Source organism: Xyrauchen texanus, chromosome 11 (assembly GCF_025860055.1).
Source record: "Xyrauchen texanus isolate HMW12.3.18 chromosome 11, RBS_HiC_50CHRs, whole genome shotgun sequence".
Taxonomy (NCBI): Eukaryota; Metazoa; Chordata; class Actinopteri; order Cypriniformes; family Catostomidae; genus Xyrauchen; species Xyrauchen texanus.
The window spans coordinates 2,676,241-2,818,025 of NC_068286.1; the positions used below are offsets into that span (position 1 = coordinate 2,676,241).

At 40.2% G+C, this 141,785-nt stretch overlaps 13 protein-coding genes and 1 long non-coding RNA gene across 21 annotated transcripts in view; 8 read left to right on the plus strand and 6 right to left on the minus strand.

Annotated features, from left to right (window-relative positions):
* Positions 1-16,678: 16,678 nt before the first annotated feature.
* On the minus strand, positions 16,679-18,721 carry LOC127652001 (CMRF35-like molecule 7). Its single transcript, XM_052138065.1, has 6 exons — positions 18,671-18,721; positions 18,191-18,511; positions 17,609-17,692; positions 17,388-17,486; positions 17,087-17,139; positions 16,679-16,957 (listed from the first exon to the last, which is right to left on the minus strand). The coding sequence occupies exons 1-6, from the start codon at positions 18,708-18,710 to the stop codon at positions 16,679-16,681; spliced, it is 876 nt and encodes a 291-aa protein (XP_051994025.1). The 5' UTR covers positions 18,711-18,721.
* Positions 18,722-20,313: 1,592 nt separating this feature from the next.
* LOC127652002 (CMRF35-like molecule 5) lies at positions 20,314-24,284 on the minus strand. The gene is made up of 6 exons (XM_052138066.1): positions 24,147-24,284; positions 23,623-23,946; positions 23,250-23,363; positions 23,006-23,140; positions 22,858-22,907; positions 20,314-20,499 (listed from the first exon to the last, which is right to left on the minus strand). The coding sequence occupies exons 1-6, from the start codon at positions 24,184-24,186 to the stop codon at positions 20,314-20,316; spliced, it is 849 nt and encodes a 282-aa protein (XP_051994026.1). The 5' UTR covers positions 24,187-24,284.
* A 907-nt stretch (positions 24,285-25,191) lies between these two features.
* Positions 25,192-29,316, minus strand: LOC127651979 (CMRF35-like molecule 1). The gene is made up of 6 exons (XM_052138047.1): positions 29,049-29,316; positions 28,570-28,893; positions 28,279-28,347; positions 27,792-27,887; positions 27,478-27,542; positions 25,192-25,675 (listed from the first exon to the last, which is right to left on the minus strand). The coding sequence occupies exons 1-6, from the start codon at positions 29,086-29,088 to the stop codon at positions 25,403-25,405; spliced, it is 867 nt and encodes a 288-aa protein (XP_051994007.1). The 5' UTR covers positions 29,089-29,316; the 3' UTR covers positions 25,192-25,402.
* Positions 29,317-31,135: 1,819 nt separating this feature from the next.
* On the minus strand, positions 31,136-34,935 carry LOC127651978 (CMRF35-like molecule 1). Its single transcript, XM_052138046.1, has 6 exons — positions 34,806-34,935; positions 34,320-34,625; positions 32,579-32,701; positions 32,253-32,351; positions 31,966-32,006; positions 31,136-31,713 (listed from the first exon to the last, which is right to left on the minus strand). The coding sequence occupies exons 1-6, from the start codon at positions 34,876-34,878 to the stop codon at positions 31,441-31,443; spliced, it is 915 nt and encodes a 304-aa protein (XP_051994006.1). The 5' UTR covers positions 34,879-34,935; the 3' UTR covers positions 31,136-31,440.
* Positions 34,936-36,796: 1,861 nt separating this feature from the next.
* Positions 36,797-40,068, minus strand: LOC127652004 (CMRF35-like molecule 1). Its single transcript, XM_052138067.1, has 4 exons — positions 39,958-40,068; positions 39,389-39,691; positions 37,377-37,448; positions 36,797-37,163 (listed from the first exon to the last, which is right to left on the minus strand). Exons 1-4 carry the CDS (start codon positions 39,995-39,997, stop codon positions 36,883-36,885), a joined length of 696 nt encoding a protein of 231 aa, XP_051994027.1. The 5' UTR covers positions 39,998-40,068; the 3' UTR covers positions 36,797-36,882.
* Positions 40,069-52,628: 12,560 nt separating this feature from the next.
* Positions 52,629-58,442, plus strand: LOC127651534 (B-cell receptor CD22-like). 2 transcript variants are annotated; one of them, XM_052137414.1, is made up of 9 exons: positions 52,629-52,696; positions 52,964-53,020; positions 53,652-54,005; positions 54,136-54,375; positions 54,540-54,782; positions 54,873-54,975; positions 55,084-55,129; positions 55,510-55,766; positions 57,420-58,442. In XM_052137414.1, the coding sequence occupies exons 2-9, from the start codon at positions 52,966-52,968 to the stop codon at positions 57,481-57,483; spliced, it is 1,362 nt and encodes a 453-aa protein (XP_051993374.1). In that variant the 5' UTR covers positions 52,629-52,696; positions 52,964-52,965; the 3' UTR covers positions 57,484-58,442. The 2 variants fall into 2 exon arrangements, with proteins under 2 accessions (XP_051993374.1, XP_051993375.1); XM_052137415.1 differs by lacking the exon at positions 54,540-54,782.
* A 371-nt stretch (positions 58,443-58,813) lies between these two features.
* Positions 58,814-77,953, plus strand: LOC127651532 (B-cell receptor CD22-like). Of its 2 annotated transcripts, none has more exons than XM_052137410.1 (10): positions 58,814-58,907; positions 59,104-59,189; positions 64,735-65,082; positions 65,213-65,452; positions 65,541-65,795; positions 65,887-66,129; positions 73,818-73,914; positions 74,029-74,074; positions 75,541-75,803; positions 77,832-77,953. In XM_052137410.1, exons 2-10 carry the CDS (start codon positions 59,126-59,128, stop codon positions 77,896-77,898), a joined length of 1,623 nt encoding a protein of 540 aa, XP_051993370.1. In that variant the 5' UTR covers positions 58,814-58,907; positions 59,104-59,125; the 3' UTR covers positions 77,899-77,953. The 2 variants fall into 2 exon arrangements, with proteins under 2 accessions (XP_051993370.1, XP_051993371.1); XM_052137411.1 differs by lacking the exons at positions 73,818-73,914; positions 74,029-74,074; positions 75,541-75,803; positions 77,832-77,953 and adding exons at positions 66,220-66,310; positions 66,421-66,460; positions 66,893-66,970; positions 67,073-67,775.
* A 4,027-nt stretch (positions 77,954-81,980) lies between these two features.
* Positions 81,981-86,621, minus strand: LOC127651539 (tetraspanin-1-like). 4 transcript variants are annotated; one of them, XR_007971590.1, is made up of 8 exons: positions 86,584-86,621; positions 84,677-84,754; positions 83,860-84,075; positions 83,690-83,764; positions 83,039-83,146; positions 82,762-82,897; positions 82,339-82,431; positions 81,981-82,214 (listed from the first exon to the last, which is right to left on the minus strand). XR_007971590.1 is itself a non-coding variant. In XM_052137420.1 (8 exons), exons 2-8 carry the CDS (start codon positions 84,731-84,733, stop codon positions 82,164-82,166), a joined length of 726 nt encoding a protein of 241 aa, XP_051993380.1. In that variant the 5' UTR covers positions 84,734-84,754; positions 86,584-86,621; the 3' UTR covers positions 81,981-82,163. The 4 variants fall into 4 exon arrangements, 3 of the variants coding, with proteins under 3 accessions (XP_051993380.1, XP_051993379.1, XP_051993382.1); XM_052137420.1 differs by having other exon boundaries at positions 82,772-82,897; XM_052137419.1 differs by having other exon boundaries at positions 82,339-82,424.
* Positions 83,981-85,940, plus strand: LOC127651540 (uncharacterized). Its single transcript, XR_007971591.1, has 3 exons — positions 83,981-84,107; positions 85,260-85,672; positions 85,780-85,940. It is a non-coding gene; the product is annotated as an uncharacterized LOC127651540 (long non-coding RNA).
* A 4,088-nt stretch (positions 86,622-90,709) lies between the features above and the next one.
* Positions 90,710-97,199, plus strand: LOC127651533 (B-cell receptor CD22-like). The gene is made up of 10 exons (XM_052137413.1): positions 90,710-90,938; positions 91,826-92,173; positions 92,304-92,543; positions 92,622-92,876; positions 92,968-93,192; positions 93,291-93,375; positions 93,457-93,493; positions 96,498-96,557; positions 96,706-96,771; positions 96,987-97,199. The coding sequence occupies exons 1-10, from the start codon at positions 90,881-90,883 to the stop codon at positions 97,005-97,007; spliced, it is 1,395 nt and encodes a 464-aa protein (XP_051993373.1). The 5' UTR covers positions 90,710-90,880; the 3' UTR covers positions 97,008-97,199.
* A 12,612-nt stretch (positions 97,200-109,811) lies between these two features.
* LOC127652005 (B-cell receptor CD22-like) lies at positions 109,812-114,651 on the plus strand. The gene is made up of 8 exons (XM_052138068.1): positions 109,812-109,854; positions 110,213-110,560; positions 110,647-110,886; positions 113,456-113,713; positions 113,844-113,876; positions 114,152-114,237; positions 114,462-114,507; positions 114,635-114,651. The coding sequence occupies exons 1-8, from the start codon at positions 109,812-109,814 to the stop codon at positions 114,649-114,651; spliced, it is 1,071 nt and encodes a 356-aa protein (XP_051994028.1).
* A 3,350-nt stretch (positions 114,652-118,001) lies between these two features.
* Positions 118,002-124,664, plus strand: LOC127651538 (B-cell receptor CD22-like). Its single transcript, XM_052137418.1, has 8 exons — positions 118,002-118,102; positions 118,374-118,439; positions 118,587-118,937; positions 119,033-119,272; positions 121,742-121,990; positions 123,567-123,606; positions 124,067-124,317; positions 124,495-124,664. Exons 2-7 carry the CDS (start codon positions 118,382-118,384, stop codon positions 124,083-124,085), a joined length of 957 nt encoding a protein of 318 aa, XP_051993378.1. The 5' UTR covers positions 118,002-118,102; positions 118,374-118,381; the 3' UTR covers positions 124,086-124,317; positions 124,495-124,664.
* A 2,171-nt stretch (positions 124,665-126,835) lies between these two features.
* On the plus strand, positions 126,836-133,711 carry LOC127651529 (B-cell receptor CD22-like). Of its 3 annotated transcripts, XM_052137405.1 has the most exons (11): positions 126,836-126,965; positions 128,313-128,378; positions 128,526-128,876; positions 128,984-129,223; positions 130,128-130,382; positions 130,474-130,728; positions 130,820-131,068; positions 131,628-131,709; positions 131,814-131,853; positions 132,897-133,174; positions 133,306-133,711. In XM_052137405.1, the coding sequence occupies exons 2-11, from the start codon at positions 128,327-128,329 to the stop codon at positions 133,358-133,360; spliced, it is 1,857 nt and encodes a 618-aa protein (XP_051993365.1). In that variant the 5' UTR covers positions 126,836-126,965; positions 128,313-128,326; the 3' UTR covers positions 133,361-133,711. The 3 variants fall into 3 exon arrangements, with proteins under 3 accessions (XP_051993365.1, XP_051993366.1, XP_051993367.1); XM_052137406.1 differs by lacking the exon at positions 130,474-130,728; XM_052137407.1 differs by lacking the exon at positions 130,128-130,382.
* Positions 133,712-140,376: 6,665 nt separating this feature from the next.
* Positions 140,377-141,785, plus strand: part of LOC127652006 (B-cell receptor CD22-like) — a 20,823-nt gene continuing 19,414 nt past the window's right edge. Inside the window, exon 1 of the mRNA XM_052138069.1 lies at positions 140,377-140,386. Coding sequence (XP_051994029.1) covers positions 140,377-140,386 — 10 coding nt within the window. The remainder of the gene's footprint in view (positions 140,387-141,785) is intronic.

A 141,785-nucleotide genomic window follows, 5' to 3' on the forward strand; every position in this document is an offset into this window, starting at 1 on the left:
CATTGATAAGTCAAATTTAGCCATTTTATCAGAACATAAGAAATTCTAATTGCAATGACCTGATGTAAACTACACACAGTAAACTGTGTGGGATCGTCTGACTACAGAGAACCATGAGCAATGTGTCACATTTCCTTAAATACCCAAACCATGAACAAAGGGAATTTTGGGTGTGGTTAGGTTTGGTAGTCCTGGGGACATACCTCATTAACATACAGGTAGGGATGGGGACAGACCTCCAGAATTATACAGCATTTGGCAAAGACCTTATAACTTTGTTACCAATAGATTTATCAACATGGGAAAGAGACCATATACCAGCCACACTGAGACATTTTAAATGATACCAAACAACACCTAGTCACATAATTGTATACATCAGACATGATATGTTTGATGCATGTAGATCTTGTAGATGAGTTTGAAGTGATTCTGTGCTGAAGGGGAAGGAGGAGTAGAGGGGGGCAGATGTTTGTGAGTTTTAGGAGAATAGGCCTAAATTGGCCAGAGGTGAGATAGAGGTCAGATGTGAGATTTCTGTTTTATTGTCCTTGCTCAGTAGGATGTGTTGACTCAGGTGAAAATGTTCTTCTGTGTGAGAGTTTTTATGACTTCTGGTTCTCACAGAGTTCTTTGACTTTTACGACATCTTGATGCCAGCCTTACAACTCTAAGGAGGAATGGATGTTAAAGCACCTTGGGTTGACCAAACCTTCAACTGCTTACACAAAGTCACGAAACAGCTGCTCACCAGGTGTCAGCCTGTTCATGTGATGTGCCGAACTCTAATAATTTTGAAACCAATCTCCTAAAGAAACAAATTGTAGAGATCCAAGCTCAAGTTGCTGCCTTAAAATAGTCCCCAGGCCAGAAGGGTCCAAGGGGTCTCTCTGAGAAAACGGAGCTGGGCACCTTGAGAAAACTTTAGCCAGTGGGACTCTCTACATGGGAAGCCTGCTCTGCCTTTAAACTGAAAAAGGTCTCTGTAGCAGGGCATATGGATACCAGACGTGGAGACAGTCGCCCTAAATGTTATAAGCAGGCGTCTGTCATGGGCAGCCATGATGTGCTGCTGTTGAAAGACTTGCCAAAGGGGTTAGTGGGAATTAAATGTACAATCCAGGTCACCATCTGTGGAAGGGTGCTAGGATTGCCTCCTAGATACGGGGTCGGAGGTTATCACAATTCCCCAGTTATTTTATGAAACAAATCAGACCACCTTTTGAAGCAGTTGGCGAATTTGCTAGCGGTAGAAGGAGCTAATTGACATGCTGTGCCATACTTCGGGTATATTGAGCTAACCATGAGGTTTCCTAAAGCATTCGTTGGGGGCTGAAATTGAAGTCCCCACTCTGGCTCTAGTGGTGCCAGATTTAAAATATCTGTCCCAAATTCTAGTCGGAACCAATTCCCTAGATGTGCTTTACAGCAAGTACACTCAAGAGAGTGTGATTAACTTTCAGTCAAGCTTCAATGGAAACCAATCATTATATAAAGTCCTGGAAGCTAGGTGGAGACTCTCGAGCCGTCATCAGTTCCTTTACCAAGCGGCCTGATATTTGCAATTGCTTGCACACATTGCCCCATAAATGGAATTCAAACAGACATAACAATTCCTCCTAAATTAGTGCTGGCAAAACTACATACAGTACAAAGGGTTATGGACAAACTGTGAATTCAGATGACAGGTCTGAGAGAGCAATGCCTACCTGTGCTAACTTTACCTTCGATTTAGGTGATTCCCCCTTGCCCACAAATTGGAAAGAGAGAATATCACAATTGTTGAACTCCATGCCTGAGGTCTTCGCCTTATGTGGCAAGTATGCGATCAAGAGTTTACTGCAGTGCCAATTATGGCACTAAACCGATTACGCCACCCCGGAAATTGGCCGGGGACCCACAGATACATCAATTGTAAAACACACAGATTCGCAGTGGCTGAGTCAGGTATCAGACAAGGATAAGCGCTTCACAGATTTTATTCCTCAATACATACAATAAAATGCAAAACTGGTATCTTTTAATATACAAACATTAAAAGGAACGCATCAATCATGGAGCATGTTACACAGACACACACACACACACGCACACATACTGTTACCACTTCAGAATTGGGGGATTCAGCTTGCCTATCCAATAAACACAGCAACTACTCGTGCTCTCACCACGCAACACCAAATCACACTGCAGACTGTTAGCCGAACCACCACCACACACAGAGGACTCTGGCTAATACTGGAACCTCAATTCTGAATGGAAGAGAAAAACAGTATAAGATACAAAAACACACAATTACACATTCCACGTAATGGTCGGTCAATTAAACACGTATCACATGCTGCCAGAAGGAATCAGTTTGTCACAATGATACAATTGTTCACTGGCTGATACTGGTTAACTCTGTCAGCCCAGCGGTGTCCTATAAAAATGTAATCTCAAACTATAATAACAACAGAATACTCAAAACACATTTACAGACAAAATCAACAAGACATAATATTCGCAATAAAGCACAATAGTAGTGACAAAACCCAGTAGCTTCTCACCACTGTACTCAAATCTTAATGTCAATTCTGGAAAAGACAAAATTTAGATGCGTCACTACAGTCTATGAACTCGCTATCGTTCCGGTCATCAAGGAGACCCTCGTTTGCTGAAATGAGATCGTCAAGCAATTAGAGTAAAGGTATGGATCGACAGTGGATGCATCGTTCCAATAAAAGGCAGAGGAATGGTCGAAGACAGCTTGCAGAGGAGAATACAACTTAGTTCAGAAGTGCTCCAGTTCAAATAATGAATACCGGATGCAGGTAATCCTAATTCACAGGACCAGTAATGGGTCGCATAAAGCCTAACAGTGCCCACAAAGCCTGCTGCAACACCTCCTGGCCCCCTTGTCACTATTAAAATATAATACACAACATTTCAATTTAAGAAATCACTGTCTCGTGAACCCAACATTAAAATAAGTGTAACATACCTGCGTATGGTAACTCGCGCCGCCCGGTGCACTTGATGGCGTGCTAATTATGGCCTCATATTGACAAATATTTGTTCAACGTGTCTAAAAGTACTCCCCAGCCACACACTGTAAATCAAATAAGTCTCAAATTACCCTCCCTCACAAAACATTCATAGTGAGACTGCCACCAGTAGCTCTTACCTCCTGGATATAAACACGGCGCATCAGAAATGATGTCACTCCCAGGACCCAGAAAGACGAGCTTAGTGAGATGTCAACCTAATCTCCTTTTATATTTATTGAAGTGCCGAATCCGCCCCTAATCACTATAATAATTGATCGCATCACCACAATCACATGACCTTAACTATGGCCAAACCGGGAAAGTCAAGCACCCTCAATACAATCATGCCATACGGAAACACCTCCAAGAGTTAATAGCAGCGGGTGTCATCCATGAGTCGGAGTCTCCCTTTGCTTCTCCCATAGTCATGGTTCGGAAAAAGGATGGTACAGTACGACTATGTATCAATTTCCGAAAGCACAATTCCCAGATGATTAAAGACTTGTATGCTTTGCCAAACTTAGAGGAAGTCTTCTCTGGACTAACAGGCTCGAAGTGGTTCTCGGTGCTTGATTTAAAATCCAGGTTCTACCAAATTGAGATGGAAGAGGCGGATAAATGTAAAAATGCATTTGTTTGCCCATTCGGGTTCTGGGAATTAACAGAATGCCACAGGGAATTACGAACGCACCAAGCATGTTCCAAAGATTAATGGAACTGTGCATGAGGAACTTGAACAGGGAGATATATCGTTTCAAAGACTCAAGAGCAGCATGAGTCACAGTTGTTGCAAGTTCTCAACAAGCTTAAAAGGTATGGGCAAAACTGTCACCGGAAAAGTGTCAGATCTTCCAAATGTATGTGAGGTACCTGGGCCATATAGTCTCACAGGATGGGGTAGAGGCCGATGTCTTAACCTGTTGATATGCAATCGACTGCATGTGGTAGTGATGTCACTCTGCTTACATTTAATATATAATTTACCATCTATATAAGTAATTAATGTTCACAAATTATACATCTTTTCAAAGGTCTAAGGGTTCAACATTGATATCCAGCAATTTAAAACAGCAATTTAGTTATTTGTGCCAGGAGTACAAATGAAAACCTGCAATATCAAAATGGAAATTCACACTTTTTTTATGAAAACGCGATCACCAGATGAATCCAGTTCGCCACACTTGGGTCAATTGTCTATGACAATCGTTCACTGAAAAACATCCAATAGTACTTTTTGTCCATGAAAGTGATAAATCTGAGAAATATTTGTATATTCTTCATTGTTTACATGAGATCTTGCCTGAAATAATTACCCTTTGTCATCGTTCTTCAACAAACTTTGCAATCTGAGCAGCATATGAGCCTGTCTCCAAAGTCTATTTTAAAAAATGGGGCGTAGTTTTATTCATAATAGCCGTCTTGAAAGGCGGAGCCTTATTAGCGATTTTAAAGAGGAAAAATTGCTTGCAGGAACCTCGGTTTTTGTTAGATCATCTTCAAATTTGAAACGTAACTTCTTTAGACTTGTGGCTTTGAGAACATTGTATTTCTGGGTTGTCTTGGTATTTTTATTATTGTTTTTTTAGATTATTAAAACATGTTCAGCACAAAATATATTCATTACTATAAACTTCAGCTTCTCTAACTACATAAATTAATACTGAAACTTGGTAAATAAAGCCCAAAAGTTTCTTCATTCAAAAGATATTAAAATTGCGACCATATCTCAAAGGGTCCAGTAAATAAAACCATTTAAGTTCAGGTATGTCATTTTCAAGGTTTGTGCTCAAAAAGTGGGTGCATATCAACGGGTTAAAGACTTGGCCAAGGCCAATGAACCTAGGGGAGTTGAGGTGCTTCTTAGGGTTATCCAGGTACTACCGATGGTTTTTGCACAATTACTCAAAGATCAATAAACCTCTTACCGATCTTACAGCGGGATATTCCCCACTTCGGAAGAGCTGTAGTAAGAAATGGAAAGATGAGGGATATTTCAACCCCAGAGAGCAGTCCGGTGATCGGTGGACTGAAATGTGTCAGAGTGCCTTTGATGTTATAATTAATAACCCCAAGCTTCCTTATGTAATTCTCACCAATGCCAGTACCACCAGGCTCGGTGCAGCGTTATATCAGGAGCAAGACAGGCGGATGAGAGTCATAGCCTTTGCCAGCAGGGACTTGACGAAGGGTGAATCATAATGGATAGTAATCCCATGACGTATTTTTTTACTTCTGTGAAGCTCGATGGCACTAGTTATCAGTGGTTGTCTAGTTTGTCAACTTATACCTTTAAGCTGCCGTACAGACCAGGCAGCCAAAATCAAGATGCTGACAGGCTTTACTGACACCCGCAAAGAGAGCCCCTAGATGACCAAATTTCATGGAAAGAGAGAGAAAGGATTAAGCAGTTTAAGCTCCACCATATTATGGGGCCAGGAACTGAGTCATCTGTTCTCATGGCAGACACTGTAAAATCCATCTGTGAAAGGCATCAGGTGACTGGGTCTTCTGATAATCTTGATTCCATCCACTCTTCAATTACATTGGTCAAATCCCTTACTCGCCACGAAGATTTGGAAGACATGGTCTTCCAGATCTTCCTCATCTCTCAAAAGCCACATTGGCAGAACGGCAAAGGAGGGATCCAGAACTCAGAGTAGTAATTGAGTGGATGGAAAGTGGAGCAAAGCCTCATACCCTAAAGGCCAGCCACTTGCCATGGTTTTGTGGTTAAGGGAGTGGAATCGACTCGAGTTGAGAAGCAGAGTGCTATATAGAATGAGGAAAGAACATGGAGCCCATAACTATCAGTTAGTGCTGCCCACAGAATTGAGAGAAATGGGGTTACGGAGCCTTCATTTTGACATGGGACATGTGGGCATCGAAAAGACTCTAGACCTTGTCAGTTCCAGGTTCTTTTGGCACAAAATGTTGCAGGCAGTGGAAGAAAAGGTCAAGACCTGTGAACGTTGTGTGCACAGAAAAACACCCCCTGACAGAGCAGCTCCTTTGGTAAGCATTCAAACCAGCAGACTCTTCGAGTTGGTCTGCATGGATTTTTTGTCCATAGAAACAGATTAGAGTAACACCAAGAGCATACTGGTTACTGACCATTTCACAAAATATGCCATGGCATTACGACTCGAAACCAAACATCTCAAACTGCCGTTAAGTGCCTGTGGGATAATTTCTTTGTACACTATAGGTTTTCCGAGAAGCTACATAGTGACCAAGGGCCCGATTTTGAGTCATATACAATAAATTAGTTGTGTAGAGTTGCTGGCATTCACAAAGTAAGGACCACACTGTACCATCCAAGAGGTGATCTAAAGAGGTTTCTGAGGGCAAACAAACCTAAAGAACAGCCTCTGCAAAAGGCAGATCGTAGGCCTAGAAACAGAGATTGTCCTGATCATGAAGAGGTGCAACAGTCTGTGTCTGTCTGTGAGGATTCCGAGTTGGAGCATAAACAAATTCTATGTCATGGTACTGGATGTACATTGGACTTTGAAACAGATCTTGAGCAAACACATTACCCAGGAATTGTAAACTGTCAGGAAACTGACTTACCTGTTTTTGACTCTGCTGGGAGGAACTTACCTGTTTGTGAATCCATGGAAGGAAATACAGAAGAACCTGCAAGAGCATACTTACCTGATCGGAGACCTGTAGAGAAAAATTGGAATGTGTCTGTAAGAGTAGAAAGGTCTACTGATGAGCCTGAATCAAAACATATTCAACCAGATATCTCAGTGGATAATAGACCTAAGCTCTTGGATGAGTTTCCTACTCAAACAGTTGAGACAATACTAACAAACTCAGAGTTAGAGTGTGAGAAGGAAAGGAATCTTATCCTGAATGAACTGAGTTATACTGGAAATGATCAAGATGAGCAGATGAGGAGCATTGGATCAGAAGTTGTTGCTCCCAGATGCTCGCAAAGAGAGCAACGACCCTGATTCAGTCCTTATTACAGGGTCTAAATACTGCTTTCAGTACTTCTTTAGAAGAGTCAGTCATTGCCCCTGTAGTTGATATGCCTGTAGTTACTACCCAGCCTTTCAGATGTGTACATGCAACGGGACATGCTTATGTCTACAACCATGCTGAAACCTGTAGGGAAAAAAAGGTATATTAGAATACATATATACATATTTGTATGTTTTTATTTTTTATGTTTTTTTTATTAAATAGTGTTGTTTTGTGGAGGAATCTAATAATAAATGCAGAAAACTAAAATCATAATTCGAGTAACTAAGGTTAATTCCGCCTTTTGTTAGGGTTGCGTCTTCACAGGCTGCTGTATTCTGCTCTCTCAAATTGGGGTAGCATTGGCCGCTGAAGAAATCACACGCGCCATCCCTAAGGCCAGTGTGAAACTCTCACGGGAAGCAGGACAGGAAACGAAGGTTTCAACAAAAAAGGTAAGGCTTTAATTGCCGTATGTCTCACAATAATTTACACACGAGTTCACACAAAGACACAAAGCACTGGGTTGGCTTGCGGTCGTCTTCCCTCTGCTCTGAGGCTGCTGGCTTTTAACCGCTCTCCTGGCTCTACTGCAATTAGAGACAGGTGTTAGTCATAATTTGGCCCAGGTGTGGCGCCCTTACGCTTCTCTCTCCCGGACGGTAGCTTGACCACGCCCCGCTGCCACATACCCCCACCGCCCGACTCAGGCGAGGCGTCATCCGGCCTGCCTACCACTCCCCATTTCTGGAGAGGAAGTGGCGGCAGCCATCTGCACCCCGGTCTGTGGACCACCTTGAACTTAAAAGGCTGGAGAGCCAGATACCAGCGGGTGATCCGGGCGTTAGTATCCTTCATCGCGGTGGAGCCACTGGAGTGGGGCATGATCGAACAGAGGGTGAAGGCCCGCCCCAGCAGGTAGTATCGGAGGGTGAGGACCGCCCACTTGATGGCCAGACACTCCTTTTCCGCGGTGCTGTACTTAGTCTCCCTTAAGGAGAGCTTCCGGCTAATGTACAGCACGGGCTCCTCCCCTCCACCACCTCGCGAGTACGGCCCCCAGCCCTCTGTCTGAAGCGTCCGTCTGCAATAGAAAAGGAGAGAAAAGTCAGGTGCATGCAAAGCGGCCCCCACAAAGTGCAGCTTTAATCTGCGTAAGCGCCTGTTGGCACTGCTCCGACCATTGGACGGATCTGGAGCCCCCTTTTAGTGAGGTCAGTCAGCGGGCTGGTGGCGTCGAATAATTAGGCACAAATCTTCTGTAATAGCCAGCCAGCCCCAGGAACTGCCTCACCCCTTTTTGGTCTTAGGTCTAGGGCAAGTCACTGTCGCCGCCAGTCTTTTCAATTTGGGGGCGCACCTGGCCATGACCCAAGTGGAACCCCAGATACCGTACCTCCACCGCTCAACCGCGAACTTCTTAGGGTTTGCTGTGAGCCCGCCCGCCGCAGCGATCTCAGGGCGGCCCTCAGATGTTGCATGTGCCGCTGCCAATCATTGCTATAGATGATAATGTCATCTAAATAGGCAGCGGCGTCGCGGCTATCTTGGTCTGAGGATCCGATCCATGAGTCAGCTGGAGCGTGGCTGGTGCCCCAAACAAACCGAAAGAAGCGTCACAAATTGGTGTAATCAAGCGGCGTGGTGAAGGCTGTTTTCTCGCGGGACATTGGTGTCAAGGGGATCTGCCAATAACCCTTTGTTAAATCCAGGGTCGAGTAAAATCGAGCAGTACCTAACCCGATCGAGCAGTTCATCAACCACGGGGCATTGAGTGCAGCGTCAAATTTAGACACAGCGTTGACTTTTCTGTAATCCACACAGAACCGAACCGACCCATCACTCTTGGGAACAAGAACAACCGGGCTGGACCAATCACTGTGGGATTCCTCTATTACGCCCATATCAAGCATTGCATCTAATTCTTCCGAGCGATTTTCTTTCTATGTTGAGTTAGCGATAAGGCGACAACGCACCACAGCGCCCGGCTCGGTCTCGATGTGGTGCTGTATGAGGTTTATGCGGCCGGAGAGGGAAAACACGTCCGCAAACTCTTTTTGTAACTCAGAAACCTCTGCGAGCTGCCGCGGTGAGAGTTGGTCTCCACAAGTGACCGGAGTGTTGAGATTGTAGTCTTTGTTTATCTCGGTCCGAGCTCCGCCCTGTCGGAACTACCGTGGCCAGCGTCACAGAGGCCGCCTCCTCCCTCCATAATTTCAGGAGGTTGAGGTGATAAATTTGGCCTAGCGCCCCTCTATCGGTGCAGTATAACCTCATAATCGAGATCCCCACTGTCGTCGTGTGACCTCAAAGGGTCCTTGCCACTTAGCGAGTAATTTAGAGCTCGATGTTGGGAGTATCTGAGTACTTTGTCTCCGGTGCAAATTCCGTAGCCGAGCACCCCTGTCATACAGCGGCGTTGGCGTTCTTGAGCTTGGAGCAAATTCTCCTGTGTTAGTAAGCCCCAGTGTGTGGAGTTTTGCTCTAAGATCAAGAACGAATTGAATTTCATTTTTACTGTTAGAAGGTCCCTCCTCCCATGCTTCGCGGATGACATCGAGGACACCGCGGGCGTCGCCCGTACAGCAGCTCAAGCGGGGAGAACCGGTGGAGGCTTGCGGGACCTCTCGTACCGCAAACAACAGGGGTCTAGCCACTTATCCCAATTTCTAAGCGTCATCGGTGCGCAATTTACTGAATCATGTTCTTGGCGTTTTATTAAACCGTTCCACTAGGCCATCTGTCTGAGGATGAGTAAGCGCTAGTCTTGAATCGATTTAATGCCCAAGAGCTCGTAAAGTTCGCGAAGTGTCCGTGACATAAAAGTTGTGCCTTGATCGGTGAGGATTTCTTTCGGAATCCCCACCGGGAGATTATCTTGAAGAGTGCCCCTGCAACACTACGTCGCGGAGATGTTGCTCAGAGGCACTGCTTCGGATATCGCGTCGCGTAATCCACTAGGACTAACACGGCGATGTCGGCGTGCTGACCGTTCTAATGGCCCGGCGAGGTCCATCCCAATTCTTTCGAAGGGGACCTCGATTAATGGTAGAGAGCGCAAAAGCGCTTTTAGGGTGGCGGTGGGTTTACCAGCTGACATTCGCGACACGCCGCACACCACCTCGCGGGCGTCACCGCCAATGCCCGGCCAATAGAAGCGGGCTATTAGGCGGAGAAGTGTTTTTCGTTCCCCTAGGTGACCGGCCATAGGATTATAGTGAGCGCCTGGAAAACCATTTCCCGGCGGCTCCGTGGAATCAATAATTGTGTTACTTCCTCTTTTGTTTGGGCGTCCTGCGTCACCCTGTATAAGCGATCCTTGATCAGCGAAAAATCACGGATATGAGACGGCGACACCCGGCCGGAGTTGTTGACCATCGATTACTCTCACTTGGTCAAAGCGTGCTTAAGGGTATCATCCGCGACTGCTCCAAGGGAAGTCCCCTCCGGGAATTCCGGAGAGGAGGCGTCCACCTCGCCCCTTCCCGTCACTTCGGAGCAGTCGAGGGCGGCCCTAGCTCCGCCTCCCCGCCAAAGCATCGCACATCACACACCCCTTCACTTTCGCGCAGGACCCATCCGCACAAACTCCCTCCAATAACTTTCTAAAATTCGGCCAATCCGTACCCAAAATTAGCGGATGGGTGAGCGGGGACTAACAGCTGCCTCTACACTATGTTTTTCTCCCCTGAATTTGATCGCCAGAGTCACCACGGGATATTTGTGAATATCCCGTGTACCACCTTACCCTCACCAGTTTAGCTGAGCCCAAAGCCCGGGTTGAACCAAGCGTTGGTGGATGGTGGTCTGGTTACAGCCGGTATCCAACAAAGCTTGGTATGTACCGCTGGATTCTTACCGAATCCGATGCGCTCCAGCTTCGATCGGGGGCAGTCTGTGGAACATCGGAGACCCGTACCACGCCCCTATTTCCATCAGCGGACACTGATCCGGAAGTGGTCGGGTCCCGCACCTCCAGCAGACCGGCCCAGGCGCTGCGGCCGCACCGTGCTGGCGGGCGCCCCACCTGAGGAGGAGGCGGCTGAAGGATGGAGAAGGGCTTGGTGGGTGTTCCCAAGACCGGGGAGCTGGGCGCTGAGCAGCTCCACGCCTGCGGGGGGCAGGAGCGGACCCTGGGGAGAGAGCAGAGCGAGAGGGAAGAGGGGAGGGAAAAAAAACAGGGGAAGACACAGGGGAAGGGGAGACAGACAGAGAGGCTCATCCGCCCTAGGAATCGCCGCCATGTGGTCCTCCAGCGAGCGGACGGCTTCCTCCAGCGGCGCCGGGCGGTGGCACTGGACCCACTCGGCCGTCTTCGGGGCAAGCGCTGGACAAACTGCTCCAGTACCACCTGGTCGACGAGCTCCTCGGCGCCCGCGGTCCGCGCAAGCAGCCACCTCCGACACGCATCACGCGGGCCGTTGAGCTGACGCATAAGCGGGCGGTCGGATTCCTCAAGTTTTAAGGCCGGAAGAGTTGGCGACTTTCTTCTGGGGACCGACCAACCCGTTGCAGGATGGCTTTTGCAGGTCGTTGTAAGCCAGGAGGCTGGTTGCCGGCAGTTGTTGGGCGCGAGTTGTGCTTCCCGGACAGGAGAGGGACTAACCGGGCTGCCCACTGGTCTTGGGGCCACCCCCAAATCTCCGCCGTCCTCTCGAAGAGGTCGATGAAGGCCTCTGGGTAGATCCGCCCGGCCCCATCTTCTGTAACGCGGTGGGGGCAATGTGGCGTGGTGTCGGGGTGGCGGCTGCGGCTGGGCGGCCTCCTGGCTGAGGAGGCTCGGATGGCGTGCGGTCCTCTGCTTGAGCCCGCATGATTTCAAAAAGCGGCGATCCTGGTCTTGCGGAGCTCAAGCAGGGATTGTTGGTGGCTCTGGTGGAGTGTCGTGAGGGACTGGAGGACTTCAGCCAGCTGGGAGGACTCTATGGGGCGACTCTGTTCCATTATTAATTCTCCGGGTTTCGGCACCAGTGTGAAACTCTCACGGGAAGCAGGACAGGAAGCGAAGGTTTCAACAAAAAGTGTAAGGCTTTAATTGCCGTATGTCTCACAATAATTTACACACGAGTTCACACAAAGACACAAAGCACTGGGTTGGCTTGCGGTCGTCTTCCCTCTGCTCTGAGGCTGCTGGCTTTTTAACCGCTCTCCTCGCTCTACTGCAATTAGAGACAGGTGTTAGTCATAATTTGGCCCAGGTGTGAGCGCCCTTACCGCTTCTCTCTCCCGGACGGGCGCTTGACCACGCCCCCACTGCCACAGCCAGAAATAAAGAAATAAATCAGAGTGAGAAGAAACTTAATCGATAGATTTGAAGTTAGAGAAGTTAACTGAGCAAGAGTTTATATTGGAGAGATATTTCGGTTCAATCGCACTCCATGTGAGAAGTGTGCTGAAACAATGAGGTGAACATGAACTGATGCAAACTCATTCAACAAAAGTCCTGTAAAAACAGAAATTCTTCGCTTTATTAGGAATTATTTCTGATAATTTCAAGTTTCTTGAATCCAGATAATTACTAAATGTAATAGTTTACAGTACAGTTTAAATCATTTACTGAAGCAGATGTTCTTAAATGTGTATTATACATGGTTTGGGTACATGTGAATATACCATTTAGGTATAAAACGTGGAATAGTTTCACGTGAAAGTGTCATAATTGTAAGTAAATTGATTAATTAGCGCTGATGGCTAATTTAGGGAATTATGTTATTATTAGGGAGTTCATCAATCTCATGTGCTAGTTTTGCTAACCATGTGTGTGAACGATGGTCACACATGCTGAGGCGCATTATAAGTTATCAGAGTATACATGCAAATGAAAAAAATTATTTTATGTGTGACAGTTGATAATTCTGAAGAAAATGTGTTAAAAAAATTGTATGTATTCAGTTTATTAATGCTGATGTACAGCCATGGCCAAAAGTATTGGCAGTGACATACATTATGCGTTTTGCAAAGTTTGCTCCTTCAGTATTTGTGGATTATTTTTTCACATGTTTCTATGGTATACTGGAAAACAATGATAAGCATTGTTAAAACACACACAAGATGGTAATCCATTCTTGCCTTATTACATCTCGGATTTGATTGCAATTTGTGGGCTTCGGTTTGTCCACTTGCCTTTTGAGGATTGGCCACATGTTCTCTATGGGATTAAGATCCAGGGAGTTGCTCTTGCAGGACGTTTTGATACCATTCTTCATTCATGGAAGTGTTTTTGGGCAGAATTGTGAGAGGGCTCCCTTGGATTAAAAGCATCTCCACACATGGATGGTCTCAGGATGCTTCACTGTTGGCACGACACAGGACTCATGGTAACGTTCATCTTTTCTTCTACGGACTATCGATTTTCCAGATGTCCCAAACAGTCGGAAAGGGGGCTTCATCAGAGAAAATATCCATGCACCAGTCTTCTGCTGTCCAATCCTTGTACTTCCTGCAGAATTTCAGTCTGTCTACTTGGAGAGAAGTGGATTCTTTGCTGCCCTTCTTGACACCAGGCCATTGTCCAAAAGACTTCGCCTCACTGTGGGTGCAGATGCACTAACACCAACCTGCTACCAATCTTGAGCAAGTTCTGCACTGGAGGTGACACGATTCTGTAGCTGATTCCTCAGGAGGAGACGGTCCTGGCACTTGCTGGACACTCTGGGACGTCCTGAAGCCTTCTTCACTGCAGTTGAACCTCTCTCCTTGAAGTTCTTGATGATCCGGTAAATGGTTCTTTCAGGTGCAATATTCTTTGCAGCAATTTCCTTGCATGTGAGGACATTTTGATGCAAAGTGATGATGCTGCACATCTTTCTTTAGATGTAACCATTGCTAACAAGAACACAAAGATTAAAGCACTTCTTCCCTCCTTTTATAGCAATCAGTCTGCTCTTATAATCCAATCAGAATGATAGAGTGATGTCACCTGACTAGAACTCGTTCACACTTTCCCAGGTGCTGCTGATATGATTAGTGAAATGATGTTAGCTGGTCATTTTGTGTCAGGGCCAAAAAACAGTGAAATTTGGGTTTTTGTGATAAAGTAAATTTTTTTGGCCAATGAAGCTTTTTGCAATTATTTAAAATGCATCTGATCACTCTTCACAGTTATCTAGAAACAAGGTGAATCAACACCACAACAACTGAAGCAGAAAATGTATGTCAGTGCCAATACTTTTGGCCATGGCTGTAGAGATTGAGTACATATGTGTTTATTTGAAATGTTTTCAGTACACAACAAGACAGTTATTGAAATGTTAAGGGTTATTGTTGTTGAAATGAGAATTCATTGTGACTCCACCTTGTCTTTTGCAAGGTTGGGTATTTTTTTTTTTTTTTGGTCTTTTCGGATATACAGTGGTGGGCAAAATTATTGGCACCCTTGGTAAATATGAGCAAAGAAGGCTGTGAAAAAAAATCTGCGTAGTTTATCCTTTTGATCTTTCATTCAAACAATTTACAAAAATCTAACATTCAATTGAAAGAGGGGAAATATCTCATTATTAAATAAATATTTTTTCTCCAAAACACGTTGGCCACAATTAATAGCACCCCTAGAAACTCTTATGAGTAAAATTTTTCTGAAGAATATTCCCATTCATATTTTACATTTTTATTGCACCTGGGTGACTAGAAACATGACATTTTTCAGCCATGACTGGTATAAATATGAGGTAACATAGGAGAAATTCCCTTAATCGTCAATCACAGTGGGTTAAACTAAAGAAAATAGTTCTGATGTGCGGCAAAAGGTTGTTCAGCTTCACAAAATTGTAAGTGCCTAGAAGAAAATAGCCAAAGAATTGAAAATGCCCATTTCCACCATCTGGGTGGAATCAGTTCCAGTCAACTGGAGATCTTAAGAATCGAGAATGGAGGATGGTTCAATGGACAAATAATCTCCAAGGATCACAGCTGGAGAATTGCAGAAATTAGTTGGGTCTTGAGGTCAAAAAGTCCCCAAAATTAATATCAGACATCACCTACATCACCACCAAAGTTGTTTGGGAGGGTTTCAAGAAAAAAAACCTTCTGCTCTCATCAAACAACAAACTCAACCATCTTCAGTTTGCAGACACTCCTGGAACTTCAAATGGGACCGGATTCTATGGTCAGATGAAACAAAAAAAGAGCTTTATGGCAGCGAACACCAGAGATGGGTTTGGCGTTCACAGAGATGAAGAAATACCCAATGCCCAGTCAAATATGTTGCTGGATCTTGAATGTTGTGGGGCTGTTTGTCTGCCAGAGGTCCTGGACATCTTGTTCGGATACATGGCATCATAGATTCTTTCAAAGATAAAAATCAAAACCTGGCTTCCTCTGTCTGAAAGCTGAAATCCTGGTTCCTGGTTTATCTTCCAGCAGGACAATGATTCAAAACAAACCTTAAAATCAACACAAAAATGATTCACTGACCACAAAATCAAGGTTCCCCTGACCTGAACCCCATAGAAAATGTTTGTGGTGAACTGAAGAGGAGAGTCCACCAACATAGACCTCTGATTTTGAAAGATCTGTAGAGATTTTGTATGGAGGAATGGTCTCAGATCCCTTGTTATGTGTTCTCAATCTCATTATGCATTATAAGAGAAGAATCAGAGCTGTTATCATGGCAAAGGGAGGTTGAAAGAAGTATTGAATAAAAGGCTGCCAATAATTATGACCAATGCATTTTGGAGGAAAATATTTAATAATGAGATTTTTCCCATTTCAATTGTTTTACCTCAGTTAAAAGTTAGATTTTTGTGATTTCTTTTGAATGAAAGATCAAAAGCATAAATGATTTTTTTTTCACAGCCTTCTTAGCTCATATTTAACAAGGGTGCCAATAATTTTGGCCACCGCTGTATTCCTGTGACATCGGATGTTGATTCCCCTTGAGAAATTCAAGGTTTAAATTGTTCCTGTTAACAAGCAAAGAGTGTTCAACTCTGTAGGAACTGGCTCGCCAACTTTGTGTTACGCACGGCATGGCGCGAGTGTAGATCACCCTGCAGCTCGTGACTTGATGAGATTTAATGCAGAAGGATATACCTTCCAATGTCCAGGACCAGATATCAGAAGGATACGTTCGCTGTTCGCTCAGTTGCAAACACTGACTCCTGAGAGAACATGGTCTTCTGATATCTGGTCCGACACATTGGAAAGTGTATCCTTCTGCATTATATCTCATGAAGTCACAAGCACACGACGATGAACAAACAGGAAATAGACATTTGTTTGTTGCAGCAAAAAATCAAGAGTTGAGTAGAAAGTACCTTTAAAGTAAAGTAATTATTAATGCAATTACCTTTTTCGATAAAGTAATCAGAAAATGTTCAGATAACCATTTTATTATTAATTTGTAGAGGATTACATTTTGAAGTAATTTACACAACAACAGTTACTGGACTACTCTAACAGTTTCACACATGGCTAAATACAGCAGAAATATTTAGAAAACTATTACACTATGTCATTAAATAATTTTTTTTTAAACACTTATATTTATGCTTAATTGATCTTGATATTTTACTAATTAAAGAGACAGGGACAAGCAGCTATTGTATGAAGCCAAACATGAGACATCTGACATAAACTAATGCCCAACCCACCAGTATTTACATATTTCATCTTTAATTCACTCATGATAGCCAAATAATTCTACACACATTCTACACCAGATATGTTCAGCTGTCAGGTGCTCAAACAGTGGCCTGATTGACAGTTGCATATTCACTGTAATCCTGATTATTACTAAAACTCATGTGATCAACACATTCAGATATGTTGTGAAAGTTCACTGCTGCGTAATTCTGATCATCAGTAGATGTGATACAGCACGGACTGTCTCTACTGGGATGTTCAACTGTAGAGTAAAGAGCGTTTGCATAATCAGAGGGGTTTGTGAGGATTTGTGCAGTATTGGAGTCAGAAGATCTGATGTCTTTAATCTCCTCATAATCACAAACTGTTTGACAAACCTGAGAATAAAACGAGATGATGTCAAATTCTTTAGAGATCTTCAGTTCAGGATGGAAGACATTCGAATTTATTCTCTTTATTGATGTAAATAAACAGATTTTTTTCATAAAGGTAACAATTGTACTAACAGCTTCATTCTGTCCTGGTCTAACGTGAGATACTTTGGATGAGGAATCAGCACCTGTGAAAATCAAACCATATTCATCATATCTCACATCAAATCTCAACACTGATTCTTTGTCTTCCATCGTCAAATATCTGTATTTATCTCATGTCTACATGTAGCCTGCAGGAGGTGCCAAAATCATCTCATGAACATCTTGGATCTCAATGAGGGATTTAGGTGTTGTAGCAGGATGAATGTGGAGAAAAGGGAAACAAATGATTTGTGTTCACACACTATAAACACAGAGTTTTCTGAAGCTTCACCTCGAGTCTGATGTCTCTTATAGAGAGTCACTGACAGCAATAAAAGTCCAATGATGATCAGAACCAGAACAACAGACAGAATGATGATCAGAGATGAGCCTGAAAATACACAGATCAAATCATCAGAAATTCAGCAACTGATTTTCAGATTCATGTTTGAGAGTGTCGTCATCATGCCTGCGCTTGAAAACATGCTCTATTTATTGTTAACAAGAGGATACCTATTGATGACGCAGAAGTCGGTGTGATCTCAGATGGCAAAGACCAGGAAACTGGTGATGATGAAGTTGTGTGAACGTTTTTCTCTAAAACAAGGAAAGAAATTGACATCAACATGGAGACGTAACCTGTTTTCTGACACACAGAACATCGCTTCTCTTTTCCTGATCTGAGAGCTGCTGATGTCTTTCACACAATAGTGATGTTTTCTCACACACTGAGTGTCACATTTACAAAACCACAAACTGTCAGAAATCATTTAAATAGTGAATACGACAGAGTTACTGGAACATGCTTCATCAGGTTTAACATCAGTACTCACCAGTAACAGTGAGCTGGACTCGTGTAATGAAGCTCTTGTATTGTTGATGAGGTTGAACTCCACACCAGTAAGGTCAGTAAGAATTAAATGAATTTCGTGAAATTTGCCAGCTAAATATAAATGAGAAGATCTCAAGATTTTCTATGTTTCCCTGAATGAATTATTGTTCACATTATGTAAGCTGCGCACCCTAGTCAATGTTTAGTGTAAGTATGATGATATTGTGGACATGTCGTGGATTTAAGAGTTTTGAGTTACTCACCTTCACTAACATTCAGATTCACTTCTGTGTGTAAATCTTCACTTAAAGAGATATCAATCCCACAATAGTATGTGTCAGAATCCTGTTTATTCAGATCTCTGATGATCACAGTGAAGACGGCTGCTGTTGTGTTGTCATACAGAGAAAATCTTCCTTCATGTGTCCATTCATCTTTATTATTAGTTTTGATGAGGTCTTTGCACTCTGACCACTGACCTCTACAAAAATACTTTTTATTTTGTGTTTTTTCTTCATTATATCTGCATGTGATGTTGACTCCACCTCCTGAATATCCGGTCACTCTGATGGACATCACCGCACCTGACAGAACAAACCAGCATTTTAATAAAACACTTTGACATACTGTTAAACTGAATATAAAGAGTCTCTTCCTGTAACGTGTCGTTTCTGCTCAGTATTTCCTCTCATGAGTTCTAGTTCTTCTGTGATTGTTGGATCAGAACATGATCAGATTCTTACCAGGAATCATCAGCAGAGTCAAAGTCAAGATCGTGTTCATTTCTCTCTTATTTGTATGTTCAGTTCTTCTGTATAGATGTGTTTAGTGTGATGTTCCCCAGTAGTATCCACTGCACCAACGGCTGAATGAACTTCCTCTTCCTCAGTCTTCTGCTTTTTCTCATATTTAGTTGTTCAGAATTATTCTGATGCAATAGAGGTAAATCTTTTAAATAAAATCAGAATGTTTTTTGTTTTTCAATAGTCATATTTCACATGTTATTTCTCAGATAAAGAGATGCTTTTGAATGAAACACTATTCCCATTAATGTCAAGAGGGAGGTAAACAAACCTCTCTCTCACACATTACTTCCCTTTTCTCGTAAACATGCGAATGTTACTAACATCCACCTTATCTATCCATTATGACTGTTTGTCTGCACAAGCCCTGACTTTTGCAGGACTGTCGTGGCTAAATTTAGCATCGCAAAGACTACAGAACACTCACACTATACAACACATTGCATCATTCTGCTCATAATAATAAAGTAACTGATTTAATTCAATATTTTACATTTATTAAGTTGGCAGACATGCTTATCCAAAGCAATCTTCAATCTTATCCAAAAAAATCTTCCATTTTACATGTTAAATCGTGTCTAAATAAATATCACTTCAATATTAATCAAATATTGCTATTTGACTAATAACATTTCTAATATCTTCAGAGTGCAATGAAAGACATCTGCTCTCCTCTGTTCCGCTGAGTGAAAAAGAAGGAAAAACTCAATCGCGTGCTACTTAAGGAAATAAAAGATGCGCTAAAAACCATTCTCAAACATCATTGGTCAGTTCTCCAAAGTACAACATATTTTCATTTGCTGTCTTACTGCTCATAAAAAATAATTACCTTCTGCTCATTTACATTTTTCAGTCACATCTTAATACTGTTTGTAACCAGGGTTACACTTGCACTTGCCAATAACTAAAGGTTCACCTTTACTATCACCAATACTAAAGAGCTCCTTTGGTCATAGTAAAGACACCTGAGAAGATACAAAAATGCATCGGGTTTAAAATGGTGTAAACTCTAGTGGTAAACTACATACCTCACCTTTCCTCATGTGTAAAAGTTCTGACAGTTCAAACAAGGTTATGGAGATCTACTGCAATACATGTCATTTACATTTACATTTATGCATTTGGCAGACGCTTTTATCCAAAGCGACTTACAGTGCACTTATTACAGGGACAATCCCCCCGGAGCAACCTGGAGTTAAGTGCCTTACTCAAGGACACAATGGTGGTGGCTGTGGGGATCGAACCAGCAACCTTCTGCTTACAAGTTCAGTGCTTTAGCCCACTACACCACCACAGGCTCTGGAAAACTGTGGATTCTACCTGTGCAACTATGTAATATGTATCATTGACAATATAGAAATAATTGACACCAGGTCTCTATGGTTGAGTAGATCACTGGATTAGCTGGTCTCTCTGCTGAGGGTGTAGCTCTCACTCCAAAAAGTGATTTTGAAATGCAGTCTGAACATAGTCAAACTAGACAGGTATAATCATCAGAATGCTTCATCTGTGGTCGAGTAGATAATTGATTCTGGTCTCTCGGCCATTGAGTAGATCAAAGGATCGGCTTGTTTTTCTGCAGTTCAGTAGATAATTGAATCAGATCTCTCTGCAGTGGAGTATATCATTGAATATGGTCTCTCCGCGGTGGAGTAGATAATTGAATCTGGTCTCTCCACAGAGGAATGTATAATGATGGTATTGTGTATGTTTTTGTTCTGCAGCTCCCTGATTTTACGATATTCTTGATCATCATTTTCGTAGATGTGCTGCAAGAGAATTCGTTACAGTACAACATTACACATTACAAATGTAAACATTTAAACTAGGTTTGTTATCACCCTGCTGAAAATACCAAAAAAAGCTTGCCACCAGTAAATGTTGTGTTTTAGATCAAACAACATCATGGGATGCTAGTGTGATGGTGTAACGATCTTAACCAGAAAGACTGGTTAACCAGTTCCATCTGAGTGTCTGTGCTGGTTGAGCAGCTTCACCAGCTTTAAACAGCGCTTGCCAGCAGTGAATGAGCTGTTGACATGAAGTGGCCATGACATGAGAAACCAAATTTTCCATGATCTTTTGACATATAAGATGTCATTGTACTATAAAGACATACGGTAAGTTTCAGAATTGAAAATGTCCATATATTTAAGCAGGCTCTAGAAATAGGCCACATGGAATTTTTGAAACTTGTGACATCACAAGAATCAAATACATCTGCATAGGACTGCCTTTTCAGAAAGACATCAACATCTAGTTTTCGTCATTGCGTGTGACTATCTGGATTTAAATGTTTGTCTACACTAGATGAACAGCTTTGACCGTTATCATTCATCTCATGCCGCTTTAAAACAAATGCAATGTCTGGACCGATTTACACCCATCTGTGCTAATTTTAATGCACTATATGGACGTCTTTGATCTTTTGATGTATTTTTGGTGATGTGTGCAGTGTTTTAAGAGCGGTACAAGCACAACTATTAAAAACGTGTCTCATTCAGCTGCAGCTACTGATTGGGAGAAACACATGCCGATGTTGATCCTGTGAAGACCAGCTTCTCTCTTTTGGCCTGTTGAATCACCCAAGATCAACATGGACTGTTTTACATTTGCTTATTCAGAATGATTGCTTGTGAACCAGTCACAATATGATTCAAGGTTTGCAAAGTACCTGTCATTGAAAGAGGTGGAAGTCAATACACTTTTGGACTGCAAAAACACAAGCAGTTTCATTCATGAATATTTCATATGTCATGACTGTTTGATTGTTTATTATGCTGCTTAAGTAAACATTTTAATATATTCAGGGTGTACACTATGTATTAACCCTGAAATTTAGTTTTATGTTTTGTGGAGTTTGTTAATTTTCTTCCGATTGGGTTTCAAATATGTCTGTATTGGAAGAGCTGCACAATGTTAGCTAATCAGAACAGTGGGCGTTTACATTGAAGTCTTAAAGGGCCAGAGAGCTTGAAACTGAGCTTTTCAGACAGAGAGCCAGGGTGGAAAATGATATGTGACTAAATGATTACCTTTTTAGTGAAAAAAAACTATAAATAAACTATCATTATAAGTGGACCTCAGTGAAGATAAAAAAAAGCATGTCATGACCGATTTAAAGGAAATAGTTCACCACAAATATTATAATTACATTTTAATTGTTACATCGAAGGAGGTTACAGGAGCAGGATCTAAATGCAGCTTAAAGTATTTAATTAAATTAACAAAACAATCATCCACAATGGGGAAAAATCACAGGAACAGCAAAAACAGGAAGTCAAAACACATATAGGTACATACAACAACTGACCAAGACTAAACAGAAATCAGGGCATTATATACACAAAGGCTAATGAGAAAATTAAACACAGGTGAGGAACAATGGGGAACAGCTGGAGGTGATCAGAGATGAGAGCGGGGAATTATGGTAGTGTAGTCCGGGAACAGATGACAGGGGAGAAACACAGGCCAGACAACAGTGAATCGTGACATTAATATATTCAACCTTGTGCTGTCTCAAACTCATATGACTTTCTATCTTCTATGGAACACAAACAAAGATATTTTGATGGAGAAGTGATGTGTTTATATCCATAAAATACAAGTCAATGTGGTCCATAACTTTCAATCTCAAAAAAGGCATCATCAAGATAATCAATGTGACTCGAGTGGTTTAATCCATTTCCTTCTAAATAATTTGTTTTCGGAGCAAAACGGACCAGTGTCAAGTGCAAGGAAGTGTAATCGAGCTTCAAATCATGATTGCACCAAGGAGACTGCAGATTTCAAGATTTATAGTGAAAAAGGAGTTACATTTTGGTCTGTTTCTCACCCAAAACTGATCATATCAGTTTAGAAGACATGGATTAAACCACTGGAGATGTATGGATTACACTTATGTCTGCTTTTATGGAACATTCATACAGCAATCAAAATATCTCAGTTTGTGTTCCGCAGTAGAAAGAAAGTCATATGAGTTGGAGATGACATAACGGTGCGTAAATGATGAGAGAATTGTCATTTTTAGGTGAACTATCCCTTTAACCAGCATTGACATTCAGGCTGGTGTTTTCAGCAGGGCGGCCTTAGATCTGGTCACAAATATCAGATCATCATACACTTACCTCTACAGCACTGTCTGGTCTTGTACTCAAAGGCAAAATCACAGTGGATACTGTTGAAACATCAGGACACCGTTAGTTTCATTCAAACCTTGAAATGAATGTTTATGCTTATGATTGGTTGCTGTAGAAATGTGTATTTAAATCTGACCATATCCTGAAGTTTCTGATTGGGTAATTCTTGGGGATGTCTTGCCTTTCTTCTTCTGCTTACACAACATCACCAGCGCAATCAGGAAACCAATCACCACGATGACTAATCCCACACAGATGTAGATGATAGATTCTGAATGCAAGAAATGAACTTTAACATACATTTTCTCAGAGAACCTCCTTTAAATAATCCTTAATGTATAAGCTGTATAAATGATAGTGAAACGAAAGGAGGAACTGACCTGTTGAGGAAGGAGTCTGATCTGTGGGTGTGATCTTGTTGGTTTGTGGATTCAGTGGTGAAATACTGACGGTGGATGGTATGTTTTCTGAAAAGGGGCTGGTGGTTTTTGTGTCTGAATGGTGAGAGGAAAGATTACATGACTTCAGATGCTCTAAATATACACTAGGACTAAGTTGTCTGAGAACGCTGCAACCCTACAATAAAATAACTGTAACAGAAGGGCTCTTGTGGCTTATTATACTCAAGATCAGGGTTAAAATTTGAGTCAATATACAAAATGACTCAAAGAAAGATATTAGTCTTTATAATTCCATTTTATACTTAATTCTGACTTTCCTGTTTCCTTGTAAGCAGAGATACTGATCACTTACCATTTTTTACACGCAACACAATCTCTGAATAGACATCAGGTATTAGTCCAGTCCTCCTCACTACACACCAGTATTTGGCTTCATCCTCTGTTCTCAGATCAGTGATGGTGACAGTGAAAACTCTGGCTCTTCTGTCATCAGTCAGAGAGAATCTCTCGTCTTTAGCTGGAGATCCTGATTCAATTATGATGTTGTTATTTATAAATGTACACTCTCCTCTGCATAAATACTTTGAATTTGTTTCATATCCAGCTTCATAGGGACATCTGATGTCAACTCTCTTTCCTCTGAATCCAGATATTGTAGATGACGAACCTACAACAGCTGAACAAGAAAGAAAACTAACAACATATACTGTATAGTTCTGAGCAAGAAGTTGCAAATATTAGCCAAAAATATAAGAGTTCTGATCTTGCAATAATAATAATAATAATACAGTATATACCTTACATTTAGGAAATCAAGGAAAACAGAGCAGACATAAAACTCTCAACTTACAAGTGACCACAGAATCTTAAACTCACCTGTTACCATGCAAGTAAAGAAGACCAGGAGGTTCCACATGGTGAAATTTTAGAGTCGCTTCAATTAAATAAAAACTACAAACTGCAGGAAAGTAGAAAGTAGTCTCACTTAAAGCTAAAAACTTTGTGACCTACTTTACTCCTTATCTTCTGTACTGAGTAAATTTATGTGCTGTCAGCAAGTAGTGTTGAAGATTTACTTCCTCTTCTCTCTCGCTTTGGCCACATCCCACAGCTGGTTCCTTCATAAAGAATATTTACATTCTGTGCACATATTTGTTGATCACAACGACACTAGCACAATATTAACACAATATAAAAAACATCTATGAATGTATTTAACATAACAGTTACTGTTAGTATGATTATGGATATACTGTATGTATCAACAGCATGTGAGTTTCAAATGTGCTCAAGACTGAAAATTCAGCTGTCAAGTTAATATATTAGACAACAATATGTTGTCACATACAGTGTGGCAAAGATTAATGGTAAAAACAATATATTAATCTACCTCTAAAGTTTATTACATGATTCTCTGAAATACTCGATTCTGGTTGGTCACATGAGGACTCTTATTTTGAAATGACAGACTCTTGGCTCTATTGCAATGCTCTATAATGTATAGAAGTAGGCTATTTATCAAATTATGATTTTTAAAGCCTATATATATATTAACCAGATGAAGGGTTTCATGTACATATTTGTGGGGCAGTGGTGGCTCAGTGGTTGAGGCTCAGGGTTACTGACCAGAAGGTTGGGGGTTCAAGCCCCATCACCACCAAGATGCCACTGTTGGGCCCTTGAGTAAGGCACTTAACTCCAGGTTGCTCTGGGGGGATTGTCCCTGTAATAAGTGCACTGTAAGTTGCTTTGGATAAAAGTGTCTGCCAAATGCATAAATGTAAACAATAAAGTGACATTCCTATTGTGAATCATCTTTCCTATTTCTCATATCACCCTGAGATCTAAAAATAAAATTCAACACGAATCAATATTTCATGTCCATTTATTTATTTGGCAAGTAGTCATTTAATAAGCGGGATAATGACAAGTCAGATGGACATTTTCGCAATATAAACACCGACAGAACTCAAACCTGAAATAAACATGCAAAACCTCATATTTGTGCAACTGTACATTTGAGTCCAGATTTTGACTTCCCCATGTGACAACATGCCCCAGTCTCCCCTATTTTATGTTGAGTCTGAAGGGCAATTATGGATTTTGAGTAGTTGTTTATAAGGATTGTGTGGTCAGTGTGCAGTTCGGTTAATAATGTGATAGACAGACTGTTGACTAGGATCTATATTAAGACACTGATACACATGACTGCTTCTACAGGCGTCCATTTCTTGATCTGTTGTTCCCGGGGCAACATTTATGTAGTTGGAATCTCTATTAGGATCGGCCATGTTTCCTGGTTCTGTGTTTGATGGTCTCTGAAACTCCACTGTAGCAGAAGCTTTAGCATTATCAGCTGTGGGTGAATCTGGAAGGACTTTGGGGGTCACGTTCTCATATTCCATCTGTAAATGGGAAGAAATGTCTGCTTCATCATCATCATCATCATCATCACCACCTCTATACCATTTGACAAGAAAATGAACCTTGATTTTGTTACTTAAAGGTGAAAATGTTTGGATAATAAAACACTTTCTCCTATGCCATCTTAATATGTGAATACAACTACAAGTAAAGTCATTTTAGCAGATCAGTTCACTTGACGGCCATCTTTAGAATGCTCTCGGCAGCTATTTTTCAATGTAAACAAGAAGCATGTAAGTGCAGCTCCTATCTATTTGAATTGGGAAAGACCGAAACCTCCAAAACGGTGGGTCAAGTTTACGAACAAAAAACATCTGACCACACGCCATCATAAATTGTGCTTCTTTATCTTAGATTACACACACACACAAAAAAAACTGATTTTCCCAGCTTGTATAGTCAATGTGCATGCACATTCTCGATTTGATTGACAGGTGATGTCTATATCTAAAAGATGATTGGCTGTTTTGCCTGTAAATCTTGACTTATTTTCACATCCATTGACTGTTGGGCGTTCCAATTTCTCCCATTCATTTTAATAGAAGTGGCCCATCTCTACCAATTAGTCTCTGCTAAAAAGTCATTGTTTCCTTTAGCCAGTAAAAGTTTTTTTGACCCATAGAACATCCCAATGTCTGAAGAAAATAATAACACAAAGCAAATCCCATCTCATTGTTGACAATGCTTCACAAAAGTTTGTCTTTCATGACAGTTTGCCAAGTCTGAATTTGAGCCAAAACAGCGACTATCACAGTACACCACACTGGCGAAAGTAGCCTGCATCATTTCTGTCTCTAGCATGCATGCAGAAAGAGGCTTCTCACTGTATTATCAACATGAACACACAGGAACTCTGCATGTTGTTTCTGAGAGTTCTAGCACTCTAGGATAAGTCACACTTTACCAAAAAACAGAGTTCCTCTCAGATATTTTTGCATTGCCTCAAGAGTGTTTACCCTCCCTTGTGGCGTGACCGGAAGCACATTGCGTCAGCTGCTTGGAAGACCGGGGGTTGGATCCCACCCTGGAAGCAGGAAGTACTTGTGTTTGCGTAATCAGCGACGAGTGTACTTCACTGATGGTTAAGTTTATGTTTGAGGTTTGGATTGGGGTGTAAAGTTTATAAAATATGCATTCATCTTCACTGATTTACCGCCTGTACAGCTGATAACAACTCGCATCACAACTCACTTTTGGAGCCCCTTTCGAGGACATTACACCGGGAAAATGCAGCTCGCACATGCCCATGCACCCAACAACACACACCACTTTGGCCACAGGGGGCAGTGTTTCAAATTTCTGTAAGCACAGAGCAATTTTTAACTAAGGGAACGTCAAACCACTTTTTCTGATTTTACTGTGAGATCAGTCTGGCAGAATCGCATTAAAAAGCCTTGTGTAGCCACCTTAAAGAGAAGGACACTAGGGTTATGCATTTCTCAAGTTGTAGAGAAAGATGGGCCACATTTGAAATCACGTCAGCAGTAGAATTCTTCTATTTTAAGAGTAGATCTTTGGCAAATTTACATCGATTCCCCAAAAACTGTAAACACCGTCCTACCATCGAAATACTGCTCTGTTTGTTTGAGCAACCCAAAACAACATTGGTTCAACCAATGGCATGAGTGTTTTGGAACCCATTTTGCAATTCGTTTCGGTGATGCTAGTGTCACAGAAATTACACCCTTCACATTTTAGAAGACCTTCAGTTCATGATGTAATTTATTTGATGAAGATGTTCAATAAATGTCAATTAAACTACATGCAGTTAATCCTGACTTACCAATTCTCCTTTTCTAAATGCCGGATGAATCCGTTCAGTGGAGGAGGAGATGTGTGATTGTGTATCTGTGTAATTGAGTAAATGTTACATTAGTCTTCCTCTGCTCATTTAAACAACTTTCTGTAATTTAATCCTGTCTTCAACCATGTCACCAATGACCAATAGTCTTTGGCTGTCATCTCAAAATGCATTAGAATATTTCAATGTGACCTCTCAAGACAGACATTGTTGTTCAGTTCTAACACTTAAATGCTAAAGCTACATGTTAAAACGTCAGAAACATGATTGCTATTTCTTATGTGGAAGAATATTACCAGTCTGCTTTTTCTTCCGTACAAACACTATAACCAAAGAAAGACCAATCAAGACCACAGCCAAAACCACAGCAGTGATGATGATCAAAAATGAATCTGAAAATACAAAAACAAGATAAAAATCAGATTATTCTGACCTGTGAAAACTGAATATCATGTAACATGACTACACCAGAAATCTTGAGTAAACGACTGACATTGTCGTTGGTGACCTGAGGAAGATTGCACAAAAAAAGAGGAACAAACAAAATGGAGTGCCTAAACAATAAATTTCTGCCAGTGTTTACTAGACACATTAAGTTAAAGGCCTCATCACAGCTCTTTGCGGTGCAAGCGGACAGATGTTCTTGCAGGTCAATTGAGGGAGCGGCCAGACCATCGGATTGAAGACTTTTCCCCAGGACTGTCATCGGGCCACGAGAGAAGCCGCTGACCTCTGAGAGTGGGTGGTTAAAAGAAAGAGAGAGCAACCAACAGATGAACTCACCTGCTGAGGTGTTGGCTTGTAGATTCACTTCTGATGAACTCAAATAAGTGTATGGAAAGGGGGTGACAGCTGTAACCTCAAGAGTCGTGGTACCAGCAGGATGAAAGAAATTAAATAAAATTCATAGTTTTAATTAAAATGCATAAATTCAAGAATTATTTTCTATTGTTTTAGTAGATACACTAGAGCAGAACATTGATTTTTCTTATTGTACATCTTGATATACAGCTAGATGGTTTCCATGTAGTTATTTTGTACTATAGCTTGTAAGCAGAGATACTGATCACTTACAATGTTTAACACGCAACACAATCTCTGAATAGACATCAGGTATTAGTCCAGTCCTCCTCACTGCACACCAGTATTTGGCTTCATCCTCTGTTCTCAGATCAGTGATGGTGACGTTGAAAACTCTGGCTCTTCTGTCATCAGTCAGAGAGAATCTCTCGTCTTTAGCTGGAGATCCTGATTCAATTATGATGTTTTTATTTATAAATGTACACTCTCCTCTGCATAAATACTTTGAATTTGTTTCATATCCAGCTTGATAGGGACATCTGATGTCAACTCTCTTTCCTCTGAATCCAGATATTGTAGATGACGAACCTACAACAGCTGAACAAGAAAGAAAACAAAAAAACAAAACATGATATACCTTTTATACACATGTGCATACAATATGAGATTTCTGATCTCTGAGCACGTCAAGGAAAACAGAGCAGGTATTAAACTCCCACAGAACAAGCAACCGGAAAGAATCTTAAACTCACCTCTGATCATGCAAGCAAAGAAGACCAGGAAGATCCTCATGGTGAAAATTTAGGGCCGCATAAAATTAGAAAGTTCTCTCACTTAAATCCTAAAAACATTGCATTTTAAACTTGCGTTATTCTCGTTCTCTTCCGTACTGAGTACATGTGTGAAGCTAGTGTTGAAGCTTTCCTTCCCCTTCTCTGTCTCTCACCACATTCACCACAACACATGCTGAACTCCATCTAAAACTATGTTAAAACACCATTTTGCTAATTGTTTAGAAACTATCATGCATCCAGTGTTTAAACGTCATTTAAAACGTGTGCCTTCCACTGCTGGGCCACTTAAAATGAACTGGAGAAATGTAAGTAAAATGGTGACTAGTCACAGTATCTTAAATGTCCACGTTCCCTCATGTTGCACATTGATATCTTGATGCTCATTTAAATAATAAAAGACTTCTCAGGAGTTCACCTTAATGCTGATGCAGCTGATTTCAATCAGAGGAAACTGTGAAGCGCTAGACTCATTATGGACTCAACTAGTGATAAAACTCTAGATAAAAGAGGGGACATGTTGAGAAAAGTGTATTATTTTACATGGAATGTAGAGCAACAGTGCAAGAGTGAAGCGTAGAGTAGATCCCTCTTGATTATAGTCAGAGACAGTGTATCTTTATCTCTTTGAGGGGTGCTAATTAAAAGAGATACTTAAGTATTTTTAACTCGTTACAAAATTACTTTTCTTGGAACTCTTTTAAGTGGCGTAACTTGGATCTTTTTGTTTGTTTTTGGATTTTCTCCCCAATTTGGAATACTCAATTCCCAATGCACTCTAAGTCCACGTGGTGACGTAGTGACTCGCCTCAATCCAGGTGGCGAGGACGAATCTCAGCTGCCTCCGCGTCTGAGACCATCAAACCGTGCATCTTATCTTGTGACTTGTTGAGCGTATTACCGCAGAGACCTAGTGCATGTGGAGCCTTCAAGCTATTCTCTGCAGCATCCACACACCCCACCTAGAGCGAAAACCACATTATAGCGACCACGAGGAAGTTAACCTAATGTGACTCTACCCTCCCTAGCAACCGGGTCAATTGGTTGCTTAGGAAGCCTGACTGGTGTCACGCAACACACCCTGGATTCAAACTCACGATTCCAGGTGTGGTAGTCAGCGTCTTGTTAAGTTACCCAGGCCCCCACGAAACTTGGATCATGAGGGCCCAGTGCAAACGCCAGTTTTTCAAGTAAATGTGTAATATCGTATTGTATATTTTGTAAGCAATGTGAAACTACAACTAGTTGGTGAACCTGAACTATCATATATCACCCACAACCAAATTTATGTTAAGTGTCAGGACACCCCTTCAGATCATCATAAATGTCTATGTCTACATTTTCTAATTAAATCAGGTATATACATCAATATTATTCTCCAAAATAGCAATTTTTGTGTTATTTTAGAGTTTGATTACTGGAAGAATAAATGTTATATGTTAATACTAATGTTGCCAACTAGCCGGGATGTCCCGTATTTTGGCCAAAATGAAGATGTCCCATATTTTAGCAATGAGATGCTCGAGGGGTAGCTTCCTTATCGCCACTACCAAAACACAATGTACCCGTCTCTCTTTAAATCTGATCCTGAATTCAATAGCCTATTACAGACTTTTCAGGGACATTTTACAAGTAAAATGATTACGATGCACAAAACGATTCATTAAACAACAAATATAGGAAAAGTTGCATAAAAAAAATACAAAAAAATTGTTTTGGCTAACAATTATTGTAATTGATCAATTGTATACATTTTTTATTGAAATTGTATGCTGTAAAGCAGTCAATGGAAAGGAGGAGGTGAGAACCGGCTTGTCAATATAAATAATATTTTTCAGATAAAACTTAAACAGACACAAACACACACATGATGGACATGTCCATAAACGATCTCTCTCTCCCGCACAATCCTCCGCAGTCGGCCTTTATCCCTCTTGGAGGCTTGATTAGCCTGATAAGGGACCGTGTGCATGATCACGACCCGCCCCCGCCCTCCGCCCTGCCACATATGCATTTAAAATGCACGTGACAACATGCCCCAACCTGAGTTTCATGAGAACATATTTAACCATTTCAGTAAACATCTGCCTTCATAATATAGTTGCCAGTGTGGTTTTATTATGTTCGCTTATTTCACACAAATACAGTAATAGTACAATTTACTTTGCAGGGTATCACAAAATGACTAATTTACGACTCTAATATAATAAAGCCAACGTTCAAAAGTGCAACTGGACTTTTGACAATAAATTTGGACTTCCCCATGTGACAACTTGCCCCAGTCTCCCCTATTTTATGTTGAGTCTGAAGGGCAATTATGGATTTTGAGTAGTTGTTTATAAGGATTGTGTGGTCAGTGTGCAGTTCGGTTAATAATGTGATAGACAGACTGTTGACTAGGATCTATATTAAGACACTGATACACATGACTGCTTCTACAGGCGTCCATTTCTTGATCTGTTGTTCCCGGGGCAACATTTATGTAGTTGGAATCTCTATTAGGATCGGCCATGTTTCCTGGTTCTGTGTTTGATGGTCTCTGAAACTCTATTGTAGCAGAAGCTTTAGCATTATCAGCTGTGGGTGAATCTGGAAGGACTTTGGGGGTCACGTTCTCATATTCCATCTGTAAATGGGAAGAAATGTCTGCTTCATCATCATCATCATCATCATCATCATCACCTCTGTACCATTTGACAAGAAAATGTTCAGGAAAGCTATTTGAAAACAATAATTATTTTGCTATCAAGCTTGGTGTGCCATCCAATAATAATCAAAACAAGTACAACCCCTCCATTATTTTTACCATGATCAATGGATCCCCCCAATGAAGATGATCAATGAAGGAAATGTATGATATAAGCAGCTTAAGACTTACCTCATCTCCATTTCTAAACGCCAGATGAACGGGCATTGGCTCTGTTTAATGGATTAAATGTTACATTAGCGTTCTCTGCTCACTATCTGTATAAGTTTCTGTAGTCCATCTCTGTCCTTGGACTTAGACTAAAATCTAAATGTGGATAATCTTTTTTTTTTTTATATCACTTTGATCTAACATCAGACATTACTAATAATAATTGCTCTTTCCACTTAGACAAGAACCAAGTGGTGGTAAATTGCTGAAACATAAGGAATATTTATTTAATTAAAAATATATATTACCAAGAGTCTGTTTTTTCATTCGAATGGATGTTATTACCAAAGGAGCACTAATCAGGAGCAAAAGCAAAACTCCTGCAGTGATGAAAATAACAATGGAACCTGAAAATACACGAGACAACAAGAATCATTTTGACTGTGATTAAAACCTTATGAGAGTCAAATTAGGTTAATTTCAGTTCTTTTGGTTCAGATCGTTTAGCTGTGAGGCTATCTGTAAGCTAGTGAGTACAGGATGACAAAAACTAACAGATATATTCTATTGAAATGTATAGTCATATATATATATATATACTTCTGGAAAGCAAGCAAGAATGAAACATTCTGACCTGTAGAAGAAAAATACTGTTCTGTGGATGTGATGCTGGTTGATTTTAGATTCAGTTCTGTTGTCTTTGAAAAGGTTGTTAAGATCGAACTGAGACCAGCTGAGACCTCAGTGGTGGTGATACCTGAAGGGTGAGACAACAACTTTTATTTACTTTCACACAAATCACAAGTACAACCGCAGATCATTTTGCCCTGTTCCTATCAAAACACTTATAGACGATGTGTTTTAATGTTTGCATTACATAACCAAATATATTTACAAGCATGTTCGAGTGTGATCAAATCGCCTTAGTGTTGCACTTGCGACGCAAAGGTTTTTTTATTAAGATCCACCGTTCACCTTTTCTTCTCCGGACTATCGATTTTCCAGATGTCCCAAACAGTCTAAAGGAGGCTTCATCAGAGAAAATAACTTTGCACCAATCTTCTGCTGTCCAATCCTTGTACTTCCTGCAGAATTTCAGTCTGTCCTTGATGTTTTTCTTGGAGAGAAGTGACTTCTCTGCTGCCCTTCTTGACACCAGGCCATTGTCCAAAAGTCTTCGCCTCACTGTGGGTGCAGATGCACTAACACCATCCTGCTGACAATCTTGAGCTCTGCACTGGTGGTGACATGATTCTGCAGCTGACTCCTCGGGAGGAGACGGTCCTGGCGCTTGCTGGACTCTCTGGGACGTCCTGAAGCGTTCTTCACTGCAGTTGAACCTCTCTCCTTGAAGTTCTTGATGATCCGGTAAATGGTTCTTTCAGGTGCAATATTCTTTGCAGCAATTTCCTTGCATGTGAGGACATTTTGATGCAAAGTGATGATGCTGCACATCTTTCTTTATATGTAACCATTGCTAACAATAACACAATGATTGGAAGCACTTCTTCCCTCCTTTTATAGCAATCAGTCTGCTCTTATAATCCAATCAGAATGATCGAGTGATGTCACCTGACTATTACTCGTTCACACTTTCCCAGGTGCTGCTGATATGATTAGTGAAATGACGTTAGCTGGTCATTTTGTGCCAGGGCCAAAAAACAGTGAAATTTGGGTTTTTGTGATAAAGTTTTTTGGCTAATGAAGATTTTTGCAATTATTTAAAATGCATCTGATCACTCTTCACAGTTATCTAGAAACAATGTGAATCAACACCACAACAACTGAAGCAGAAAAATGTGCGAATCACAAAATGTATGTCACTGCCAATACTTTTGGCCACGGCTGTACTGTGCTGTCTGTTCTGAACGAGTTGCGGTCAGTCCAGCTGTTCATAAGTCTAGACACTAGTGTAAATCAAAGACATGTACTGTACATCACAAACACATGCTTTAAAACTCAGAAAAAGAAAATAGCGCTGTCATTTTCTTATATTATGTTCAACATGTACCAATCTATTTTCCTGACCAACATTTGGGCAATTTTACAACTCTAACCTACACCCTTGCATTAATCTGTTACCATATAGAAAAATATTTTTAGTATTTAATATCCCTTTAAACATATTCAAACTCATTTTGTAAATTTGACTGAATCCAGATGATTTCGGCAGTTTATAGCTGCGATTTGGTCTCCATTCTGTAGAATTACCATTTGGATGTACTGTAAATGTGGTCCTCATCCTGATATAAATTAGATTTCACTTTGAATACAAGCATCTGCTAAATGACTAAATGTAAACCTAATAAGAAACAATGCGATTAATAGGACACTTTATCAAACTATCCCTAAAAGATTATCAATTAATGACTTACCCTCAATCACATTTAGAGTAACATCACTGAAAGTGTCTTTAAGAAATCTCTCAACTGCACAGATATACGTCCCAGAGTCTGATTTCCGCAGGTCAGTGATGGTCACTGTGAACTCTGTCCCCATGTCGTGAAGAGTATATCTCCCTTTGCGAGTCTCTCTTTTTCCTGTATTAGATCTGATGAGAATATTGTCGTCTGCACAATCAGCTCTGCAGAAATACTTGATATTGAAGTTGGTCAGGAAGTGTGAACACGTAAGAGTGACCTTTCCTCCGACTGGAGCAGTTACAGGAGTCAAAGACTCAACTGGAAAAACATAGTCAGACAGGATGTGACATCACACAGAATAACTAAACACAGATGCAATCAATATTGACAAAATCAAAAGTATAACTACTGCAAGTAATTCAGTTAACACAAAGATTTGTCAGACACACATAAGGTGTTGTGAAAGTGTTTTCGCCAGATTAATGAGTGTTAACTCACCTGTAAAGACACAACAAAGGACAAATAGAAAGCTCCACATGTTGGAAAGTTTCTTTCTCTTCAGGACTTTCATGAAAGAGAAAAACTGGTGGAAATACCTGGTTATATTTTGCCTCTCATCAAAATCTTCTGTTTGAATGTTTAGTTCCGCTTTCTTCTCTTCCGACATCACAACGTTACTGTGACGCAATGTGACCGTTTCACACACACACACACACACACACACACACACACACACACACACACACACACACACACACACACACACACACACACACACACACACACACACACACACACAGTATCTATCCAATACTGCCAAATAAACATCAGAAACAGTACAAAACACTTACATTCTCTCCATTATTAGACTTCAAGACTTTTTCAAGACAATCGTTCATTCATTTGATATTTGATATAAAAACAAAATACAGTGGATATAGTGAACTCACATACGTTGAAGACTACTACTAATCAGGGCTGTCAAACTATATATTTTTAATAGCAATTAATCGCATGTTTTCTAAGGGGGTTAAGATGGGCAAGGAGGCGGCGAGAACCGGCTTGTCAATATAAATAATAATTTAATGAAACCTTAAACCAAAACACATAACATAAACACACACATGACAGACATGCCCGTAATTCTCTCTCTCTCAAACCGCCTTTATCCCTCGCGCGCCCCATCAGGCCAATTGGGGACCGGGCGTGTGACATTCTAGCCCGGCCCCCCCCCTCCGCTCCACAATCGAGATTAATCGAGTGAACAAAATATGTTTAATTCAGATGTATTTATTGTTTTTCAGTTATTTACACACAACCTACCCTACCAACAGAGTTGATACAACAGAAATTAACACAGCAGATTTTGTCCAATTTATCTGGCCGACTTTATCATTCCTGGACACGTTGGCTAGCACTAAAGCTCTGGTGAGCAGTGCAAGTGTTCAAATGGCGACTGCAATCATGATACGTGCACTATCGTGTTTTTTGTTTGTGTGCTTACTTCATTCTACATGTTCTCCTGCTTTGCTACATTGATAGAATGCTTGGCACAGGTCTTTATGCGTTGTTACCATATCCAGCGTTTGTGCACCAAGTGTTGAGATGACTGTGCAAACGTGTCTGTTATCCTTTGCAACAGCAATGCAAGGTCCTGTTGTCATACAGATTACACAATATGCACTATAGGGAAGCTATGAGACTAAAACTGCTTAAAGGGATACATTCTCTCATTATATTTACTCACCCTCAAGATATCCTCCATGTTTGACTTTCTTCAGCTGAACACATTTGAAGAAAATTAGAAAATTATCTTAGCTCAGTAGGTCCTTGAAATGCAAGTGAATGATGATTTCACTTTTGAAGCTCCAAATATCACAGACAGTCAGAATAAATGTCATCCATACGACTCCAGCAGTTAAATTAACGTCTTCTAAAGTGATACGATCATATTTGGTGCAAAAAAATATAAATATTTAAGAGTTTTTTAACTCTAAATCATCGCTTTCAGTCAGCAGCAGTATGCGCGTAGGGTTGCCATCCATCCCGTAGAATATGGGATCGTCCCGTATTTAAAGATAAAACGATGCGTCCCGTATTGAATCAATATGGAACACGATTTGTCCCATATTTAAGCTGGTCAGATGGCGTCACAGAGAAATCGTTCCAGATTGCCAATTTAACACTGCTATAAGTTCGACAATTTGCCCACGGTGGGTAAGGGACCATCTGCAAAGTCCACAAATGATGGTAAAACTGTGGAGTTTTTTCTATATAAATGTTCGATAAGATCAAACAATGTATGAATACATCATAAAGACAAGTACAGGTGAAGGAAAAAAATGAACAAATAAAATAAATAAAAATTATAAACTTGCTAGTATGAATCACTAGCTGTTTCACTTGCCTGAATCGAAAATATCACAACTTGGTACAATTTTGAGAATTTGCAACAATTAAAATGTATTTCAATTATTAATTCAAAGCTGTTTTTTTTTTAAATCAACCTAATCTGCAATCATTTTGTAACAGTGAAATTGATCACGGAGTTTGAATCAATGACATGTGATTCCTTTTAAGACCGAACAGATGAATAAATTGTTGCGTCCTCTGAAAACATCTCACTGCTGTCATAGTCAGGGTCCTTGATGAAAAACACAGAGGAATAGTTCAGACTGTCTGGTTGTGCTGTGAAGCTCACTGTGGCGTAGTTGACAGAATCAGACTGATGTACTGCTGACGTCACAGTGCTGGAGCATCTCTTCTGCTTATACTTTTGTTTGATTAATATGAAGAGGAGGACTGTTAGAATCAGCACAAGTGCACCTAGACCAGCACCAAAATAAACCAAATGTTCTGGGGATAGAAACAAAACAAACATAAGCATGAATCAATATTTAATATCATATTTTAATCTTAACTAGCACTATATGCATTTCATACACGAACATCAGGGGGCAGTTGCAAGAAACCCCTTAAAAGTTAGAACTGTAAGAGTGTTTGCCACTGCTTCTTAAGTTGAGGGGCTACTTGCATCTGACCCCAGAATTTTAGTGACTCTTTTATTACCAGACACTGCTGATCTGCTTGCGGTTACTGGTGGTTTTGTGGCTGCAGTCGATTTCCCAATCTCTGGTGTTCCTTTATATAAAAACAAATAAAAAATAATAATTCACAGGCAGCTACTTTGGATGGAGGTAGGTAGATTGGATGGATGGAGGGATGGATGATGGATGGATGCAGCTACATTGGATGGATGATAATGGATGAATGGATGGATGATGGATGGATGGATGGATGGATGAATGAATGAATGAATGAATGAATGGAGAGGTTGATGGATGCAGCTACATTGGATGGATGGATGGATGGATGGATGGATGGATGGATGGATGAACGGACAGTACATTGAATGGATGATGAACAGATTGATGGGTGTAGCTACATTGGATGGATGGATGGACGGATGTATGGATGGATGGATGAATTTATAGATGGACGAATGGACAGTACATTGGATGGATGATGGACAGATTGATGGGTGTAGCTACATTGGATGGATGGATGGATGGATGGATGGATGGATGGATGGATGAATTGATAGATGGACGAATGGACAGTACATTGGATGGATGATGGACAGATTGATGAGTGTAGCTACATTGGATGGATGGATGGATGGATGGATGGATGGACGAACGGACAGTACATTGGATGGATGATGGACAGATTGATGGGTGTAGCTACATTGGATGGATGATGGATGGATGGATGGATGAATTTATAGATGGACGAATGGACAGTACATTGGATGGATGATGGACAGATTGATGGGTGTAGCTACATTGGATGGATGGATGGATGAATGGACAGTACATTGAATGGATGATGGACAGATTGATGGGTGTAGCTACATTGGATGGATGGATGGATGAATGGACAGTACATTGGATGGATGATGGACAGATTGATGGGTGTAGCTACATTGGATGGATGGATGGATCGAATGGACAGTACATTGAATGGATGATGGACAGATTGATGGGTGTAGCTACATTGGATGGATGGATGGATGGATGGATGAATTTATAGATGGACGAATGGACAGTACATTGGATGGATGATGGACAGATTGATGAGTGTAGCTACATTGGATGGATGGATGGGTGGATGGATAGATGGATGAACGGACAGTACATTGAATGGATGATGGACAGACTGATGGGTGCAGCTGCATTGTATTGATGGATGGATGGCTGGATGCAGCTACAATGGAGGGACTGATGGATAGATGGATAGATACAGGTACTGTACATTTGACAGATGATTATGGATGCATGATGGATGGATTAATGACTGCATTGTGCTGGATATACAGTATGGATGTATTACGGATGGACAGACTGATGGCTGATGAACGGAGTGATGGATCGAGCTACACTGTATGGATGGACAGATGGATGATGGACAGCTACATTTGACAGATTGATGGATGGAGCTACATTGGATGAATACCTGTTGTTTCTCTAGTTGTTCTTCTTGCAGGTTGTCTGGATGTACTTGCTGGAACAGGCATTTGTGTCGAGCCTGTGGATGATAAAAACTGTTATAGAAAGAAATTAATAAATAAACATTCCATTAATGTGGTAGAGGGCCCGTAAATGATCAAATTAATAAATCCATATTTGAAAGGCAACAGAGGTGTGACTGATCATTGTTTCTGTTGCTTCAGGATCAAAATTTAAAACAAAGTATTCATATTTGGGCAGAAAAGAGCAACCATATCATGGAAAAATTGTGATTTCAATCTTATTTCAATTCGTCATGCAACCTTGATGGGTATTAAAACATAATATAATGTGTCTCAGAGGTTTCATAGCGTTTTGGATGGATTTCCCTCATGATCCAAGTCACATCCATAATGCCAGTTTTTCCCCATTTATGTGAAAACAACAATGAATAAAAATGATCGTAAAAAGCAGATTTTGCAGTTAAAATTATTTCATGGGCAAACTTGATAAGAAACATTGTACAGTCAAAAGTGTTTTATTAACTAATTCTTAAATGAATGAGTGACTTACCTTCAATCACATTTAGAGTAACATCACTGAAAGTGTCTTTAAGAAATCTCTCAACTGCACAGATATACGTCCCAGAGTCTGATTTCCGCAGGTCAGTGATGGTCACTGTGAACTCTGTCCCCATGTCGTGAAGAGTATATCTCCCTTTGTGAGTCTCTCTTTTTCCTGTCTTAGATCTGATGAGAATATTGTTGTCTGCACAATCAGCTCTGCAGAAATACTTGATATTGAAGCGGGCCAGTAAATGTGAACACGTAAGAGTGACCATTCCTCCGACTGGAGCTGTTACAGTCAAAGACTCAACTGGAAAAACAGAGTCAGACATTTATAAAGTTATTCATAATGTAATTAGTCTTAAACATATGCTAAGAAAATACTTTGGGATGAATTTCTGTGTAAAACCTTCTTACAAATAGCAAATGGTCTCATTATTGCTACAGTTTATGCAAGAATAGATTTCCAAAACACTTACATATAAATTCGACAGCAAGACACATAAGGTGTCGTAAGTCTAAACATACTTTTTGAAGTAACTCGTTTTCTCACGGGAGAAACAAATGTCAACCCACCTGAAAATATGCAGATAAAAACGACTATGAAGCTCCACATGATGAAAACTGTCGTAAACCACAGCACTTGGGTTCAATCCACTGTTAAATGTTGTCCTCGTTGTGTTTGAGTATTTTCTTCTGCATTTTTTCTCTTCATCCTCTTACGACATTATCAGTGACGCAACATGACTTCTTGTCACACTAAACTCACACACACATTTCTACAGTATGTCAGAACACCAGTCTGATAAATGAGTCCATTTCGGTGGCGATTATCCACTCCCCTCGCCAAGAACGGAGAACTGAACATTGGCAATATCTTAAGAACTTTATTAAAGACTTCTATTCATTGATTGTTCTCCAAATACATGAAACCAACACATTAGAAATAGAAAACTAGAAATAAACTAAGGAATTTGAGTGACTATTGACTATCAGCAGTTTGATCAATGCTCTCATAGACTGACTCTTGAATACAATCAATGTCCATTTCTGCATAGACTGGATCTAGATTTTGTAACGAGGCAGTTGAGATATGAGGATCTAAATGCAGCTTTAATAAACAGAATATAAAGAAAACAAAACACAAGGACTGAGCATAACAAACACAATGCAAAGACTGACAATGAAACCAGGGGAAACAAGGGAATGAGGAACACCTGGGGAAAGAAAACTACAAAAGGACTACAAAACTAACAGGAAACAGGAACGAGGAACTTAACAAGAATTTCAATATAAAAGTCTAGCAAAAAACAGGGAATACGAGACAGAGACTTTCTGTTAGTGCCAGATCCACATCTATGTAGTGCGCATCTGTAAGCAGGAGCAGCTTCTGTGTTTGGAAGTCTTTCACTTTGAGCTGTAGATACGTTTGGAAAGAACATTGGGCTCATTTTCACATGTTCATCCTGTATTGAGGAAACATATAAGTTATGATAGGGTATTTTATTAATAACAGAAAAAGTGAAGTATGTTTGTTGTGCAAAGTTTGCACAAAACATGAGAAGGTGCTTGTGCAAATAACTGTACAAAATAAGATAAATGGATATGAATGATGTTACCAATTTGATATTCAGAATGTCTTCACCCCAGGGCTGGGCGATGTCTTCTTAAATCTCGATACGTTTCAGCCTATTGACAATATTCAATATATATCTCGATAATTATGTATTTGCTGTAAAATGGCTCAAAAGTTGTTGTTGTTGTTGTTTTTTAATCAGAGGAACCATCATTTCATCCAAAACAGCCATTGCAGCAAGTAGATTCAATATTTTAAAGGCATTAAATAAAACAATCAATTTAAAATAATATACACAAGGGAGAATGAAATTCAATATTTTTTATTGATATGAAAATAGTAGCTTAATAAAAAGAATTTTAAAAAATATATATGAATTATTTATAATATCCTTCATAAAATCCTATAAAATCCTGAAACCCCAGTTGAACATTGCATATACTACATTATAACTGTGGGACACGTCAGGTTTATTATAATATAATGCTGAATTATCATTATTATTCTGATTATTAGATTTGTGTTATACAAAAGTCATATATTTCTGTCCTTTTAACTTCACCTCCACCTGGGGCTTTTATTTTGACACCGAAAGTACTGTCGTAATCACGTCAACTTCACTAGGTGCGGAGAGCGTCGCCATATCTGATGAATATTAATTATTTTTTTACTTTAAAGGATGTTACCTTGTATTATGAAAATAAAAGAAATAAGGATCTGGAATTTATTGTTAACCTTTTTATTTTATTAGCAAAATTTCACATACATAAACAAACATTTCTTAATTCATCTCCTATGTTAAATTTGTTTTGTTCTGACTTTGTTTTTTACATTTCTTCAATAAGACTGTTAAAAAACAAAAAATCTGTGAATTATTTAAAATGCTATGATACACTCTTCAATACCTCTGATGTTTTGTAATATCCTTATTTGTTAAAATTGAATGTGAGCTATGCTTTTTTTTATTTATTTATTTCTATTTATATATATTTTTTTTTATATATTGATTGTTTATATTTTGTTATTATTTGTATGTTACCTTTTATGCAATAAAAAAAAAAAAAAAAAGAGAGCGTCGCCATGCACGTGCACACAGGTCAGCGCGTCACTGGTTAGCTCTGAATCACACATTTTGATTAAATGTGCAGCTCTGAGGGATCGTGAAATGATGCGCTCTTTATTAAACTTAATGACCTAATGAAAGCACATTAAAATCATCCTGATATTCACGATATTGGTCAGCAAAATTATCTTGTTTTATATATATATATATATATAATTAATTAATTATGTAATTATGCTTGATTAAGCAGCATCTCATGAATATGGTAAATGGTCTGCACTTATATATTTGTTGAACAACTCCACAACTCAAAAAATATTTAATCAAAATAATTGTAAATATAAAGAATAATTCAGATACAGTCATTCAAAGACATTATTGTGGCAGACGAGTAAATCATTGATTAGATCATGCAAAAAGTGGCTTTAGAAGTCAGTGTATTGTGTTATTCATTTCTAGATCACTGAATAAGCTTTTTACTAGCCTAGAGTCAAAAACATTGTGCAATTGAATTTGTGAATCTATCTGAGGTAGACTTGGGCTATTATTTGCATCTTTTTCATTGATACACTTTGAACATCTAACTCTGGTTCAGTCACGTTTCACTGGTTTTAACATGTAGAAAAACCTTCATATCTTGCACTAGCGACTGTACCATTACTTTCCCCACTAAACTAAACTAAGCTTATAAACAGACAAGCCAACAGTTTATCTACACATACTGTAAATATCAGTTCATATATTAGTATATATATATATATATATATATATATGCATTTAAATGAAAACTCAAAGCCTTTTGAATGCCGTAGCTGTAGGAGGAAACTGGAATTTGATTGGCTGTTAATGAGGATAATGTGGTGATTTATTTATCTAGTTCTGGATTTATTTCCGTTCCATCAATACTGTGATAGAAGGACTCGAGCACTAAATGATCAGTCAGACACTGATACACATGGCTCTGTCTATTGACGTCCAGTTCTGTGTAAATTTGCCCTAGACTTGAACTGTCTGTTTGTGCTGGGACAACATCGGTGTAGTAGGAATCTCTATCAGGCACCATCGTGTCGGTTGGCTCTGTGTTAGTGTAATCCGTGCTAATGGGTCTGTGAAATTCCCCAGCAGCAGAACCTTCAGCACTTTCAGCTGTGGGCGAGTCTGGAAGGACAGGAAGTTTGATTCTTTGGTGGTCATCCTGAATAAAAGAAATAAATATAATAGTCAGAGAAATGATAAGCTGATAATTGCATCATCACAATGTTAAAAGAGGTATTTGTGAATGTGTTATGAACTCACCTGCTTTAAGTCCGATATTGCACTGGTGCGGTTGGGAGCAGAAACTGAGAAGAATGTATAAAGTCTTGATTGTTTTGTTCATAAATGGATCATAATGAACTACAATACTGTACGAAGACGTCACATCTGTTCTTGTTTTGAACATTTATATTGAATCAGATTAAAATAAACTGTATATTTAAATTCTGTATTCGCCAAACTAGAATTAAATTCTGTTTCAATGATCAGTAAACATCAGCATATGGTGGCCACCCCATTTCATTGGATGATATTTGACTAATCAAGAAGCCCACTTGGCTGATAAACAAAGGTTTTAGCTCTCCCTTGTGTCTGTCCCAAACTCTCTAATCCATGCACATACACGTAAACCTTTTGCTCAGACTGAGGGGTGCCAATTAAAAACATGAATGAAGGAATAAATGGCCAATCTGAAAATAAAAATGTGAATAAATAAACCAATTTATATATATGAAGAATTAAATCAATTTAAATGTGTCCATTTATTTGATATTTAATAATGTAATTATATTTAACAATAAAACAACACGAACACTTTAGCCAATGGCAAAAGTCAAACAATAAATAAATGCCATTAGCAAATAAATAATAATAATAATAATAAAAAAAAGCAATAATAAAATTGCATTTTAATAAATCATTTTTAAATACACCTTTTATGTTACATTTAATTCCATTTTAAACATAAATTAAATAAACAAATTTAAATGTGTTTATGTAGTCAATAAATAAATTAGTTCATTTATTTACGTTTTGAATAGATTGACTGTATATTCCTTAATTATTTTTTTAAATTGGCACCCATCAGCTTCAATATATAATATTTGTAACGAAAAAAATAAATAATTATAATCAATTATATAACTGCAAATGCATATACTGTATCTCATTGTCAAAGGTCATGTGGCGTCATGTACCGTCAGCCTGTGGGTCATTGTGGTGTTGGTGCGGTTGTGATGATCCACAAATCTGCTTACCTGAAATATTGTGGCTGTAGTGTTTCAACACTTGAAACAGGCCAAACAAACCCACGCAAAACAGTGCGCAAACACACATCAGCGCCACCATCATCATGAACCTCGAATAAGAATCTGTTGATGCAAAGCTGAGATTGACGTATCTGGGGTAAAAAGCAACTAAATGCTTTTTTGTGTTTGTGTGAAAAGTCTCACCTCCTTGCACTTCCTGATTTCGTTGAGTGTTTGGTAATTGTGGATTTCCTGCACAGAAAACGAGAGTGAAAGTTCACCTTCCCATAAGGAAACCCCAGCTCACATTGATGCTTATACTGTACAGTGTACACTGTATGAGTCATTGTGAGACATATAAAAGGAAGTCAACTCGGGTGAATCCCATTCCATCAGTATCACATCCCATCTGAAACCAATGTGTCTCTCAGGCTACTTGTGCATAAATATGCATGTTTTTCCTCTACGTTTTGGCCTTTCGTCCACACTGAGACAGCATTTTGTTCAGTGATAACGGAGCTTTTCGAAAATGCTCTCCCATGTGGATACATATGAAAACGCCATCTTCACATTTGGAAAAAACTGACAATGAAAAACAATGACTTATTTGTTGTCATGTGCTCCATTCGACCAAAAACAATCAAGATGGTGGTCCATGTGGGTGGCTGTGGCTCAGTTGGTAGAGCGGGTCGGCCACTAATCACAGGATCCCGGGCCCACATGACTCCACATGCCGAAGTGTCCTTGGGCAAGACACTGAACCCCAAGTTGCTCCCAATGGCAGGCTAGCACCTTGCATGGCAGCTCTGCCGCCACTGGTGTGTGAATGGGTGAATGAGTCACAGTGTAAAGCGATTTGAATAGCATTGTTAAAGATAACTGTAACTTTGCACATCATTTACATTGCATTCCTTCAGAGGCGACGATGGAGATGAAGTTCACTAGGCATTGGTGTCCGCGGCAGAACACCAGGATAATTTCATTTCACACAGTCCGTGGAATGGCAGTTGTTTGCATGCACATTTAGGGGATTTCAGTGTTTTCAAATGCTTCAGTGGTGACGAGCAATGTTTTGAAAATGGCAATGGACTGAGAGGGTTTCGAAAACAAAAACGGCATTTTCAAATGAATCCAGATTAATGTGGATGTAGCCTCAATGGTACCTCAAAAAGCCCTGTGACTGATGTACAGTCAGCTTTTCTGAATACAAATGATCCCAAACAGTGTGTCAACTGATTATTGTAAAATGGGTAGTTGAAAAATTTGCATTGACATGGACTTCATAAGTCAACATCAAGATTTGAGGATTTTAAGATGTTATATTATGCATTATGCAGTATAAATGTCAGCTATGACTAACCATTTTTTAAAAGTAGATGCCAGTTAAATAATGTCAATATGTTGAAAATGTAATTCCAAATCTAGAGCAGAATGGCCGTTGGATGATATAAATTCTGATAAACATTGACACAGTTCAATAACACTTGTTGTATGCAAAATGTACTCAATTTTGCATGAACCTGAAAGTAACTGACATAAGAGAAAGTTAACAATAAAAAGTTAAAATTTTGATCTTACCATTGGTTATTGTTAACTGGAATTCTGAGTTGAAATCAGGTCTCAGACTGACATCTACACCAAAGCAATACTTCCCAGCATCTTCTAGGATCAGACTATAGATGAATGCAGTAAGAACATGAGTTGTGGTGTTGTCCAGAAGAGCTATTCTTCCTTGTCCAGACCATGTATCTTGTCGGGTGATGTAAACACAGTCCACAGAATCTCTCTGAGCAGGGAAGTCGTTCATCCAACAGAAATACTTGCTGTGATGTTCATACCTTTCAGGATAACTGCAGGGGACTGAAATATTGCTTCCCAAATATCCAGTGATGTTGGTAGCCAAGGATGTATCCATTTGCCTCAGAAATAATGACAGACCAAGCACTGATAACAGCAGCAGTTTATTAATGACGTAGAACATCTGTTAAACTCTGCATATATTTCTAATACATTTACTTAAAGAGGAAAGCAGCATGTGCATTCCAGTAAATTCATCATTTTAAAGGAAGTTCAAGTAAAATCGTACCTGAGAATCTGACAGAGGTGACGGTTCTCATGACTGCCTGCCTGAAACTGGACTCCCGCTACCTGTTCTCACATTATAATATACAGTATAATGTGTTTGTGTGTCCAAGAAGTTACACTTCCCTAATACAACTGGTTAAATTAACCAACAAAACCACAGCACTGAAGGATGGCGCCCACTTGAGGACAGACAGTGGAGGTAATTGGCCATAACTTGCTTCTGGGTTGCATTTTTTTCCTATATTATATTTAATTAGTATGCCAATGAATTCTCAAATGAATTGCTTATTGGTATTGGTATATAAATTAAGTAGGCCTAAAACCTTTAAAAGTATCTGAGGAGCGGTCTGAGGTACTATGGACCAGTATCAATGTTTAGTGAAGTAGTAAAATAAGTTAAATGGCTTTAAAGAGTGAGTGCTCATTAAAGCGTGTCACTCACATATCATTTCAGATTTTAATGACGGCAGAGCTGCCATGCAAGGCGCTGTGTGGGAAATTATTAAACATGATATTATAAAGACTTCTTGTTGGCACACTTAAATAATTGCCGTTTTTATTATAATTTTACTAAAGCTAAAATACATATTAAAATATTATCTGGAAAATATTTACTTAATTTGACAGTGTATCATTCTTAAGCTTAAGAATTGTTAGATCTACTTTATAATAATAAGAATTGATCTATTGTCACACATTATACATACATTTTTTTCCACATATCCCAGTTAAGCTGGGGTCAGAGTACAGGGTCAGCCATGATACGATGCCCCTGGAGCAGATAGGGTCAAGGGCCTTGCTCAAGGGCCCAACAGTGGTGTCTTGGGGGCCTGAACCCCCGGCCTTCTGATCAGTAACCCAAAGCCTTAACCGCTGAGCCACCACATTAAATTCAATATATATATTGTAAAGTGGGTTAAGGGAAAGGATGAGGTAAGAACCGACTTGGCAATATAAATAATGGTTTAATGAATAACTGAACCCAAAACACACAAACGTAAACACAGAGCAGCTGCATGTCATTCTCTCTCTCTCTCTTGAAGCCTTTATCCCTCACGCGCCCCCATCAGGCCACCCCACCAGCCTGCCCCCGCCCTCCTCTGGAATCATTATATATATATATATGATTATTTTTTAAATTATTGATATTATTTATTGAGAAAAAACGATACATACCCTGATCTGGCAAATTGTTTTAGTAAAAAAAAAAAAAAGCCCACATACTCGGATGAAGTATCACACCATGCGCTGAAATGTGTACATGCGCTGCTGATGCAGGTGCGGGCAGGCAGTTGCGTGCCGAAGTACGTGCTGTCAGACTGCACGTACCCTTCCCCAAAGCCCCATAAAATCGTCATAAACTTTTTAGGTTCCCGGCACCCCAAAGGGGGGAACAAAGTGACGTGCCAAGCATGGGAGCAGACCGCGCCTTTTCTCTCTCTTTGTTTCTCGCATAGAGTTAAAGCGGCTGGGGCCATCTTAATGCTATCACACACATCTGGGAAGGCGTTCTTTTCCAACTCCTATTCTTTTAGGGGGAAAAGACCCCGCGGAGACCACCACCTGTCCAGGCTGGGGGGAGGTAAAGAGTGGCTAAATACATAACATGACCGGGGGTGCAGCAGTCGTGGATCTGGAGGCGAGAAGTCTTCGACCGGGGTACCTGGACTGCTGGAGTATGGCTCCGGGTTGCAGTGAGAATGGCATTTGCGGGCCGGGTAACCTAGGGAAAGAGAAAATTGCTGTATTATGTGGGCACCGCAGCCCGAAAGGTGTGCGGCAAAGAAAATTATTTTCCACTGGGGGACAGAGTGTTCTGCTTAACAGTTCCAGATCAGACATCTCGTTCCCTGGGTTGTCCGTCTCAGGAACACTTGGGAGCCTTTCCGGTCCTTGAGGACATTCGGGAGAAGGGGGCGTGCGCTTCCTGCGGGGCACTCGATGCTGGGGCTGAGAGCTGGGCCCAGGTTGAGGCGGAGCTGCCTGATGTTTAGAAGCCGCAGGAGGACACCATCGGCGAGCAGACGGAGCATGGTGCGTGCTGGCATGGTGGCAGGGCATGATGTGGGAAATGTCCTCCATCTGTTTCTTAACCGCTGAGAACTGCTGGGTGAAGTCGTCAACGGTGTCGCCAAATAGACCGAGCAGGGAGACGGGGGTGTTGAGAAAGTGTGTTTTGTCTAAACTTTTTAATGCCAGCCGTGTATTTGCCCTTTTAGAGAAATAAACTCTTATATTCTCAAAAATATTCTCTTTTAGCAGCACTGTCGAAGCACCCAGGGGCAAAGATGCACTGGCGTGCAGAGAAAGAAAAAGCCACTGATATTCGCCATAGATCCAACAGCAATGCTCTGCAGAGGTGAATGAAACAGTAAGTGATCTCAGCTCGCTGATCGCACAACCGCTCGTCTCCGAAGAAGAAATCTGAATGGATAGACGCATGATTCCCTTCTTTTATAACCGTATGTCCGGGGGAGGGACTTGCAAATTCTGTCTGCCAATTTCTCATTGGCCTTTTCTCAAGTTCAGAGGTAACCGAGGCCATCAAAGAAGTCCCCTAGTGTAGCTTTACTCAACACAACTTCGAAGTGAGCGACAGATGGGGAACATACTGTTTTGGTGGCAGATAAATGTGTCCTTTATCAGATACAGTACATACTCTGACAGTATGTGGTTCTGGACACAGCATATTATTGTAAGTAGTGGAGAAATGTTTTATCTGTCCAGCAGGAGGTGATACATGTTAAGCAGTGTTCTGCACTGTGAAATGCACACACAATTTCCAATAATACTTGTGTGATTTGAATGTTGGTCACTTTGGTGTTTTGTTCATAAACATATGATTTTATTGACTGTGTATGAATGAATGTTGGATGCTGTATGACAGATTACAACCTATGGAGATGGACTCAAGATTGCACTGCATATTTATTGCAGCTGATGTTTGACTCCACTGAAAAACTTTCTTGTGACATTTCCCTGTCCAGCTCAGTAGGTGGCAGTAATTCACCATAAATTGGATTGCCAACTGGTAATAAAGATCACCAGAAGAAATACTTTCTTGCCTGTGACAGTGCTATGGATCATGAAAAAGCATTGAGCTAATAGTACAGAAATAAACTGCAATGTTGATGTCAGAGTTGTTGTTGTGTTTACTTACATTTACTTGAGTGATTTTTGGGGGGAAAAAATTTACTTTTAGAGTAGGTTTAAAAGTGGTACTTTTTACTCTCACTCAAGTATTTGTAATTATTTTGTTTTAATTCTTTACAATGGGTGGTGTTTCAGTTGTTGCATTACTGGGTTAAATTTTAATGAATATGTAATTTATTGAGAGATTATTGAATGGGACTGATGTCACAGACTGTCACTCAAGTCATCAATGCTGCAGCATCAAACTCTTCAAAGTGAAACACTTTCTTTGCTCCACACAGTGAAATTTGTCATTCAATGCCTTCATTTAACACTTCTCAGCTTCAATTTATGGCAGCACGCTGAGGTAAGTTGTGGCTCTAATGATAACGTAGGCTTTTCTGTGACATGGTGATGGTCATTTTCAGGGTAATTCTGTAAATAGGCTCTTGTGACGTCAGTTTTTATGTGTAAATTTTTAAATCAGTGCTTCAATATACAGTATCAGTGCACTTTGCTCGCATCCCGCATGTTATGAGCAGTATTTATGAGCAAACTATTGCAGCTACATAGGGAGGATTAACTGTATAAATCCATGTAAACATCCAAGTTAAGTGTAAATGCCTTTTGCTCTGCCGTTCGCGTGATTGACAACTGGAGCGTGAACAGATAGCATTTCTGTGTACACAGTGAGGGGCGTGAGGCAATCGCACTTGAGAAATGTGCGGGCGCGAGTCGATCGCATGGCGAAGAGACTGGCTGTGTCCGAAATAGTTTACTTATTCACTATTTCCTATGTAGTGAATGGCAGTTAGTGCACTATATCACAGCAGTAATGAACAAAATGAGTGAGTGAATTTGGACACTGATGTATACACAGAGTGTCGGAGCTCTGGGACTGTCACAGAAACAACGTCACATATGAAATTTTAAAATACTTGGGCCTTACTTGTTATTCATATTAAATAATATATTAATGCAATAAATCTTCATTCTGTTTGTCATTTTTAGTATATACTATGTGTTAATATAAAGAGTAAACACATTTTATCAAATACAGAGTGCATTTTAAAATATATCTGTATGTTTTGTCTCTCTATATGTTATTTTAATAAAGAAATTATATGTCAAAAAGTAATTTACTTTATTCAGCATGAAATAAAACATTGCAGGAGTGAATAAGCAGTAAACTCCCAGCTCGTACATCTAACCTGATAACCATTGTTGAGTGTACATCAAATGTACACTTGAAATTAAAGTGCATTGTGGGTAAGAATGAGTAAACAAAAGTAGGGAACAAATTGCTCACTCAGAGTTCAGACACTCCTTCAAAATGGTGGACATTCAAAATAGTGCACTATATAGTGGATAGGGGGGCAGTTTCAGACATGGTAAGTGTTCTGCAAATGGGTTTGGTGCCCTACGCAGGCTCCATACTCTGCGTTTAGAGAGCGGCAGTACTGCTGTACATAACTAATTATCTAAATTCTTTCGACACTGAAAACTGTAACTACACTGAAACAAGAATTCACGCAGCATTTTCAAAGCTATACAATAGCAAAAGTAGGCATTAATAAAGCATGATCTTCCTTTGGTTTATATTTCAGCATTATATATAATGTCCCTGTGGGACATTGTTCACATTTTCACTGTAATAATTACTAGAAATGTTTCCAAACCTCTCTTCTTATTGACAAATTCATCCCTAAAGGGATAGTTTAATTCTCATTATTTACTCACTCTCGTGCCACCCCAGATGTGTATGACTTTCTTTCATCTGCTGAACTCAGATTATGATTTTTAGAAGGATTTCTCAGCTCTGTAGGTTCATAAAATGCAAGTGAATGGGTGGCAGCATTTTAAAGCTAAACAAAATCACATAAGTCAGCATCAAAGTAATCCATAAGACTCCAGTGGTTAAATCAGTATTTTCAGAAGCGATGTGATAGGTGTGGATGAGAAACAGATCACCTACACACACATATGGGGTGGTTTGAGGGTGAGAAAATGGTGAAAGAATTTCCATTTTTGGATGAACTATCCCTTTAAAGTGATAACTCAACCATAATATATTCTGTCATCATTTCCCAACCCTCATGTTGTTACAAACCAGTGAGACCCTTTGTATTCTGTGGAACACAAAAGATGTTAAACAGAATATTAGGGATTGACAGTCTCAGTCACTATTCACTTTCAAAATATGGAGAAAAAAACACATACACTGAAAGTGAATAGTGACTCAGGCAAACATTCTGCCTAAAATCACCTTATTGTGTTGCATGGAAGAAAGAAAGTCATATGGGTTTGGAACAACATGATGGTGAATGATGACATAATTGCCATTAATAATAATAATAATAATTCTGTAATACATGTTAAATGTGTATAATATAATGGAATATAGAGGAGTTGATGTCCATTATGTAATCTGTTAAAGTAAGGAGTTACTCACTACTTGAGTACTCTTTTAATTATTATGTTAGTACTTTTACTTCTACTTGAGTAATTATTTTCTTAAATTAATTGTACTTTTACTTCTTCCTGATCAATTATGTTCTTAAAGTAATTGTAATTTTACTCGAGTACATTTTTGGCTACTCTACCCGCCTCTGGTCTGATTGATCATAACACGTGGATATGTGAAGCAGATGTAATAATACCACACAAATAAAACACAAATTCTTCCTTTAAGATATAAATAGTTAAGGTTAAAGACATTCACGAGTCCTTTGTGTTGAGTCGAGTCAAGTCTGAAGTCATTTTAGGTCGAGTCTGAAGTCTTTTAAAATGCATCTCTAGTCCGAGTCTCTAACTTGAGTCCCCATCGCTGTACTATGGTGTTGTATGTGTCTTTTTTTAAAGTTTGAAAGACCCAGTCCCCCATCTGCATTTGTTCTATGGAAAATAGAAATTGTATTTTTGGGTGACCTGCACAATACCTTTTTTCCCCTATTAATCGTGACCCGGTATATTTCAAGTGGTTTCAGATCATTTGTTCCTGTGTTTGGGTGGGAGGCAGCAGGTCACAAAAGGAGAGATTAAAAAAAGAGGAAGAACAATTTGAGAAAAAAAAGAGGAAGATACATTTCTTGCCTGCATTTGCAATTTCTTTTAAAAGTGTCATCTGTGCTCGTCTGCTTTCATTTGAGTGTTGAAGATCAGACTCACAAGAACACGGTAAGAGTTGCACTTGATCATGTATGAATATTTTGTAATTACTGCTAACAATGAAGCCCCAATCATACAAAACTTGAAATGAGAAAGATTATCAGTTATAACCTCTAAGAATCCTCTGTATTGTTTTTTAATCAGTTTCAATGGTGTAAACTATTAAAGTGACATGTTTTATTGTTGTGTTTACAATGCAATGGACAGATGTTGTTTAATGAAAATGCTAATTAAGCTAAAGATAACATGGCTTATTATTGTGTGTAATGTTTTAAGTGATGTCCGTCAGAATGGCTCCTCCTCTTCCTCTGATCTTTCTGCTCATGATTCCGGGTGAGTCACTGATGTTTCATCAACACTCAAGTGTTTTTGTTCTGCAGTCACTGATGCCGGAAGCATTCCCGCTAGCTTCTGTTAGCATTCCTTTTTATTGCAATGGCACAACTGGTGCATGCATCACTGGAGCTGTGTGACCGGTGTTGTGCTAAATACAAACATAATCCTTCTAACTATCCCCACTTAATATCTAACATTGGCTAAGAAAATTGTGTAAACATCGCAGAGTGTGATAGGGTTAGTAGTATCAGAGCTCCTTGCAGTAAATAGGGAACAATATACAGTAAGTTGATTCATGTATATATATATATTATAAATACATTTCAGAAACCTGACACTTTTTATAATATTAAGTGTACAATGATGCAAAACATAGTTTAGAAGTGAAATTTGTTTTTATGGTTAATGTGTTCACTAATCTGCTTTTCTTGAAGGTCTGTCATGACCCTCTCCAACACTTCTGCAGAATATCACATGTATCTCATTTCTCTGAGTTTGTTCATTATTTACAGAAATTCCAGTTTTGACTGCAAACAAATATTTTAAGAAAGTCTTTGTTAAATGAACTTTCCTGGTCCTGTAGAACTCATAAACATACTTTTATTTTTATATTAATATTGTGTTTCAGGGGTTTATAGTGCTGATGATTGGGGTGTGAGTTACAGCTCTAAATACATCTGTGCACTAAAGGGGTCATCAGTGATAATGTCCTGCACTTATAAATACCCTCCTGGATATAAGATCGAGAAAGTGTTCTGGACCAAAACTTATGTTAAAGAAAAAGATGAAGAGTTTCCAGATCTGTTTAATGACCCTGAATACAGTCAGAGGATTCAGTATCTGGGAGATAAACAGCAGAACTGCACCATCAGACTGAATGATGTGACACAGAAGGATTCACACAAGTACTATTTCAGATTCATTACTAATAAACCTGATGGAAGATGGATTGGTGAACCTGGAGTGACTCTTGATATCACAGGTAACATTTTTCACAATTCAGTCTTGATTGTTTTTATTTGGGTTTATGATCTCCATTTAAAATCAATTATATTCTGGGAAAGAAATCTTCATCCACAATATATCCAGATGTCAAGTGTTGTTGTTGTCAGATCTTCATGTGGAGTCTCCTGAGAGCGTGACAGAGGGAGATACAGTCAGTCTGACATGTAAAAGCACCTGTAATCTGTCTGACAGAACAACATTCATCTGGAGGAAAAACACACAGTCATTAACTGAGAGAAACAATAAACTCCTCCTGCAGTCAGTCAGAAGAGAGGATGCAGGCAGATATAGCTGTGCTGTACACGGACACAATCTCACATCACCTCATGTTGATCTCAATGTTAAATGTAAGTAAATCTTAATTTATTAATTTCTTTCCAGCAGGAAGTAACTATCACAAGATATGTAGACTGTTGACGCAGAATAATAAAGAAACCTGCTTCCACAAACATGAATTTTCTTGACACCTTCAGTCGACTGGAATCTTATATTTTATATATTTCACCTGTAGATCCTCCAGAGATTCCTGTAATCTCCATCAATCCATCTGGTGAAATAGTTTTGGGTGATTCAGTGAATCTGACCTGCAGCAGTGATTCAAACCCACCTGTTCTGAACTACACCTGGTTTAAGGTGAATGAAAGTTCATCTGTTGGATCGGGACAGAGTTACAGTGCACTACAGAGTGGATTCTTCTACTGTGTGGCTCAGAATCAACATGGATCTCAGAGATCAGCTGCTGTATCAGTGACAGGTAAAGATTTGATTCATACTAGATCACACCTGTATAACTTCACATCTCTCTTATGTTTGAGAATTCATCTTCATGTTCTTCCTCTTTCAGTCCATTATAGATCTGGTTGGCATGTAGTGTTGGGGATCATAGTGGGATGTGGAGGATTATTCATCATCATCATCATCATCATCATCATCATTCTGTTAAAAAAGTGAGTTATTGTCATTCAATATAATTAACTTTCAGACAACTGTAGGTGGAAATAGCATATATTTGATTATTAGTATTGCATCTTTGAACACTGCAATTATTTTAACAGGAGAAAAAGAAGCGGCGCTATAGCTGAAGACCTCACAGTTAAACAGGTAAATCATCTGGAACACAACTGACTTTACAACAGTAAGAATAAGCAGGGGCGTCGGACTGGGGGGGTAAAGGGTACCGAGTACCCAGGGCCCGAGGCAGGGGGGGCCCCTTAGAAGTCAGTTTTCTATACATACATATTTGGTACGGGGGCCCAGCAAGATGGTTTGTACCCAGGGCCCAAAATTTGGTGCTACGCCCCTGAGAATAAGTGAAATGTTCAGAAGACTAACACATTACACAATTCATTGTAACATCACATGTATGTAAAGTATTGACTGTAATGTTGCTATTGCACCATAATCCCCCCAAGGGATCTATAATTAAATTGCATGTAGGGACTTTTTCTCAGCAAATAATAATGCATATTCTTTTATTTTAGGATGATCTCTACTCCAATATAACAGGGAGAGCTCCATCTGATGTTCATGTTCAAGAATCGGCTGATTGTGATGCTCAGTATGCAACTGTTACACCCAACAGGAGAGATCAGACTGCAGGAAAAGCTCCTGAATCCAGAGATACTGAGGAGATCCAGTATGCAACTGTCCAACATTACAAAAACAAGATGAAGAGACCAGAAGAGACTGAAACCCATTATGGCAACATTAGAGATCACCAGCCTGATGCTGCCATGAGGTTAGAAGAACCAACTTAAAGTTCACCCAAATTTTCAATTATGTCTTCATTCACTCACAATCATGTTGATACTGATCTTCGGTTTTTTAACGCTAAGATCGACCGAGACCAATTTCGATACCACAAAGTGCCTGTAAGGGATTAATGGAAAGGAGGAGGGGGCGAGAAGTGGCTTAACTATATAAATAATATTTAATTAAATAAAAAGACACACAAACACACACAGGGCAGCGACCAGTAATTCTCTCTTTCGAACTGTCATCCTTGGCCACCTTTATCCCTCGCGCGCCCCCATCAGGCTGATTGGGGACCGGGTGTGCGCTGTTCCAGCCCGGCCCCGCCCTCCTCCTCTCTACACTCCTCCCAGCATTGCCTCAGGCTGGGGAGCCCCCGGCATTACGTACATCCCCCCCTCCTCTCCTTGCGCCCTTCTGCTGTCGGGTCATCCTCACCTTCCTCGACCTAGGAGGAGACAGGAGGGGAAAACAAAAAAAACAAAATAGGCGATGGAAAGGCCAAGACACAGCGACAGGGCGAGAGAGAAAAAGAAGCTCTCTCACCGATTCTCTGATGCGCCGTCATGCGGTCCTCAATCCCTCCCCCACCCTTTCAGGCGGATGACAGCCGCTCCTCCCCGGGCGGACCGGAGTCAACCTCCGACCCCCAGCAGATAGAACGTCCCTCCGCTTTTCTAGCAGCACGGTGGGACACTCCTCCGCCCCTGGCAGTGACTCCATCGCTCCAGGCGGTCGGGGAGTCCCAACCCTCCTCGCCTCGCAGAACGCAGCCATTCCCAGCATCCGGGCAGTCGAGCTACTCCGTCCCCTGACAGATGGCAGCAGCACTCCCCTGAATGGACAGCAGTGTCGAGGACTGAACGATTACGGCCTTCACTGAACTAGTAATTAGTGATGGGAAGATCGGATCTTTGAGTCTCATTCCGCAAAATGTACGAATCTTTAGTCAAGTCATCTTGTTCATTTCGTGCATTTGAGCGGAATTAAATTAAAATTATACATTTACAATAGCCAAACCCCCCAACCCGTCAACTTATGCAAACTTTGATTATAGCCCCAATAAGGACAAAATGTTAATACAGCCAAGGACAAATTATGAGAAACAGAAATGATTAATTCACCTCTGGAATCTTCTTGTCTGGGTCATTCGTTCTTTTGTCACATGACAGCCGTATGTGCATAGCGTATGACTGACTCGTGAGGTGAACTAATCATTTATATTTCCTGTACAGCACCTATGCGGCTTTCACATAACAAACGAATGGAGGTTGCGCAATGCACATGCGTGGCCTACACAAAATGAACAAATCACTCTCGGATGAGCGGTCTGATACGTATTAATCCCTGGATGTGCAGTTGTTACAGAGCAATATCTGACCACTAGATGGTGCCATTGACCAATCAGGATAGAGTATTCCAGAGAGCCGTGTAATAAAACCTTATTGACTGCCGTTTTACTCTTTTACTCTACCTTATTGATTTGTGTGAAAGTGATTAAAAATCGTTGTTGTAGTGCCTCTAACTGCTACACTACATACAACGAGCCATGTAAAATATCAAAATGTAGGTATAGTAACGTGATTCTAAGAGACCAGTTTGGTAACATTATTGTGTTTCTATTTTGTTTTTGTTTTAGGAGATCGAATAAGCAATCTGTAGAAGATGTCTCGGTGATCTACAGCAGGGTAAAACAACCCTGAGTTCATCACTCGGGAGTACTGAGCAAATGAACTTTTCTTTTGAATGTGGGTTCTGTTTGGATGATTGACGGATTTGAACGATTAAAACATAGACTGATACCAAAAGTGCCAAGTATTTTCATAATATGTCAAATATTCATTGTTAAAGGCATTGAAAGTTATCTAACATGAATAACCTGCAGGCTGGTGGGAATATCAGGAAACGGATATGCATGTTGTAGTTTATTTGAAATATTCTGATCACCATGTTATTAACAGTGTGCATGTAATCATGGGCAATGAATTTAACTTTGGAAATGAATCCAATATGGAGTTGAATACATCCGTATAGGAAGAAATTGGTAAATAGTTTGTAAAATACATTGATTTGGTCTGTTTGACTGTGATAAAACAGTGTTTAAGAAGCATTAGATGAGAAGTAAGACACATTGCACAGTGGCTTTTAATGCGTGGGTGACAGGACTCGGGTTATTTCTCAATACCACACACACTATCTTCTGACTATCATTTTCTGTCACATCTTGTTTCTCCTTTCAGCTGAAGGCAAAAAAGTGTTGATATTTTACTGATAAAAGACATATTACTAACATATAATTGGATTGATTTACACTTAAATTAGAAATGTTGTCATAGCTTTGCATTAATACAACTGCATTTTCTATTCTTTGTGGAGGGTTAACAGTTTTGCTCATACTGTGGGGATGCCAGAAAAAACGCATCTGTGGTTAAAGTGACAACATCCATTCTTACACAATATGTCGTGTCTTGCAATTCTACAGAACATGTTTCCAGTGAAAGAATACAAGGGTGGAGTCCCAACTTCATTATTTGTTTTATTTATACCTGACTATTCCTAAAATCTCAATTATGCAAATGTTTTTTCAAATGCACAACAATAATGCATGCAGCGGTAAATGCAGAAAATTCAATGTATGTACTTAAGAAAATAAAAGTATTAACCATGATAAACTGTGGAAACATATTCATTTCACAACTGTGCAACAAATACATCCTATATATCCTATCAATAAATCAGTGGCATTTATGCATTAACAATCTATTTGACATATTATACAGAAATTAGATGGAGAGATTTTGTCAGTTTTGAGTTAATACTTTTTTTGTAAAGAAATCTATAAATGCCATTGGTGAAAAGAACCACGGATCGTTTATTGTAAGTTAAATTGCGCAAATAATTCATCAGTTTTTAAAGATATATTCACTGAACACTGTGTTCACAGCATCGCTTGAGGGTCATGTTTCTTTCATGATGTGGTCAGAGGACTGTGTGCTATCTGAGTTAAGTTCATGATTTCTCAAGCCGTGCGGGCAGGAGTCAAGAAAAAGGAAGAAGCTTTTTTGGTCTGCGTAAGCGTTTTGAAATTAACAGAGTAACTTTTGGAGATCAGACTCGCTTGTACACGGTAAGACTTAATGCTTTGCTCATATGTGAATATTGTCTGATTTATACCTTGATAAAGATGAGGATCATTCTTGATCATAATCCCTCATATTAGCTCAATGTTGTGTTTTAGAAGTGTCAACATCGCAAAAGCTCAAACAGTAAAATCAGTGTTTCTAGCGTGAACAGATGATGCGTTAATGGGAATGTTTTTCAAGACAGGGATTGCGTGTTTTCACCATGGTGTGTACGTTAGATGTCATGGCTCCTTCTCTTCCTCTGATATTTCTGCTTGTGATGCCAGGTGAGTCATTGATTTTACAGAATGACATATTCATTTTAAAAAACAGCTTTTAATTGAGCTCAACAGTCTGGTTCTGGAAGTAAAAATCTCCTTTGTTTTCTCCTTTGGCGAGCTTATTTTGAATGATAACATGTAAATCTTTAATGACAGATCTACTGTGAGCTTTGAGGTTCTGTTGAAGTCATCAGTTCACGCTATTTCAACTTCATTTAAAAAAGTTTAATAGAGGATATCCTGTCGAAGAACTACACTACTCATGATCCCGCTGAGAAAGATAAGAGAATTGCGGTGAACAAAGTGCACCAAAAGAGTTTGCAGCTCCACCCACTCCCATGATGCACTGTGACTGACACAATCGAGTTACTCTCAAACTACTTATCTGGTCACAAACTACTAATCTAAGTCACAATGCTTCATGGGATTGTAGTTCATTTCCTCATAAAAGACGTTACACAGTCTTTGTGTTTTTGTCAGATATCCAAATCAAAGTTCAAAGATTTTAGTGTTGTGATTCTCCTTTAAGTTGTTATTTTGGTTCATGGCTCAGAATTATTTAAAGAAGAATTTAGGAAATGTATATTCAAGAAAAGAAATGAGATATTTTGAAGACTCTTTGTTGCTCCTTTCCACACAATTGTGGGTAAAAGAGGGGAAGATTTTTAGCAAACAATTACTTAGATTTGGGTCTGTTTCAAGCACAGAGCTATCAGATGACTTCAATAGACTATATAGTGTCCAAGTCAGGGCTGGATTGGTAATCTGGCATAACAGGCATTTTCCCAGTGGGCCGACGCAGTTTGGAGAGGATCAGGGGCAGACTGGCCATCGGGAGAACCGGGCTGGATGGAAAACATGCTGAATGGGCCATGATAAGCTGAAATGAGCCACCTTTCTCTCTCTTTCTCACTCTCTCTCTCTCTCTCTCACTCTGTGTGTTGCATGCTGGGAGTTGGTGAAAGTGGTGGAGAGAGCTGCTGTGTGAAGTGGTGAGAGTTTCTAAATCTTGCTTTTTCCTATTTACTTTTTCTTTTCTTTCCAGGAAATACATGGTTTAGAAAGCAATTTATAAATTAGTTATATAGTGGTGATTGTGTATAGAATGGCGGAGAATGACGCCACCGTTGTCACTCCGTAATGGTTACTTTGTTCTGTATTTCCCATCTTAATTTTGTGCATGGAGGTTTTGAGGATAGGCTCTTTAAATATTAATGTTGGGAGGGATAGGATAAAGTGTGCTATTGTCTATGAAACAATTGAACAAAAAAAGCTTGATATTATCTTTCTCCAAGAAACTCATAGTGATTTAATGAATGAAGCTGAGTGGAATTTGTGGTGGAAAGGACACAAAATACTTAGTCATGGTACCAATTTAAGTAGAGGGGTGGGCATCTTTTTCTCTTCAACCATAAGGGTGGGTATTATAAGTACAGAGGAACCAGTGAAGGGTCGTTTGTTGGTTGTTAAAGCGCAAATTCAAGGAATGCTTGTGTTCATGATACATATTTATGCACCAACAGTGGGACAGGAACACCTACATTTTCTAAATATGCTTAATGAGAGTCTTAAAAAGTGTTCTAGTGAAGGATGTGTTGTCATTGGTGGAGACTGGAACTGCACTATAAATTTTACTATAGACCGTAATACTGAGGAACCTCATATACAGTCCTCAAGCGCTTTGTCAAAACTAATAAAAGAATTATAATAGATATGTGGAGAATTAAACACCCGAATGATAGACAGTATACATGGATTAAGGCTTTTAATAATAGAGTTAGTGCTGCCCGATTAGATAGATTCTATGTGTCAAAATATTTTAATAGTAGGGTGATTGAATGTTGCATTTGTCCTGTAGGTTTTTCTGATCACCATTTAGTTATAATGACAATGACCATGTCAAATGTACCTAAAAAAATCGGTTTACTGGCATTTTAATGTTAAATTGTTGCAGGATGCTGGTTTTTGTGATAGTTTTGTTTTCTTTTGGGAAAATTGGAAAAAGAAAAAAAGCTATTTTGAAAACTTGAAACAGTGGTGGGATGTAGGAAAGACTCAAATATTTGTTTTTATACAGCAAACTGTAGTAGCAGAATAAAGAATGTGATTCAATCACTTGAAAAGGAAATTAATTGAATGGAATTGCAGTTGGTTGATACACATAATTCTGTATTGTACAATGATTTGCAAAAGCAAAAGAAAGATGAGAAAGTAAAGGGAGCCTTGATAAGGTCCCGTTTCATGTCTCTAGCAGAAATGGATGCCCCTACTTTTTTTTTAACCTGGAATATAAGGTGGCTCAACAAAAACAAATGCCTTGTCTTAAACTCCCTGATGGGAGGATAACGTCTAAGACTACAGAAATGAGAAACCATGCTGTGGCTTTTTATTCAAGTCTTTATGCTGCAGAAAACTGTGAAAATGATGACTGTATGACACAGCTTCTTCAGGGTCTTCCTCAGCTGGACTCTGATTCTAAAACTGTCTTGGATGCAAGTATAACATTTAAGGAAATTACAGCTGCTGTGGGACAACTCAGTTCAGGACGATCCCCTGGAATAGATGGACTGCCTGCAGAATTTTATAAAAGGTTTTGGAACTGAATTGGACATGATTATTTTAATGTTTTATGTGAGTCTATAAGAGATGGTGTTTTACCTACTACCTGTCAATATGCTGTTTTATCATTATTGCCAAAAAAGGGGGATTTAGCCTTTATAAAGAACTGGTGTCCTGTTGCTCTTCTTACAACAGAATATAATATTTTTTCAAAATGTCTGGCAAATAGATTAAAACATTACTTGGGTTTGGTTGTACACAAGGATCAATCATATTGCATTCCAAAGAGATCTATTATGGATAATTTGTTTTTAGTGAGAGACATTGTAGATATTTGTAATGGTTTCAATGTGAATTCTGGATTAATTGCCCTGGATCAAGAGAAGGCTTTTGATCGTGTTGATCATAATTATCTTTTTTATGTATTGAAGGTTTTTGGTTTTGGTGAAATATTTTTTTATTTGATACAGTTATTATATAATGGTGCATCATGTATGGTTAAGGTAGGGGGCACTTTGAGTCGACCAATTCCTAAGGGGTATTAGGCAAGGCTGTCCGCTGTCTGGTCAACTATATAGTTTAGCAATTGAGCCGCTGCTTTTTAAAATTCGAGAAAGATTGTCCGGTTTTTATGTGTCTGGGTTTTCTTTAGATTCAAGAATTTCTCTTTCTGCTTATGCAGATGATATCACAGTTTTTGTAAATCATACTGAGGATATTAAGTGTTTATCTGAGGTACTCAATCTTTATGAGAAAGCTTCATCAGCTAAAGTGAACTGGGCTAAAAGTGAAGCTTTTTGGGCAGTTAAAGGGGAGTTTGAGATTCTCCCAAAGTTACCTGGGGACCTTAAGTGGGGTAGAGAGGGACTTAAATTGTTGGGGTTTTTGGGGGGGTCAAATGAATTTCAAAATCTAAATTGGGAGGGTATAGTGGAGAAAGTGTGCAGAAATTTGTCTAAATGGAAATGGTTGCTACCTCAGTTGTCCTATAGGGGAAGGTTTTTTGTGACCAATAATTTGGTTGCTTCCACTATGTGGCACAAAATAACTGTGTTACAGCCACCTGTTGGACTTATTGAGGAAATTCAAAGGAAACTTTTTTTGGTCTGGACAACACTGGATTCGTGCTGCTTCTTTATACCTTCCTGTTCAAGAGGGAGGTCAAGGATTGATTGACATTAGATCCAGAATTATGGCTTTCCGGTTAAAAGCAGCTCAGAGACTGTTGTATCACACGGATGTATCATGGCTAGAGACAGCTTCTGCTCCTCTCAGGCGGGTCAGAAGTATGGGATTGGACAAACACTTGTTCTTAATGGAGCTCCAGAATGATGATCGTGTGAATCGTACATCCTTCTATAAGTCAGCGCTGGAGGCATGGAAATTGTTTACCATTTCACGTTCATCAGATACACATGCTGGATTATTGCTTTTCGAAGAGCCACTTTTTCTCAATGACTTTCTACCTTCAAGACATTTGTCTGGTCCCAGTGTGCGTGCATGTCTAACTGCAGCTGGATGCACAAAGTTGGGACATATTCTGAATATAAGCTCAGAGGAATTGAGTAAAAGGACTGGGGTGAGATCTTTGCGGCTGCTGAAACAAGCTACTACTGAAATATTCAACTCTCTGCATGTGGATCATAAGACTTTGGCAAATGACTCCATAGTAATTGATCAATGGATAAAGGGGGTTCCTTATATTTTCCCCTCCCTTAATGTAAATATTGCTGTGGGAGAATGGCAAGATGACGAAAAGTGTCTTTTGTCTTTTAAAACCTCTCAGCTTGGAGTTTTCGAGGAAGTAGGGAAAAAAGCCCTCTATATTTCTTGTGTGAAGGCATCTAATGCTAATCTTTTGAGTGGACTTCCTTCAACAAAATGGACTGATTTGTTTTAAATATTTCTTCCCCTAGAGGCTGCTGGCGGTCCTTATACAAATGCCCAATTGATAAAAGAATGGGTGACCTTCAGTGGAGGATTGTACATGGAGCGATAGCCACAAACAGATACGTGATGCACATTGATGCTTCTGTAGGGGTGGGTTGTCCCTTTTGTACAGACTTTGAAACGGTTTTTCATTTATTTGTACAGTGTGCTCATTTAAATGATTTGTTTTCACTTTTATCTCGATGGATTACTGAAATTGGTGAAGATTTCTCTTTTGAAATGTTTATATATGGTCCAAAGTTTACGGAAAAAAGAAAAAGTCAGTTGATTTTATTGAATTTTTTTTGTCTGGTACAGCAAAACTTGCTATTTGGAAATCTAGAAAAAATATGTTGTTAGGAAAAGGCTCTCTGGATGTGTTCAAAATCTTCAAAGGCTTGGTGGCGGCTCGGCTTAGAATAGAGCATGCCTATTATAAAATGGTTAAATGTGTAGAACTATTCATGTACATTTGGGGGATAAATGAGGTACTTTGTACAGTAGATGCTGATGATGATTTAATGCTGGCTTTTTAAAGTGTTTTCTTGTTTTTACTTATAGTATTTTTTGTGTGTGTGAGGTTGTAATATTTTTGTGAATACTTTGTTTTAATAAAGGTGTATTCAAATTTTAAAAATAATTCTCTCTCTCTCCGCTCAACATCTTTTGGGCCAGTTTCTATGTAAAATCCCGGGCCAATTTCTCTTCCCAGTCCAACCCTGGTGCAAGTTATTTATTTTTATTTATCATTCAGCGATTCATGACTGAATATATTTTCAGTTTTCATAGTTCTGTTGTTAAATTATGCTTTTGTTCAACTAAGGAAATCTGATATTGACAAATGATGAGGTTATTTTATTTTTTCATTAATATTTTTTTTATGTCAAGAAAGTGCACAATTAGATTTTGGAACTGTAGTGACAGGGCCTCAAGCCCAGTGCACACCCCTGCTTCAACACCTCTAACCACAGCCACAAGAACTGCTTGAACAAGATAATATAATTATGTAGTTTAAGTGACAATTTCAGAAGCTGGTGCTGATTTGATTGATTTTTTTTCTTAGGGGTTTATAGTGATGATGATTGGGGTGTGAGTTACAGCTCTTCATACATCTGTGCACTAAAGGGGTCATCAGTGATAATGTCCTGCACTTATAAATACCCTCCTGGATATAAGATCAAGAACGTTTTCTGGACCAAATTTTATGAAAAGGGTGTAGATCCTCCAGATCTGTTTAATGACCCTGAATACAGTCAGAGGATTCAGTATCTGGGAGATAAACAGCAGAACTGCACCATCAGACTGAATGATGTGACACAGAAGGATTCACACGAGTACTATTTCAGATTCATTACTAATATAACTGATGGAAGATTTATTGGTTATCCTGGAGTGACTCTTGATATCACAGGTAACATTTTTCACAATTCAGTCTTGATTGTTTTTATTTGGGTTTATGATCTCCATTTAAGATCAATTATATTCTGGGAAAGAAATCTTCATCCACAATATATCCAGATGTCAAGTGTTGTTGTTGTCAGATCTTCATGTGGAGTCTCCTGAGAGCGTGACAGAGGGAGATACAGTCAGTCTGACATGTAAAAGCACCTGTAATCTGACTGACAGAACAACATTCATCTGGTGGAAAAACACACAGTCATTAACTGAGAGAAACAATAAACTCCTCCTGCAGTCAGTCAGAAGAGAGGATGCAGGCAGATATAGCTGTGCTGTACACGGACACAATCTCACATCACCTCATGTTGATCTCAATGTTAAATGTAAGTATAGAGTCATTTATGCCTTGAGAGTTTACTAGCTGTGATTGATCTTGTTGTCACTGATACACTGAACATAATCTACCATTAGATTCCCCAAAGGAGACGTTTGTTGTGGTGAATCCATCTGGTGAAATAGTTTTGGGTGATTCAGTGACTCTGACCTGCAGCAGTGATTCAAACCCACCTGCACAAATCAGCTGGTTTAAAGGGTCAACATATATTGGATCTGGAGAAATCTACAGCATCACAAGTATCTGCTCTGATCACAGTGGAGAATACAAGTGCAAGTCCAGAAATGAAGTTGGAGAGAAATACTCTGATACTGTCACTTTAAATGTCATGTGTGAGTTTATGATGTTGCAGTAACTGTTGTAACAGATCACTGGATTATCAATCTCAAAACATGATTATACATTTTCTTTTGTCTGTTTTAGATTCTCCCAGGAATGTCTCAGTGTCCATGAGTGGATCTGGTGAAATAGTTTTGGGTGATTCAGTGACTCTGACCTGCAGCAGTGATTCAAACCCACCTGTTCTGAACTACACCTGGTTTAAGGAGAATGAAAGTTCATCTGTTGGATCGGGACAGAGTTACAGTGCACTACAGAGTGGATTCTTCTACTGTGTGACTCAGAATCAACATGGATCTCAGAGATCAGCTGCTGTATCAGTGACAGGTAAAGATTTGATTCATACTAGATCACACCTGTATAACTTCACATCTCTCTTCAGTTTGAGAATTCATCTTCATGTTTTTCCTCTTTCAGTCCATTATAGACCTGGTTGGCATGTAGTGTTGGGGATCATGATGGGATGTGGAGGATTATTCATCATCATAATCATCATTCTGTTTATAATGTGAGTTTATGAAGGTAGTAACAGCCATAGAAACATTATTCATATAATTAATTTAATTAATTCACAATAATTAAATGTCTTTGTTGTGTGTTACTTTTTGACACTCAAAGAAAAAGGGTGAAAAGAAGACCCACTATTCAGGATTATGAGGTGAGTTGAAAAAACTTTAATGCATGTTTTATTTCCAGATTACTTAAAAATGTATTTCCAAAATGGTCCTATTATGTAAGGTTTCCAACTGTTCCCTATTTGCTGGGACATCCTTAGTAGCGGTGAAGGGTTAGTGAAAGCTTACATGTATTCACAGGGCAAAATGTTGGACACCCTACTCTGAACCTGAAGGTTGTTCTCAATATTTTATAATTACTAATGAAAGGCTACAAGTATAATAGCTAGTTTACCACAATGTTGTACGGGGGTCCAGGGTCCCCCAAGAGAGATGTATTCACAAAGGTTGCCTGCTGTGTCATTAGCACAGTACAGTGATGATAACAGATGATATATGGTACATATCCAAGAAACATGGTAATGTAACATTGAAAAATCACTTGTTTTTATTTAAATGCTTATTTTCCCCTGAAGAACGCTGATCCCATTGATGAGACATATACAGCTCTTGACTCCAACACCAGATCGTCTGATGTGTACAACACAATCACAGTAAGTGAGACCTCAAAAATTACATTCCAAAAGAGTTTGTGCATTCAAAGTCAGAAACTGCATCAAATATGATCGATTAATCACTCTTTCACTCTCACACAGACTGTTCATCCCAGATCTCCTGAAGACACACAGAGAGCTCTTGCTCCTCAGCGAAGCTCTCATGAATATGTGAATCTGTCAGAACATACCTATCAGAAAGTCAGGTCTTTTTAATAACATTCAATAAAGAACAAACTGTCCTCACTACTATTCAATAGATATTAAACCATCATTAATTCCACCCCCATTACCACCCAGTACAATATCACAGCAAAAGCCTTTGATCTTCTCAGCGTGGCATGCTGATAATAGAAATATGGATTGTCATTTGTTATTGAAGAATAAATCAGCACCTGGAGGATGTTCAATGGTCAAATACATACTATAAAAGTGACTGTGTTGCTTATTCTATAAATGTTTGTTAATGATGCATTTTTTTATATCAATTCTGAATGTTGATTGTTTAAGTGTGTACGTCACCCAGACGTCTATTTCATGGGTGAGTTTACATCTGGAAGACGCATTTGTTCATGTTGTTTGCTCACCTCTCATGCCATCTCAGATGTCAATAAGAGATTCAGCAGATGTCTTTGAGATGTTTTTGATTTAGAATGCTTGTAAATATGATTTTTTTAAAGATGTTTAGCACATGTTAATTAAATCAATGTTTCATGACCATTTGTTTCTATAGTTTTCAAGTTGTCTTGTAATGAGCTGGATAATGAGGAGTCCAACAGATGTTATATAAAATAAACAACTACAGAACTGGGCTGACTGTATATTATTGTAACGTATACTCAGATTTGAGGATGATGTTTGAACCCAAGCAGGTATTTATTGACACACAAGACACAAACACAGACAGTGACAGTGGGTAAGTGATAACGTGACAGTACTAGGCTGAAGTGGTGATAGTTTACGTGATGAAGACTTATACTGATAGAGATTCCTTGAGGTGGCGTGTTTACAACAATGGAGCTGGCGTTGATGATTTGGGACACTGGACTCACAAAGAGGAAACATTTTGAGTAGAAGAGTCGCTGGAAAGGAGAGGAATCGTGATGGCATTAACGCTGGAGATACAGGTAAGTTGAGACCAGACACAGAATGGAAGGGGAGTGAGGTTTAAATAGAGGAGCTAATTGACGCAATTATTGGAGGCAGGTGTGGGTGATCAGTACTCAGGAGAGTGAGAGGGTAGAGTGAAATTGGTACATTTTGCCAATGTACCAATGTAACGGGTCCAAGCTTTTTGCAGGGAAGATGCAGCATGATGTCCCTTGTGGAGAGCCACACCTTCTGCCCAGGCTGGTAGATGGGAGGAGAAGATCTTCGGGCATCGGCGAGGAATCTCTGGTGTTGCACTGCCCTTTGCAGGTGGTGGTGAGCTAAGTCCCAGACACTCTCGCTTTCTCTGAACCAATGGTCGACTGCTGGGACATCTGATGGTTCGATGGACCAGGTGGTTGGTAACCGAGTATGCACTGGAAGGGTGTGAGGTTGGTGGAGGGTTGATGAAGGGAGTTCTGTGCATACTCGGCCCAGGACACAAAGCGACTCCAGCAGATCTGGCGGCGACGACAGAAGGTTCTAAGGAAACAGCTTACCTCCTGAATTTTCCTCTCTGTCTGTCTATTACTCTGCGGGTGTTAACCAGATGAGAGGCTAAATGGACACTCCCAAGAGAGAGAAGAAGGCTCTCCAGACTCTGGAGATGAGTTGAGGACCACGGTAGGAAACGATGTCTTTAGGGATCCCATAGTTCCGAAACATGTGTTTTAAGAGGGACTCTGCTGTCTCCAGAGCGGCGGGCAGACCCTAGAGTGGGATCAGTTTGCAGGCCTTGGAGAAATGGTCTGTAGCTACCAGCACGCAGCAATAACCTTTAGAGGGAGGAAGTTCAGTGATATAGTCGATGCCAAGCTGTGACCAGGGTTGGTGAGGAACAATCAGCAGAAGGAGTTTACCAGCTGGTAGTTGTCTTGGTGTTCTGGATATTGCATATTCTGGGCATCCTTGGACGAACCTTCTGACATCTCGAAGCATGTGGTGCAACCAGAACTGGTCCTGGATCAGCAAGAGGGTCCTATTGGTCCCGGGGTGGCCAGTGCCTAAGGAGGATTGTACGGAGTCGACGAGTGTAAGACGTTGAGAAGAGGATACATAGGTCTTTTTGGTAGGGTATCCCGACGGAGCTGGTTCAGTGGTGGAGGCTTCACAGATGATATCGTCCAGGGACCATAGACTATGACATGTGGGGTAGAATGGTATGCAGTTTCTCATAGCTTTCCTCTGGAGCAAAAAGGCTGGAAAGGGCATCTGCCTTCAAGTTCTTGTCACCTGAATAATAGGAGATGGTAAAGTTAAAGCGAGTGTAGAAGAGGGCCCATCTCGCCTGGTGGGGGTTTAAGCGAAGAGCCTCTTGTAGATACTCGAGGTTCTTATGGTTTGTAAGCACCAGGAATGGGTGTTGAGCTCCCTCCAGTCAATGCTGCCACTCCTCCAAGGATCTCGGTTCCCGATGCCATAGTTCTGCTCTGCCGGGGATAGTTTCCTGGAGAAGAAGGCACATGGGTGTAGAAGCAGTGGTTTCCCCTGCTGCTGAGACAAGAATGCTCCTATGCCACTGGTGGAGGTGTCTACCTCAATGATAAAAAGTTTATTTGGATCAGGGCGTACAAGGAGTGGAGTGGAGGTGAAGGCATCCTTCAGGAGTTGGAAGGTGTGTGAGGCTTCGGAGTTCCAGGAGAGATTTGGGTTTTGATCGGAGAAATGAGGTCAGCGGGGGTGTGAGGGTAATGTATTTCATGATGAAGCGGCGGTAAAAGTTGGCAAATCCTAGGAATTGCTTGAGCTCCTTTATGGTGGTTGGAATGGGCCAGGATTGCACCACTGATACCTTCCCCTCATCCATCCGAATGTCTTCTGGGCTGATGATGTAGCAAAGGAACTGGAGGGATGTCTGGTGGAAAGAACACTTCTCAGCCTTGAGGTACAGGTGGTATTTCCTCAGCTTTTCCAACACAAGCACTACATGATGACGATGGTCGGTCATGTTCTGAGAGTACACCAGTATGTTGTCAATGTAGACGAGGACGAATCGCAGGAGATGGAACACCTCATTCATGAAGCCGTGGAACACGGTGGGTGCATTGACCATGCCATACGGCATCACCCAGTACTCGCAGTGGCCTGTAGGAGTCACGAAGGCTGTCTTCCACTCAGCTCCCCTCCGTTTTCGAATTAGGTTTTAAGCGCTGCAAAGATCCAGCTTGGTGAAAACAGTGGCTCCTCTCAACAGTTCCAAGGCAGCTGAGATAAGTGAAAGTGGATTACTTAACTTAACCATAATCCTGTTGAGGGAGCAGTAATCGATACAATGGGGTAGGCCTCCGTCCTTCTAAGCCACAAAGAAGAAACTCGAAGCAGCAGGGGAAGTGGAAGGTCAGATGTAAACATGACTGTGAGCCTCCTTGATATAATTCTCCATGGCCTTCTGCTCAGTAATGGAAAGTGGGTAGACTTTGCCACGGGGCACTGGTTCACCAGGGAGGAGGTCTATCGCACAGTGTCATGGTCAATGAGGTGGTAGATGTGATGCAACTAGAGGACAGAAGATGTCCTGGAAGTGTGAATAACAGGAAGGGATATCCAGAGGGGTTGCACTGGCAGTGCCCTCGATGGTGGTGGTGTTGACATTGAGAGGGGAAAAGTTTCTGATGGGAATGCAGGGTCTGTGAATAAGTCATTTTGAGAAGCAGGCAGGGAAACACTGAAGTCCAAATTTCAGTTCTGAGACAAAATAGTATTACTATTACTAGTAGTACTCTGGAGTGGTGGTGGCGTAGTGGACTAAAGCACATAACTAGTAATCAGAAGGTTGCTGGTTCGATCCCCATAGCCACCACCATTGTGTCCTTGAGCAAGACACTTAATCCAGGTTGCTCTGGGGGGATTGTCCCTGTAATAAGTGCACTGTAAATTGCTTTGGATAAAAGTGTCTGCCAAATGCATAAATGTAAATGTAAATGTGGTATTGATTCAAAGAGCATCATGTGCACAGTAAACTTTGATGTTTATTGTAGAATCTGCTGCTTTCGGTCATTAATCATTTTCCTTCAGTCTTGTAGAGGACCATCAAAATGACCATAGCTGCAATCTGTGACGATAAAACAAGGTGCATATGAATATTAAATGAATATACAGTATACTGATTATTCAGTATTGCTATACATGCACATACATTGTTCTTGATATTTTAGCTGAAATTGAGAATGAAATACCTCTAAAGCGGTGATTCCAATGGCCACACCTGCCAGCAGAATTGCATTTTCCTCAACCAAGGTCTGGAGGGTTTGTGTGGTATGAGCGTGAAACAATCATTTGTGTTCCGTAACTGCTTTCGGGTACTTGAATAATGTATAACATGCGAGTAAGGGCAGCTGGTGGACTTTTGGGTGCCCCCCTAGGGAGTTGGTGCCCTACGCAGACTGCGTAGTATGCATATAGGGAGCGGCGGTACTGTTTACAAGACATGCAAAAATTAATCACATTTGTGTGCAGCTTCTTTCTTTCTCCTAACAATACTGTATGGTGTTCGTTTAGTGAACTAAATGCTTCACAGATTCACGATTCAGTAAATAATGACTTAAATTGACGCTAATTACAGAATTTTCCTTTTTGGGTGACCAACACTTTTACCTTTAACTTTTTCCCCCTGAAGTGGTTTCAGTTAATTTGTTCCTGTGTTTGGGTGGGAGGCAGCAGGTCAAAAAAGGAGAGCTAAAAGAGGAAGAACAATTTGAGAAAAAAAAGGGGAAGATAAATTTCTTGCCTGCATTTGCAATTTCTTTTAAAATTGACATCTGTGCTCGTCTGCTTTCATTTGAGTGTTGAAGATCAGACTCACAAGAACACGGTAAGAGTTGCACTTGATCATGTATGAATATTTTGTAATTACTGCTAACAATGAAGCCCCAATCATACAAAACTTGAAATGAGAAAGATTATCAGTTATAACCTCTAAGAATCCTCTGTATTGTTTTTTAATCAGTTTCAATGGTGTAAACTATTAAAGTGACATGTTTTATTGTTGTGTTTACAATGCAATGGACAGATGTTGTTTAATGAAAATGCTAATTAAGCTAAAGATAACATGGCTTATTATTGTGTGTAATGTTTTAAGTGATGTCCGTCAGAATGGCTCCTCCTCTTCCTCTGATCTTTCTGCTCATGATTCCGGGTGAGTCACTGATGTTTCATCAACACTCAAGTGTTTTTGTTCTGCAGTCACTGATGCCGGAAGCATTCCCGCTAGCTTCTGTTAGCATTCCTTTTTATTGCAATGGCACAACTGGCGCATGCATCACTGGAGCTGTGTGACCGGTGTTGTGCTAAATACAAACATAATCCTTCTAACTATCCCCACTTAATATCTAACATTGGCTAAGAAAATTGCAGAGTATGTTAGCAGTATCAGAACTCCTTGCCATAATTAGGTAACATTTTAAGTAGTTTCATTTTAGATTTCATATATTAAAAAAATATTGTTCATGAAATTTGACATTTATATGTAACTTGCATAAAATAAAAATAGTGCACGAAATGCACAGTTATTTCTGAATGGCAGTCAGTGGAGAAAGAATGTTTTTGCTTGGACCAGCACGGGCTCTTTACCAGCCAAAGCTGGACCCTTTGCAAGGATTAAATACAAGTTTTTGTTGACAATCTACCATAAACTTTACCCTTTCACTAGCATTAACTGTACAGTGATGCAGAATTTAGTAGAAGTGAAAAATACTGTTTATGTATTTTATACATTCTAATGAAATGCTGGAACCGGTTTTCGATTCCCAACACTGTAATTCTCCATTTATAGGAATTTTAAGAAATGCAGTGTTAAATAAAAATTTATGGTCCTGTAGAACTCTATATAATTTTTGTAATGTTTTTTTTTTTTTTTTTTTTAATGAATTTTGTGTTTTAGGAGTTTGTAAACCAAGTATTTGGGATGTGACTTACAACCGTCCATACATCTGTGCACTAAAGGGGTCATCAGTGATAATGTCCTGCACTTATAAATACCCTCCTGGATATAAGATCAAGAAAGTGTTCTGGACCAAAACTGATGTTATAGAACCAAGATGAAGAGCCTCCAGATCTGTTTAATGACCCTGAATACAGTCAGAGGATTCAGTATCTGGGAGATAAACAGCAGAACTGCACCATCAGACTGAATGATGTGACACAGAAGGATTCACACAAGTACTATTTCAAATTCATTACTGATAAACCTGATGGAAGATGGACTGGTTATCCTGGAGTGACTCTTGATATCACAGGTAACATTTTTCACAATTCAGTCTTGATTGTTTTTATTTGGGTTTATGATCTCCATTTAAGATCAATTATATTCTGGGAAAGAAATCTTCATCCACAATATATCCAGATGTCAAGTGTTGTTGTTGTCAGATCTTCATGTGGAGTCTCCTGAGAGCGTGACAGAGGGAGATACAGTCAGTCTGACATGTAAAAGCACCTGTAATCTGACTGACAGAACAACATTCATCTGGTGGAAAAACACACAGTCATTAACTGAGAGAAACAATAAACTCCTCCTGCAGTCAGTCAGAAGAGAGGATGCAGGCAGATATAGCTGTGCTGTACACGGACACAATCTCACATCACCTCATGTTGATCTCAATGTTAAATGTAAGTATATATTTAGTCATTCTTTAAGGTTTTAATGGCTTTGCTTTCACAAACGCTCTGCAAATAATTAATCTTGATGTTCTTCTTCTTTCAGTCCATTATAGATCTGGTTGGCATGTAGTGTTGGGGATCATAGTGGGATGTGGAGGATTATTCATCATCATCATCATCATCATCATTCTGTTAAAAAAGTGAGTTGTCATTCAATATAATTAACTTTCAGACTACTGCAAGTGGAAATAGATCATTTTTATATTTGATTATTATTAGTATTGCATCTTTGAATACTGCGATTATTTTAACAGGAGAAAAAGAAGCGGCGCTAAAGCGGAAGACCTCACAGTTAAACAGGTAAATCATCTGGAACTGACTTAAGAGCATTATAAGTGAATTTATTCAGATGATTAACACATTTCTGTATTTATGGGAACATCTTGTGACTGTTTTGTGTCAGAATCCTGCCTTCTGTCTGGTTTCTTTTTTACTTTTTATTGGCAGGATCCTGACACATGTTGTTTCTTTTATTTTATTTTATCTCTCCACACGTTTTTCTTCCCCGCCTGTTCCTGTTTCTGTCTTGTTCCCTGGCCCACCATTAATTTCTCTGATCTTCTGTTAATTTGCTCCACCCGCCCTTCTTGTTTGCCTCTCTGATTTCTCCCTCTATATATTCTCCTTGTTGGGTTCTTCCTCTTGTCTTTCCTCTCAGTCAGTCCGGTTAGTTCTGTTTTTCCCCTCTCATGAGATATTTGGTTTTCAGCCTGTATTGACCTCTGTCCAGGCTTTATGTATTTTGTTTTTCAGCTTGTTTTTGAATTTATGTTAATAAATACTTTTGAAGAGAATTGACAGTCTACATTTGGGTTCTTCCACACTAAATCCTGACAGAAGAATCCAACCAGTCTTGAGCATAGCAGACGGTCAGCTCTAACATAGTGGGTCTGCTCCTCTGTCCAGCAGCCATCCAGCAGGAACCTGTTTCCTGAGGTACAGCTCAAAACACTGAGTCTTTGGGCTACCACAGGGCAGGAGGCTAATTGTGGAGTTTGCTGTGGCTCTTCTCAGAGCGACCCAGGAGCTATGCTTAGGTGAAACACTCCTCAAACATCTGGTCCTGGCCAGACTAAATGATCCTCTCAGCTCAGAAGAGTTGGGGGGAAACATTTTTGTGTCCCTTTTGGGGTCTTCTGCCAGCAAAGAGAGATTCAGTTCTTGCTCAGGTGAAGGACCTCAAAAATGGATAGCCCCTAATCTTTGTACATGCCCCACCTTCCCTTGGGTTCACCATGCCCTAAGCTACACCAAAAAAACGGCCCCTCTGCAGCCCCCATGGAGGCGCCTGTCCACTGCTGATCACCAGGAGGCACCTATCAAACCCCACTCCCTTCCTGCTGCCTCCTTCCTGGCTGCCAGACCCCACCCCCTTCCTGGAGCCGCTGCTCCCTCCCCTTCTGGCCGCCAAAATTCCACCCCATACCTGAAGTTTTTCAACCCGCTCCCACCCTTGGCTGAAACTGCATGTGCCTCCCTGGTCTGACTACTGCTCTCATGCCCCACTGGCCCTATTCTGGCTTGCCGCTACCTTGTTTGTGCCTCCTGTCCCACCCTGGATTGTTCTGTCTTTCAGCCTGTGCTGACCTCTGTCCAGGCTTTTTGTGTTTTGTTGTTCAGCTCACTTTAGTTAATCAATTACTTTTCTCAGTAAATATTGACATATGAGATTGATAGCCATATCAATAGAGATGTCATAAAATTAATTAGAAATTACATTGAATCAATTGAAAGCCGTAATAGCATCTCCCTTTCTTTTATTTCAGGATTGTTTCTACTCCAACAAAACAGGGAGTGCTCAAGCTGGTGACGTTCGTGTTTGTGATTTGGCCGATTGTGATGCTCAGTATTACAATGTTACATCAAGCAGAGGAGATCAGACTGCAGGAAAAACTCCTGAATCCAGAGATTCTGGGGAGATCCAGTATGCAACTGTCCAACATCACAGAAACAAAGAGATGAAAAAAACAGAAGAGAATGAAACCCAGTATGACAACATTAGAATTAATCAGCCTGGTGCTGCCATGAGGTAAGAAGAACCAGCTTGACTGTAAAGTTCATTTTCTCACCAGCATGTTCCTCAAAACCTGTCTGATTGTTTTCATTTTTTTATGGAACACAAAAGAAATTTGCAGGATTCCCAGGGGGCTCCAAAAATAAATGCACCATAAAAGTTGTCCATATGAGTTGTGTGCTATATTCTAAGTCTGTGCTGGGCTTCTGCATGTATGAAAACTAAGAACTTCTCACATATTGTGAACACTGGACAACAACTACATTTTCATCTGATCCTCAGACAGAACTATTGCATGGCTTTAGAAGACTTGGAATATTATCGTATAGATTATTTCTATAGTATAGTTTTTTCCTTTTTGGGGGTTGGCAGTTGGCGTTGCCATTCTCTTCCATTGTTTGGAAAAGGGCAGTCTGGATATTCTGCTAAATAATTTGTCCTTCATGGAAACAAAATCACACAGTTTGTCTTGCTGTCTAAAATATGTTATCATTTGATGTGTAACATCCAGCCTGATCGCATGAATATTGAGTGACCGTGTAACAGGTCAAGGATGGGCAAGGAGGAAGCAGGAACCGGCTGAACAGTCAACATAAAGTTTAATGCAAAACTCAACTTAAAACAACAAAAAACATAAGGCGAACACACACACATGCAGCGCGGCCACGTACGCCTCTCTCTCTCTTTCTGAACTGGTGTCTCTGGCTCCCCTTTATCTTGCTCTCCCACTGATCATCTGATTCAGCGCCGGCCGTGCATCCAAACGGCCCGGCCATGCCCTCCTCGTCACACTCCCCCCTGTCCGATTCAGGCCGGAGCGCCACCGGATTGACTTACTCCCTCACCATTCTTTCAGCCGGTGGTCCACCCCGCCTCCTGGGAACCTGGGGGAGAGGGGAGGCTTGGTGAGAGGGAAAGGGGGTAGAGACGTCGGAAGAGGGAAAGGGCGAGTGGAAGACACAAAGATAGAGAGAGGAGAGAGTAAGAAAAACTTGTTCACCAGTCTCCGGACACGCTCCCCTTCTCTGCGGACGGCAGCAATTCCTCTGGCACTCGGTGGCCGGCAGCAGTTCCTCTGGCTGTCGGTGGTCGGCAATGACCCCTCCGTCCCCAGGCAGATGGCTGTGGCTGATCCCCTGTCAGGAAGGCAGTGGCAAGGAATCTGCGGCAGGTCATTCCTCATCCTTCCTGGGTTTCAGCACCAATGGAATGGTTAAATGATGGGCAAGGAGGAGGCAAGAACCGGCAGAACAGGCAACATAAACTTTAATGACAGACATAAGCTTAAAATAACATAAAACAAACAAACACACACAGCGCAGCCATGTCTCTCTCTCTCTCATTTTCTCTCGAACTGGCATCTCTGGCACTTTTTTATCCCCCTCCTGGCTGATTAGCCCAATTCAGGGCCAGGATTGTGTCCTCACGGCCCGGCCCACCCTCCTCCTCGTCACACTGTTGTGATTTTTGATAAATTATATTGCATGGTTTATTACGTGTTATCGCAGTTCTGAGGTCCACTGTGTGACACTAAAAGCAAGTTAAATTTTTTTTCCCAAGATGATTTTAAGGTTGATGCTCTTCAGTTTTAAATCAACAAATACAACCTCCCTACCTTAAACCTAAACCTAACTGATAGTGTCAGAAAAAGCAAATGTGAGATGAAAAACGCAACCACATAATTTTCAAAGCTCTATCAGTTAGAGCTAACGTACAATGTGATCACACTCAAACAAACTTGTAATTTTAGTTGGTCATGTAATGCAAACATTAAAACAAGTCATGCACTATAGTAAGTGTTTAGATGTCATAAGATAGCATTGTTTTAGGAACTGGGTAAAAGGTGTTTTTGAACTGATAATCTGCGTGATTTGTGTGATAGTGAATAAAAGTAATTATTTTGTAGCGCCTCTAGTGTTCACTTCACTGAAACTGCCAGAATACGTACAAGGAGCACATAAAAATAATGTAGCAAAAATGAAGGCATAGTAACGTGATTCTATGAGACCAGGGTGGTAACACTGTGTTTCTATTTTGTTTTAGGAGATCAAATTTGCAAACTGTAGATGATGTCTCAGTGATCTACAGCAGCATTAAGAAGCCACTGTAAAACAACCCTGTGTACATCACTCAGGACTCCTGAGCAAATGAACTTTTTCTTTTGAGTGTGTGTTTCTTTGTTGGTCAATGGGTTGGAATGATTAGACCTCAAGACTAATGCCAGCCATGACAGGTATTTACTGAACAGAAATAAATATGCATTGTTAATCGTATTAAAGGATAAGCTAACACGAACAATCTGTTGGCAAAGTTATTCTGTTAAATTGCTGTTTAATTAATGGTAAGAGCGGGCTGAAGAGAATAGCGGTAAATGAATATGCATATCTAAAATTATTTTAATATTCTGATCTTAATCTATAAAGGAAAATCTCAACAGCTGTACACTTTTGAACCTTTTCAGAATAAAGATGTAATAGGAATGTGGACCTTAATATAATCATGGGCAATCAATGGATTTAACATTGATTTAAGTTTAATATCTCTGTATGGGCGGAAACCGGTAAATAGTATGTCACATGTCACTTGCCTGTGTATTTAGAAATCATTGATTTGGTCTGTTTGACTGTGATAAAACAATGCTTTAGGAAGCATTAGCCAAGAAAAAAATGTATCAGTGCTGCACAAAAAAGCATGTTGACCAAGACAGCGACGTCACACATTGCACAGTAGTATAATGTGTGGGTGACAAGGGTTTGATTCCGGCTTGGGTTATTTCTCAATCACACCCCCCGCATCCTCTGACCATCATTTCCTGTTATTTATCCTGTCTCCCACTAGCTGAAAAAAATGTTCACTGTTAAAAGACGTATTATTAACACATCATTTGATTGATTTACTCTTAAATGTGAAATTATGTCATAGCTTCGTGGAGTTTTTCATCCACTGTGGCAGGTTTTTCGTATGCTGTGGGGATGTCAAAAAATTACTTATCTGTGGTCAAAGTGACAACATCCATTCTTACACAATATATCGTGTTTTGAAATTCTCTAGAACCTGTTTCCAGTGACACAGTGTAAGGGTTGGTCTCCTTTGTTTAACCAAAATCCTAATAATAGGCAGAAAAAAAATGAAGATCTGGTGCATAACAAGGGACGTCTAACTATAGTAAACAAGCCCAAAACACTTATTTTGAAATGTTGGAGGCTGGGCTCTGTTACAATGCTCTATAATTATATACTGTATATTCACCAGAAGATGGGCGTTGTGTATTTTTGTTTATCAGATGAGGATTCATGATGAATAAGGTTTATTATCTGCAAGATACTGTATAAAGTTGGAGACACGATGTATGTGCTGACAGGGCATGTTTCTTTGTAGTCACTTTTTTCTTTGCATGCCCTCGTACAATTTAGAACATTTAATGATCTAATCAAAATAACTAAATATGCATGGCAGTGAGGATAAACATATGAATGAATAATGAAAGTTTAAGATACAGAAAATCCCCACATAATTGGTTTTATTTAATTTCTTGCTAATCAAGCCACCGAGAGAAATAAAGGTTGACTGCAGAGGATCGTGCGGGAGAGAGAGATAGTTTACGGACATGTCCGTCGTGTGTGTGTTTGTCTTTTGTTTGAGTTTGGAATTAAAAATATTATTTATATTATCAAGCTGGTTCTCGCCTCCTCCTTTCCGTTGATCCCTTTACAGCCACCAGTGGTTCAAGAAATCTCATAATAGTTAAACTCAAGAACTCATAACTGTTTGGCACAAAGTCTTGAGGATGGTGTCTAGATTCCTCATATGGAATCCGGATACCAATTTTGTCATGATCGGCCATACCGCCTGAACTTTGAACATTTTGAGATTTTATGAAAAATGCTGCATCTTCCCAATGCTACAGTGTATCATGATAAAACTTAGCATGCATTTTCAACACCATTCCCTGAGGTTACTTGAGTGTTTTGGGGACAGTGTTACCTATTGGTCAAAGTAAATCTACATTTTATAAACATGCTTATAACTTTTCAATATTCCATCCAAATATCATTCCTTTGGTCATGTTATGTTCCTTGGGTTATGTGGATTCCAGTTGTCACCACATTTATAAAGTTCTCTAATTCAGATTTCACCATGGCAACTGCTGTGCTTGGCTGTGCTGACTCTCTGCTTGGTGTGTCACGATGGCCACTTTCAATCTCAAAGCCTAGAGATGGATTGGATTGTGTGCTGGACTGTTCATCGGAAGGGTAGTGGGTCAAACACTTCTCGCAGTGACTTGTGATGTAGTTTGCTTTCACGGCTACATCTTACAGTCTGTGTATTCTTTATGGTATGCTTAGTGTGGAGTAATGGGCGCCATTTCCACTGTATTCGAAGGCAGATTTCCAGGTTAAAACTGACATTGTAAATTCCTGTTACATTTAAGGTGTTCTGCCTGTGCGTGACAGTTTCCTGATCAAGTGTGTAGAATCCAAAAATCATTTGGACACTTGAGGTGCACTGAGATTTTCAGGTATAGGACAATCCTGAATTCGCTATTGCTGCTTGTAGCTATATGTGTAGCATCTCTGTGTGTTCCTGTTTTAAATTTTGATTTCTTGTATTTTATTTATAAGTTTAGTTCAATGCTTCCTTGTTTGTCATGTGATTTCCTGGTCTTGTCATATGACCCTCATGGTTCATGATTTTTGTCTTATTGGTTCTTGGTTTATTAGTCTTGTCTTATCATTGGTTCATATGTTTACTGTCTTATCTTGTTTATTAGTTCCAGTAACCATCATTGGTTGTCTTGTTAACTTGATACCCATGTCTGTGTATTTATGCCCTCATGTTTGCATTTGTCCTTTATCGAGGATTGTGTCTTTGTACTGTTGCGTCCTGGTCTGTATACGGTCTTAGTTCATTCATATTCAAATAGTCAAGTCTAGTCATAGTTGTGTGTTTTGTAGAGTTCTTTTATTCCTGTTTTATCAATTTGGATTTTGTAAATAAACTGCACTTGTGTTCCAACATTGTTGTCTTTGTCTTCTACTGCCAGCCTGCCACGTTACATTATTGGAGCTTGGCCCCTATTGTTTTCGTTTGTGTTACTATTATTATTATTATTATTATTATTATTCCACTCTTGAGTCTATGGTAGCCCATAGAACCACTTGCGGGAAAGTTATGAAATTTGGCACACAGATAGAGGACAGTCTGAACTGTTGCCACAGCAAATGTGGCGTCTCTACCTCAAACCCTCTACCACCAGCATCTGCCCAAATTTGCACTCACGTTTATGTTTTTGTCCAAGAAATGAAATTATTTTTCCTCTGATTCCTTGGCTCAAGCCAATTCGACTGCACCCTATGATGTCATTTTCCATCGTAAAAATATTCCACCATTTTTAATTTTCTGAAAAACCTACTTTTTCAAACTCGTCCTAGGCCGTTTGTCCGATTTACACGAAAATTGGCCTGCATCATCTAGAGGCACTCCCGACAAAAAGGTATTGACAGAATTATGTTAAACCATACCAATTTTAAATGCCGCTTCGACAAATTTGACAAAGAACATTATTTCTCCATAACGCTTTAGCATATTCATACCAAACTTATTATTTGTTATAGGCACCATGACTCGAGGGTGCCTGCTCCGTTTCGAAGATTTTTTGCTTAAAACTTCAGAACAGTTTGTCACATAATCATCAAATTGTTTCATTAGATTCAGAGTGAATTTAGTCATTTTGAATTTAGTCATAAAATGCTGTATTTTACGAATGACTTGGTTATGTCGAAACTTGGTATGTGTCTTTGACACCATGTTCTGAAGGGATTCAAAACGTTTTGTGACAGCGCAACCTTGCGATCAAAAATTCTGGGTTCCTGACCAAATGGTTGGGTGTTCAAGCCCCAGCACCGCCAAAATGCCACTGTTGGGCCCTTGCTCCTATCTGCTCCAGGGGTGCATTTGGAGTTTCATGTTCTGTAACTTTGTGTGTTAATTTGAAGTGCAGTCTGTCAGTCATAATGATCATCAGAGTCGGTTTAAATGTCAGTAACTCTCCACTTCTTGAGTCACGTGAACAATCTTGAATTTCAATGACACAACTGACCAAGTTAGATAAAGCACACATATTTTGTCAACCTAACACATACAGATATAATTTAAATATATATATATTTTGATCAAAAATCATGCATAAACGTCAAAAATACAAACATGTACACACATGTTGCTCACATATTATTGTAGTCCAGTTTGTGCTGAATACAGTGTTATCAGACTTTAGCCATTAATGTGTTTTTAATCAACTGAAAAAAGCACAAATGTCAAGGCATGTCAAAACTTCTCCAGGGCCCAAAACACCCTCAGACCCCAGAGGATTAATCATTTTCCTACAGTCTTGTAGAGGACCATCGAAACGACCATAGCTGCAATCTGTGATGACAAAACAAGGCGCATATAAATATTAAATGAATTACATGATATATGTATATTCAGTATTGCTATACATGCACACACATTGTTCTTGATATTTTAGCTCAAATTGAGAATGAAATACCTCTAAAACGGCGATTCCAATGGCCACACCTGCCAGCAGAATTGCATTTTCCTCAACCAGAGTCACTAATGCCTTAAAACAGCCCACTGTACCCTACAAAAACAGCATTTTTTGCAATGACCCTGTCAATATATCTCAGTTAATCTGTGTGTGTGTGTGTGTGTATTTTACCTTTTAAATTCAAGTGCATGTTTGAAAAATCTATGTGTGTGGATAGGAAAGCTTTGTTGTACATTCCACATTTAAAAAGGATGTTAATGATTGTTAATAGCACCATTTTGGATTTGATTAGGAGGTAGTTGAAATTGCACTTTTTATAAATATAAATTATGTTTTATAAATATTATAACTGAATGTGTTAATTTTAGTGGCCGGAAGTTACAACATGAATTAGGATGCTCTTTAGAGTTTTTTTTAGCCTACCGATAGATACATTTGCTGCAGATTGATCACAGCGTGTAATATTCACTCTGCAGCACATCTCTGGATATAGTGATAATTCTTCGAAAAATGGAGAGCCCATGAAGTCAGTGTAGTTGTTATATCCACAGCGACGCAGCTAGAACACATTATAAATGCCTCAGTTCTTTGAATTGAGTTAATTGGATGTCAGAAAGCATAGCTAAAAACAATAAAACTGCTGAAATAATAATAATATTGTGCCAATGGCACTGTGATCAGATGGTCGTATTAGTGGTACCTCATCCATAGTGTTATTCCAGACTCCAGTGAAACGCTCGTCTGCTCCATATTTATCACTGATGCTTTTAGACACTTGCTGTCCAATGTCCTCCAGTAATTTCTCAGCCTGAAATGCAGAGACATTGAAATTCACTCTGGGCATCCGTTAATGTCAAGAGTTACACTCCAACATTAACAAAACCACTGTGACATACGGTAATTTTAAAAGTGTTATTTCCAGGCCTAGAAAAGTCATAGTAAAACTTGTAAAAGTCAAGGAAACTAGAGGAAATACAGTATTTGAGGTGTCTTTAAAATTCTATGTATGCTTAGCCCTAAAACAGGCCTATTGTATAGTCTAGAAATTGCTCTTTGTGAGTGCAACAAATCATTTTCTGAACACATCCGCAGTGATCAAGAACAACTGGAACGGAGAAGTCTATAGAATGGAAAAGTCGTGGATCTTTTTACAGTGAGTTTAAGATTCGAGTTGATCGAGCTGATATTTCATGATCTAGAAGCTCTGAGTTCAGTTTTTACACAGTGATTTTAAAAAGCCTTATTCTTTAATCACAAAAAGCAATGAAATTACTTGAATTTCTTTGAAAAAGGTGCGGCAAACCTGTCATTAATTTTCTGTTTACTTTTGCTTTGTAGTGCACCAACTCACCACAGGCTGAAAGACAAAGAGAAATATAGCTGCTGCCACCTCCACGATGAAGATGATGAGCACGATGATGAAGAACTGGAAACAAAATCAAGAAATGGACTCTTAATGACTGTCTATATCTTCACTTTGAATGTGAAATGTCAAAATCTGATGGAAAGGGTGAAACTTACACTGAGGAGCATACACCTGCTCTCCTGAATCGCCCCGCAACATCCTAGGAAACCCACAAGAGCCAGGAACACACCCACCGCGATCAACACATAGCCAATGTTGGCCAGCTGTGCCAGCTCAGGGGGTGCGTTATCAATATTGTCTAAAAATCCCAGAAGGGACATGCGGTCGACACTCACCCAGATTCCTACCGCCAGTAACACAACACCTGCCAACTGCAATGAGGAAGAGCAATTGATTTATTCAGGTATCGGTATTGAATTTGCTTATGTTAAATATTCAGGCACGAAACACGGCTGGTCTGATAAGAGTTATCTGAATGCAAATTTGAGTAAGTAAATGATATCAGATCTTTGTGAGCCCATGAGTCAGATGACTGCATTGGAAGTAATGTTATGGTGCATTGACGTCATGTCCTTATTACCATAATTACGAGATTTCGACTTCGTAGAACTTGTAATTGCAAGTTGTAAACTCATAACTCTATGAAAACTGTGACGTCATGTAAACAGCAGCAGCCTTAAGAGTTAACGGTAGTTTAGCCCAACATATATTTCTGTTTAATGAGCCATTTTATTAAAGCCAGAGTTACCTGGAGTGCTTACTTTGTTCTCAAACATTTTGCAATAACGTAGAAGTGAATCTAAAAAAAATCCAGAAATTTAAAAACAATTTAATTTAGCTACGTCTACGCCTTCATTCCACACCAGAATGACGTTATCCTTCACCGGGAATGGAGCATTTAGAAAATTATCTCCATTACCCTATATTTTGGAAAATGAATAGTAGGCTAAACTGAAAATGGAGTTTACTTACAAAGATGACACCATTGAAGATGAACATCATCGTTTTGATAAAGCCTTTGCAGCACATTTTGTCAGATTTCCCTTATTCCTGAAAAGAGAAACAAAAGTTGACAGAAGTACTTAATGGAAAATTCCAGTTCAATGCAAGTTTAGCTCAACCGACAGCATATGGGACATTTGAAGATGAACCCTAACTGATTTAAAAATACCCTAAAATAAATAATGCAAAAAGTTTTAGTATCCTGCTTTTTGGACCATTAAGTGATGTATGTTTGCATATATTCATCTATATGCAGGGCTGTGAGGAAGTATTCCAGTAAAATACTTTGGCAACTGTCATCTGTAGTTGTCTTATCGACCATGAGCCATACAAATTTAATGGATTAAAGCAGTGTGTAGTGCAGAGGAGGGCAAGGCCGGGCCGGAATGATCGTACGAGAGAGTACGAGAGAGAGAGAGAACTATGGGCAGCTGCCCTGTATGTGTTTGTGTTTTTGTTTAAGTTTGTCATTAATCTTTATTTATATTGTCAAGATGGTTCTTGCTGCCTCCTTGCCAACCTTAACCCCTTTAAATTTGTGCCAAAAACCCAGGAGGGTGGAGGGAAGCCCGTCGTAGAGTCCTCGACACTGCCGTCCACCCAGGGGAGCGCTGCTGCCATCCGCCGGGGGACGGAGTAGCCCGACCGCCCGGACGCGGGGAACAGCCGCCGTCTGCGGGGTGAGGAGGGACTGGACTCCCCGAATGCCTGGAGCGATGGAGCCACTGCCAGATGCGGCGGAGTGCCCTTCCAGCCGCCAGAAAATGTGGAGGGGTCGAGGGGAGGAGGGAGTCGACTGCCCGACCGCCTGGAGTGGTAGGACCGCTGCCAGAGGCGGAGGAGTGTCCCCACAGGTCACCAGAATCATGGAGGGGCATTCTGTCTGCTGGGGGTCAGAGCGGCTGTTGTCCACCTGAGAGGGTGGAGGAGTGATCGAGGACCACGTGACGGCACATCAGAGAACCGGTGAGTAAGTTTATTTTTTTCTTTCTCCTCTCTCTCTCTCTCTCTCGCTCTATATTGGCCTGTCCCTCACCTCATATTTATTTTTTCCCACTCCTGTCTCCACCCAGGTTGAAGGGTGCAAGGAGAGGGCATCGGCTCCCGGCCTGAGGCAGGGAGGAGTGTAGCATGGAGGAGGGCGGGGACAGGCCATAATGACGCACGCCTGGACCCCAATCAGCCTGATGATGCCAGCGAGGGATGAAGGCGAATGGAGACAGCAGTACGAGAGAGAGAGAACTATGAGCAGCTGCCCTGTATGTTTACGTTTGTGTTTTTGTTTAAGTTTATCATTAATCTTTATTTATATTGTCAAGCCGGTTCTCGCCGCCTCCTTGCCCATCTTAACCCCTTCACACAGTGCATGATACAGGGAAGAAGAAATAAAAAATCAAACAGTCTTTGTAACCTCTCTGAGCTGAACGGCTGATAATCTGTAACTTAAGATAAACATCCACATGCTCTACTTCCCAGTACGTTATTGTAAGGGCTCTGGAATGACTAATGAGCAAATAGCACTGGACGGTCACTTTATCTGGTTCTGGAAAATATTTGACTAATGAATGTCTGATGTGTTGATTCCTCTGAATGTATTTCTGGAAGAGGCTCTGTATGAAAATTGGTATTCACTATGTTCAGTTATTAGTGTGACCAATGAGTTGACCCGTGTTAACATATACAACTGTTAATGTAATAATTATCTATTAGTAGCAATATGTAGAAATTAACTTTAAGTTTTAATAAATGGCTGTAAAGGTTTTAATCATTGTTAGTTCATGTTACTGCTACACTGTGGTAATAAAAGTGTTTAGTTTTAACCTCCTCAAAAAAAAAAACGTATTAGAAAATGTGAGAAGATAAAAAAAGAGTCTTACCTGTGCACAGGTGAACGATGCTTTCAGGTGTGTAGAACTGTGTAGAGTCTGCAGCAATTAACAACTCCACGTTTAAATATGTGCTGTGGGTGGAGCTTAAACAGAAACACCTGTCAGTTTTTCCAGAACAACTCCCTTATGGACAAAGTTCAACTTTCATAGCATGAGGGATTTCAACACAAATCATCATAGAATTACGAAAAGGACATAAATAGTTCAGATGCATAAATAGTTCAGATGCATAAATAGCGACGCCTCCTCCACACACTGCGACTGGCCAGCTGTTTGGCCTTCCTCTTAAACCCTGTGTGCGGTAAACCCCTCAATGCAAGCCTATGTACATGACCTAAACTCTCAAAAATAAAGATTAAGAGTTGACTCTTATATGTACTGATTCTTATATATACAGGTGAAACTCGAAAAATTAGAATATCGTGCAAAAGTTCATTCATTTCAGTAATTCAACTTAAAAGGTGAAACTAATATATTATATAGACTCATTACAAGCAAAGTAAGATATTTCAAGCCTTTATTTGATATAATTTTGATGATTATGGCTTACAGCTTATGAAAACCCCAAATTCAGAATCTCAGAAAATTAGAATATTACATGAAATCAATTAAAAAAAGGATTTTAAATACAGAAATGTCGGCCCTCTGAAAAGTATAATCATGCATATGTACTCAGTACTTGGTTTGGGCCCCTTTTGCATTAATTACTGCCTCAATGCGGCGTGGCATGGATGCTATCAGCCTGTGGCACTGCTGAGGTGTTATGGAAGACCAAGATGCTTCAATAGCGGCCTTCAGCTCTTCTGCATTGTTTGGTCTCATGTCTCTCATCTTTCTCTTGGCAATGCACCATAGATTCTCTATGGGGTTCAGGTCAGGCGAGTTTGCTGGCCAATCAAGCACAGTAATACCATGGTCATTGAACCAGGTTTTGGTACTTTTGGCAGTGTGGGCAGGTGCCAAGTCCTGCTGGAAAATGAAGTCAGCATCTCCATAAAGCTTGTCTGCTGAAGGAAGCATGAAGTGCTCTAAAATGTCCCGGTAGACGGCTGCGTTGACTCTGGACTTAATAAAGCACAGTGGACCAACACCAGCCGATGACATGGCTCCCCAAACCAACACAGACTGTGGAAACTTCACACTGGACTTCAAGCATCTTGGATTGTGTGCCTCTCCATTCTTCCTCCAGACTCTGGGACCTTGGTTTCCAAATGAGATGCAAAATTTGCTCTCATCAGAAAAGAGGACTTTGGACCACTGAGCAACAGACCAGTTCTTTTTTTCTTTAGCCCAGGTAAGACGTTTGACATTTGAAGCCCATGTCCAGGACCCGTCTGTGTGTGGTGGCTCTTGATGCAGTAACTCCAGCCTCAGTCCACTCCTTGTGAAGCTCCCCCACACATTTGAATGGCCTTTTCCTGACAATCCTCTCCAGGCTACGGTCATCCCTGCTGCTTGTGCACCTTTTTCTTCCACACTTTTCCTTCCACTTAACTTTCTATTAATGTGCACACATGTACAGCACTTTGAGAACATCCAACTTCTTTTGCAATTACCTTTTGAGGCTTTCCCTCCTTGTGGAGGTTGTCAATGATGGTTTTCTGCACAACTGTCAGGTCAGCAGTCTTCCCCATGATTGTGAATTCAACTGAACCAGACTGAGAGAACATTTAAAGGCTCAGGAACCCTTTGCAGGTGTTTAGCTGATTAGAGTGTGACACTTTGAGCCTACAATACTGAACCTTTTCACAATATTCTAATTTTCTGAGATTCTGAATTTAAGCTGTAAGCCATAATCATCAAAATTATATCACATAAAGGCTTGAAATATCTTACTTTGCTTGTAATGAGTCTATATAATATATTAGTTTCACCTTTTAAGTTGAATTACTGAAATTAATAAACTTTTGCACGATATTCTAATTTTTCGAGTTTCACCTGTATTTCCTTTGTGCATTCTGTCAATAATGAACAATAGTGCAAACAAAGTCCACAGTCAGTTTCCTCAACTGTCTTAAATTGATTTCCTTCATCCCACAGAATCGTGAATGAATTCTTCGGCCGGTAAATTGGCAGGATTCCTTTGAGTAAATTCAAAGTTATCTACTTCCTCAACAGCTCACTCTGATCAGTGCTTGGGAAAACATCAGAGCATGTAGGATAGACATTACACTATGCTATAATATACATATATTTACACTTAACCCCAAAGAAGATATGAATTGATGAAGCGATAAATGAATGATGAAATCATTTTAAAATGTACTTTTGGGTAAAGTTCTGAAATCCTCAGAAATGAGTTGAATACAGCATCCGACTGACATTTAAACCAACCAATTTAGACCACATTGATGCTATGGGAATGCTGGCAAAAGGTCACTATTACAATGTATTGTTATTAGATTGTGCTAACAGAGTTATTATTATGGTTGTTGATGGTGATGAAAGAAAGAGACCTTTTGGTAAACTTAAAGGTGCACTCAGTAAATTATTGCTCGTGTAAAAATGTCCTCTGAGTGGACTATAAGCTCAACTTTGGTATCGTTACGAAGCTGAAATCATCAGCTTTTAATGACATGTAACATTATATCATCAATAATTGGTCAATTGTAAATCATACTTTTTCTGCTGAACTGAACATTTCGTTTTGGACATTTGAGATATATCATTGGAATATTTAACCAAGCCAAACAAAATGTCTCATTTTCATTGTGTTCTTGCACACAAAAATATCTTGCTAGATATCTTGTCAGAGAAACCACGCTCATTGAAGCCTGTTCTCCTTACCCTTTGGAAGGCAGATTCATTTGAGCATCCTGTAAAGGCCAAAGTATACTTTGATTTTGATGCGTTCACATACGATCGAATGCAAGCTTGTCAAAGTGCACTGCATTTGATTGGTTAGCGCATTTGCGCATTGGGAGTTTAGACCCATTTAAGATTTCTTTATAGACCTTCAGGCTTGAGTAAAAGCTGACATGGAATTTGTAAAACAGTGTATATTTAAGTCAATAGCCGAGTTATGAGAAGACAGTTCTGGCAAGATGTACCAATGCTGTGAGAATGAATAGGTGACCATTTACGGTATGTCATTGTGTTTAGTTCTTTGTAAGACAGTGGTTTGTGGTTTAGACAGAAGCGATTGCATGTCTTTACGGAAATGTACATCATACCGTGTATAACCTACAGCACATGTGTCCTTTATAAGGTGCTAAAAACTATTTATAGTATATTCAGTATGTGTCTTCATATTTGCAGTTACTTTATCGGAGTCGTATGGTAAAAAGTAATGCTTTTTAACTTATTTCCCATCCACCCCCTTCTCTCTGCACAAACCGAGGGAAACATGTAGTCAGAAAGAGGAAGATAAATCATGTTGCTTTACCACAATGAGGTTTAAGACTTCCATTGGCAACTGATCTCATTATTTGTCATTTGGTAGCTGCCTTTAAGGTCTGCTGGTAAGCACGGTAAGAACATTATTATCTCTGCTATTTTAGTATTGAATTGTCAGTTTTGCATGTTTAACCTATGATACAATAATTTTTAATGGTTATTCAAAAACAACACGTAGAGGAGAGTGGGGTAAAATTATCACGTTTTAAATGAACTCGTCTAGATAAAAAATGAGACAGAGATAAAGTAAAGCGCAACTGTATTTCAGAATTCATCTATAGCTTCACAAAAAAGATGATCGGGCTAAATTTATCATAAATCTAATATTGCCCTATCCCAGGGGTGGCAAAGAAATAAAGAAAGAAAGAAAGAAAGAAAGAAAGAAGGGGGGGGGGCTTTGAAACGTAACTTCTGTTGACTGAAAAATAGTGAATGCTTTTATGTAGTAAAACCATTAGCCGCCCAAAACACTTCATTTTTCTATACTCTGCATAGCTGAGAGTATACTGTAAGTGCGTCATTTTTGAAACAGCTTTATTTTCACTCACTATTCACTCTTACATCATTACTATGTTCATACACTAGTTATTGATTACATTATCTAAACAAACAGATCAGATTTCTTCACTTGCTAAATGATATATTGTACAGTAAATGCTACAGATTGTATTTGAAAACCAAATCAGATTTGTGTGCAGTGTGATCAAAGCTTATAGTTGGAAGTTCAATCGATAGTTTAGGGGTGGGCTTATCTTGACCCACTCTCCACTCGGTGAAACTGTCCTCTAGTGGCTCACTGAAAAACTTAATCACAGTTAAGATTGTGGTTTCACAAATACTGCATTTGTATTTCTAAGAACCCACTGCATGTAGTGTTGTAGGTGTTGCTATGGTGATGTCAATCAAAATGGCTCCTCCTCTTCTGATCATTCTGCTCATGATTCAAGGTGAGTCACTCCTGTTATATATATATATATATATATCAGGGTTGGGAGGGTTACATTTGAAATGTATTCCAGTACAGATTACAGAATGCATGCTGTAAAATGTCATTTGTAGTATATTCTGTTAGATTACTCAAGGTCAGTAACATATTCTAAATACTTTGGATTACTTCTTCAGCACTGGTAGATTTTTTCACTTGTTTTGACTATAAAAACTCAGTACAGTAAGACAAAATACACATGTTAAAAATACATTCTCTGAAAAAATGAAATATCTTATGCAGTGTTGTCTCTATTTGATCGATCTTGTTTTAAGGATTTAAATTATATATAGGATTTAATTATCATCAAGAATATTAATATTTTACTAGAATTGTTTGGATAATAAATGTGATCGTGTCTGGTAACAATAGCATTTTAGCATAGCGTAAAGCTAACAATGTACACAAGGTTTATTTCTATTTCTTCTGCTCCAAACTTACTTCAAATGTACTTCTCTGTCTGCTCGTGTGAATGTAACACATCATAAGAAAGTGTTTCACCGCTGTTCAAATGCACTTTGGATCATTTATATGTATAAATGTTTTCCATCTGAAAGAACTAAATATTAAATGAAACAAACGACAATAAAATGCAAAGTAATCTCTTCAGTAATCAAAATACTTTTTGAATGTAGCTGTATTCTAATTACCAATTATTTAAATTGTAACTGTAGTGGAATACAGTTACTTATATTTTGTATTTTAAATAAGTAATCCCATTACATGTATTCCATTACTCCCCAACCCTGAATGTATATGTATATAAAAATTACTTCTTTTGTACACAGATATTGCATTTTTCAAGTTTTTGAAATTTGGAAGTGGAAAATATTATTATTATTATTTCAGGGGTTTATAGTGATGGTTGGGGTGTGAGTTACAGCTCTTCATACATCTGTGCACTAAAGGGGTCATCAGTGATAATGTCCTGCACTTATAAACACCCTCATCGATATAAGATCAAGAAAGTGTTCTGGACCAAAACTCTTGTATTGAACCATGTGGAGCCCCCAGATCTGTTTAATGACCCTGAATACAGTCAGAGGATTCAGTATCTGGGAGATAAACAGCAGATCTGCACCATCAGACTGAATGATGTGACACAGAAGGATTCACACAAGTACTATTTCAGATTCATTACTAATAAAGATAATGGAAGATGGATTGGTACACCTGGAGTGACTCTTAATATCACAGGTAACATTTTTCACAATTCAGTCTTGATTGTTTTTATTTGGGTTTATGATCTCCATTTAAGATCAATTATATTCTGGGAAAGAAATCTTCATCCACAATATATCCAGATGTCAAGTGTTGTTGTTGTCAGATCTTCATGTGGAGTCTCCTGAGAGTGTGACAGAGGGAGATACAGTCAGTCTGACATGTAAAAGCACCTGTAATCTGACTGACAGAACAACATTCATCTGGTGGAAAAACACACAGTCATTAACTGAGAGAAACAATAAACTCCTCCTGCAGTCAGTCAGAAGAGAGGATGCAGGCAGATATAGCTGTGCTGTACACGGACACAATCTCACATCACCTCATGTTGATCTCAATGTTAAATGTAAGCATATATTTAGTCATTCTTTAAGGTTTTAATGGCTTTTCTTTCACCTACACACTGTAAATAATCTACCATTAGATACCCCAAAGACTGTCTCAGTGTCCATGAGTGGATCTGGTGAAATAGTTTTGGGTGATTCAGTGACTCTGACCTGCAGCAGTGATTCAAACCCACCTGCACAAATCAGCTGGTTTAAAGGGTCAACATATGTTGGATCTGGAGAAATCTACAGCATCACAAGTATCTGCTCTGATCACAGTGGAGAATACAAGTGCAAGTCCAGAAATGAAGTTGGAGAGAAATACTCTGCTGCTGTCACTTTAAATGTCATGTGTAAGTTTATGATGTTGCAGTAACTGTTGTAACAGATCACTGGATTATCAATCTCAAAACATGATTGTACATTTTCTTTTGTCTGTTTTAGATTCACCCAGGAATGTCTCAGTGTCCATGAGTGATTCAGTGACTCTGACCTGCAGCAGTGATTCAAACCCACCTGTTCTGAACTACACCTGGTTTAAGGTGAATGAAAGTTCATCTGTTGGATCGGGACAGAGTTACAGTGCACTACAGAGTGGATTCTTCTTCTGTGTGGCTCAGAATCAACATGGATCTCAGAGATCAGCTGCTGTACTGGTCCATGTGAATGGTACACTAGGGGTTGTGAAGCTCATAGACATACAGTAGACGATGACGTTATACTTTTTAGGCGTAATTAATCTGATCAGTTATTCTCTCTTCTCTCAGTACAATTTTGGAGGATAATCCATACAGTCATTGTAGTAATGCTTTGTGGAATTGTAGCTGCTTTCATCATTTTGATTTTAACTTGGTAAGAGAGTGAATTTTTTATTCTTAGTTTAAAGGCTAAATGGTTTATTTCTCATTTAAACATGTGCTTTCTTTTAAACAGCTGTATGAAGAGGAAGAATGAGAAACCACAGTCCAAGGTAAGATAACTCCTCTTCCATTGCATTATTATATGCTCGTATAGGCTACATCGATGTAAATACAAAGTTTCCAGAAATAGATCCAACCATGTGTGGCAATTATAACAGGAGGGGTACTGGAATGTTTCGTAAATTCTCCCTAACCCTCACACACATACACATTAGCATGTGTAAACAAAAACAAATTCAAATCAAAATAAGAAAGGAATATATAAACCAAAATCAATTCACATGAAAACCAAATCAGCAAAAAAGAACAAAAACAGCAGAATTGACTGGTGACAGCTTGTTGGCTGGCCATCTATTGCATGTGCCTTGAGGCTTTGATTCAAGTTTGTTACCTACGGCACATTTGCAATCAAAGTGAAAGCATCACGCCACAGGCCCAAACCAGCAGTCCAGCTGATCCTGCGAGTGTCAACCACTACGAATATAAACAGTTAAAGAGAACGAACCTGAGCTGCAACAGGCCACTAACCATCACTATCACCATCACTATCACCATCAACGGTTAATTGTACTGATCTGCTGGTCCAATCCAGCAGCGAACTTGTACAATCCTGTATCCCTCAGCTCCCGTGAAATAGGATAACAGTCACAGAAACATGATCCGATACCCCACCAATGATATAAAGCAAAGTAGACAAGCAGAACAGGCATCCAAACAGCCGTTTGGATGAAAACCAAAGCCCACTGTATCATCCCATGCACATTGGCCTGCACCTTAAATGTGAAATACAGCACACAATAAATACATTTTAATCGCCAGGCCACTAACCATCAACGGTTATGAGCCCATGATCAAAACAATAACATACCGTTATTGGAGGCACAGAAACTCAGTGGTGTAGTAAACATATTTCCATGAAGAGAACTGTTGCTGAATGCATCCCGCAAAGCTCCTCAGTCCAACCTTTAACAAAATTAACCCATATATCCCTGTATAACACAAACAACCACACCACCATACAATCACTGCTAACAGCTCCTACCTCTCAGGCATTCACACACCAAGCCGAAAATATGGTGACTCACTCACTGACGCGTATAGTGTCACTACGGCCACCTGTATATGTGCCAAATGAGAGCGTAATTGAAACACAGTCCCCTCTCTTATTTACTGATACACTTACAAATGAAATCGTAATGGAAAATCGAGTCGTAATGGAAATCCTCACTGATTTCTATGAATCACGTCAATTTCAATGAACCGAATAAAATAAATTAGATGGTTATTTGCGTTACCACGTAAGCAAATGTTAACTCATTATAAGTTGGACACAAAAGATGGTTCTCAGTTCAAAGATCAGTAAATGTTTGACAAGTAGGTCCAGTTTTGTGGACTGGATCAATTGGTTAATTGAAAAGATATGATGCAAAATAATGAATATTAAGAAAATTATTAAAATGATCATGTTTTAATCATCTATTTAATCTATTCTCCCATTATCAAGATTTTATTTTATTTTATTACAAACTTACTGATGTATATGACTTTTATAAGCTTTGTGTATTTACATTTTCTCTTCCTGACTGTTCTGTCATGAAAGGTTGATTACAGTACATACTTTGTTGAAGCATCTTTAGCACCAATTACATCCTCAAGTCTTTGTGTGTATGATGCTACAAGCTTGGCACACCTATTTTTGGGCAGTTTCTCCAATTCTTCTTTGCAGGACCTCTCAAGCTCCATCAGGATGGATGGGGAGCGTCTGTGCACCGCCATTTTCAGATCTCTCCAGAGATGTTCAATCGGGTTCAAGTCTGGGCTCTGGCTGGGCCACTCAAGGACATTCACAGAGTTGTCCCGTAGCCACTCCTTTGTTATCTTGGCTGTGTGCTTAGGGTCGTTGTTCTGTTGGAAGATGAACCTTCGCCCCAGTCTGAGGTCCAGAGCGCTCTGGAGCAGGTTTTCATCAAGGATGTCTCTGTACATTGCTGCTTTCATCTTTCCCTCGAACCTGACTAGTCTCCCAGTTCCTGCCGCTGAAAAACATCCTGCCACCACCATGCTTCATTGTAGGGATGGTATTGGTCAGGCGATGAGCGGTGCCTGGTTTCCTCCAGACATGACGCTTGCCATTCAGGCCAAAGAGTTCAATCTTTGTTTCATCAGACCAGAGAATTTTGTTTCTCATGGTCTGAGAGTCCTTCAGGTGCCTTTTGTCAAACTCCAGGTGGGCTTTTGTGTGCCTATTACTGAGGAGTGGCTTCCGTCTGGCCACTCTACCATACAGGCATGATTGGTGGAGTTCTGCAGAGATGGTTGTTCTTCTGGAAGGTTCTCCTCTCTCCACAGAGAAATGCTGGAGCTCTGTCAGAGTGACCATCGGGTTCTTGGTCACCTCCCTGACTAAGACCCTTCTCCCCCGGACACTCCGTTTGGCCGGGCGGCCCGCTCTAGGAAGAGTCCTGGTGGTTCCAAACTTCTTCCATTTAAGGATGATGGAGGCCACTGTGCTCATTGGGACCTTCAATGCTCCATACATTTTTCTGTACCCTTCCCCAGATCTGTGCCTCGATACAATCCTGTCTTGGAGGTCTACAGACAATTCCTTGGACTTCATGGCTTGGTTTGTGCTCTGACATGCACTGTTAACTGTGGGACCTTATATAGACAGGTGTGTGCCTTTCCAAATCAAGTCCAATCCACTGAATTTACCACAGGTGGACTCCAATCAAGTTCTAGAAACATTTCAAGGATGATCAGTGGAAACAGGAAGCACCTGAGCTCAATTTTGAATGTCATGGCAAAGGCTGTGAATACTTATGTACATGTGATTTGTTTATTTTTTATTTTTAATACATTTGCAAAGATGTCAATCAAACTTCTTTCACATTGTCATTATGGGGTATTGTTTGTAGAATTTTTAGGAAAATAATGAACTTAATACATTTTGGAATAAGGCTGTAACATAACAAAATGTGGAAAAAGTGAAGCGCTGTATATCTGGTTGGATTTTTCATGTTTCTCTTTATTCTCTTTCCCCGGTCCGTGACAAAGGATTATGTTGACACGAATGAAGCGCCAAATTCGATCTCATGTGTGTATGAGAATGTAATGGTAAGTGTCAGATCTCCACTTGAAAAGAAACATGAAACTCTCCTCAGCCTCAGACAATTATCATTCTGTATTTTGATTCTCTCTATGGTACTTATATATAGTATCCCTCTTTCACCTGGATATTTTCTCATATCTCTCCTTCATAAAGATGGCTCATCCCAGCTCTGATGATCGTGAACCTATAGTGAGCACACACGTGTATGAGAATCTTACAGTAAGTTAAACAACTCCAGCTCTTCTCATTGTCCGCCAATAGAGAAACCATGCAAAATACCCATTTTTATTTCTATCTTACTTCATTGTGAGCCAAGAGATTCAACCCTTTACTAACATCTAGTTTACAACCATTTACACCAAAATGTACACTTTAATGAATGTTGAAAAAAATGTTTTGGTTCACAATCTCATCTTGTCTCATTGTTTGTCCAGCCTTACAGGAATATGCTGTAGTGGACAATGGCATACAGAAAAATAATTTCCAGCTTTTATGCATCTTTGTGTGTGGAGCCCTGAATGATTGACAGGACTACAATGATGACATTTTACTGAAGCATTTTGACTTTTCTTTTTTAAATAGACTAATAAAGATACTTTTGTGGCTTTTTGTTGCTTTAAGTAATGCAATCAGTTAAGAACTGTAGTTAGGCAAGTAAATGCAAATGCTCTACATTATACAAATGTAAAAAATAAACTTCTCTTTGGATTGAATATCTATTGAAGCCATTTGTAATGCAATAATAAAGCATTCTCAGCCTTATTTGGCACACCCACGAGCAAATCGTGGACCATCTCATGCCTATTGCACACAAAAATGGCTAGATATCTTGTCAGAGAAACCACACTCATTGAAGCCTGTTCTCCTTATCCTTTGGGAGGCAGATGCATTTGAGCATCCTGTAAAGCCCAAAGTATACTTCGATTTTGATGCAAGCGCTTATCATTTGCGTACAGTCGAATGCGATCCTGTCAAAGTATACTCCATTTGACGGTCTGTGCATACACAGGCGGTTGGCACATGTGCACTATGGCTGCTATAATACACCAGACTATTTCTCTTCAGTAGTTTAACCCCATAACGATTTATTTATAGTCCTTCAGACTTGAGTTATACAATTGCAGGGATTTCCAGACCTCGCACATGCACTCTTGATGTGCATATCTAATGTTGTTGTTTTTAACTTCGCTCATGATGTTTACCGACGATTCCATCTTCTCCTACCCTTTCTTTATGACAGCAACGGCTCAAATGTGAGTATTGCCACCTTGTGGACCCACTCATTTGTTTTGCAAAATCGGGGCAGCATGCGTTCAGTGTTCAAGCTCTCTGCTGGTGATGAGATATGCGTCAAGCATCCTGTATGGTGACACTCAGTATTAGTGTCTGACCGAAGAATTCTTTGGGCTTAGGTTGAACTTTATCAGACAACATTCCACCAGTAGGAGGCAGTGCATCTCCTCTGACTTCCTGGATGCTGAGTCAATTCACTCCAAAGCAATGCTCCTGTCAACAGCATTACAATAGAAATTTACATATGGCTACAGAATTGTCTTATACCCTGACATCGACCCCATTCTGCTGAGTCATTGACAAGCATCAGATCCCATCACAGATTATTGCACCAATTCAAACATGTTAACCATTTCCTGTGCTGCTATTGAAAGTGCATTGTGAGAGTGACCTCCAAGCTTCTGATCTCAAGGAAACCATTAAGTGGTCATGTTCACGTAAACAATGATGAGCATGATTCAGAGGTTGCATTTCACTCAAAAGTAAAAATTTTAATCCATTGACTGTTTGCTTTAGGGTTTGGGTTAGATTTAATAAAGGGGTAGATTTAATAAATACGCATTCCTGTTGACTAATGTAATTTCCAACTAAAACCATAACTCTCTTTTGCTGCCACTCTGTGGAAATTTCAACTCAACACTTCTAGCTTCCGCCACTGGGGGCAGTGGTTTGAATATTGGAAATGCAACCAGTATATCAAATTATTCTTAAATCACATGGCAATAATAATACATTTCTGAATACCAATGGGCCTAATATATATATATATATATATATATATATATATATATATATATATATATATATATATATATTATATACCATATACCAGATTTACTGAAATGTATAAAATAAAAATGAGTGCAAACACAAATAAACCAATTTGTGAAATAAGCAGTGTAAGAAATATCCTTTATAGTCTTTTTTGTTCCGTTTTCCTTTTGGAAACTTCATAAAGATCAGTCATCAAATACTCTCAACTGTCATTTGATATCCTACCACACTGTTGGATATGGAAAATCAGATTTGATGTTTGGGACAGGGAAATCTTCAGCATGCTTCATTCAAGGTTTCTCCTTTGACTCATCAATGGATTCAACTCAGAACACGGCTCAATCAAATCGAAAGGAAAAATAAAAGACCTGATCGGTTTATAAAAAACAGGTTCAATCAGACTAAAATGTTAATAATCCATGACATTTACATCAGAATGTTATATTGTATAACATGTTCGGTTAAGTTCTTAAAGTGTTTAAAATATTTAAATCACTTTAAATACAAATGTATTTCCAATTTATCTCCATTTGAATTGATAGTTTACCAAAATTACTTGGAAATGCATCAAAGATAAAAGAAAAGAACATAAAACATCCATTTTACAAATATGGAAATCACCTTCTGGAATTATCTAACTAAATAAACTCATCAGGTTCTCATCAAAGTCATCAGGTTTAAATCAATCGTCTGCATTCAATTAAGAGATGAAAAAACAATCTTTCCAAAGATGATGTGATGAGTTAACAACTTGAATATGAGAATGAACACTTTTTAAATCTATTAACTAAAATATAGCTGCTATCTCCACGTTTATCTTGTTCAGAAACTTCTCTGCGTCTATCTTTCCAACGAGCTACCGATGCAAAGAGGCGGAGCAGTTTTAGCAGTCGATGCTGATTGGCTCAAAGTGTACATGTATTTAAAGGAGCAGTACACAATTGATCTAAATTAAACCAGTTCTGTAATAACCTCTTTTAAATAATAATATACACAACTTTTATTCCTATTACACATCTAATTCTCTTATCTGGGTTTCAGAAAGCACAGACTGATTTCAGCTGAAGAATATTCTACCTACTTTTGCTGTGATCATTCTGGCTCCTGTAAACTGCATGTACACACAGTGATGTCAGAGCGGGGTAATGGTGCTCCTGAATAACAGGAGCCCTCGCTGGAGGCGGGCCCACTGAAAGGCAGTGTTGATATTCCATGATAATATAATGAACCCATTATATTAAAAACATTGGTAGAAATAAACAATGTAAGTCTTTATATATCTATATGTCTATAGTCTATAGGCTGTATCACCCTGGCGTTGCATTAACCAAAAATTGTATGTCATTTACCGATTTTATGAAACATTGACAGATAATTTCAAATGCTTTCTGTGATTTTGAAAAATTAAAAAATAAACAAGAAAACCATTTAAATCTAGTGCATCAGTTTGGATTTCACTCTCTCTCTCTCTCTCTCTCTCTCTCTCTCTCTCTCTCTCTCACACACGCCCTGCCCCTGTTTAATGCCTGTAATAAGATGCGTTTAGGGTGATCTGATCACAAGGTGTCAAACGCCATCGCCATTTACTGACATTCCACCATTTACCGCCCTTGAAGTCCTCATCCAAGTCCAGACTTTGATGACATAAGGGAGTGCAGACCAATGGGATGCTAGTCAGCAAGTCCATGTGGGTGTATGAGTGAGTAAGTGTGACTTTTGGGACAGACTTCAAGACTTCAGTCAGATAACAGCATTTTCATACATTACTATTTCATCTAAATATTAGCCTGATTAGGGGCCGGGTGTGAAGAATCCCGACCCGGCCCCGCCCTCCTCCCTGTCACATCCCACCCTCGTTCTCTCAGGCCGGGGAACCACCGGCATGACGTACAACCCCCCCTCTTTCCCTGGGGAGGGGCGTGCCTTCCGCACTGTCTGCCGGCAGGTCATCCCTGTCTACCTGTATGAGGGAGGGGACAAGGGGGAAAAACAATAAAAAAAGTGCCGTAACGGCAATCGTGCCAAATTAACAAAACATTTTAAAAAGAAAGGGAAAGGCCAACACAGAGCAGCAGTGGAAGAGAGAGATAGGAGAGAGAGAAAAATAAAACACTTACTCGCTGGGTCTCCGATACGCCGTAGCTTGGTCCTCGGCCACTCCTCCACCCTCTAATGGACGACAGCCATGCCTCCCCGGACGGATCGGAGGCAGATCTCGTCCCTTGGTGGACGGAAACTGCTCCAGGTCCCGCCGCGTTTATGGTGGACGGTAGGGGTCTCCCCTGCCCATGTCAGTGTTAACCACTCCAGGCGGTTGGTTGGGAGCCCCTCCTCCCCTCGTGGTCAGTGGCCATTCCTCCGCTTCCAGGCAGCTGGGCTCCTCCATCCTCAGGCGGATGGCAGCTGCTGCTCCATTGAGGTGGATGGTAGTGGTGAGGACTCTACTACGGTACATCCCTCCTCCTTCCCGGATTTCAGCACCAGTGTAAAGGGAATAAAGGAATGGAGGAGGCGAGAACCGGCTTGACGATATAAATAATAGTTTCATATGAAACTGAAACAAAAAGACAAACACACAAAGGTGTCGGACAGCTGTCCATAAATCTCTCTCTCTCGCACTGCAGCTTCCAGTCAGCCTTTATCCCTCTCTGAGTCTTGATTAGAGGCCGGGTGTGCAGAATCGCGACCCGGCACCCTCGTCCACCCTGTCACAATAAACAAGCTCAGAGTCAGTAGAACAATAAGACAAAAGCGGAGCTACCCTCTGAATTTAGTTTTTGCAGGGTGGGATGTCTGTAATCTATGAAATAATATAATTACACTCAAGAATAAGGAATCAAAGTACTGAGATCATATTCATTTGGATTCCCACTCATACAGGCATTATGGGTAATGACAGAGTGGACAAACTAGCCAAACAAGCTGTTAAAAAAGAAAGCATGGATACAAATATTTATATCTCAAAATCAGAAGGGAAGAGCATTGTATGGAGATAAATCATTAAAGAGTGGCGGCAGCAGTGGGATCAGGAGATAATAGGAAGATATTTATATTCCATTCAAAATAGAGTTGATATTGTGAAAAGTATCAGGAAGGGGAGGAAACAGAAAAGAAGAAACGATCAAGACTAGGTTACGAATAGGACACAGTAATCTGAATAGTACACTTCACATTATAGAAAAACACCCAAACAGCTTTTGTGATCACTGTCAGGTATTAGAAAATGTAGATCATGTGCTTGTCAATTGCAGGATATATGAAGCAGAAAGAAATGGAAAGATTTGGAATATCAGAAACAGGGGTAAAGAGTATAATGGAGTGTGGTGGGACTGGACAAGGTAGAAGATGCTTGAACAGCTTCCAAATAAGAACAGGATTGAATGGGGAGAATATGACATACTGGACAATTTAAGAGTTAGATAATTCCAGAAGATGGCAGTAGTGCAACATAAAGGATACAAGCTGCCGTTAAAACCCAAAGAAAAAGACGATCGGGTTTTGACTGTTTGGAATGGAGATGTTCCAGATTAACTGTTTATATATTTAAGTGGATATATTGAAATAAAGGAATACACTTTTAACGTGAATACTTGTCTTGTTTATTTCCTTAAAAACACAACGAAATATATGAATCAACCATAACGAAATAATTAAACCATTGAACATACTGACACGTTTGGTACAGGAACATATTATAATATAATATTTAACAATACACATGAGCAGTGCTACAAACATATCTGCGTTAACTGGTGTTATTTTGCACAAAACAGATTATGTATGTTTCGTGTTAGAACAGGAAGTGTATGTATGTTGATCTATGTTCACAGTCTGGAGTCCTTTCATAATAAAAGTCCCCAGTCACAGGGTTTCACTTGTGACATGTTGTTTTTGGTTGTCTCCTTTATTGTGATATGCATGTCAGATAATGGGGTCCACGCAAGTTACAGATTTGATAAGGAAATAAGCCCCAATATGTACATGATTTCAAAATAAAAGCCATATTGTCATGACGGTACTGGAATTTCACTTTTTATATTTCAGCGCCACTCGCAGAATCGCCATATTTTTAGACGCCTGTAAAGTAAAAAAAAAAAAAAAATACTTTAATTTACATCTCGAAACCCCTGCGTTGTGTTTTATTCATTGTGTTGTGTTCTGAAGAAGAGTAGCCTACTTTAAGTGACTGGTACATAATTTAACGTGATTCCAGTTCGTTTTCCATCAAGCAAAGTTTAAGCGCTTGATAAACAGTAAGACCCCTTTACCCTTTTTGCTCTGGTGTGCATATTTACTACAATAATTAGACAAGTTCAGTGCACCCCGAAGAGGCTATTTAACGTCAGCAGTGTGACTTTTGTTTGTTGCCTCACGTGAACCTGCCCGGGGCAGAACGCGTACAGGTAGGGACAGTTTGATTCATTTTGTTTGAATTAAACAAAAGAGTTAAACTCATAGCTCACTGTGCACTATTTAATGCTATTTTGAGTAGTGTTTGAGGAATCCCATTATGCACATCTCTAATTGATTTGTTCACTGACCATATCTTAGTCACGTCTGTGTGCCTGTAGATGGTGCCAAATCACCATCTTTTAAAGGGAAAATTCATCAAAAATGAAAAATTTCTCATGATTTACCCTTGTGCCATTTAAGATGTGTATGACTTTTTGTGTATGACACAAATTAAGATTAAGGTCCACACAATGCAAGTGAATCGGTGCCAAACTTTTGAAGCTCCAAAATCCACATAATCGAGAGAGAGAGAGCTTTATTTTATCCCATTGGGTAAACTGGTTTTTCAGTACACCATTGAGCGTTCTCAATACACACACCACACACGACAAGGTTACAATAATAGAAATAAAAAGAAAAAATAAAGCTCAATATGTACTGCACATTTTTGAGTAAAATATTACACTAGGGATAAAGGATTGCATCATTCTATTTGTTTTAGCTACTGGGGTTAGATGCCTTCTGCCTGAAGGAAGTGGTACACATTTTTAGGATCCCCTAATATTACAAGTGCTTTGTTCACCAAGACATAAAGCTTCTAAAATAAGTCTGTGGTGATCTTCATCATTTTGCAATAAGCTCACTATTGCTATATCATTGGCAAATTTAATAAAATATCTATCCTGAATGTGACTAGTGCAATTATTAGTATATAACATAAATAAAAGAGGGGAAAAAACAAAACCCTGCGGAGTACCGATAATAGTGGGAATTTTCTCAGAGTGATACTGTCCCATTTGAACCTGTTGGGCGCTACAGCTTAAGAAACCAACTATCCATAGTATAATTCTCTTGTCAAGTGCAAACTTTGTTTCTAGTCTCTGTGCTAAAACATGCAGTTGGATAGTGTTAAATGCAGAAGAAATATCCACAAACAGTATCTTCACATGTGTCTTGTGCTTTTCTAGGTACGTATACTCCATATCAAATGTAAACATTTTAAAACTGCATCATCAACCTCCCTATTTGCCTGGTATGCAAATTGCATCTTATCTAACAATGGCAAAACAGACTTCAATATGTGTTGTTTGACTATATCTCCAGACTTTTCATCACAAGGGATGTTAGTGCTATAGTTCTGAAATCATTTGGATTGAGGGATTTTGACACTTTAGGAATGGGCGAATTAATAGACGATTTTCAAAGTAAGGGCACTGGATGCTGATCTAAGGACGCCTGATTTATGGTTGTAAAGGCAACAGCTAATTGTTCTGCGCAATATTTGAGCACACTGCCACTGATACTGTCAGGTCCTGGACTTTTACATACCTTGCACGTCTGGACAACCTTATAGACATCTCTCTCATTAAGAGTTATTCACCACCCTCCTTCATCAAAGATAACTTTATTTCTTGGATATCTTCCCAGTTGTCACACTCAGAAAGGGCAAAGTAAGAGTTCAGTTCTTCAAGCATAGTTGGACTAATGTCCACATATGTTTTACCTTTGCCCTTGTGGGGAGCGTTTACCATTGCTTTTATTTCTTGCCATGCTGCTCTACTATTTCCGGAAGACATGTTTAATTCAATGTTGTGCCTATACACATCTTTTTAAATTTTTATCTGCCTTTTCATTTCTTTTTGTAAATCCCTCATAACTGAACCATCTTTTCCTGTTTAAGACATTTTAGTTTCTTAGATACCAATGGTTTGTTATTTGAGAAAATCTTGCATGACCTAGATGACTCAGTGGTACCATCTGGGTCATGCAAGATTTTATATCAAGAAATTGATATAATCTGAAATAACAGAAGTTTGCTTATTTATATCCACCTCCTGAAATCTACCCAATCAGTACAGCCAAAACACCCTAGTAATGCTGTCATTGTTCCAAACTCGTACAGTCTTGACTTTCTGTTTCTCTCTCTCTTATATCCTGCGGTATGTTGGTTGTAAATAAATAACACTATGATCAGATGCGGCTTTGGGACAGCTGAAAAATCATTTTTGACAGTCCCATAACATAATTCCAAAAATGTTTCTTTTCCTGATGTAGCAATGGACAAACTGATAATAAGTACATAAACATTTTCCCAAAGAACACTTGATAAAATCGCCAAGAATTAACTTTGGTGCATCAGGGGATATAGAGTCTAGTCTTTGTGTCAATTTAAAAATGACCTCTGAAGCTTTAGTAATATCTGCTTTAGGGTGAATGTATACAACAGTGAAGGATAGTTGTGGGAATTCTCTCGGCAAGTTGTAAGGCCATAGAGACACTGAAATTAGTTCAATGTCCGAAGTGCAAACTTTCTCCCTTACCATGACGGTCTACAGCATGGTAAGGTCTGACGAGGAGACAAACGCTGCCACTGTGATGTTTCCCCATAGCTGCAGTGTTACAGTCCATCCGAAAGATAGTAAATCCATCCGGTTCTACCTCACAGTTTGGAACACTGTCATCTAGCCTGGACTCAGTGATCACCAGTAGGCAAGCTGTATGATACTCATGTTGAAAGCACAAGCTGGCGGTCAGCTCTTCTATTTTTCCTTAGTGATTGTGCATTTATCGATAATGTAGGTTGCAGCGGATCTTTGTCTCACTCCTCCTTCTTTCCACGTTTCCATTTAAAGGGTTCTAATTTTCCTTTGTTGGTGAGAGAGTTCGGTATTGAGCTGATTTCATGATTTTCAGTCCATGTACGTTGCCTTAGACTTAGCAAAAAGTCTCTTGAGTACTGAAGGCCACGGCCAGCAGTCAGTTTGCTACCAAACACTATAATGTTAAGTGCAATGAGTAACAGAAGTACAGTCTGCCACCAGTATGATGCCATTCTGACTGAAGGTGTGCTTATATTAAAACAAAATGATAAAACATACAGAAATCAGGCTTTAAAAGCATTCAAACTGTTCATTTGCACAGGAGTGTATGCTGTCACAAGAACCTTGGGGCGCACCAAACAAGCGAATCGAGACCACCTGAAAAGTGGGTCTCGGTCCACTTCCAAATGAACTCTGGTGCAGTTCGATTGATATATGAATGCAACATGGACCAAAGACACCTAAATGGAACAAAAACAGGACATAATTTGCCTAATACTGACCTCAAGCATACCTGGTTCTTCTCATCATAGGAGCTATGTTGCCCATTATAGTTCGGTATATCAAATGTAAAAGGCGTCCTTAGATCAGCATACAGTGCCCTTACTTTGAAAATCGTCTATTAATTCGTCCTTCCCTAAAGTGCCAAAAACCTTCAATCCAATTGATTTCAGAACTATAGCACTAACATCCCTTGTGATGAAAAGTCTGGAGATATAGTCAAACAACACATATTGAAGTCTGTTTTGCCATTTTTAGATAAGATGCAATTTGCATACCAGGCAAATAGGGAGGTTGATGATGCAGTTTTAACATTTTTACTTTTGATATGGAGTATACATACCAAGAAAAGCAAATGTGATGATACTGTTTGTGGTTGCATACATGCGTCGGAACCGCTGTCCTTGCAGCATATTTTCATTTTTGTGTGCAACAGAGGAATTCCCGGTGATGATTTGACTCCTTTACATATTTTATTAGCTCTTTGTTTGTTCTCTGCTGGTAAAAATACCACCACATATGCATGCATAAATCCAAAGTGCAGATTTCACCCAGCAGCCTGCATTGTTTTGAATGAGCTGCCAGTTCCATCAAAAAATACACGTCATAAAAGCTGTCCAATCATGTTGTGACTTTTTCCTTATGCCTATGATATTGTTTTGTTAGGTTCGGTGTTAAAAATGCCAGTGTGAACGGTAGGCGAACCAGGACAAAATGTATCATTTTCTTTTTTGTTCTGGACCAAGAAAACCGAACTACAAGTGTGAACACACCCTAACAGAGCAATCACACCAGAGTTCGTTTTAATCAAACCAAACCTGCCAAGTGTGAACACACCCTAAGATATTACTCTAATTTGACACGCATTTGGTTACAGACCAATCATATCCACTTTATTTTGTAACGCTGAAGTAAGCAGCAGCTGCCTTTCCGGTGAATCTGTAAAAGTTCTGTTGTTACAGACCACAATGTAAAGCTATAGAAGGATAATAATACCAGAATTTAGTTATAAAAGTTTATAAACTATCACACAATCACAGGATGCACAGCAGAATGATGGCATAATATCAGATAATTTATAGTAAAAGAGTAAGTAAATCATTCACTTGTTGCTGTGTGTTGTATTGAAGATAGGGTAATAACATTTACATTTACATTAATTATTTTGGCAGACGCTTTTATCCAAAGCGACTTACAAAAGACGAAAACATAAGCGAATCATCTTAAGGAGACTGTTGTATGAAAACTGCCATACTACAGAGTTTCACTAACATCAGAATAGTATTCAAAACAGATTAAAGTGCAACAAGAATTTTTTTCATGGATAGAGTTGGGAATGTCATTCTACCAACATGGTATGATGAAACTGAAAGTCCGGGAAAGTGTTTTGGTGCCTCTTTATGTTGGTACAACAAGGCAACATTATTTAGCCGACCGCAGGCTTCTGGTGGGTGTGTAGCTCTGCTGAAATGATCGTAGGTACGCTGAAGCAGACCCAGTGACTGTTCTGTATGCATGCACCTTGAATTTGATACGTGCATCAACCAGCAGCCAGTGGAGAGAGACAAAGAGTGGTGTAAACTGCGCTCTCTTTGGTTCATTAAAGTGTTGTTATCAATGGATACCCCTAGATTTCTGACCGTTTTGGAAGGCGATACTGTAGTTGGACCCAGCTGCATGGTGATGTTGTGTTCAACAGCAGGGTTGGCTGGAAAGACAAAGAGTTCAGTCTTGGCTGGGTTGCAGGTGGTGTTCCTTCATCCAGGCCGAGATGTCTGCCAGGCAGGCAGTGATTTGAGCAGTCACTGTGGTGTTGTTGGGCTGGAAAGACAAGTAGAGTTACATGTCATCAGCATAGCAGTGTTAAGATAAACCATGTGACTGAATGATGGTCCCAGTGATGTTGTGAATATGGAGAAGAGAAGTGGCCCAAGCACTGATCCCTGAGATACCCCAGTAAGTAACTGATGTGGCTTGGATACCTCACCTCTCCAGGCTACCTTGAAGGACCTACCTGAGAGATAGGAATTAAATCAGTCAAGCACAGTTCCTGTGATGCCCAGCGAGGAGAGGGTGGAGACTAGAGATCTGATGTCAAAGGCTGCAGAAAGGTCCAGCAGAATCAGGACAGATGATTTGGATTCAGCTTTCGCCTGTCTCAGTGAATCAGTGTCAGTGTCTGTGGCAGTGTTTACATAAAGTGTGGAAAATACATTTAGTGTTGGAAGAGAGGTAGAGACAGCAGTGGAAAAGTGAGAGGGTGAAAGAAAACCGAGGTTACGGTGAAAGGAAACCAAAGGTGGAGTCTGTTTTAATGTAGATGGGAGAGTCTTGTTGAATTGAACAAAGTAGCGATCAGAGACATGTAAAGGTGTAAAAATAATATTTGAGTTGGTACAGTTATGTGTAAAAATGAGGTCCAGCTGGTTGCCCGATCTGTGAGTTGCTATGGTGTGTCAAAGTCAAATGAGGCCAGAAGAGTGTTCAGTTCAGTGGCCTGGGGCTTGTCTTGGTGTATGTTGAAATCACCAAGAACCACAAGTGGCTTACCATCCTCTGGCAAGGAGGACAGCAGGACATGCATAATAAAATCTGCTTCTTACTTTACCGAGATCATGATGATGCAGTGTTCCTTATCTCCTTTTAAACCTCCATTTATATGTACCTGCATAACCTCCAATGATGCCATTACTTGTGGTTCTTGGTGTGTGGCAGTGGTGGCTCAGCGGTTAAGGCTCTGGGTTACTGACCAGAAGGTTGGGGGTTCAAGCCCCAACACTGCCAAGACACCACTGTTGGGTCCTTGAGCAAGGCCCTTGACCCTATATGCTCCAGGGGTGCCGTATCATGGCTGACCCTGTACTCTGACCCCAACTTAGCTGGGATATGTGAAAAAAATTATTTCACCGTATATATGCAGAAGTGTATGTATAATGTGTGACAATAGATCTATTATTATTTATTTATTTCTGCGATGTTTCATAAGCCAAGCCAAATGCTTGATCTGTGTGTCTGTTTACTATACACTGCGGAAAAAAATGAACGCTCTCTTACAAGAACGGAAAATGCATTCATTAATAATACGACGATGATAATAATATAACGGCACATATTGCCAGCCTGTAATATAAGGAAGCATAATGTAGTAATTTTGTATGTAATAATAAAATATGAATATATTTAGTTTGATATTTATTTTGCTGTACGAGCTCAGTGATGTTGTTCTGTTGAGGGAGGGGCAGAGACATTTCCGCCAATGTGTGTTTAAAAAAAAAAACTGTTAAAACCACATGCAGTCTATTAGATTAAAGCACTTGTGCTACAATACTCCCATTTGTCGCTGGAAATCGAACTTAGCTGAGCACGGTAAGACAAACACATTTTTACATAAATGAAAAATGATGCATATGCACATAAAAATGCAATAAATGAAGCTCGTATGATATGAATCCTGATGTGAGAAATATTTTCTTTACATTTCAATGACCAGTTCATTTACATGAAACTGATGCTACTGTAGTAACTAATGCTAACGGTCAGTTTATGGTGCTCTTAAAACAGATATACATAATGTTTATGAAATCGATTTCAAAGATCAACACTGTATAGTTTATAATTTTATATTATGATATCATCAGAATGGCTCCACCTCTTCCTCTGATGTTTCTGCTCGTGATTCCACGTGAGTCTCTCCCATTACATCATCACTCCAGAAATACTGTGTACTTATTTCATTTAATGTTATTAATCAAATCATCGGCTTATTTGTTTAATGTGTTTTAGTTGCTATCATGATGTTGATCTGATCATTTGTTCAGTTGTGTTCTCTGTTCAGTTTTCACACGTCTGAATGTTCATTTCTGCTTTTGTGCAACACCTTTTATAAAAACTCATGAAGATCTTCACACTCGTTTATCACATCATCAGTCAAGAGTTTGAGAATATTATAATAGTGTCTGTTATACAGTGCTGTTTTCAAGTGCTAAGAGTACTAAAGTGCTTATCAAAACTTAATTTCTTCATTATATTTTGTGTTTCAGGGGTTTATAGTGCTGGTTGGAGTGTGAGTTACAGCTCTAAATACATCTGTGCACTAAAGGGGTCATCAGTGATAATGTCCTGCACTTATAAATACCCTCCTGGATATAAGATCGAGAAAGTGTTCTGGACCAAAACTGATGTTCAGGTTAATGATGAGTACCCAAATCTGTCTAATGACCCTGAATACAGTCAGAGGATTCAGCATCTGGGAGATAAACAGCAGAACTGCACCATCAGACTGAATGATGTGACACGGAAGGATTCACACGAGTACTATTTGAGATTCACAACTGATAAACCTGATGGAAGATGGATTGGTGAACCTGGAGTGACTCTTGATGTCACAGGTAACATTCATCAGGTTTAGTTCATTTCAGTGCATTTTCTACAATGTCAGCTTCTAATAAACTGGGGGCACGTGACTTCTTTTCAGATCTTCATGTGGAGTCTCCTGAGAGCGTGACAGAGGGAGATACAGTCAGTCTGACATGTAAAAGCACCTGTAATCTGACTGACAGAACAACATTCATCTGGAGGAAAAACACACAGTCATTAACTGAGAGAAACAATAAACTCCTCCTGCAGTCAGTCAGAAGAGAGGATGCAGGCAGATATAGCTGTGCTGTACACGGACACAAACTCACATCACATCATGTTTATCTCAATGTTAAATGTACGTATAAACTCAACCAGAACAGTCAAATCATGCATTCATTATTCAGAATGATTCTTTAAGATTTAAATGGAAACAATGCCCCATTCATTGGGGATTTTAAAGCACAATTGTCACGATCCCTTGTTGTCTGCCCCGTGTTTCACTAGTCAATTGTCACAAACTACAATTCCCATATTCCCTGCCCTCATCACTGCCCATGCACTTCATCGTTCTCATCTGCATGTCATTTAGTCATTATGGTGTTTGTGTATTTAAACCCTGTTTGTTCCCCAGTCGTTGTCGATCGTTGAATGTGTTTGTAATTGTTACCTTTTCCCTCCGCGGATGTTTCCCCAGCCTGTGTTCTGGATGTTTTTCGTGTTTATGTTTTGTTCTCCCATCGTGGATGTTTTGTTTGTTCCGGTCGTTTGTCTTGATCATTTTCAATAAAGCTGCATCTAGATCCCCACTCCTCATCTGCCTTCTCCTGCGTTCGTAACAGAACGATCGACCCAATAATGGATCTAACAGCTTTCTTCACCGAACTGGCCCAGGCGGATATGATCATCCGCGAGTACTCACACTTCTTTTCCACTGTTGCCATCCACACCGGTTTCAATGACGCTTCCCTGAAGACCATCTACCGACTCGGACTACCAACATGCCTGCATTGGGAATTGCCGGAACCCAGAGATCACACGTGGAAGGAGTATGTGAGTCTTGTCTTGGAAGAACTCGCTGCCAGGGAACCACCTCTCTCGATCCTGGCTTCCGCCTCTGGGCTTTCCGCGCCTGCCACGGTCAGCGAGCCAGAACCCACGCCTGCCACGGTCAGCGAGCCAGAGCCTGTAGCCTCTACCGCCAGCGAGCCAGTGCCTGTAGCCTGCCACAGTCAGCGAGCCAGAGCCCACGCCTGCCACGGTCAGAGAGCCAGCGCCTGTAGCCTCGACCGTCCCAGAGCCAGCGCCTGTAGCCTCGACCGTCCCAGAGCCAGTGCATCTCGAGCCTCCCAGGGCTCCACCCCTCGAGCCTCCCAGGGCCACGCCTCCAGAGCCTTCTACGGCTCCGCCTCTCGAGCTACTCAGGGCTCCGCCTCCAGAGCCTTCCAGGGCTCCGTCTCTAGAGCCTTCTACGGCGCAACCTCCCTCGGCTCCGCCTCCTGAGCCTCCCACGGCTCCGCCTCCAGAGCCTTCCTCGGCTCCGCCTCCTGAACCTTCTACGACACCGACTACTGAGCCTTCTACGACGCTGACTACGCCTTCCACGGCTCCACCTCCTGAGCCTCCCACGGCTTCGCCTCCTGAGCCTCACTCGGCTCCACCTCCTGAGCCTCCCACGGCTTTGCCTCCAGAGCCTTCCACGGCTCTGCCTCCTGAGCCTCCCTCAGCTCCACCTCCTGAGCCTCCCACGGCTCCGCCTCCTGAGCCTCCCACGGCTCCGCCTACCATGGCTCTGTCTCCAGAGCCTTCTACGGTTCTGCCTCCTGAGCTTTCAATGACTCCACCTTCCACGGTTCAGCCCCCAGAACTCTCCATGACCCCGCCTACCATGGCCCTGTCTCCGGAACCTACTACGGCTCTGCCTCCGTAGCCTTCCATGGCTCTGCCACCTGAGTCTTCCACGGCTCCACCCTCCATGGCTCCGCCACCTGAAACTTCCATGGCTCCACCTACCACGGCTCCGCCCTCTGAGTTTTCCATGGCTGTGGCCCTGAGGCCGACTCCCAGACCTCCCGAACCTGTCCTGTGGCCGACTCCCAGGCCTCCATACCCAGACCCTACCCTGTGGCTGGCTCCCAGGCCTCCTGAACCTGTCCTTGCTCTGTGGCCAGCTCCCAGGCCTCCTGAACATGTCCCTGTCCTGTGGCCACCTCCCAGGCCACCTGTCTGCCCCTTGTGTCCCCGTGGACTGCCTGCTTGCCCTCTGTGCCCCCTTGGACTGCCTGTCTGCCCCTTGTGCTCCCATGGACTGCCTGCTTGCCCTCTGTGCCCCCTTGGACTGCCTGTCTGCCCCTTGTGCCCCCGTGGACTGCCTGCTTGCCCTTTGTGCCCCATTGTACTGTCTGTGTGCCCCCTTGGACTGTCTGTTTGACGATTTCGTTTTTTTTTTTTTTTTTTTGTGGGTATTTTTTCTCTTTTTTTTTTGGAGCATCTGGAACCCGCTCCTTAGTGGGGGGGGTTATGTCACAATCCCTTGTTGTCTGCCCCGTGTTTCACTAGTCAATTGTCACAAACTACAATTCCCATATTTCCTGCCCTCATCACTACCCATGCACTTCATCGTTCTCATCTGCATGTCATTTAGTCATTATGGTGTTTGTGTATTTAAACCCTGTTTGTTCCCCAGTCGTTGTCGATCGTTGAATGTGTTTGTAATTGTTACCTTTTCCCTCCGTGGATGTTTCCCCAGCCTGTGTTCTGGATGTTTTTCGTGTTTGTTTTGTTCTCCCATCGTGGATGTTTTGTTTGTTCCAGTCGTTTGTCTTGATCATTTTCAATAAAGCTGCATCTAGATCCCCACTCCTCGTCTGCCTTCTCCTGCGTTCGTAACAACAATGAACTAAAGAGTCAAAATCACTTTTTTCTAGATGCCCCAAAGGAAACTTTTATAGTGATGAGTCCATGTTGCAAAATAGTGGAGGCTGATTCAGTGAATCTGACCTGCAGCAGTGATTCAAACCCACCTGCTCTGAACTACACCTGGTTTAAGGAGAATACAACTGTTGGATCTGGAGAAATCTACAGCATCACAAGTATCTGCTCTGATCACAGTGGAGAATACAAGTGCAAGTCCAGAAATGAATTTGGAGAGAAATACTCTGCTGCTGTCACTTTACATGTCACATGTAAGCTTCTTGTAGGACACCCTAATATTTAAACAGTTTTCAGATATGCACGTTTCTTTGTTCTCTTGTTTATGCTTTCACAGTACTGAAAAATGGCTAAGCTTGACTGGTCTTTTTCACTGTATTACAGCAGTCAGATGCATCTCTTTCTCAGTAGCTATCGGTATTGGTGTTGGACTTTGTGGAGTTGCAACTGCTCTCTTGGTTTTGATGTTTATTTGGTAAGAAATGCATTTATTTTTATGATAATGTATTCTCGATGTTGGATTGTTTTTGAGGTATCTCATCCATCTGTCGTGTCTAGTATTGGTCTTTATTTAGATCTTTATTTCAAAAGGAAGTGCAAAGAGCAATTTGCCCATGACATCAGCCACTCTTGAGCATATTAGGAAGTAGACTCTTAAAAGTACCGTAGTTACATTTTCTTCACTGTTGTAGCTGTGGCCCTTGTGGTCAAGTATGGCTGCTTTGAAATACTTGGAAATGGTGCTTGTGTGGGAGACCTTGGTTTGAGTCTTTCCAAGGTAACGTTTCCCATCCTATTCCCCTCTCTCTTTCCCCTGGGTTTCCCATCCTCTTCTATTTAGTTAGATGAACAGTGGCAGAATGTCTAAAAAATATGGACAAATTGCAGAAACATTGTTTGTTTATTGTGTAATATGGTATTTTAAGGGCTTTAATCTTAAAATGTTATTCATGCTTGATGCCTTTGTTAAGAGATAACAAAGATGTTGTTTCTCTTTCACAGCAAGAACAGGAGAAAGGATCACGAAACGGCGAAAAGGGTGAAAAAGGTGAGATCAACCTCTAGGGGGCATGTGCACTTGAGGACGTCTTGAACACGTGTACAATAATGGAGGTGTTCAGAATGCTGATTCTACTGCTGATTTTAATGTTGTGTTCTTCTGTCTTTCCTTGTAGTATGTGGACTCCAGTGATAACATATACATAAATGTTGACCCCGTGGGCAGGTCTTCAGTGATGACTACGGCACACTCACAGTGAACAAGCGTGAACCGTGTTCCAAAGACAATTCGTTTACTCAAAGTTAGGTAGTTCTTCAGATATGAGGGTAGATATGTTGATCCATACAGTAACTGCACTGATACTGAGACAAATGACTTTAAAAGATGGATTGTCCTGCCAAACATAGATTGTCACATTTTCATAATCTAAAGTTCTCTGAATCCAAGCATAGTTGAACCAAACCTTGCTGTCACAGGACAGAGCATAGTCTAAGAGACCAGATTTCAGTCATGAGTATATTTAAATATAATATGTAGTTACTGCGTTTTGCCTTTGCATGGTCCAGGAATTTTTTTTTTTTTTTTTGTGTATGACAAGTTACCAGTAGATATCAGCTCCACTAACAACAGAAAATCACTTTTTATTAATGAAATCAAAATCTTGGAAATGTTTCTAAAAAAAGTAAATCCTTTTCAGTCTGGCAGTATTTTGCCTCATTGTCCTGTTGTTGTGTAGTCTGACAGGACGATTCTATAGTCAATTGTGACACACACACCAAAAGCTTCAATAAATTTAGTCATTTTGGGTTGGTGAAGCCCTAAATTATTAGCATAATTGACTTTTCATAAGTGTGACATATTTGTTTATACAAGGATATGAAAAAAAGTGATGAAGATTTTGCTTTGTGCACAATTGTGTTTATTTGCTTGATTTAGATGTTTTATGGTGTTTTGTTGCATTAAATGCATGTTGAACTCCTGCTGATGTTTGTACATGAAATGCAGAAAATAAACCTCCAAAAGTTCTGAGTTTTGCAGTTTTCTGCCTTATATCTGCAAATTGCATACAAAACTCACACAAAAATGTTGGGCTTATTTTGTTCCTTCCATCCATTTATCTTGGCATTGATAATTATAAAGAAAGGTAAAGTAAAGTGTATGTCAGTAATTTGAGGCCCCTCCATTAGCAGTGCTAAAGCAAATGTCTTCTATAATCACTTATCAGTCTCCGACGTCTTTTGAGGGATTTTTGTCCATCCCTCCTTACAGAACTCAACCACTGTGATGGTTTCTGGCATACATTATCAACTTCACGGCATGTGTGAGTGAAGTTGCCAACTTTTTGCTATGCAAATCTCGGACACTTGATCATTCTCAGTGCTTCAATACAGGACAATAGGTATCCTGTGTGGGATGTTACATTTCTACCAAAATACAGGAAGTCCTGGCTAATGACTGCCAATCCTGTGCCAGAACATCTCCATTTTATAGGTCAGGCCTGCAAAAATACAATTATTGCCTCTTGAGACATTTTTGGCGATATTCTCAAAGGTTTTGGATCGTTTTCTGGTTGAAATACCCATATCCAACCAGCTTTAGCATCCCAACTAATGGCTTAACATTCGGTTCAAGAGTCACCTGGTATAACTCAGGATTCATGTTTTTCATGGTTCCACTTTATGTTCCACTTAAATGGGTATTTTACACAGAGATTTTAATTCTCTCATGATATACTCACCCTCATTCCATCCCAGAGGTGTATGACTTTTTCTTCAGTAGAACACAAATGAAACATTTTAGAAGAATATTTCAGCTCTCCAAAAAAATCCAGGATAAATGTTTTTAATCAGACTCCAGTGTTTGAATCCATGTCATCAGAAGTGATATGATACGAGTGAGAAACTGGTCAATATTTAAGTCCTATTTTTCTAAAATCCCCACCTTTGACCAGCTCCAATCAGTAGGTGGCAATATGCACTAATCACCAAAAAACAGAATAACATAATTATTTATAAATTTCTCACCACACTTATCATATCGTGCATTGCGCCCCATCTGCCGGCTGGTCATCCCCGCCTTCCTTGACTTGGGAGGAAACAGGAGGGAAAATAAAAAATAGGTGAGGGACAGGCCAACATGGAGCGACGGAGAGAGAGAAGCAGCTCGTTCACTGGTTCTCTGATGTGCCGTCGCGTGCTCCTCGATCACTCCTCCACACGCTCAGGCGCATGACAGCCTCTCCTCCCCGGGCGCACCGGAGTCAAACCTTCAACCCCCAGCAGACAGAACGCCCCACCTGTGCCCGGCGAACCATGGGGACACTCCTCCGCTACTGGCAGCAGCCCTACCACTCCAGGTGGTCGGAGAGTCGCTTCCCTCCTCCCCTCGCGTGTCTGGGGACCCCTGGCAGTGGCTCCATCGCTCCAGCCAGTCTCCTCTCGCCCCGCGGACAGCGGCCGTTCCCCACGTCCGGGCGTAGGGCTACTCCGTCACCCGGCAGATGGCAGCGGTGCCCCGCTCGGTGGGCGGCAGTGTTGATGACTCTGCGATGGGCATCCCTCCTCCTTACATTGGTTCCCGTAATACTCTCTCTCGAACTGTTGTCACTGGCCACCTTTATCCCTCACACGCCCCATCAGGCTGATTGGGGACCCGCCCCCCTCCGCTCTACAGTTACCTTACTTTTATTTAGTGATTGTTTGAAAGTTCATAACATATAAAAATAAAGTTGTGATGTAGCAGCTGGTTCATTATGACAACCGCTTCAGTCCCTCTTTGGCTTGTAATCAGCAGCAGGAATGTAAACATAAATGCACACACAGTCAGTTTGTGTCTCTCTCTCTCTCTCTCTCTCTCTCTCTCTCTCTCTCTCTCTCTCTCTCTCTCTCTCTCTCTCTTTGGACTGCCTTTCTATCCCTCCAGCTTTCACAGCAACACAAAACAGCTGCTAGAGGTGATTTCCCACAGTTGACAATTCGCTCTTCCTCTCCCGGCCATGCTCTCCACAGATGTTGTATGTCACATCACCAAACTAGTGTAATCACACCAGTTTGTTCGTACGTGCGAAATGCTTAACCACTGGAGTTGTGTGGATTACTTTTATTCTGACTTTGTGATTTTTAGAGATTCTGGCCACCATTCACTTGCATTGTATGGACCTACAGAGATGAGATATTCTTCTAATATCTTAATTTGAGTTCTTCAGAAGAAAATGAGTCATTCACATCTGGGATGGCATTAGGGAAAGTGATGAAAGAATTTTCATTTTTTGGAACAATCCCTTTAAGATTAATCAAGGTGTCTTGCATCAAAGGAGTAAATAAATGTTTCGTGTCCATTTTCCACCCTCTCTCAGCTGCTTACCACTGCACAGGCTGTTTTAGCTACTGTAACTTTATGACTTCCTCATCCTTCATTAACAGTCCCTTCGCAAAGTGTGTGTTGTATTACATCATGACAGATCTACACAAAGGAATGTTATACAGTACACAAATTATTTACTCTTCAGTGAAGCAGGAAGCTCACCAAAGCAGGAAGAAATGGATATGTGAGAATGCTTCTTTTGGCTGTAATCCACCATGCCAACTCTGTTATAAACTTTCATCACTTCATCTGTGACAAGACTTATAGTACAATAAACACGGTAAGATGAGTTCTACTCTCTCTGTTTTAGTTCAAGAAGTTGCATTTGAGAAAAAAATATTATTGTTTCTGAATATGTTGCTTTAGAGCTTTGTGAGAAGTTTTGTTGCTCAATGACATCTGGAAACAAGTAACATCAAGATTCAGCAGACTCATTGTTGACTAAACTGACGGGCTTTATAGCTTAGAAACTGGCATACAGGTATGTTAAAATTAAGATGAAGAAATCTGCATTCATATGGCAATAAATTTGCATTTTGGTTATACTGCAGGTGTCGCCATGGTGATTTCAGTCAGAATGGCTCTTCTTCCTTTGATCTTTCTGCTCACCATTGAGAGTGAGTTGCTGATGTTACATCACCTCATAAAAATTTACAATTTATTCTTTAAGCATCTGTCATGGCAGATGTGTTTCCTTGAATTTTAACACTTGCATCAGCATGTTCATTTCTGCTGTTAATTTGTTCATACATTTTGTGTTTCAGGGGTTTATAGTGCTGCTGATTGGGGTGTGAGTTACACCCCTTCATACATCTGTGCACTAAAGGGGTCATCAGTGATAATGTCCTGCACTTATACATTCCCTAATGGATATACGATCAAGAAAGTGTTCTGGACCAAAACTGATGTTCAAGTTAATAATGAGTTTCCAGATCTGTCTAATGACCCTGAATACAGTCAGAGGATTCAGTATCTGGGAGATAAACAGCAGAACTGCACCATCAGACTGAATGATGTGACACAGAAGGATTCACACGAGTACTATTTCAGATTCATTACTGATAAACCTGATGGGAAATGGTTTGGTAAACCTGGAGTGACTCTAAATATCACAGGTGGGGTTTGTTCATGAATTGCAGTTTGTACTCCTATTTCAATTTAGTCATTAAAAGTACAATAACATGCTGAATTAGTGTTGTGTTGTTGTCAGATCTTCATGTGGAGTCTCCTGAGAGCGTGACAGAGGGAGATACAGTCAGTCTGACATGTAAAAGCACCTGTAATCTGTCTGACAGAACAACATTCATCTGGTGGAAAAACACACAGTCATTAACTGAGAGAAACAATAAACTCCTCCTGCAGTCAGTCAGAAGAGAGGATGCAGGCAGATATAGCTGTGCTGTACACGGACACAAACTCACATCACCTCCTGTTTATCTCAATGTCACATGTAAGTATATATTTAGTCTTTAACTTTTATTACAAAGTGACAATTCATTGTGGACCATTTATGGACCATTTGAGGACGAGGATGCTGCATGTATTGCAAGCATATGATGTGGGTCTAAAGCCTCTGTCAAATTCTCCCTTGCATGGAGAGTGAGTGTTTGGGGGTGTTATGAGTATCATTAAAATTCAGAAGTCTCCCAAATGGAAGACTCTTGAAGTCATGGTGAAAAAAGTCAAGAGCATAGACCTTAAACTGACCCCAAGAAAATGTCTAGGTGTAACCCCTGCTCTCTGATGGAGGGAATGAGAAGTTGTGTCGATTGTAGTGACACAAGGGGCTTCTTTCGAGAGCCTTGGATACCTCTGAATATGAAAAAAGGCCAATGAAAAATTGCCGAACAGATTTTGCATGTCCCGCCCCCGGACATACAGGTATTAAAGGCAGGGATCGTGCATCTGTTTAGTCAGGTTCTGCACTGAGGATCCGAGAATAAGTTTCGGCCATTACAGTGGCTTGGTACAGTGTTGTGACAAGGGGGACACAACGCCTTGTTCCCTCCATCAGGGAACGGGGTTACACTAGTAACCTAGATGTTCCCCTTCTGTCATTAACTCAATGTTGTGTTGATTGTAGTGACACAAGTGGCCCCATACAATAAAAGCAATTACACTGAACCATGTTATGTGATCTGCTGATGCTGGTTCAAGCAAGCTGTTGCGTGCCAAAAGAGCATGGGCATCAGACTACATCAGTAAACTTCCCCAACGCCCCACTAAGACATCATATTGCTTTTATTAGGTTCCTGGCATCCAACCAAGGTTTTCCCTTGAGGGGTGGGAACAAGCGACGAGACAAGCATGGGTGCAGGCCACACCAGCAGCGGCCCTTTCTCTTTCTATGTTTCTCCTCATAGAGTGTTAGATGAGGCTGGGGCCATCTAGCTATAATATGCATCTGGGAAGGTGTTCTTTTCCAGTCCTATTCTTTCAGGGGGAAAAGACCCCGTGGAGACCACATCCTGCCCAGGCTGGGGAGGTGAGATGTAGCAAATATGTCACATGGGCTTGTTACACCACATATGGAAGTGGTGCGGTGGTAGGTCCTACCTAATAAGGGAGGAGCTCTACAAACAGACTTGGGACTGCCCAAGGGAGACGTGGGTCTGCCTGACAGGGGGACCGTACCTCGGAAAATACATCACAGTGGGTTACCATGATAACCGGCACCTATGGAACACCTATACAGAGTAATTAGTACCCACAGTTGGTCTAGTCGGGAATTCCTCCGCTGAATTCACGAGCCAGAGATTATTCTGCCACACCCCCCCATCCCAAGTGTCACCCCGTCGGCACCTCCTCCCACACTCCTATCCAATCATGGAGTCCAGAGCCGGAGATTCACACCCTTTAGCTGCTCACATGGGAATGATACATCCTCAACCAGACCTTCCAGTCGGAGTGGACGTATGGGGAATACCTCTCCGGGCCAGCTCTTCCTCTCACTCGCACCCAGATGGGAACAGAGAAAAAAACACAAATTAATATGACAGCCTCAGCCAGCCACAGGGTAAATGCTTATTAAGTGCCACTTAACCTTTCCTGTAGCTGGGAGGCCGTCCTCGTGTTTTCCGTCCCATTCCAGGCTTTCTATGAGAAATGAGAATGAGAGGAAGAATGACTTCACTGTTGGTGCCCAACTGTGCCATCTCTGCCCACAAAAGTGCCTGTATTCTCCACCACTGTGACATTGTGAGAAAGAGACAGACACAGTGGGTATGGTATCAAGCCTCACCCAGGGGTTTATTGGGAAACAATGTTCATAATAAAGGGGGAATCTGGCATCCTCATGGTGAACAGGGCTCCGTGAAAGGGCGGGTTAGTGTCCATAGGAAGGCCCAGGAGCTGGATCAATCGGACGCTCATGCTCCGCTCAAAGGTCCACTGCGAGAGGGGCGGTGGCGTCACTGGCGACCAGGCTTCCCAGGCCCGTGGCAAGCGTGAAGGGATGGCGGCCCTGCATCTAGCCCGTCCGCAGCAAAGTTAGCTGTTGATCCCCGGCGACTCTTCAACTCATCCGGGGGTCCGAAGAACGGGTCCGGCAGCAGACCATTTCATCAGCTCTGAACCCTCCAAGCTCTGGTCCTGGACATGTGAGGATGCCAGTGTGTGCACACATGGAGATTTGAAGCCGGCTCCCCGAGAAGAGGTGCACTTTGTGTTTTAAAGACAGCAGTGATGAATCAGTATTCCCATCAGTTGCACTTCATTCACCGCTGACTTAACAAGGCTTATTAATTATGCACCTCTTCTTGCTCTCCCGCCCAACTCCTATTGTGAGCCTGGCTGAAGGGCAGCCCTAAGAGGCGGGGTGACGATGAAGAGGGTAAATGATGTTGCAGTAACTGTTGTAACAGATCACTAGATTATCAATCTCAAAACAACATCATACATTTTCTTTTGTCTGTTTTAGACTCACCCAGGAATGTCTCAGTGTCCATGAGTGGATCTGGTGAAATAGTTTTGGGTGATTCAGTGACTCTGACCTGCAGCTGTGATTCAAACCCACCTGTTCTGAACTACACCTGGTTTAAGGAGAAAGAAAGCTCAGCTGTTGGATCTGGACAGAGTTACAGTGCACTACAGAGTGGATTCTTCTACTGTGTGGCTCAGAATCAACATGGATCTCAGAGATCAGCTGCTGTACAAGTCACTGTTAAAGGTGTGTATCAATGCATTATTCTTTAGTGAATTCTTTAGAATTAAACCGTGTTATAGTGTTTTTGAAGATATTAGAAATTACAGAGTAAATTTGGAAATCCAAACAAACATAAAATGTCTAAATGTAAAGAGTTGGAAAGTCAGGTTCCCCTTCTGTATATGGCATCCTCAATGATGGTCACGCCGCTCGGGTTGATGCATATCAGCACTGGCTTCAGACTCGAGTCTCGAGATGGGCATGGTGCCACGGCACATACCGTATGACCCTCACCCCTTCCTGCCATTCACTCTTCACACTTCACGCCTCCCAGTCGGGCTGGGGCACCGTGTGCAATGGGCATGAATCCGCTGGCTCCTGGCTAGGGCCGCGGCTGGGTTGGCACATCAACTGCCTAGAGTTGCTGGCTGTATTTTTTGCCCTGCACATATTTCTGACGCTGATCCATGGCAAACACGTGTTGATCCTCTCAGACGACACAGCAACAGTAGCATGCATAAATTGCCAAGGCGGCGTTCGCTCTTGTCGCATGTCGCAACTTGCCCGCCGTCTCCTACTTTGGAGACAGTAGCGGCTGAGGTTGCTGTGCGCCACTCATGTCCCGGGCAACCTAAACACCACAGCGGACGCGCTGTGACAGAAGGTAACACTCAGCGTAGAGTGGAAACCCCACCCTCAGGCAGTCCAGCTGATTTGAGGTCAGTTTGGCAGAGCACAGGTATATCTGTTTGCCTCCCAAGAATACACCCACTGCCCGCTCTGGTACTCTCTGACTGCGTAAGTATGCATTTCCCCCAGTGAGCCTACTTGCACAAGTCCTGTGCAAGGTCATGGAGGACGAGGTACAAGTCACTCTCGTGGCCCCGTACTGGCCCAACTCGGATTTGGTTCTCGGATCTCATGTTCCGCGTGACATCACCTCCCTGGCGAATTCCCCTGAGGAAGGACCTTCTTTCTCAGGGATGGGGCACCCTCTGGCATCCATGTCCAGACCTCTGGAACCTCCACGTCTGGCCCTTGGACGGGATGTGGAAGATCTAAACAGTCTACCACCAGCCGTCGTAGACACGACACAAGGGATGTGGGGAACTATGTGAAGTCTTTTGGGGCATTGGGGAAGGTTACGTGCAGTCTGATGCATCAGCAGTCCACATAACAATGGTTCAGTACTGTGGCGTTTTTACATATGGACCCCTAGTGTCACTACATCGACACAACATCTTGTTCCCTCCATTAGGGAACGCAGGTTACGACAGTAACCGAGATGTTTTCTCCTGTAAAAGTTTTTTACAACAGAGATTTGTGATATTTAAATGTGTTATTTTATTTTTTAAATAAGTTACATAAAGAAAATAATTTTATACAATACAAAATCAATCTTGACCTTTAATTGTATTAGGAAAAAGCACAGATCTGTATGCAGTTGTTGGGGGCATTGGTGGATGTGGAATATTTATTTTCATTCTCATCATTTTGTTAATGTGGTGAGCAAATTCTGTCTAAGATAAACCAAAACATTACAACCGATCAAATGAATATACAAATTTACTGACTTTAATTTACTGACTCTTTAATACAGGAAGAAAAGACACAGACCTGATGATATCATACAAAAGCAGGTGAATTAAATAATATATTGACTGCAGATGTAGCGTTTTGTCAAATATGTGTTCCACTGTGAAAAAAGTAAAAAACGCATTATTATATTATATTATATTATATTATATTTATAATATTATATTTCAATTGTATTTATGTTTTAATTTGTTCAATTACATTTTAATTGGTTTGAGTAGAGTAAAAGTGAAAAGCTTTCTTTGTGATATTAGTTAAATTAGTTAAAATATTCCGAATGGCAGACTAAATTAGACATATTTATATTTGAATTAATTGGAGCAGTCTGTGACAAGAATTAATCAGAAAATAAAAAGATCTGTGTGATAAAAGAACACAATGTCTTTTAAAATCAATTGTAATGAATTGCACCTTCTACAATAGACCCAGATTAGATTATATTTGGGGTATTTAAATGCTTTTTGACACTCAGCACACGTGAAAACTCACCTCCTCTAATTTTAGAATTATCTTTTCAATGTGACGAGGATGGCCCAAATCCCCGATGTTGGTGAATCGGCTGATTGTGATGCTCACTATGCAACTGTTACACCCAACTGGAGAGATCACACTGCAGGAAAAGCTCCTGAATCCAGAGATACTGAGGAGATCCAGTATGCAACTGTCCAACATTTCAAAAACAAGATGAAGAGACCAGAAGAGACTGAAACCCATTATGGCAACATTAGAGATCACCAGCCTGATGCTGCTATTGGGTGAGAAACAAAAATAGTATTTAACAATTCTGACATCTAATTAAAATATCAAAACATTTTTGAATTTAACTAACCCCATAGAGAGCGCTTTTTAACTGCACCCTTATATGTTCTTTATTCTGCTTCATAGTATTTCTGTATGAAATGTCATTTACAACCTCTGGATATTTTCTACAGATCTGCTGTTCAAATTGTGGAAGATCAAGCAGTGATTTACAGCACAGTCAAATGATCAGTGGATCAGTTTAGGATCTTCAAACCTGGAAAGAAAAATCCACAAACTTCTGGTTAAATCCAGACACAGCAAGATTACATTTTTTTCTAATTTAATATTAAATGTTGCAATGTAGTGCCATTTGCGTATGAACCTTATTTCCCCTTATTTTTAAGTTCCTATGATACTGAGGCAAATCTGTAATAATTGATTTATTTTTGGTATATTTGTTTCCATTAAAGAAATCTTAAACATTTGTGTTTTATCTGTAATTGATGTTAAATTTTATTTGTCTTTCTAAAGGAATTTGACTATTGATCATGTATATAGTTTATAAGGCAAAGCATTATTGTTATTGTATGTTTTGTTTCATATGAAAATAAATAAACTGATCTCCAATAATCTCCCCATGTCACTCATCATGGCAGCTCTCTCTTGTGGTGAGACTATGGCACTGCCAATCTGATGATAAATCAAAAGTTTTGTTGTATAGCCTATATTTGACATATTCTGTTTGGATGTGAGGCGCTAAAATACATGACAAATTACATGGTTAAATATTAAATGCAATTTGGTTTCCATTAATACAGGATGATCACGTGGTATACTGGACTGTTGATAACCTTATAAGACACAGATGTGGTCTTGAAGAAACATGTTTTATTAGGTTTAGCCTATATTAGCCTGTTTGTCATGGGCGGGGCTAGAAGGTTGGCACAGGGTGGTACATTCAAATTAAACTGTAATGAGGAGGAGGGCATGGCCAGGCCGTGAGGGTGCATGGCCGGCACTGAATCAGATGATCAGCAGGAGAGCGAGATAAAGGGGGGCCGGAGACGCCAGTTCGGGAGAGAGAGACGCACACGGCTGTGCTGCATGTGTGTCTGTGTTTGTATGTTTTATGTTGTTTAAGCTCATTTACTGTATATCATTAAACCTTTATGTTGACTGTTCAGCTGTTTCTTGCCTCCTCCTTGCCCAACCTTTACCTGTTACAGTGGTGTCAAAACCCGGTAGGGAGGAGGGGTGCTCTGTCAAGGAGTCCTTGCCGCTATTGTCCACCAGAGGAGCAGCTGTGGCCATATGCTACGGGACAGAGGGGTTGCTGCTGGCTACTGAGATCCGGAGGATATGCTGCCATCCACCAAGAAGGAGAGGAGCGGTTCTACCTGCCAGGGGTCAGAGGGCTTGCTGCCGCCTGCTGGGGAAAAGTGAGTTGACGTTTGCCAGAGGGGGGTGGAGCAGTTGAGGACAGGGCGACGAAGGGGGGGGGGGTTAAGTCAGTTCGGTGGTGTCATGGCCTGAATCGGGCGGAGTGTGATGTGGAGGAGGGCATGGCCGGGCTGTAAGGGTGCATGGCCGGCACTGAATCAGCTGTTCAGCGGGAGAGTGAGATAAAGGTGGTCCGGAGTCACCTGTTCGGGAGAGAGAGAGAGAGAGGACATGCTGCATGTGTGTCTGTGTTTGTTTATGTTTATGTGGTTTTAAGTTATTTTATATCATTAAACCTTTATGTTGACTGTTCAACCGGTTCCTGCCTTCTCAATGCCTAACCGTTCCCTGTTACATTAGCTTTGCCACACCAAGTCAGACCCCGTTCCTTTCCTGGAGATGGTGCGCAAAGGCTTAACCCATCCATGTCGCACATGGTCCATAACAACATTCCAACAACAATAACAATTATTCAGTGTATATAAAATTTCACTTACTGCCCACTGCTGAAACCAAGTGTTACCTCAATCTTAAATTGCTCCGATGGAAGGAATATTCCTTATTATAGCACCAAATTAACACGTTAAATCAACAGCCCTAGTACAAACGTTTGGAAAAGCTGCAAAAGAGTTTTTCTTCAAATGTTTCACTATTAGGTCTCTTGCAGTATTGGAAGTATTAAAGAGGAACAGAGGCATGTTAAAATATTTGTGTGTACAGGATGCAGCTTTTGCCAGTTCAGGATTTTCGTAAGGTTTGATGCAGTTCACTGCCTCTCATCAACTAAGCAAAAGAGGAAGAGAAACTAAAAATGTAAAGAAGCGAGTGTGCTGTGCTAATGTTATTAGGTACGATTTAACTGGGTCATATTACATGCATAAGAAATGTGTGGAAAAAATGTCACTGTTAACTGAATAAACACTCTTAAAAATAAGCAATGCCAAGTCTTCACATGATATTTTCTTTGACCAGATATAAAGAGCTCCACTATATGTAAAAATCATACACATCTTAAAGAAACACTTTTGGAATTATTTGCATCAAAATCTTTGCATGATGAGTCTTCTTTCAGTTCCTCACTCAGTTTGGCTTATTCTTCAACACTGGTATGATGCTTCATTTGTCTTGTCAGTTTATGTACATTATGTTCTTAATGGTAAAGTTGTATTCTTTTACATGAGAAAAAGCATCTTGTGGTTCTAAAGCTGAGAGGTGAAGCACGGTAAGAGAGCATTTCACACCTTTCTGTCTTTAATTCATAACATACTGTTAATTATTAAAGGAAAAATAAGAAATGTAATTTTCCTTGTATGCTGGTTTGAAACAAGGAATGCAAATGCCCAGTTGTTTTTTTGAGAACGAGTACGAGTACAGATACTTCATTTTTGTTACTCGCCGATACCGAGTCCGATACCCTTTTTTTTTTTTTCTGAAACCCACGTCAACAGTTTATATCAAAATGGTGTTTAAATAAATGTATTCATTTGAACTTTAATCGAATGAAAATATAACAACAAATCTTTATCATATTATTGTATTATTTTTAATCAAATGAACTGCTTATACACAGACCCTCACAGCACAACCGCATAACAGAGCATCACAGATGTTACAGACTGCTTAAGTATAATACAATTGCTACTGAATTTGTATTATTATTATCACTTGTAGTAGCATTACAGTGAATATTGCATAACTGTACAGTAGTGATATATTTCTGTCATACTTTTTTCTTATAATTTTAGCTTTTATCTAGACAGAACTTTTATTGTGAAGTGTTTTCAGTGTTATTTGGACCAAAGAGCTCTGACGTTATGGTACCAATGACGGCAGCTTCCCACTCTGGAAAAGCCGATCGCTATGTGACTCTGTGATTATTAAACCGCAAAACGCTGCTTTTTAATTTAATTAGTATGTACTCTGTATGTGCCTTGCACTAGAATGTCAGTGTACTGTTTTGACTCGAGAGCAGCTGTCCCCTGTGTACTACTGTTGATTCATGATCTTTTGCGACAAGATCATCTTCATACGTTTATAAAACGGTAATACAATAAATTCATAAACATACTAGTTGGTGCGGTTCACCAGTTCTAGGATCATACTCCTGTTATCGCCGGCTCATTTTGAGTCAGAATATCACGCACGTCAAAGAAACAGGTTAAGACTCAGCATTGACTCGAGACACTAACTGTTTCAAAAGATTCAATCTGATTTGGTGAACTGGTTCAACTTGTTCACTAAAAAGAACCGGTTCAAAAGAACGATTCTTTCACAAACTGGACATCAAAGTGACGCTTTCAAATTAGTAATGGAGTTTTGGGTGCATCTTTTGAATTTGCTGCTTTGGCTCTTCCAAAGCAATATCCTGAATACTTATTGTAGCTTAAATCATTTTTGGGACACTTCATGGTTTGTCCTTACTTTGTTGAACTGTTGTATAAAAGCAATACCACACTCACAATCATGCTGAATTGCTTTAGTATTGACATGTTCTTACTTGGTTTTGTGAGATTCCTGATCATAATTATTGAAGCTACAATCAGTGACACTACATTAGTTGTGTTTGTAGGTATTTCTATAGTGATGTCAGTCAAAATGACACATTTTTCTTGGATCATTCTGCTCATGATGTTTGGTGAGTTGTAGCTATTTCTATTCACATTTTTATTATACTTTTTAAAGTCCTTCACTAACTGATCATCACAAATTAGTCATTTATCAGATTTAGCTTAGCATTTGTAAACAAGATGGATAAATTGGACATTCAAATTTTTCTTTTCAGGGGTTTATAGTGCTGATGATTGGGGTGTGAGTTACAGCTCTTCATACATCTGTGCACTAAAGGGGTCATCAGTGATAATGTCCTGCACTTATAAACACCCTCCTGGATATAAGATCGAGAAAGTGTTCTGGTTTAGCGAATTTCGCGAAAAGGGTGTAGAGCCTCCAGATCTGTCTGATGACTCTGAATACAGTCAGAGGATTCAGTATCTGGGAGATAAACAGCAGAACTGCACCATCAGACTGAATGATGTGACACAGAAGGATTCACACGAGTACTATTTCAGATTCATTACTAATATAACTGATGGAAGATGGACTGGTTATCCTGGAGTGACTCTTAATATCACAGGTAACATTCATCTGGTTTAGAACTTTTTAGTGTAATATCTCACATATTAGCTCCTAATAATATGGTGATAGTTACAATATTCAGTATCAGTGTGTTGTTGTTGTCAGATCTTCATGTGGAGTCTCCTGAGAGCGTGACAGAGGGAGATACAGTCAGTCTGACATGTAAAAGCACCTGTAATCTGACTGACAGAACAACATTCATCTGGTGGAAAAACACACAGTCATTAACTGAGAGAAACAATAAACTCCTCCTGCAGTCAGTCAGAAGAGAGGATGCAGGCAGATATAGCTGTGCTGTACACGGACACAAACTCACATCACCTCATGTTGATCTCAATGTTAAATGTAAAAATATACTCAGTCATTCTTTGAGGCTTTAGTAATGGATAATCCACGGCTAGGTGTTCTTTAAACTATTTTAAATCACGACATGGAGAAGAAGAACCATCCAACTTGAAGCAAAGTGCATTTTAATTAAATTAACGTACACCTAGCCATGGATTATCCTACTTATACCATGGTCACTTGCCAGAATTTATTAGTTACAGCTTTAATATATTTCTTGCAACGCAAATTCTGACTGGAATGACAAAAACAATTACATTTAATTTGATTTAAGGTTCGTCAGATCTACAGCTCCGCCTATTCTAAATCAGACACAGAGGAAAAAGTAGTGCAACCTCACACTTGGTCAAAACTATGAATTTAAATGCAAGGTAGAGGGGTTGGCATTCCAGCGAAATTGTCGTTCTCACATTAATGTGGCACATAAATGTAGCAGTTCACCACAAACAAACAGTGCTTCTCTTTCAGCGTTTGAATCAGAGATATGTGCGCATGGGGGCCTCTAGTGGCTATAGGCGGCACTTCAGCACATAACATACACAACACATTACAGTTTAAATTGCCTTGCATCGCCTTGCTGGACCACGAAAGACACAATTAATAGGTCCTCCTTTCAATCTCTCACCCTCCATGCAAAACAAGCTGAATTCCATTCTGAATGTGGTTAGGAAATATTTTCAGTTGCTATAGCTCACTACTTGCGCTGTAATGTTACGTTGCTATGGTTACAAACAACACATTCATATTAAGCGGTGATTAAAACTGACCGGAACTACTTTTGCATTCAACGGCTTGAACTGCATGCATTCCAGCCAATCAGAATTGAGGATAAGAACAGACCATGGTATAAATAGCTTTGATTGATCTTCTTGTCACTAATACACTGGAAATAATCTACCAATAGATTCCCCAAAGGAGACGTTTGTTGTGGTGAATCCATCTGGTGAAATAGTTTTGGGTAATTCAGTGACTCTGACCTGCAGCAGTGATTCAAACCCACCTGCACAAATCAGCTGGTTTAAAGGGTTAACATATATTGGATCTGGAGAAATCTACAGCATCACAAGTATCCGCTCTGATCACAGTGGAGAATACAAGTGCAAGTCCATTAATGAAGTTGGAGAGAAATACTCTGATACTGTCACTTTAAATGTCATGTGTGAGTTTATGATGTTGCAGTAACTGTTGTAACAGATCACTGGATTATCAATATCAAAACATGATTATACATTTTCTTTTGTCTGTTTTAGATTCACCCAGGAATGTCTCAGTGTCCATGAGTGGATCTGGTGAAATAGTTTTGAGTGATTCAGTGAATCTGACCTGCAGCTGTGATTCAAACCCACCTGCTAACATCAGCTGGTTTAAAGGGACAAAATATATTGGATCTGGAGAAATCTACAGCATCACAAGTATCTGCTCTGATCACAGTGGAGAATACAAGTGCAAGTCCAGAAATGAAGTTGGAGAGAAATACTCTGATACTGTCACTTTAAATGTCATGTGTGAGTTTATGATGTTGCAGTAACTGTTGTAACAGATCACTGGATTATCAATATCAAAACATCATTATACATTTTCTTTTGTGTGTTTTAGACTCACCCAGGAATGTCTCAGTGTCCATGAGTGGATCTGGTGAAATAGTTTTGGTTGATTCAGTGAATCTGACCTGCAGCTGTGATTCAAACCCACCTGTTCTGAACTACACCTGGTTTAAGGTGAATGAAAGTTCATCTGTTGGATCGGGACAGAGTTACAGTGCACTACAGAGTGGATTCTTCTACTGTGTGGCTCAGAATCTACATGGATCTCAGAGATCAGCTGCTGTACAAGTCACTTTAAAAGGTGAAAATGATTGAGTGATTCTGTGGAGGAAGGAAGTGTGGTGAACAAACATAACAGATGATGAGCTCATGCATTAATGCTAGTGTCCACATTTTGGTTTTGCGTTTCTTATAATATATTGTGAAAGTGCGATCTATGAATGAAAATAAAACAGGAATTAAAGAATAACTTGATGAATTAATGGATTTATAAATGGTATGTTTACAAGTTGGAAGAAAACGCTGACAGGAGGTACTAGGTGGTTGCTAAGGTGTTCTTAGATAGTTGCTAAGGTGCTCTGGGTGGTTGCTAAATGGTTGGTTGCTGGTTCAAGTCAAATAATTCCAAACTTAGTTCTTGGTTCTTCCTTAAATGTACGTTTTTTTTCCCAGCTGTGTCAGGCGGTATGAGTAACAGTAGTAGTGATGCTCGCCATACTAAACTGATTACACGAAGTGTTAAAGATTGGTGCCTCCCAGATCAGGATCTTTGGCTATAGAGATAAGAGAGAAAACTGCATCCTTCCTCCACAGTTCCTCATTTTGATCATTATAGCAAATAATGTTTGATGATGTTTTAGCAGTTAAGATTTGGACTGCAGTCGCTGGGGTCACAGGTGTATGCGGAGGTCTAATTTTCATTATCATCATTTTGTTTGTGTGGTGAGTTCATTTAGTTACAAAATCAACAAATGCATTAGTGCACTAAACTAATTAAATACATATTTACTTACATATTTATTTTTATTTTATCATATTTTTTACAGGAAGAAAAACCACAGACATGATGACATCAGACAAAAGCAGGTAAATCAAAGTTTAGTAAAGATTTGCTAAAGATGTACATATTCAGACTTGGCAAAAGAAGACGCCTCATGCCAGGTTTGATGCCAATCACTGCGTTTACATGCACAGCAATATGCCGATAACTACAAAAAATTAGTTTATTAAAATAATCTGACAATTCCAGGAAACCGTGTTTGCATGAGATTAGAAATAATTGGATTATTCTCTGCTTTTGAAGTCCATAAAAGGGGAAAAAAAGTGTCCAGGGGTGAATAGTGTTCATAACAAAAGGGGGAATCTGGCATCCTCGCGGTGAGACGGGGCTCCATGAAGGGTGGGGAAGTGTCTGTGGAATGGCACAGGCATGGGCTGGGTCCGTCAGCCGCACACATTTCCCTACAGGGTCCGTGGCGCGAGGGGCGGCAGCGTCCTTGGTGGCCTGACTTCCCAGGCCCACAGCAGGTGAGAGGGTTCCCTGGCCTCTAGCCCTTCGGCCACGACATAAGCTGTTCTCCCCCGGCGACTCATTTAATCCATCTGGGGGTCCGGCGGTTCATCCACTCGTCCGAACCCTCCCAGCTCTGGTCCTGGGCGTACGAGATTGCCAGTGGGTGCACACATAGAGATATAAAGCCGGCTTCCCGAGAAGAGTTGTGATCTGCGTATTAAAGACAGCGGTAATTTATGTATTATTCACATCAGGTGTGCTTTATCCACCGCTGTCAGAATGAGGCTTATTAATTATGCACCTCTTCTCGCTCTCCTGCCCAACTCCCGTCCTGAGCCTGGCTGAAGGGTGGCCTTAAGAGGCAGGGCGATGATGACGAGCCGGAGGGGCGGATCATTCCGCCACAGCATGTAAACTCTTGCACACATTGGATAAGCCTGTAAGAATGCGGTTAAAGTTGTGTAAATGCAAAGCAAAATCAGGGCAATAATGGGTAAAAATCGATCTGTGTCAATCGGTTTTTGATTAAATGTTCATTGGATGAACAATAATTGTATTATTGTTTTCAGGCCTTTTTGCTGTTGAAAAAGTGTAATGAGTCATTTCCTCATTTCAGGATGATCTATATGTCAACATAACCGGCAGAGATTTAACCCATGATGGTGCTCTTTCTAAAGTCAATACAGCCAATCAAAATCATGCCCAGCATATGAGTGTTTCTCCCAGAGGCCTCAGTGGAGATCAGACTGCAGGAAGAACTCTTAATTCTGGAGATACTGAAGAGATCCAGTATATAACTGTCCAGTTTCACAGAAACCACGAGATGAAGAGACCAGAAGAGAATGAAGCCCAGTATGACAATATTAGAATTCACCAGCCTGATGCTGCCATGAGGTGACAAACGCAATCTGTATTTTACAGTTAAGACGTATACAGTAGCTGCTGCATTGATTGGGCTTGTATTTGAATGTCAGTATTTATCTATAAAATGTAATTTACAATCTCAGGTTTTATTTATTTTACAGATCTGCTGATGAAACAGTGGATGATCAATCAGTGATTTACAGCAGAGTCAAATGATCATGGGGGGCATTTATGACAAAAATCAAACTTCATTCACTTTTATTAAAAAAATTATAATTCCCAAAGAATTTGTTAAATGCTCATATGTTGTTTTTTAATATCAGTTTCCAAACATTAATCTTTTCTTTCCTTTTCCTTTTTTTTGGTGAAATAAATACATTTGCTGCAGTAATTTTTGTCTCCAGTACTGTTCCACTCTTTGCACGATGTCTCCCTCTTGTGGTGGGACAAAGTCAGTACCAGTGTTTTGTGTTTTTGTTTGTTTGTTTTATGAGCTTTAAATGGGAAGCCTTATGGGTGTAAATATTTACTCTGACTTCATTTCGATTATAATTCTTTACCTAACTATTATGATGCATCGTAAAATCTATTTAAAATCTGCTGCAAAAAATTATCAATAGAAAATAAATAATAAAAAAATAATTATCAAATTATATAATTTAGACAGTGCAGACATGCTCCAGACTTGAGCACTATGTTTACTATTAATTGATTATATTGTAATACGTTGTAGATTACTGCATTATAATCATTTTCAACTTTATTTCCATTATCTGTTTGAATGAGCAGCTGGAAGCTGTGAATAAATTTCAAAATAAGAGTCCCCTGTGTATTTCAGCCTTTAAAGTTCAAAGTTCTGACTCAAATCTTTTTTTTTATTTATTTATTATTTTGGTTGTTCCATAAACATCTAGGTTACTGTTGTAACCTCCGTTCCCTGGTGGAGGGAACGAGAAGTTGTGTCGAATGAAGTGACACTAGGGGTCTTTCTTGAAGGCCTCAGTTACCTCTGAACTTGAGAAAAGGCAAATGAGAAATTGGCAGACAGAATTTGCATGTCCCTCCCCTGGGCATACGGGTATAAAAGGAGGGAATCGTGCATCTGTCCATTAAGGTTTTGCACTGAGGAGCCGAGAATGAGTTTCGGCCATTACAGTGGCTAGGTACAGCATCGTGGCCGGGGGAACACAACGTCTCTTTCCCTCCATCAGGGAACGGAGGTTACAACAATAAACTAGACATTCCCCGTCTGTCACTCACTCGACGTTGTGTCGAATGAATTGACACTTGGGGTCCATATCCAATCATGCCAAGCACTGCACCGTGTACGTGAGCTGCTGATGCAGGTGTGGGCAGGCAGTTGCGTGCCAAAGCAGCAGGCTGCATCAGACTATACGTACCCTTCCCCAACACCCCATAAAAACATCATAAACTTTTTTAGGTTCCCGGCATCTCCGGAAGGGGGGGAACAACAACGTGCCAAGCATGGGAGCAGGCCGCACCAGCTACGCCTTTTCTCTCTCTATTCTCGCATAGAGTTAAAGCAGCTGGGTCCATTTAACGATATAACACGCATCGGGGAAGACTTTCTTTTCCAACTCCTTTTCTTTCAGGGGGAAAAGAGCCCGCAGAGACCACATCCTGCCCAGGCTGAGGGGAGGTTAAATGTGGCGAATACGTCACATGGGTTTTCAGGACTTGGCCTGATGGACTTGCAGGAGGGCCATGGCATGCAGGGCGGAGGCAGTCTGTCTGGTGGCACTGTATTCTTTAGCGGTCAGTGATCGGTGGCAGTGTTTTCTGGACACAAGTGGATCACAACTGCTCTATCCACCTGGGGGACCTCCGAGTACTCGTGGGCTGCCCCGCCATGTGGGAAGGGCATCTTTAGAAAGACGCATCCTGAAAAGGCCGTTCAACGCCTGCTGTGTGTGCTCTTTTAGAGAAAATAATCTCTTTTAGAATATATTCTCTTTCAGAAGCACTGTCGAAGCGCCCAGGGGCAAAGCAGAGAAGTAGAAAGCCGCTGATATGCGCCATAGATCCAACAGCAATGCTCTGCAGAGGTGAGTGTAATAGAAGTGATCTCAGCTCGCTGATTGCACAACCGCTCTGCTCCGAAGAAAAAATCTGAATGGACAGATGCACGATTCCCTCCTTTTATACCCGTATGTCCGGGGGAGGGACATGCAAATTCTGTCAGCCAATTTCTCATTGGCCTTTTCTCAAGTTCAGAGGTAAACGAGGCCTTCAAGAAAGACCCCTAGTGTCGCTTCATTCGACACAACATCAAGTGAGTGACAGACGGGGAACTGCATCTGCAATGTAATTCATTTTGGACTCTTGTAGCCTCTGTCTGGCCCTCCTCATCACAGTCAGGAAAGACTAAGAACATTTAATATAGGCTACAAATTTTAAAAACTATTCTTTCTTTCAACAGATTATTGAATCAGCGAAATCCAACATTGGTCAAGCTCTAATTTGTTTTTATTGATATAATGGTAAATAAACCGATTTAAATTGTGGAAAACATGTCTTGAGGATTAGAACTTGCATATAGCCAGAGATTATTTAGCAGGTTGGCCACTTCTATTTAAATGAATGGGAGAAACTGGAACGCCTAACCAAGGAGCTCTGAGCACCCAAAGGTCAATGGATGTAGAAAGGACATCCCACCTAACAGTTAAAAGAGCCAATCACCTTTTAGATAAAGACATCACCTGTCAATCAACTCAACTGCGCATTATCTATACAAGCCAGGAAAACAGTTTTTTTCTATTAAGATATACGGTAAAGAATCACAATTTATGATACCAGTATTATAAAATGTTATTACTGGTTTAAAATATGTTCTTTCATCGTAATCGTGACCAACAGTTTTTGAAATTTTGGTCTTTCCCCATTCAAGTAGATAGCAGCTCCACTTACATGACTGGAAATAGAGCATTCCAAAGATGGCCGACATTGGACTGACTTGCTAGAAAGAATTTGATATAGCTACCAGGTCTATATCAGGTCTTAAAAAAGGTCTTAAATTTGATTTTAAAAACTCAGCAACCCTGTTACATATGTACATAATATGGTACTTCTAAATATGTTACATCCATTTGGAATAAGCACAATATATTTGCATTTAACGTTAGCAATAATTAAACTAATAAATATTGATGAAATATGTTGTGTGAAGTCATATAAGATCTATGTTTGGATAAAAGCATCTGCTAAATCAATAAATGTTTAAATCGAGCAGGGCCATAGATTAAAAACTACATATTTGTTTATTTATTAGCGTGCAAAGGTGGTTTTAAATGGGATGTGGTAACCACGAGTTTCCTCTTCATGTGGAATGCTCTGTTCACAAGACACAGCACAAAATAAAAATGTGTCATTGACCAATCACAGGTGACTGCAATCAAGAGATATTTATCTGTTTAGTTCCCTTCAGAACCTTGTGACCAAGAGTTCTGTCAAACGTGCCGTACATTCACCACTCACATCCAATAAGCTTGCTATTCACTGTAAATGTTTGCCAGAAGTTTGCAGCTGTTCACCGGTTATGTTGAACCTGCAGCAAACCTTTGGCCACAATGAAGATTTTGGTGTAAAGCTCATTTACATGTGAAAATTAATAAGTGGCGAATTTGCAGCAAGTTTGCTGCAAATATAGATTTTTTGTAAGGGCATCCACATGTCTGCCCACCAATCATATTTATTTAAGCAGAGTTCTATTTGTGGTTTTATGGTCAAATAACACATTTTATGGAGATTTAAAAGCAATATAATATCATAATCAGGGAGGAAAACAAAAACAATGAACTTACTTTTCTTTCTTTTGGATATTCTCCCCTTTTCTTCTCAATTTGGAATGCCCAATTCCCAATGCGCCTGAAATTGTTGTGGTGGCGTAGTGACTCGCCTCAATCCAGGTGGCAGAGGACGAATCTCAGTTGCCTACGTGGCAATCACAATTATGCCACAAATGCTGCTATAGTTTAACTTGTATTAAACCTGAAACACTCCTTGAAAGAAAAAAATCTATGAATCCATAATATCTATGAATTATTGTAATAATCTCAAAGCAGTGTCTCTTTTGTTTTCATCTCCACTCATAATGTAAAGCTCAGCCATCTCTATTGTGTGTGTGTGTGTGTGTATGTGTTTGGAAGTAGCTCTTGAACCCTTTCAGTTTTCCCTCTTCCCGCCCACAATACCCACACAGATATATTTACATATTTTCACGGCCATTTTGAGACTTGTTTTTCAGTCTGAGGTGTGTTAAAAATAGCCGGCTCCACCTCAGTCCTCCAATCCCCCAGACCCACCTTGGTCCTTCAAGCCTTCGTCTTTTCTCTGGTCTCTTAAGTTCTCCAGTTCCACCCCTCGAGCCTCTCACACATCTGGCTTCCATGGCTCCACCCCTCGACCTTCCCTGGGCTCTGCCTGACTTCGTGGAGCCTCCCTTTTCTTTGCACTCAGAGTCTTCCACTTCTCCGCCCTCACCCCCAGAAACTCCACCTCCAGCAGTTCTGTCCGCTTCGCCTCCTGAGACACCATCCTCTCCTGAAACTCCACCTCCTAAATCTCAAATCCCCGATTCTCCTATGACTCTGCTCCCTATGTCTCCACCTCCTGTGACCAAATCACCTCCCAGGCCTCCTGTCCCTGCCCTGTGGCCACCTCCCAGGCCCCCTGACCCAATCCCTGCCCTGACACCGCCTCCTAGGCCACCTGAACTGAAAACTCCTCCCTGGCCACCTGATCGTCCGCCATTTCCAATTGCCTGCCAGACAATTAAAGCAAGCAATTTAAAGTCCAATAATGACTAAAATCTAAATTTACTGTTGAATGTGGTGAATTTGCTTCAGGATCTTGCTCCGTCTGTCTGTCTTGTTTTTAGTGGCTTTGTTGGTTTTTCATTGCCATGTGCACTTGTGTCTGCACCCCCTTGTTTCCCTCATAAGCAGTTCATGTCCCTCACCTGCAATCGTCAGATGCCTCTTGATTTTTCTTAACACAGTTTTTCTTAACACAATTAACACAGCCAGTGTGTTGTGAGAAGATCAAAGTAAAGGCCTTCATACTTCATACAAAATCAAAACTAACAGTTGTGACATCATTTTGAACAAAATCTGGCCAAATCGAAGGTCTGTCTGTCCATCACTTGTTCTTACCAAATGTCTTAATACTTTATTTCTGCCATTGGTCCATGTCATCAATAGGTGTGACTTGGAGCTCCACCTAATCTGAGGTAGACAGCTGATTCCCATTCGTGCAGTTTTTAGTGAGCTGGTGCAAACTTACCTACATCTGTACGATTGTTCGCATTTACACATTTTTATTATTAAGTGTCCATTCACTCTGTTGTTAGATATGCTGCTTCACTCATGTCCAGCTGCAGCAGAAAGCCGTCAAGTCAAGTCAAGCTTTATTATAAGCTCAAGGGACTATTTTTGGTGCAGCTTAAAAAGTAAGTAAAGACGCTGACTACCAACCCCTGGAGTCGCAATTTCAAATCCAGGGCGTGCTGAGTGAACCCAGCCAGGTCTCCTAAGCAACCAATTTGGACCAGTTGCTAGGGAGGGTATAGTCACATGTTTTAACCTCCTCGTGGTCACTATAATGTGGTTCTCGTTCTCGGTTGGGTGCGTGGTGAGTTGTGCTTAGATGCCACGGAGCATATCATGAAGCCTTAGAATGCATTGAGAAAATGGCATTCCAAAATGGGGAGAAAAATAAAATAAAATCACCAAGGATGTAAGAGCAACAGATCTGAACTTTACGATAGTTTGTCTTTCCTACAGGCACAACGATGGCCTCTTTCCACAATTAAGGTATTTTCTGAAGATTAAGGGACTCCTGGAAGATATTATAGAAAACAGGACCCAGTTGATCAGCACATGTCTTAAGTAGGCATTTCCCAATCATATCTGGGCCAGAAGATTTCGTCACTTCGCTCTTTTTAAAAACTTGTATATCATCCAACTGATTAAAAAAGTAACACTCCTTATTATACATCGTCACATGGCTTAGTGCATTCACTTCATTGGTAAAATGCTCCACATCAAATCTAGTGTAAAATATATTCAATTTTTTATTGATAACCAACCAGTTTTACTGGGGCATTACTCTTTCTCTTAGATCCAGTTATAATATACATACTCTCCCAGGTGGAGCAAAGTCTATTTCTTCTATGATCCCCCTCCATTTTCATCTTCTAACTATTTTTGGCCCTCCTAATTTCATACTTTATTTCTCTTTGCAAATCATACTTCCTATCTAAGTCACCTACATGAAATTCCCTATTTCCTTCAAATGATACTTTATAGATTTGGTTATCCATGGCTTTGTATTAGCAAATGTTTGTATAGTTTGTTTGATGGATAAGAATATCATCACAAAATATTAAATAGCTAGTAATGACATCTGTAAGTTCATCAATGTCAGATTGTACAATCAAAACATCCTTGCAGAGCTAAAGATGAGTCTGCAGACCATTTCCTGATGGGCTTGTTTTTTAGCCTTATACTTTTTGGAACATATTTATACACATGAATTTAAAACACAGAATTATGGTCAGACAGTCCTTATGGTGGTTTACTAATGGACTCATATGCACATCTGCCATTCACACATCTGCCCAATGTATGATATGCCTATCATCGTTCTGGTGTTTGCATTCTACCCATTAACACACATAGCTATGAGTGTATCATAGATGTCTCGTCATCTCTCATGAGAGTCACATGATCACACAGTCATCACAAAAGTATCTCCTCTTCTCACCTCTCTCACTACAGATGAAATGACCCTATACAGTGAATGTGTAAAAAGAGACAGAACAGACATAAGAGAGAAGTGAAAAGGTTTAAGAGGAAGTTCATAAACGGTATGTTGATCTACTGTATGTCTCTTCCAAACATTGATCTATATGGAAATGTCTTTTCCCATATTTAATTTTTTTTTAATGCCGTTGTCACATTCACAATCCAATTAAAAAAGGAGCATCACTAGATTACCGATTTCAGTTACCCTCAGTTTAACTCTTATTGATATATGACCTTCAGTGGATGTCTGAGAATCTGCTTTCTTGCTGCAGATGAGGTGTCAAAATGAACCTCACCCAAAAGATTAGCATAAACAACACCTCATTTTAGAACACCAAGTTCAGAGGCAGAAAACTCCAGTCCTGCTGCCATCTTAATCATTTGTAGTGGTTCCAGCAGTATTGAGAGATGGTTAAAGGTAAGAACATGATTTTCTACAACATTTTTCAAATTGTATCTTCATTAAAACATTTCTAGTGAGGTGAACATCTGTAGCCAATAACAATGAAAATAAGATATCTATGATACTTTGCATTGAGCAATGATACAAACTTCTCTGTTGAAACAGCATTAAAAACTGAATTAAAGTCACCAACTACTTATTAAAACACTTAACTCTTCAGAGTTTACATTCAGCTGTGCCCTGATCTGTGGAGGTGTGCATTTTAGTGATGGCAGAACAGCATTTTTTTCACCACTGAATAGCAAAACTGTGTTATTTTGAACAATAATGCAATTGTTGCAAATTGGGACAGCCCTTTTGGGATAAACTGGTGTTATGTCGAACTCTGTTTGCCATGTCGGGATATGTTTCCACCTAGCAGATCTGTATGGGGAAGCAATATCTGACAGGAACATTCTCCCCTTGCACAAGGTACCCATACCCTAACATACATTTACATTTATATTTACATTTATGCATTTGGCAGACGATTTTATCCAAAGCGACTTACAGTGCACTTATTACAGGGACAATCCCCCCGGAGCAACCTGGAGTTAAGTGCCTTACTCAAGGACACAATGGTGGTGACTGTGGGGATCGAACCAGTGATCTTCTGATTACCAGTTATGTGGTTTAGACCACTACACCACCACCACTCATACATACACTACACTACCCTAACCCTAACCTCATACCCTATTGGGGCTAGGGGAAAAGAGATTCCGATGGGGAACACAATTCGATACAACACCAGCATCCCCCTTTGTGTGCCACTCCTAGGTATTGCAAATTTAGCTTATAATGTAGTTGTGCCTCTGCTCGGCCACCAACTCTGTCACTTTTTTTGCAACGATGGTAAATGATAAATATTCACTGATGATCATATATTTAGCATGATTTGACAGTTTGGTCATTTCTCTGTTTTTGAGAACTTCAGTTTTGGAAATGCATGAAAATCTTGGCATTTTATCATTATACAGTTGGTAGGCTAGTCAACCTTGGGTGCATTTCCTAAAAGCATTTTTAGCCAACTATGGTCGCAAGTTCCATCGTTACCAACAGAGTTGAATAATTTAGTGTTTCCCGAAACTGTAGTTTCAATGAACATTGGCAAAAATACAAAAAAACAGCTCTTTACCTGTGGTTAGAAGCTGTATGGACATCATTTCACTTCACTGAGGCTTCTATATCTTTTCTTATATCTTTTATTCCATATATATATATATTAGGGCTGTCAATGGATTTGTTATGGGTGCGGGAAGCAGGAGAAGGCAGACGGGTGGTTAGGATCCAAAAGCAGTTTATTATAAATAACAAATAAGTAAACACAAAGAAAAGTCCACGATGGGAAAAGTTAACTCAAACACAAAAGAAC

Coding starts and splice junctions, on each gene's coding strand:
- LOC127652001 (XM_052138065.1), bottom strand. CDS start 18,710: ATGAACACGATCTTGACTTTGACTCTGCTGATGATTCCTG. Junction 18,512..18,670: donor GACTCTGCTGATGATTCCTG/GTAAGAATCTGA, acceptor TTGTTCTGTCAG/GTGCGGTGATGTCCATCAGA. Junction 16,958..17,086: donor GACCAGGACAGAATGAAGCT/GTTAGTACAATT, acceptor TTTTATTCTCAG/GTTTGTCAAACAGTTTGTGA.
- LOC127652002 (XM_052138066.1), bottom strand. CDS start 24,186: ATGTGGAACCTCCTGGTCTTCTTTACTTGCATGGTAACAG. Junction 23,947..24,146: donor CTTTACTTGCATGGTAACAG/GTGAGTTTAAGA, acceptor TTTCTTGTTCAG/CTGTTGTAGGTTCGTCATCT. Junction 22,908..23,005: donor ATCAGAAACTTCAGGATATG/GTCAGATTTAAA, acceptor ATGTTTCAACAG/TATCCACTGTGATTTTGCCT.
- LOC127651979 (XM_052138047.1), bottom strand. CDS start 29,088: ATGAGGATCTTCCTGGTCTTCTTTGCTTGCATGATCAGAG. Junction 28,894..29,048: donor CTTTGCTTGCATGATCAGAG/GTGAGTTTAAGA, acceptor TTTCTTGTTCAG/CTGTTGTAGGTTCGTCATCT. Junction 27,543..27,791: donor ACGGAAGAAAAAGCAGACTG/GTAATATTCTTC, acceptor TCAATTACACAG/ATACACAATCACACATCTCC.
- LOC127651978 (XM_052138046.1), bottom strand. CDS start 34,878: ATGAAAGTCCTGAAGAGAAAGAAACTTTCCAACATGTGGAGCTTTCTA. Junction 34,626..34,805: donor CCTTTGTTGTGTCTTTACAG/GTGAGTTAACAC, acceptor ATGTTTTTCCAG/TTGAGTCTTTGACTCCTGTA. Junction 32,007..32,252: donor AATGAAAAAACAGACTCTTG/GTAATATATATT, acceptor TCCATTAAACAG/AGCCAATGCCCGTTCATCTG.
- LOC127652004 (XM_052138067.1), bottom strand. CDS start 39,997: ATGTGGAGCTTCATAGTCGTTTTTATCTGCATATTTTCAG. Junction 39,692..39,957: donor TTTTATCTGCATATTTTCAG/GTGGGTTGACAT, acceptor CTGTTTTTCCAG/TTGAGTCTTTGACTGTAACA. Junction 37,164..37,376: donor AAGCAGATCAGCAGTGTCTG/GTAATAAAAGAG, acceptor TTCTATCCCCAG/AACATTTGGTTTATTTTGGT.
- LOC127651534 (XM_052137414.1), top strand. CDS start 52,966: ATGTCCGTCAGAATGGCTCCTCCTCTTCCTCTGATCTTTCTGCTCATG. Junction 54,376..54,539: donor TGTTGATCTCAATGTTAAAT/GTAAGTAAATCT, acceptor TTTCACCTGTAG/ATCCTCCAGAGATTCCTGTA. Junction 54,976..55,083: donor ATCATCATTCTGTTAAAAAA/GTGAGTTATTGT, acceptor TTATTTTAACAG/GAGAAAAAGAAGCGGCGCTA.
- LOC127651532 (XM_052137410.1), top strand. CDS start 59,126: ATGGTGTGTACGTTAGATGTCATGGCTCCTTCTCTTCCTCTGATATTT. Junction 59,190..64,734: donor ATTTCTGCTTGTGATGCCAG/GTGAGTCATTGA, acceptor TTTTTTTCTTAG/GGGTTTATAGTGATGATGAT. Junction 75,804..77,831: donor CAGCCTGGTGCTGCCATGAG/GTAAGAAGAACC, acceptor ATTTTGTTTTAG/GAGATCAAATTTGCAAACTG.
- LOC127651539 (XM_052137419.1), bottom strand. CDS start 84,733: ATGTGCTGCAAAGGCTTTATCAAAACGATGATGTTCATCTTCAATGGT. Junction 83,765..83,859: donor GCAGGTGTATGCTCCTCAGT/GTAAGTTTCACC, acceptor TTTTGTTTCCAG/TTCTTCATCATCGTGCTCAT. Junction 83,147..83,689: donor TCTTTGTCTTTCAGCCTGTG/GTGAGTTGGTGC, acceptor TCTGCATTTCAG/GCTGAGAAATTACTGGAGGA.
- LOC127651533 (XM_052137413.1), top strand. CDS start 90,881: ATGGTGATGTCAATCAAAATGGCTCCTCCTCTTCTGATCATTCTGCTC. Junction 93,494..96,497: donor ATGAGAAACCACAGTCCAAG/GTAAGATAACTC, acceptor TCCGTGACAAAG/GATTATGTTGACACGAATGA. Junction 96,772..96,986: donor ACGTGTATGAGAATCTTACA/GTAAGTTAAACA, acceptor TTGTTTGTCCAG/CCTTACAGGAATATGCTGTA.
- LOC127652005 (XM_052138068.1), top strand. CDS start 109,812: ATGGCTCCACCTCTTCCTCTGATGTTTCTGCTCGTGATTCCAC. Junction 109,855..110,212: donor GTTTCTGCTCGTGATTCCAC/GTGAGTCTCTCC, acceptor TTTGTGTTTCAG/GGGTTTATAGTGCTGGTTGG. Junction 113,714..113,843: donor TGTCACTTTACATGTCACAT/GTAAGCTTCTTG, acceptor ACTGTATTACAG/CAGTCAGATGCATCTCTTTC.
- LOC127651538 (XM_052137418.1), top strand. CDS start 118,382: ATGGTGATTTCAGTCAGAATGGCTCTTCTTCCTTTGATCTTTCTGCTC. Junction 119,273..121,741: donor TGTTTATCTCAATGTCACAT/GTAAGTATATAT, acceptor TGTCTGTTTTAG/ACTCACCCAGGAATGTCTCA. Junction 121,991..123,566: donor TGTACAAGTCACTGTTAAAG/GTGTGTATCAAT, acceptor TCTTTAATACAG/GAAGAAAAGACACAGACCTG.
- LOC127651529 (XM_052137405.1), top strand. CDS start 128,327: ATGTCAGTCAAAATGACACATTTTTCTTGGATCATTCTGCTCATGATG. Junction 131,854..132,896: donor ATGACATCAGACAAAAGCAG/GTAAATCAAAGT, acceptor TCCTCATTTCAG/GATGATCTATATGTCAACAT. Junction 133,175..133,305: donor CAGCCTGATGCTGCCATGAG/GTGACAAACGCA, acceptor TTTATTTTACAG/ATCTGCTGATGAAACAGTGG.